This window comes from Sorex fumeus, unplaced genomic scaffold (assembly GCF_029834395.1).
Source record: "Sorex fumeus unplaced genomic scaffold, SorFum_2.1 ptg000129l, whole genome shotgun sequence".
Taxonomy (NCBI): Eukaryota; Metazoa; Chordata; class Mammalia; order Eulipotyphla; family Soricidae; genus Sorex; species Sorex fumeus.
This window is the reverse complement of record NW_026606186.1, coordinates 16,554,922-16,699,100: the sequence shown is the minus strand read 5'-3', so window position 1 is coordinate 16,699,100 and position 144,179 is coordinate 16,554,922.

Sequence of the window (144,179 nt, the reverse complement as noted above, 5' to 3'; positions counted from 1 at the left end):
AACAGAAGTGGATAGAGGAGCACAAAGATAGTTCATTGAGTAGGGTTCTTACCTTGCACACTGTCAACCCAGACTCCATCACCAGGACAACATATGGTCCCTGAGCATCACCAGGAGTGATTCCTGAGTACCAAGCCTGGAGTAAGCCCTGAGCAATGCCAAATGTGGCCCCCAAACCTAAACCAAAATAAACAAATAAAAGAAATTGATGGAGTTGAATGAGGCTGTTGAACAGTCTACATGGAACTCAAGAGCATTCTTCTCCACAATGCTAACGATGATCTACTGTGCTAAAATGGAGAAACCTTGGCCTAACTGTCCAGAAGCATTTACACACACAAGTGCATACACATGCATACACATGCACACATATTCAAAAACATGCAGGCCCTCAGTCTCTGCCCACAGGGAGGGAGCTGTGTTTACAGTGTTGGGGAATAAGCTCCGAGATGAGCTCATGCTAAGGGAGACCCCACCAGACTGTGGTGAGACACATGGAGTGTGGGGGATAACACCATTTCCGTGTAGACCCCTCACCTCGCCGCCGTCGCCGCCACCTCATATCCTGCTCTGGACCCTCCTGGGAGCCCAGGGAAACCTCACAGCAGATGGGCTTTCACTTACTCATATTCTCTGTGGCCAGATCAGATTACATCCACAGCAGCTCTGGCTCTAGGCCCACAGTTGCCTGGTGCTCTCTGGGTTGGCCTTTCACCTTTCAGGGCCCAAATGCATCTTTGCTTTCATTCAGAGCTTTCTTCATTTTGATAGATTGAACTGAAAGACAGGCCAGGAGTGGGGGTGCCTTTGCAGTTGGGACCAAAGGAAAAGTAGTGAAAAATAGAACAATATCTCAAGGATATTGTCGTCTTGTTTGGAGGACTGGGATTGGCTATTTCTGTCTCTGTCTGTTCCTTATGTTTCTTCTGATGGGTGGTAAGTATTCGGGAATTTTTTACAAATAAACAATAGAAACCTCGAAGGTGCCATATGTTATGTGAAGCTATGAATTGGCATGACTTATTTAACAGTTAAAATATTCTGTGTGCTGAGTTAGGTTTGGCAGTATTAGCTCATGTAATTCTACAACAGAGGCATGTAGATTAGAATCTTCCCATAAGAGATGATTTCACAGAGGATGAGCAAAGCTGCTTGATCTACACCTGGGCAGGAACTACTAAATGGCAGAGTCAGAATTCTGACCATGTCTTACCATGTCATAACTATTAATTAGATGCCTCTCCCTAGTGATGAGAGAGATAACCTTGACATAAAACATGGTAATTCCAAAGCATCCCACAACTAAGGAGGGATGGAAATGCCTAGGACTATTCTTAACATTGGTGTTTCCCATCTCTCATCTGCCCACACCAGCTGCACCACTTTTTTCATCGAACTCAAGCTCTAAGTGGCATCTGTTCTCATTGTTGCACATCCTTTTGGAATCCTCGAAATTATGGTTTTCTTAAGACTGTGTTACAGCTGCCAAGGTGACATATGTGCAGATTCAGGCTACACATTTTAGAACGCAAAATGTTGCCACAACAGAAAACCTGCACACATACACTTTCAATGGCTTTATAGAACGGAAGTTTGTGTGTTGGGCATTTAAAACTCTGCTAAAGGGCTTTCTCTTCTTCCAGTATATCCTTCCATCTTGTGACTATTGTATTGGCTTCTATGAAGACCATTGATCTCTAGTAAGCTGGAGAGAATGGAGAGAGTAAGAGAGTCTCACTCATGATTGTTGGGACCATGGGTCAGATCCAGCAATGACAATTCATTGACTAGAAAATCAACCACTCAGCCAACAACATCTGTAGGGAAATCTAGGAAATGTGCTTATCTAGTTGTCTTAGGAAGATAAGGATATTGGTTCCATGAATAGCTAGGCAGCCACTGCTACCTTGGGGATCTTTAAAGCTGTTTTGAGTTTGCCAGAGATTTGGGGGAATTTTGTAGGTAAATGATTTTATGGTGCTCCTGCAGATCTCACTTTTTAGTAGACTAATTCTTTATACACATAGCTTCACCCTCTGATGGAAATGTGGGCTACATTGGTGCGATAAGGTGGTGAGTAATACTCCTCTGCCAGTAGGTTACATCAGCCAATATAGAAGGAAAACTTTGGGAAGACAGGTCAGTGGATCTTTTAATCTCTTCTATGTGAATTAATTTATTATTCCATTTTGCTTATAGCATTCCAGATGAAATGTTAGCCAGTGTTACTAATCTTGGCTTACTCAAAAAGACAAGGAATGGGGCTATTATAATCCAGTAGCACTCAGTGTATATTCTATACTGAATGTGCTAGATGAGAGTCATCTAATGTTGGTTAGAGAAACTATTTGATAAATTAGTTCTAGATTAAGTTTTGAAACATCCTGGAGGCAAAGAAGTTGAAGAAGGGCAGTCTGGTAGAAGACACAGCAGGTGAAAAGGCAGGGAGGCATAGAAGAATGTGAAGAAGAATTGTACAGTTCAAAGAATCCCTGAGGAACAAATATTGCTGGACTAGACTATGATGAGTGGTAACCTAAGAAAGGTGCATTTATTCAGCTTTTCTGACTTTCCAAAAATGACAATATCCATGCATGTAATGGAAATTATATATATGTATATATATATATATATATATATATATAATAGGACTACCTGAGATTGATTTTTATGAGAATTTGATGGGAATTGAGATCTCCCTGCATCCTATGCTCATGTTACTAGATTAGGAACTTTATTGAATTATATGCCCTTGCTACTGTAATCCATAAACAGTCTTTGTGAACATTCTAATCTATCTAAGCATTGATTTGTGTCAGAATGAGCACTGATTCTCTATCCACTAAGGTAACATTGCCTGTTTTCTCAATGACTCTACAATAAAATGATGTTCTTCCAAGATCCCTGGGGAATGGAGGATGTTTCATTCTTAAGAGAATATTGAACAGATCCCTTTTTATTTTACAGAGATTCAAGTCTCTATCCATTAACATTCATGACACAGACAAATCATGAAGATGCCCTGTAATCAAAATCTCAGTTTCTCATATTTGGATAAGAAGCAGAGCCACATGGAAAAAATTTGATGATGTTAACAAATGACACAATTGAACTAGCTGAGCCAGGAAGTGTTTCTTTCTACACTCAACTGATATGCTTAAGTTTCAGAGACTTCTGGGAAAAGAGCCTTTTTGTCTTATCCAAATACTATTTTGCCTTCAGCCCAAATGCCACCTGTGCTGTAAATCATTTCTTAATATTTATCTGAGAACACTTTTCTATTGTTACTTGTATCTATGTTCCTTGATTATCTACTTTCCTAAATCAAAATAATTACTCCCATATGTGCCTCTCTCATGAGATCATAAATAAAAAAGAGTGATATTTGTTTATTATAAGACTTTGTGTGCCTTTATGTTTTGTTTCACGGAATCTTCTCACACGAACTGTGAGAAGATGCTTCTAGATTCCATTTGAAATGAGTGAAGGGAAATTCCTACAATGTTAAGTTCTTGGAAGGTTTAAAGTTTCGTGTCTTTATCTAGCTCTGCATGTTCCACTACCATGACAGAACAGTTCCCTGAAAGTGGTGGCAACACAATAAGTTTAGTTGAAGTCCTTGGAATTCTTTTGCTTCCAGAAGTAATTCAAATCCATCCAAGTCTTATTTTATATTTTTGAAATTACCAGGAAGCCTCAACAATGTAATCAAGGAGTCAGAGCATTAACTTTCTTGGGCTTTTGCCATCCGTCAGCATTTTCCATAAGACACACATTGTCTGTGCTTCATCATAATAGAATGTTCAGTGGCGTCATGATATATTTTAAGATCAGATTTTCAAACTTCTCTTTCCATGCAGCTGTGCATCTGAATGTGAGAAAAGTTTGGGCATTTGGACCACCCTATGTTCTGCCTCTCTTTATCTTCTTTCATGACCTTTAGCAAATCCAATGACTTTTTTCCTTAAAGAAACAGTTTATGAAACTAAACCTTCCCTTAGTTTAATCCCTGACTTTGGAAAATCTTCGAACATTTTGAATAAGGTGTGTGTGTGTGTGTGTGTGTGTGTGTGTGTGTGTGTATGTGTGTGTGTATGTGTGTGTGTATGTGTGTGTATGTGGGTGTGTGTAGGAGAAAATAGGGGTAATGTGGTTTGGAGAAAACTTAGTTGGAGAACTTCCTTCCTACTCCTCTTCCCCCATAGAAAAGATTATAAAGGTTCTTCTTTCACACAGCTTGGAGTAGTTTTCTTTGTACTTTTGGAAAATCAAGACTGAGAAATCATTATGTTCTCATCCATGGTCAGAAAACCCTATTTATAAATTACACAGATAGTGTTCAAAAGCTCTTTATCCAATTAACTGGATGAAGTCACAGGAGATGGTGGTCACAGGAGATAATGAAGTTAACTTTACATCTCTGGGAGATGGAGGCTGCAGGGTGGCCCTCAAGAATTAATGATGAGGTTCAAACTCATTTAATTTTTGCATGCACCCTGTTTCCAAACAATAGGCATCTCTTATAAGAACATATTGTGTCCATTATTATGCATAGATGATAATTAGGACACTAATTTTTATTTAGCACAGAATCACAAAACACTTGCTACATATTTAGCATTGTTCTAGATAGTGAAAATATCTAGATAGGGAAAATGTGTTAATAATTTTGATAAAATTTGATTAAAGCTTTTTTCCTTTCTTTTTTTTTTTTTTTTGCTATTGGGTCACACCCAGCAATGATCAGGGGTTACTCCTGGCTCTGTACTCAGGAATTACTCCTGGCGGTGCTCAGGGGACCGTATGGGATGCTGGGAATCAAACCCAGGTCGGTCGCATGCAAGGCAAACGCCCTACCCACTGTGCTATCACTCCAGCCCCTTGATTAAACTTTTGATGGAAAATTTGAAATCTTTTTATAAAAACTTATAAGAAGTGTATATCCTAGAAGCAGAGCCAGCCAAATAAAATGGTCATTGTAATCCAATGGGATAAGTAATATGAAAGACCATAGAGGATCAAGTTTGGTGAGGGTAGAAGAAAGAGGAGATTTCAGCTGAACAGAATCTTGAAGATGGATTGTAGTTATGGTGAAAAGAAAAATAAGGCAGGAAGTTGAACAGAGGTTAGGAATCTGTCACAACCAGAGTATAAAGTCGAGAAAACAGCATACCACTTTCTATGAATGTTGGGGAAGTGCATGTGGTGGGATAGAGGGAATGCTAGGTTGTAGAAGGGTGAGAGAGATAAACTGGCAGGTTTTCAAGCAGACCTTGAGGGCTTAGTGAAGGACTTCAGACTTCCTTCTCTAAGCAATGATAGATCACCCCAGGTGATCTAACAAATCAAGAACAGGTTAGATATCTTATAAATATTCTTCAGGTTGCAGTGTGAGGCAGTGTTAAGAATAAAACAAACTAGAATTAGAGAGTCAATGTCATCAAGCAAAAGATGATGGTAGCCTAGAGTAGAATAGGAACTTTGGAATGAATGGAACTGAGAACATTTTAGTGATATTGAAAACTAGCATATCAGGGGTTGGTGATCCATAAGGTATGATTGAAGTAGAAAAAAAGTCACATCCTAAACATTTTTCCAGTGGGTGGTTGGTGGCATTTACTGAAAAGAGATTTTCTGAATAATAAAGGTGACCATCACACATTTGGACTTGGTATTTCAGCTTAGGAACAAAGGCAAGGACCATAAAGAAGAGTTCTCTGGGTAACCTCAGTGCACATGGGGTCCAATCCTCCATAGATTTGCCCTAGGTGCATGCATATGGAACCTCTACACTTTGAATGGAGGCAAGGGTGGGCCCAGTGAATTTCTAGAGGGTCTCTTTTCCTCTGTTTCCGCTCTCATAGTTCATAACACTAAAACAGTAATCACAATGTGTATAGTGGTTAAGTGATTGCAAGCCATACTGCCTGGGTCTGTAAATAGTCTGATTCTTAGTGTGATCTTGGATGAGTTAATGAATGCAACTGTAACTCAGGGTCTACACTAGTAAAGTGGGACATTTGACAAATTTGTGGTAGAGTTTAAAAAAGGAATGTCAAGAGTAACAGGGAATAAGCTGTGTTATAAATATTTCAAAAATAACTGAGTAATTTCTACCTATTCTTGATTCATTTCTTTCTCATTATGAAGCATTTTTGGGGTCCATGGTATTTTGTAGAGTTAGAGCCCTGCTCGTCCCAAGAGATACATTGGGAAGGTCAACTAAGACTGATTTTGGAGACATTGTTTACTTCCGGTACTAGGCTGAGAATCTTTCATATTGTTAAGTTATGGCCACCTAAATTCAGTGAGTCTTATCTGAATCATCATCCTAAAAGCTGATCTATTCTCCCTTCTTATTTTGCTCAAGGAATCAAGTCAAAACTCCAAATGCCTCAGCAAGGCCTATAAGGTCTTTGTAATCAAGGTCTGTGTTCTTAAACTTTACCTGCTGCCAGCACATTCTAAGGACTGATTCTATATTTCGCCCTTTGCTTTAATCCAATACAAATTTCATTATTCAAATATGATCACATGTGTGTCCACATCAAAGTGTGTATTAGAACCTTCTTCTTGGATTGCCTTAGTTTCTCACTTCTTAATCTGGACCTTGCTTAAATTTCATTACCTCTTGAAGAATTCATCACCCCATCTCTCTTGGTGCCTAGTCTATTGAGGATTTTTCTACTACCATGTTTATTACAGTATTTTTTTTTATGAGTTTGTGATATTTTTTTATCCTGAATTGTTAATTCTTCATGAATAGAACCTGTATATTCTTGATTTTTGAAGTCATTGATACTAATCCAGAAATTGGCACAGGATGGGTGTTCAGATAAGACTCACTGAATTCATTAATGGTAAATAGAACCAACCTAGGAAAGTGAATCAGTGGTACATAAACAGATAATCTTTTTTGCCAACTTTAATCTTTTTACCTTTCCTTAATCTCAGTTTAGCAATTGACCCAGAAAGAAGAACAAATAGAAGGGAATATTCTGAGAAAAGGTACAGATATTTACTGACTTGCTTTTATTTTCCAAATAAAGAGCAATTATAAAGCAAGAATATTAGATACTGTAATTTAAAAAAATTGCTTCTCAATGAAGACACAGGGTTTAAAAGTTTCAATTTTTTAATTCAAGTTAGGGGAACCCATAAGTGACAGTATAAATCGAATAGTAAGAATACTGGATTGAGGATCTGGAGCAATAGCACAGCAGGTGGGGTGTTTGCCTTGCACATGGCCCACCTCGCTTCAATTCCCAGCATCCCATATGGTCTCCTGAGCACCGCCAAGAGTAACTCCTGAGCATCACTGGGTGTGACCCAAAAAGAAAACAAAAAGAAAAAAAAAGAATACTGGATTGATATTGGCAAGGAGGTTCATATCTAGTTTAATCTCAGTTCAACTTGATAAGTAATGTTTATATTTAGAAAATGTATCACAATACTACAGCAAATCATCAACAAACCTAGACCCTCAAACAAACATAGATGATCTACTTTGTTACAAGTATGAAGGGATATTTATGTGAAAAGTATAGTAGATGTCCATTTGATTTTGTACATTCATAAATAATCTTCAAGAAAACCCATGCATGTTTTCTATTGACAAATATTTTGTTGCATATTTAAATAGTTGCAGAGTATTAAGTAAAATTATATAAAATATCATTTATAAATAAGATTATAATTTTACTTTAAATATACAGTATTTGATATAACCATCTGCTTATATGAATATGATTATTTTAACTGTTGCAAATTACATAGATTTTTTTTCTCCTCAAACATTATTCCATTTCATTTTCTTTTTTGAAGGGGAGTGTGAGAGGACCTCACCTGGCATGCTCAGTTCTTAGCACTGGCTCTGTGATCAGGGATCACTCCTTTTGAAGCTTGGAGGACCATTTGGAGTATTGGAGATTGAACCTGGGTCAACTGTGTGCAAAGCAAGCAACTTATCCAGTCTATTATTTTTCTGGATTCTCAGTTTTATTTTATCAAAAGGAATTTATCCAAGATGTGGTTAATTTTTAGATTTGAAAGTCTTAGACCAGGGATATAGTTCTGTGGTAGAGTACTTGTCTTGCCTATCTGAGGCCTTGGGTTTGATGCCTGGTACCACACAGGAAAAGAAGTCTTTCATTGACCGTGTTTATTTTATTTCTCTGAAATAAAAATGTATATGATGTACACATTTATAATATACTGATATTAAAATTTCTTCAATACTCTTTAAATATAAGGTTTTAGCACCAAATGGGTTGGAGTGATAGCACATCGGGTAGGGTGTTTGCCTTGCACACGGCCGACCCGGATTCGATTCCTCCATCCCTCTCAGAGAGCCCGGCAAGCTACCGAGAGTATCCCTCCCACACGACAGAGCCTGGAAAGCTCCCCATGGCATATTCAATATGCCAAAAACAGTAACAACAAGTCTCACAATGGAGACATTACTGGCGCCTGCTCGAACAAATTGATGAACGATAGGAGGACAGTGCTACAGTGCTACAGCACCAAATAATTTTTCTGGATATAATTATCATAACAATTGTTAGAATAACTCAATTGATCAACTTACTATAGTGTTATTGAGCTTTTAACAAATGTTTGTAACATTAAGCTTTATTGAAAATTCTTCTATAAATATTATACTTTCCTAGTTAGTTTTTATCTATTGTAGCATATTAATTATGTCTAACATAATATACAATTTATTTATTTTAAATTTTTTTAAATAACTAAATATGATTTGTAAATTATATTTCTTCCTTTAATGTTTTTCTTTTGGTAAGCAGTGAGAAATCAGAACACAGAAATAGATGAGAAAAGAACTTTTGTTCCAACTGTGTCATAATCTCTGAACATGTTGTATGCCAAAAATCATATAGGAAGATTCATCAAAAAATATTTTGAATGATTTCTCAACTGTCATTTTAATTAGGTTCCCGTCAGCTTTGTTGTAACCAAAGCACTGGAAATCATCTGACTTGTAAAAAGATATGTTACTAGATTATTAGTCATTCACTTTCTCAACAATTATGATAGAAGTTTGAATTATACCTTTGTTTGGTTCCCCAGAGATTTTTATGCCTCAAGGCCAACTCAGATGAGTGAGAGGTATGGCTTCTGCAAGTGAGAAAAGTAATCTACCATGAATGAGACTCCTCACCCTAAGATTCTTGAGAAAGAATGCAAATGAAAGTTAGGAACCTGAAAATCCCCTAAAAACCATCTACCAACTGGAATCATAGGAAAATTCTTTTCTTTTAAGGCATTGTCATTTGAAAGCAGCCATGGGATGTTCTTTTATAATTGAATTGTTTCCCAGAAAGTGAGCATGTTTATACAGGCAATCACAGTGAGATAGTCCTTGTAAAGTAGACAGAAGTCAAGTTCATATTGACTTAATTGGTCTAGATTCTATTATCACACATAGGGACAAAACTGTTGTGCCACAGCAGTCTAAGTTCACTTGATAAATGAATGGAGATCCAAATGAATCTTTGAGTTATAAAAAAAATGTAAAGTATAGAATAAATGTCAGTGATCCTCCATTTGGACAAAAGCATTAAGTGTTATCATTTATATTATTTTGTATTGTCAGTTACTGCTTAAATCACATTTTCCCCAAGAAGAATCTTGGTAATCATATGGGGTCTGGAGGAGAGAATTATGGGCTGGAAACATAGATGCTCTGTATTTGATATCCCAGAGCTGGCCCAAGAACATGTTGTCCACATCACTGAAATCCTAAGTGATAAAAGGCAGATCCATCAAAATCCCACAGTTAATTAGATAGGGTTGGAAGAATGAGTTACTTTTTTTCTCTAACATTTGGTGTTCATTGTGAACTTGGTAATATTTGGTGCTGGAAACATTTTGGATGTTGTAGAGCTGGAAGGGAGTGAATCCTAGCTGTGAAAATATGAACTGTTCTTTCTTTCAATGAGCTTTTAGTTTCCTTCACATTTGTTCTTTGTGCTGAAAGAAGGAAATGGGTCATCCATTATAAAGAGTCTGGAAAACTGAAAATACTAGGAGTGTGTGCTTACTTGACTATCCAAATGGAGCTGAGGAACAATTAAAAAAAAGTAGAAGTAACTTAATTTCCATCTGACTTTTAATTCATTCTGGGCTAGGAAAGCAGATCTACAGAAGAGAGAGACTAGAAGCTTGCAAGGCTACTTATACATCTATAGTGTTCATTCATTTCTGGCAGATTGCATTCCTATAGATCTCTATGTTCATGAGTCCTTTTGCCATCAAATCATAGGGCTGTGGGGAGTGGGACTAACCAAGTGAAAGCATAGGTACCACAGAACATACTAATGAAAAGGGTGACATATAACATAAAATAAATGAATTTAACCATACATACAAATTACACATCTACTTCCTTATCTTTTGAACTTCTTTCTGCAAACATCTGTAATATCTTATTCTTTTTTACTACAATTTAACATTAAGTTCATTCAGAAATTTGACATAATGCTGCAATTAATATACTTAAGCATTCATCTCAGTGTGCTACTTGAAATTAATATGAAAGATGAATCCCTAGAACCAGACTGGCTATAATAAGACTTTTTATTTCCATAAATAATGCCAAACGACTCTCTAAAGGGGTTGCACCTTCATATACCTTCAACTACAGTATATGAAAATGTTGGTTCTCCCACATTCAGCTAACACTGGATATTTATGAATTTGAGTTAAAAGGAGGATTTGAATGGTTATAGTTTTGGATTAGAATAGAGCCATCACTGGCAGCTATTTTAACCTGTCTTCCCCAAACAATGCAACTGGATGATGAGCTATGTCACTGACTCTGCTAGGAAGGCTGAATGCTGCCCCTTCAGAAGGAACAGGGGTTGTTTCTTCAGACTGTGTCCTACTTGGCATTTGTAGTAGACAGATCCCAGCCAATGTGGGGAGCCAGCCTCTTTGGCTTTAAGAAAGAATGGATTGGAAACAAATTGATCTTTTTACAGCTGGTTCTTCTCTTCTTTCCCCTCAACTTGGACCCAGCTCAGACCAAGGTTGCCCATGTTCTGGTACAACAAAGCTGGCATTATTGGAGCTGCTCGCTTTTGGTGGTGGTGGGGGGAGTTGCATATTCTAAGAATTGCCTCTGTAGCATCAACTATGACAAGTCAGAGAGCATAACTATGAGTCTCCAAGGATCTCTAAACAAACTGTTCCCAAACTGTTCATCATGGGGAGATCATGGACTCTTCTATTGGTGTCCTCACTTAAAGGTTGTCAGATGATTGATTCAACTCAATATACTATTGTTTTTCATGCTTCCTGGAAGCTTGTGCTCATGTGGTGGGAAAATTTGGAAAAATACACACACACACACACACACACACATATATGAACAAAGAGGGGAAAAAACTATTGTTTGTTTCCAGTCTATTTGTGTGATTCTGCTTCTTTTTTTTCTTCATACAGAGAGAGAAGTGAGAGAGAGGTAGAGAGAGAGCTGCTTCTTTGTTGCATGCATCCAAGAGAGTAAAAACTCCCCAAGGGTAAGATATTCTTAAGTCCACAAGTAAGATAACAGTCCCTAGAGTATTTCTTGGGACATAGTAAATGCTAATATCTGTTTGTTGAATGGGTGAATGAATTAATAAATGAGTGATTATAACAAGTCAACCTTGTTGTTGGATAAATTTATTTGTATATATTATAATTGAGTATTTAAGCTTTATGAGATGTAGGCATTATTTGTATTTATAGATAAGGAAATTAGATATCAGAGATGAAACACTTCTAGAATTTCACAACTGATAGCTGGATGAAATGAGACCAGCCTTCAGACCTGACTCAGCTCTGACCTATCCTTTGAACCACAAGGGTTTTGATTTTTCATATTCAAAATTCCAGATAATAAAGGCTTTTATAAATAGTGAGGGGGTAGAGCCATCAAAGACATTTCCAGGTGAACATGATAGGTTTAGAGGTAAAGATATTCCTCGTCACCCTTTCCCTCTCCAGGAAAGAAAATCCCAAAATCTGAGTGTCTATAAAATCCTTGTTTATTTGGAGAGAAGCAGTAGGGATAATTTACCTTTGCACAGATTTGAGCTTCTCTGAACAGAATAACAAAGAAGAATTTCTAAAAACACCCTCACAGTGAAAGTGAATATATTTAACCAAATGATGGGTATTCATGCTTTAAGTCAGTGATTCACAGCTGGTAGCTTATGTGCTCCCTAAGAGGTCTCTGGAGAGTTCAAGGAAATAACGACTAAAAAGTGCAAACTTGAGGGGCCACAGTAGGTGACTTGGAGGCCAACCAAAAGTACAGGAGGGCCACCGGAAGAGAACAAAGTCACAGCTAGAAAAAAAGTTTGGGAATATTGCTTTAAATAAATGGTTTCATCTTACTCTTACATCATCTTTCGTTTTCTTTCTTTCTTTCTTTTCCTTGTTAATTTCTAGATAAGGTTTTGGAGATTTGGGTAAACAATGCCCAGTGGTAAGACATCATTTGAATTCACATCTTTTCACATAGGTTAATCTCTTCTTTCTCCTCACACTATATAGGGAGGTGGGCAAGAACTCAGTCTGGATTGACTAAGCTCTGTTATGGGTACAAAATGTGTTGCAAAAACAAAAAATCAATAAATAAGACTGATTGGCAGACCCCTGATGGTTTGGTCCTTAGTCAGGGAACTCCAGAGTTACTTGGGGTTTGGCACCATTCCTGGTATGACTTTATCCTTCAACTGTTCTCTTTGTTGGGGAACTCCCAAGGGATCCCTGTCTCCTTGAAACTCCATGCTGGAATGAGAAGTCTCTGCAAGAGTTCTGGAAGCATCTACCAGCTCTGTGGCTTTTCCCAAGTTGGAGCTCAGATGACGCTCTCAACTTCCCGCTCTCAACTCAAAGATCCACAAACTCCTGGTTCCTGAAAGCTCTGAGCTGCCAGTTATGATGAAATATTAGCACAGAAGAAATTAATTTTTTCTATTTGGGGTTTCTAAACAAGACAGCATAGTTACTGGATGATTTATGAACTTGTGAATATTTTCAAACTATTTCTTTTAATGTTGTTCACTCTCTGGTTATTTCTCCTATCATTTTGACTCAGCTTGATGTTTCTCTGGAATCTGTCTTTTCATTTTTTTTCCTCATCAATAAAATGCCAAACACATGTCTCTAGTCTGACTCTGGGAAACTGGAAATATTACTAAAATGCTTTAGATTAAAAGCCCTGTAGATTTTGTTTTGGGCATAGTTAGCACCAAAGTGGTACTTGCTATATTTGGGGATAAGCTTGTTCTTCTGAAATAATAAAAACCCTAGAAAAAGGAAAAAATGTGAGTGGAGTAAATCCAAATTTGATGTTTATTTGTTGCTAATTCATGCAATTCTTGGGCGAATACCTATGAAGTGTTTTTTTTGCCTTAGGTGTTGTGCCAAAAGTATAGAACATAACAGTAAATAAGGTAACAGTACTTCCTTAAGGAACTCTTAGTCTAGATGCTAGTTAAGGGAGCAACCAAAACTGCTGAGCAAGGCATTGCTGACTGCCTACCTCTATGTCTTGTGACAGTTCTCTTTTCCTTTTGTTCCTGTTCTTCCACAGGCTGGAGTGATAGCACAGTGGTAGGGCTTTTGCCTTGCATGCGTCCAGCCCGGCCAGGCCGGGTTCGATTCCTCCACCCCAGCTCGGCAAGCTACACGGCAAAATCTGGCAAGCTACCCATGATGTATTCAATATGCCAAACACAGTAGCAACAAGTCTCACAATGGAGACGTTACTGGGCCCACTCGAGCAAACCAATGAACAACGGGAAGACAGTGCTACAGTGCTTTGTTCCTGTTCTTCCATATGACCCCCCAACACTTCTGCCTCTTTATATTTTTTACTTTAGAACACTTACTTTTCTCAACCTGCAATATTTTGCCATCTCTCCATCCAACTAATGCATTCTTTAAGTCCAGACCAAATATCTTAGGAAGATTTCTTTGACATCATCTCACAAGATGGGTTTGTATTTCTTCCATGTAGTCTTAGAGGCACCTCTTATATGATTCAATATATTACACTGCATTATAATCAGCTGCTTCCTTGCCTGCATTTTCCACCGAACTGCAAGCTCTTGTGAACAAAAATAACGTTATCTGGTTGACAAATATATACCTAACACTTGACTTATAATGAAGTGGATATACAATAGTAATGTTTGAAACCAGCAAATAGTTTGGGAAATAGGAAAGAAAACTCATATATAAGCAAGTTTGGATTTTCCTTTGAGAGGTGGATAGTTGGGTCACATCCAACTCTGCTCAGGGTTTACTCCTGACTTTGCACTCAGGGATCATTCCTGGTGAGACTCAGGGGGCCAGGAATAATCAGTGCCAGGGATAAACCCAGGTCTATCATATGAAAGGGAAATATCCTACCTGCTATATCGTTGCTGTATCGCTGGTCGCTGTCACGGGATTGCTTAAATGAATTGATATTTAACATAATGCTTGTACTTAAAAAAGAACTCCAAATGCCAAATTCTAAGACAAACTTTTTTTTTAATCTAGTGAGGAATTATAGAAGGAAACAGGAGGCCTACCTGATATAGTATCACTGGTAGCAGAACAGGGGGAGAACTTTAGAAACATTTCCAACAGAAGATGCTTTTTGAAGAATGAATAGGAGTTATCAAGATGAACAAGTGATAAAGTGTCTCCAAGGAGGAGGGCACAGGATGTGTAAAAGAGAAAAACTAGAGAGAACATGCTATGTTTGGGATTATAGCTTTGTACTGTGGTAAGAAGAGAGTGGGTTAAAGAAGAATCAATGGCAAGAGGAGATTAATAAATGGGATACAAATGGACCTGTAGTTCCCTGGAGAGAGGGAGAGTAAGAAGACTGAATTATGGCTCAAACTCTGACATAAACTCTTCAGGGTGTCTCATGCAGGTCACTTAACTCTTTTGGCATTGTTTTCTTTCTTTTGTTATGTGGGTCATGCACTAGATGATCCCTCTAATCTTTGACATTTAGGAAATCTTGGCAAGACAGGAGTTCCTTGCAGACAAGAGCCTCATGTCTAATATCTGGCAAATATTACTCCTATTACTACCATACTTCAAATTTATGATGTCTCCTGACACTGCAGTAATACTATCTTTAGTGTTAGTAAGCTGCTACTATCATCATTGATAGTAGTCTTGTATTGTGTTGATTCTATAGTAGCAACACTATACTATTCTAGTTTAGTATAATACCAACACTATACTATCAACACTAGATTATAGTGTTGCAACTAATATACCACTACTACAACCAAATGACAACTGCTATTATTATTGTCACATTAGCAGCATACACCAAGTACTATTTTTTGCTAGTTGTATACAATCATACTAGTTCTGCTAAATATAAGAGCTAAGACTTCTGAGATTATACTCAATATCAGGTATACTTCACCTATATTTACTCTTAATCTTTCAAACACACTTAAGAGATAGATTGTGCTATCAAAACCAACTTGTGATTTAGAAAATCAGGACTCAGAGAGCTTGGGTAAACTGTTCAAGAAGCTGGAGTGAAAGCTCAGGTAATACAGTCTCATGCCCTCTACATTTCCCAGTGATCAATAAAAGAGTGTTGAATAACTGATGGTATATTTTTTGAATGAAATTTGAATTGTTTTAGTGTAATATCTTCTAATTCTAATATCGTTTAATTCCATACATGTTGCAACAAACTGTTATTTTGTTATCTTTTACAACCAGGTAGTACTCCATTGTGTATATACACCACTGCTTCTTTAACCATTCATAATATAAATTTGGGTATTTGGGTTGTATCTATGTTCTGGCAATTGTACTAAGTTCTGCTATAATATGGATGTGCAAATATCCTTTGGAATTTTTTTGTGGGGTAGATGTCAAGAAGTGATATTAATAGGTCTTATAAATAATACTATTCTTACTTTTTTTGAGACATCTTCTAATGCTTTCCATAGAGGTTATACCAGCTGAAATTCCCTTTATATCACCTCCTTTTGCCAATACTGGTTGTCTCCAGCCCCTCTTGCCTGTGTTTCGAACAACACCTGGCAATGCTCTGGGATAACTCTGGGATCTGTGCTCAGAGATGACTTTTGTGGTGTTCAGGGAACCATAGCAGTGCCAAGTATGGAAATAAGGTCAGGTTCCTGAAAACAAGCACCTTAATCCCTAAACCTTTGGCCCACAGTTTCCAGTCTTTTGATATCTTCTATTCTTAATGGGATGAGATGTCATCTCTGTTATTTTTAATTTTAATTTCTCTAATAATAAGTTACAATAATTACTTTTTCATATGCCTACTAGTCATCCATATGTGTTATTTGGAGGAAGTGTCTTTTCTTCTCTTCCCACATTTGAATGGGGTCATTGGATTTTTCGGTGGTGTTGTTGAGCTTTGTGAGTGGTTTATAAACCTTGGATATGAGCCCTTTATCTGATGGAGTGTGTGTTAATGTTTTCTTCCATTCAATAGAGTGTCTTCTTATTTTAGTGAGGTTTTTTTTGTCATGAGAAACCTTTTTAATTTTATTTAGTCCCATTTGTTTATTTTTATTTTGTTGTCTTTGTTCATGCATCATTTCATTGAAGAAAATTCTGAGGTCAGTATCTTGGTGAGTTTTGTCTATAATTTCTTCCATATATTTTATGAACTCCTGTCTAAGCTCAAGATCATGAATCCACTTTTAATTAATTGAGAATGATTTGAGATTTGTTTTCAGGTACATGTGGCTATTCAGTTTTTCCAGCACCATTTGTTGAAGAAACTTTCCTTCCTCTTCTTCTCCTTTGTCATAGATTAACTATGCATAAACTTGAGGGTTTTTTTTCAGGACTCTCAATTCTGCTCTATTGGTCTGTGAGTCTACCTTTATTATAGCATCACAATTTTGATTACTATAGCTTTATAGTAGAAATCCAAGTCTGCAAATGCAGTTCATCCATCCTTTTTTCTTTCTTATACTTTGGTTATTCAGGGGTTCTATGGTTACATATAAATTTTAGTTGAGTTTGTTTAAGGTTTGGCTGATATCACTCATCTGTGATATATACTAAGTCAAAAAGAGAGAATAGATAACACCAGAAAGCGGTATTTGAATGCATAATCAATTACCAAATAGTGCAGTGGTGTCAACAGACTCAGTAGATGTGGAGACAGTGCTGGAAGGTTGTGAGTAATTTGGTATTGGGAGGAGGGTGAAGTAATTATACACATCTATGTCATATCTAAACTATAAAAGTGAACTTATCTGGGAATTCTTGGGTGGATGGGGCGGTTTGGGTTACATTGGTGGAGAGAGGTGGATACTCTGGTGTGGTTGTGGTGATGTATGTATGAAACTATCCTTTACATTTTATAAATCATGATACTTTGGCAAAATGGAGGAGATTAAAAAATCCCTTCCCAAGTTTAAACAAAGAAATTGGGATAATTTGTGGCTGTTTCTTTTATTTTAATAAAAAGTCATAAGAAAATTATTTTCTAGTCAAGATAGAAATAGGAAAAGTTTTCTTTGTCAGATTGAATGAGTCTTTAGTTCAATGACTCACTAAATCTATTTAATTTCTACTATGTATTATTATGAATTAAACATTAGCTATTTGGGATGAAAGGTAAAGTGATTTATTACAAGCATTAATAATCAACATACAAGGATCTGAGGGCATATGAGGGCAAGTATTTGTCTGTGCACACATTTTGAAGTTCCTTGGATATTCCTGGTCCTATGGAAGAGAGTAGCAGGAGATGTTTCCCTAAGACCCTTGGCTTGCACAACCACATGACTTGGAATAGGGAGATGTGGCCATTTTGTATGGTAAGGAGTTGAATCCATACCACATGACAATAAGCTCGGTTAGTTCAGGACTCTCCAACAGTTTGGAAGCCTATTAAGAAAAACATGATCCTTAGCATCAAGGAGTCATTGAGAAATGAAGGATTTCTACTGAAGGACAAATACTTCCATACAATATCTGTATTTCTATTCTAGAATTATGTCTGAGAACATCTTTACTTTGTGATTGCTAGATCTACTAATTTGGAATTTCCCTTCAGTGACCCTCTAATTGAATTCTAAGTCTGTTCTTCATCTGCCTGGATTCTCTGGGCCCTGTCCTGCCCCTGACTGCTGGAAAAATTTTCTCCCACAGCTGCTGGAAGTGCACTGTTGATGTAGCCAAAGGCAGTTGCTCAGCATCTTAATAGGTGAAGAAAAATGGAAGTGATGGCTGGTAAGCGATTGATCTCATTCGGTAGGAATTCCTTCTGGAAAGGGTGCTACAGAGTGTTGTGACAGGCAGTAAAGTTATCTGTAAGAATGTTTACCATGGAATTCTAGCAAAAGAAATGGCTCAAGCAACTTTCTGAGTCACACAAATATAGCCTGCTCAGAGACCCGACAGGGAGTCCAGGAAAACTTGAGGCTGATGAGGGAGGTTGTTGAATTCTGTGTTGGGGTCAGCTGAAACTAGCAGCAGTAGGAATATGCAAACTGCTAGGGTGGTGTTTATAAAAGAATCTTCTGGTTCTTTAGTCAGCTAAACACAAAAGACTGTTGGATATACGAAGATGTGAAGAACAAGTTTTCATTTACTAACCATGGAAATTATGACTTCCTTTCCACAGAGACTTTTAGCCTGATGAACTAAGCTTCCTAAATTCAGAAAGTGCATAAATCAATGGGCAAACTTCACATCTTGTAGGATTGTCTTATTAAGAGGCAATAAGTTCTACATTCTACAATCTACTTAGTTTTTTTTTTTTTTTTTTTAGTTCTTTAAGTCACTCTCCTAGGTAAGTGAAATCTTGAATTATCAGTGACAAGAAGACCTTTAGACTTGCGGAGATCTAATCTTCTCACTAAACTGATGGGAATAGATCTGGAAAGAGCAAAGGCTTTTCTCAGACTCACCATGGAGACCTGTACAGAATAGAATATGTTTGAATCTCAGTTAAAAATGTTCCCTCTGACCAGGCACATTGATTTCAATGGGCACTTAATGTATTTTGCTAATTTGCTAATTTTTTCTAAAAAATGCAAATACTGGTGGTCCTTTCTCTCATTCCCAATCCCCACACTGACCTTTGACTCACTGCTCTTTTTCTGACTGGAGGATATTGGCATTCAGCATGTAACACTTTCTCCCTTGGAATCCAAAGAACAACAATAGCGAATGAGACAATGGAGATGTAAAGATAAATCAGGCATGGGAACCAACTAGTAGTGGGGAAGAATGCCTGAGAGCAGCTGGTTTTAACATGGTACAGAATTATGTGCAATATAAATCTGGGGGGAGGGGTACAAAGAAGTAGAATTGTGAGGCACCTGCTCTAGCCTGGAGAAACTGTTATGGAGAATTATATTGATTATTTTACTCATTCAAAAAATTTCTTGGGTGACATTTTATTACATCTGCTTTTCTTCCAGATATTGGGGGATATAAGTATAACAAAGTTAAAATGTTCTGCTGTCCAGTGGAAAGAGAAGGGTACATGTAAATAGACAATATGCCTAAATAGATAATAGGCAATGCATTGAAAGCAGCAATAATGAAGAAAATTACAGGATCAAAGTTCATTCAATAATATAAGGTTGAAGATTGTTCTTATTTTTTAAATGGTCAGGGAGGATCAGTTGAAAGGGTTATATTTTGATCAGAGAGCTAATGGAAGAGAACCTTGAAAATATTTTTGATACTTTTTTCCCCAAGACCAGGGAAAATGGGATTAATGTCTTGACTCAGAACTCATTTTATGAATTGGAAACAAAAAGTAAAGGCAATATGGGCAGCATGTTCCTATTCAGATATTTTTGTAGAAAGAGAAATAATAGGTCATTTGATCACTTGACATCCCGTTACTCATTGATTTGCTTCAGCAGGCGCCAGTAACATCTCCATTCATCCCTGTTGCGTGCTAGTGTAGCCCAGTGGCATCTGCTCATTCTCGGAACACGAAGAGTCTCAAACCAATCATTCAGGGTCTTGACAAAGAAGTCTGACCATATCGTAGGTGGGCAGCCACATGATCTTTTGATGTTCCGTGGAATCCAGTCGGTAATGGTTCTAGTACAGCGGTCGTCTCTAAATCTTATTATGTGTCCAGCCCATCTGATTTTTGATGACTTGGCAAACAGGTCAGCGTCCCTGATTCTTGACCATCAACGGAGGTCGAAACTGCGGATTCTTTGTCTCATTTGAGTTAAACGTTATACTCCAAGCATAGATCTTTTGACTCCTCTTTGGGAGACCCGAATAATGCTCTTATCCTGTTTTCGTAGGGCCCAGGTCTCTGAGGCATATGTTAATGCAGGAAGAACAGTGGAATTGAAGAGATGTACCCAGAGCCAGAGGTTCTTTGTCCTCTTAGCTATTTGTTCGACGCTCTTGAAAGCATTCCAAGCCGCTCTCTTTCTCCTGCACAACTCAGGTGCCAGGTCATTCGTCATGTTGACTTCTCGACCTAGGTACACATAACTGTTGCATTCGGAGATGGTCATTCCATTGAGAGCGAATGGAATGTCAGGAACGAGACTGTTTCTCATATACATTGTCTTCGTGAGATTCAGCTGTGGTCTGACCTTTCCACACTCAAAAGTCGAAGTCGGCCAGCATTTGTGACGCTTGGCTAATGTTTGGTGTTATTAGAAAGATCTCATCAGCAAAATGGAGGTGGTGTAATGGCCGACTGTCTATCTTCACTCCCATTCCTTCCCATTCCAGTCATTGCATGATGTTCTTGAGGGTAGCACTGAAGAGTTTCAGTGAAATGGTATCATCCTGCCGAACCCCTCTCTTGACGTCAATGATCACCTCCCTGTAGAATGGTGAGATCCTGGTAGTGAATCCATAATACAGCTCATGGAGGATCCTGATGTATTGAGTTTGAATGCCCTGTTTGGCTAGGGCTTCGATGACTGCTTCAATCTCAACAGAATCAAAGGGCTTCTTTAAATCAATGAGCATTAGACAGAGCAGCATCTTGAACTCCCGAGAAACATCAATGAGCTTGGTTATTGTGTGGATATTGTCGATTGTGCTGAATCCTTTGCGGAACCCGGCTTGCTCACATGGAGTGAAGATAATGACTGAAGAGATAGTATAGGGATTACAGCATTTGCCATGAATGTGGTCAACCTTTGTTTGATCTCCTGAGCACCACCAGGAATGACCATGCCCATTGAAACAGAGAATTATACATTGTATAGAGCAATGTTTCTCAACTCGGGATCACAAATTCCCACTTCTTTACCCTCCTAAGGGATTACAAGTGAAATTACATAAAGATGTAGGGGAGAGCACAATATGAGACTAAGGGTTAAACTGTTGGGCAGGGGTCAGAAGAAGAAAACAAGCTGGAGGGGAAAGTGGCTGGGAAAAGGTTGAGAAACACCGGTATAGAGTACAAGTCTCAAAGTGGCAGTCCAAAATATAGTGAAATTACATAAAAAATGTAGGGGAGGGCACTGTTGTGACTAAGGATTTGAGACTAAGGATTTGTAGAATAACAATTGATTTGTCCTTTCTCCTTTGCCACAAGGAGCTTAGGTTTATCAGGTTACACCCATCACAGTGCTCCCGAGTCACTCCCATTCCTTTGTTCATCTGTAACCACTTCTCTATGCTCTTTTCCCCAACCAGTTAATCCATTTTTCCCCTAATCAGAATCTGTTAATTTGTAAGATCAGAACATTCTAGGACAATGAACTTGTATTGTAAGTTAATATCGCCTTTCTCCTCTCTTCATGTCTTTTGAATAGTTTACTTTAATGCAATGTACTTTTTGTATAGATACAGGAAGACAGTTAATATTATGCTTTGTAATTTAGGGTTAAATTGGCTTTGACTATTATTCACTCTTGGGCATCTTTTTTCTGGACTTAAGCCTCAGTTGTTACTGTGTCTGGCATATCGAATACTCTCGGTAGCTCAGTTGCCCTTAGTTCCTAGCACTCCAAAAACAGCGTCCCGACGAGGGATTGAATGGACCCAGGGCAAGCTGTGAGCTACCTTGGCATCGAAATGGGCCAGGCCAAAGGGCCACAATTCTTAACTATAGGTTAAGAGTTTGATCATAGGCAAATGCTGTCATTATCCAAAAATAATGATGATCCTGATAGGGATAGGAAAGACTATCTGGCCTGAGCACTGCAGTCTGAGATTGAGATGGCCCTAGGAGAGCAATTCTATAAGCTTAAAATATTTCTTACTGTGTCCATACAAAATGATTCATATTATATATGCTTATATGTTGGACAAGGAGAGGAGAAATACACACAGGGGATTCCCTTCTAGGGTGGGTCGATCTGCTAAATGAGAATCTGTCCTAGAAGTGGCTTTCCAGAGGAAAAGAACTTTACCCCTTTTGATTGTAAACAATTGCCTATGTGTAATTGTTTCCCCAACCTGTTGGGGCTGGACTGAGCTGTCAGGGTGAGCCCATGTAGACTGCACTGCACAAAGGTCAGGAACATAGTGACCTATGAATATGGGCGAGATTTTCCTGTGTCCTTGATGTAGGCAGGTAGATAGGGAAAGGCCCTTTGCAATGAAACAAAGTTTCATGGAAGAATTCTAGGAATGATCCACCTTGTGGATACAGAAAGCAAAGGCCTGATAAGACCATCCAAGACCATTGGCAGACCCTGAGGATATAGGCCTCCTCCCACATGAAACTCCTCTTTTTGGACCTCCCCTTTTAATCTGATTAACTTTAGTGATTCAGCCCAAAGAAGAACATAACCACTCCGAACCTCCCTGGTAATCACCTTAGCAACGGACTTTTACCTGGGAAGAAGCTTCACATGGAGGCAGGCTGGAGAAACCCTACAAAGGCCACCTTGAACAAAGGAAGGGCGTGCATATGCTGCCTGAGCCCATGTGCTGCTTGCGCCCATGTGGCCAAGCACATGTGGTGCCTGAGCACATGTGTCGCCCGCATCTCCCCTCTTGAGATGTGTACTTTCATGCTTTCATGTCTAATGCTAGGATGTGTGTAGGGGCTCTCTCGGCCCTTGAAGAAGCCCATGTTCTCTCTTGAGTATGTTACTCTCTTTCACTCTCTCTCCCTCCATACCTAAAAATCCTCCAAATAAAATCTATTTACTTCACTGCTTGTCTAATTCCTTTCTGTGAGGCGAGACAAGAACCCAGTAACCCTGGGTCCCAGGTGGCAGAGGCGGTTGGGGAGAAAGTGGCCGTCTTTCTCCTCCCGACTTCACATAAATCACCCGTCGGGCCCACCGACATCATCCTGACTAGTTTGGATGAGGCTGAACATTTTTCCCCTTCAAACTGCCTTCAGTAAATAATTTCAATATATTGTAAGGGGCAGTTTTCCTTTTCTCACAGAAACCTGGCTGATCTTTGATATGCAGATCTCAGGTGCTAGCCAGGCCTGATCTTTGGGATATAGATTCCAGGCTCTAGCTAGACTAGTTTTTGGGATGCAAACCCAAGAAAAGTTTCAGTTATGGTTTTGTATTTTCTTTCAAGAGGCCAAAATTACTGGCCTGCAGATGTAAAGAAACACTGTATGTTTTGCTGCCTCAATGTTCTTTCTGTAACTCCTTTTGAAGATGTCATTGAATTGTGCCCTTTAGAGGTACCATGATCAATATAAGATTTCAGGGCTCTCTACCAGGGTGATAGGTCTGAGAGAACCTGGGCCCTCCATGACATAAATTTCTTTTTGGGATATAATGATACTGTAAGAGTGGGCTGGGAGAGGCAGAGGAGAGACAGGAGTGAATGGAGAGAGGATTGGAATAAACTGCAACTAAGACCAACCAGCCTGGCACTCATTTCCTTCCTTTGCCTGCCCATCGCCACTGGCCTGCCTGGAGTGGGGGGGAAAGGCCTGTGACTACCGAACGTGGGCAGCGGGAGACTACCGAACATGCGCTGCTGTTTTTTAGTGTTTACACAGGGTTGAACTGTTGGGCAGGGGTCAGAAGAAGAAAACAAGCTGGAGGGGAAAGTGGCTGGGAAAAGCTTGAGAAACATTGGTATAGAGTACAAGCCTGAAGGTGGCAGTCCAAAAGAAAGAGATTTTCTAATCTCCTTTTTTCCTGGTAGGCATCATTTACACATCTATGACACAGACAAAGACAAAGCTCAGAGCAAATAAATCATTCTGATTGCCCATCTTGAAATAGTGGTACGGATTATGATGAATGTGTTCCTGCCCATAAAGTCAGATTTTATCAAAACATCTCCTTGGATAGGGAAGTAGGGAAGTGCTCAGAAACCCTGGCTCCTCACCCACCATAACACACAACTTACTTTCATCATCTCTGCTTTACTCTGGATCTTTTTTATGTTTCTAGCATGACCTGAGGAAGAGAGTGCAATTTCAAGTAAAGCTGTCTCCATAAATATTTAGACTGAATGTAAAATGTGCCAAAGATGCAAAGAATATGTCCGGAGGGAGAAAATACCTTTCTCTTCATTGTCTCTTCAGGATTGTAATTTAATTCACGCATATGTGTCTCTGAATAATATATAACTATCAATTTCCCTAAAAGAGTTTCACGGAAACCTTAGCCTCTTTACAGTTCTTCTGTGTCCCACATGGTGTTTTCTTCTCCTGATAAAATATATATTCCTTTGTTTCTCATTTATTTCTTCCTTTCTTTACATTCTCCTATTTCTGATCACAATCTGCATGTTAGGTCAATTAAATATATCTATGTTAATCTCAGTCACTTGTTAATTTATTCTAATCAGTCTGCCTCCTGAACCTCCCTAGGAGTCTGCTCTCACTAAGCCAATTCAGTCTTCCTATTGCTAAATCAAGTGGCCTTATTTATGGTTCTTATTTATTAGAACTCTGTGGCACTGAAATGAATAGTATTCAGACCCTTGCTGAAACTCATGTCTCTTTTGACATTTCTTGTACTATCCAGGAAAACTCTGACCAATTCCTTCTCTGTCTCTTAAACTTTGGAGCTTCCCAGGGGTTGTCTTTGACTTTCTCTAGCTCCATTGTCACTAAGGTATCGGTATCACAGCCTCATCTGTATCTGGGCTTCCAACTCTTTTTGCTGTGCTTTGACATGGCTCCTATCTGTGGAGCTGAATTGCTGAATTTAGCTAATACACACTCTCACAACTGTTTACTCTTTACTTGTTTTCAAACCCTCTGAGTAGATATTTCCTGAGAAAGTAGAAAATTCATACTCTCCTAGTGATTGCGTGATGGAAATAATTCCTCTTGAATGTTTGATCATGATTGATTTTAATTTGAGTTAACATTTTCAAGCTTGTGAGAAATTCTAAAGCTGAAGGGATGTTTAGACTCCTTCCAACTGCCTATTTAGCATAATGAGAGTTCTTCTCTAGATTTGGGAGTGAGAGAAATTCTTCTCTAATCAAATCAATTTAAAATTAAAGAAGGCCAAGGTGACAGCCAGCATTTTATTGGTGTCACACCTTTCTAAGCACCTGAGTCTTTCTCTCTGCTTTACTGGATAAAAGTTGTTTGATATTTGGAGCTCTTCATCAACAAGCCCTCAGTGAATCTGTAGCATTCAAAAATAGCAGATACATGGTACTGGAACAAAGGCAAAGCTGTAGACCAATGGAACAGAGTTGAATATACTGACATCTCCCCCCAAGCATATGAGCATTTAATCTTCAATAAGGGGACAAGAAAAGTGAAGTGGAGCAGGGAAAGCCTCTTTAACAAATTGTGCTGGCAAAACTGGACGGATACATGCAAAAAAGTGGGCTCAGATCTTTTTGTAAATGTAACTCCATTTACAAAAGTAAGATCAAAGTGGATTAAAGACCTCAACATCAGACCGGAATCCATAAGGTATATTGAGGAAAAAGTTGGCAAAACCCTCCACGACATCAAAGCTAATGGTATCATCAAAGATGTCACGCCACTGGCCAAGAAGTGAAAACAGAGATAGACAAATGGGACTATCTTAAACTAAGAAGCTTCTGCACCTCAAAAGAAACAGTGACCAAAATACAAAGACAGTCTACAGAATGGGAAAGGATATTCAACCAATACCCATCCGATAAGGGGTTGGTATCAAGGGTATACAAAGTACTGGTTGAACTCCACAAAAAGAAAACATCTAACCCCATCAAAAATGGGGAGATGAAATTAATAGAAACTTTCACAAAGAAGAAATCCGAATGGCTAAAAGCACATGAGAAAATGCTCTACATCATTAATCATCAGGGAGATGCAGATCAAAACCACAATGAGATATCATTTCACACCACAGAGACTGGCCCATATCCAAAAGAACAAAAGCAACTGGTGCTGGTGCGGATGTGGCGAGAAAAGGACACTCCTTCACTGTTGGTGGGAATGCCGACTGGTTCAGCCCTTTTGGAAAACAGTATGGACGATTCTCAAAAAACTAGAAATTGAGCTCCCATTTGATCCAGCAATACCACTCCTGGGAATATATCCCAGAGAGGCAAAAAGGTATAGTCGAAGTGACATCTACAATTGTTTGTTCATTGCAGCACTCTTTACAATAGCCAGAATCTGGAAAAAACCTGAGTGCCTGAGAACAGATGATTAGTTAAAGAAACTTTGGTACATTTACACAGTGGAGTACTATGTAGCTGTTAGAAAAGATGAAGTCACAAAATTTACGTACAAGTGGTACTACATGGAAAGTATCATATTAAGCGAAATGACTCAGAAAGAAAGGGATAGACATAAAAAGATTGCATTCATCTGGGGAACATAAAGTAACAAAATAGGAGACTAACGCACAAGAATGACTGAAATTACCAGGAATTTTACTCCATGGCTTGGAGGTCAACCACACATGCTAAGGGAAAAGGAGGTCAGATAGAGAAGGGAACACCAAATAAAGGTGTTGAGAGGATCTGCCCAGGATGGGAGAAGCATGCTTAAAATAGACTATAGACCAATCATGATTGTCACCCATTGCCTCTTTTGCAAACCACAACACCCAATAAGAAAGAGAGAACAAAAGGGAATGCCCTGCCACAGAGACAGGGTGGGATAGGGGTTGGGGGGTGGGAGGGATACTAGGATCCGTGGTGGTGGGAAATGGGCACTGGTGGAGGGATGGGTATTTGATCATTGTATAATTGAAACCCAAGCACAACAATTTGTAAGTCTGCAACTATACCTCATGATGTCTCACTAATAAAAAAAATACTCCAGGATGAACAGAGAAAGTTAAGAGATTATAGATATTTCAGTTATCTGTGGGTGTTATCATCTGTAATTTTTAGAGAAAAGCAAAGACAGTCAAAGAGGGTGTGGCGTGCCTGTGCTTACCACCTAAAAAACAGTCAAGATATGCCATAATCTTATTCTTTCAGCAAATAATGTATCAGATAATAATGAGCTTATTTATACTTTTTAAATGTAAATTACAAGTTGTTTAAATTAGGAGCACAATTATTAAGCATAGGGAAATATCTAATTCAACATTATTGTAAATTAAAACACAAGAATTCTAAGAACTCTCCTGCCTCATGTAATTGTTATGTTGTCCCACTGTGATCTACTAAATAACAAATCATTAAATTATAGTTTCAGTTGGAATTCTCATATACCTACTCTTAGAAATTATATTCTTATTCAAATAAATTACCAAGTATTATAAATAATATAACAAAGCAGAATTGTAATAACATTGTTCAAATTATTTTTCAGTAGACCAATGCCTATTGTATGAAGAAATAATGCTTAATAATTTGGTGTTGGAAGGTATCTATTCTTTGCTCCACATGGAGAGAGCCCAACTAGAGTTTGGAGATCCCAAATGTCTTTCCTCTTCTCCTCTGATCCCAGTGAAGGAGAAGCGACTTGATCAGATTGATGAGTTTGGGAAAATATTTACTTTATCTCAGTTGTTTACAATGTGAACATCAATAGTGACATTAGTATTGCTAAGGAATATGTTAGAAGTTTATATATTAAGGTCCAACCCCCAACCTTCTGAATGAGAGAATCTGTGATAGGCCCAGGGTGTATTAAAACCCTCATCATGTGTTCATGATGACAGCCCAAATTGTAGAACCACTGGTTAGTTTTTCCTTTCAGCCTTGGGTCTGGATGCCTGAAGAGGGTTTGTATTCTGGTCTATTATCCTCCATATAGCTGAAAAATAATAAGGGTTTACTGTCAAGATTGGGATAGGAATGGACATGGAACTATGCAGAACTGTCCAGGACAGTGTCCTTATATGTCATTTCATGTACTTTCTAAGGAGGCTCAGGATTTCAAATACTTAAGTCACGTTTTCCAATTCAACTTTTGTCTAATGAAAGCATTTTGTTAAAATATGATGTTAATATGCAACTATGCAATTGATTCTGGATTTTGGGAAAGGAATAAGGTCTTATTCCTTGAGCCCACTAAAACCATGCCCACGGGCAATTATTGATTTATTTTTCATTGTGACCACAGAGCTTTTTTATTTAAGACTAGAAGGAGACTTGACTTGAGTGATTCAACTCACCTTACATGTGGGGTAACAGATGCCCAGAAAGGGGAGGGATTTCCTCAAGGTCACTTAGCAATTTAGCTACAGGCAGCATGTTTTAGGCTCAGATCTACCTATCCCAACAGTATAATCACATTCAACACATTGTAGCCATTTTCAAGTTGAAACAGAGTTGGTGCAATTTCTGAGTCTTTAAATTTCTGAGTTCCATCACATTCAAGGTTTTTCCTAAATTACATTGCAGCTTGAACATCATGAATACCTCTGTATCTACTCTATTTTCATGGCCCTCTGATGAGTCTGATCTCTCTCAGTGTGACATCTTTGCATTCTTGCCCCAGATTCTTGGATCCAACTTCCTGAACAAGATTTGAAAATGATTTGCAGCTGTTCACCATCTCTGGGAGAGGACCAAATTTTTCATCTTCATCTAAGTTCAGCCTCAAGAAAACATTTCCTGTAAGGAACTGCTCTAATCGATGGCAGTGAGCTAACTCTCTTATGTGAGGGCTGTGTACTAGGAGTCCCACTGGTTTTTCAACAAGAAGCACAGAACTGGAACTCAAAATATACATATTCAAGCACTGTGGTATATGTTCAGATGAAGGAACAGATGAGGGAATAATTTATGGAATCTAGAGAGGAAGCACATGGCTCAATTTAGTAGATTGAAGGAGAACAAAAAGGAAACCCAATATAGTCAGGATAGGATAGTTAAGGTTATGCTTAAGTAACAAATATTCCCTTAAATTTATGTGCAACCCCAGGGTTTATTTTTGTTCATACGATGTGGCTGTTATGGCTTTGTTCCACTTTAGCCTCAGCCTGAAACTCCAGCCAAGAGAACAGGTGCTATCTGGGATGTTGACAAAGGTAACAGATAACTTATAACCACACATTAACTTTTAGGAGACTCTTTCTGGAAGGGTCACATGTCACTTCAATATATTCTTCCTTGCTCCAAATCATGACTGAATTCAATGATTGCACAAGGAGCTAGGGCAAGGTCTAACTGTAGTCTCTGTTTCTTCAGTCTACCTCCCTTGAATTCTTTCATGCAGCCAGTCATCAATGTTGTTTAGTGTGGGAGAATTGTTGGCCAAGCTGAATGACCAGAAATCAACTGAAGGATCCAAAAGACTGACTTCACTTCCTTCCGTCTGGGGGGTGCACCGCAGGGAGGGCAAAGGGAAAGGGATTGAAGAAAAGGGTCTACATCCATAGACTGGAAAATCAAGGCAGGATATGATTTTTCATGACGCAGAAAAAATGAGTTTCACCATCTGTGACTTTCCTAATACTGTTTGGAAGGGAGATTTCCCAAGACACAGAGGCTGGGGGCTTAGACTCCTGAGCAATTCCTATTGGCAATGAGTCCTGGCTCATCATATCCAATTGTAAGCGTGGACATACGAGGGACTTGGTGTCTGCCATGGTGAATGGAATAATGAACTTGGACAGGGACAATGACCACTCATTTGTTGCCAGTGGCACTAAAAATACACAAAGCTGGACTTCACATGCAAAGAATCAGACAAAGGTTCAGTTTGACCTGACTGGAACTTATGGCGAGTAATTATTTCAGAATTTTTTGCCTTAATGTGCTTCAAACTCCCAAAATTTCCTCTTGTCCTCTAATACTTTTTTACTTATACATCTTATTTAGGTAATCTTTTAATTTTATTATAGAACAATAATTTTTAAGATCAACTGCTGCTAGGAGTTATTCAGGAGCTCACAAATTTAGAACCTTATCTTTAGGGTTTAGTATGCTCAAACTCCACCACAGAAGTAGAACCTGGCTAAGGTCACATAGAATTTCATTTCATTTCATTCCTTATTATGAGATTTTCTTGAATCTTCAGGGACTCAACTTCTTTGAGCCTCAACTTTTTTCTGCCTAAAAACTGGAGATGCTGATTACAGTACTCTTGCTTTCCTCAAGGCACAATTTGGGATTTGTAGAAAAATATTGTGATTTACGATATGTTAAATTGAGAAATTTTTATGTTACAGTTACAGTTACAGTTTAAAAATGTAATGTTGGGAGCATATGCTGCCTGAGCCCAAGTGCTGCTTGCGCCCACATGGCCCAGCATACATGTGGTGCCCGAGCACATTTTTCGCCCGCATCTCCTCTCTTGAGATGTGCACTTTCATGCTTTCGTGTCTAATGCTGGTATGTGTGTAGAGGCTCTCTTCGCCCTTGGAGAAGCCTGTGTTCTCTCTTGAGTATGTTACTCTCTCTAACTCTCTCCCCCTCCACACCTTAAAAATCCTCCAAATAAAATCTTTTTTTTTTTATAAAAAAATAACGTGTGTTCATGTGGTATACAACCATGGAAGGTGAACCATTCATCCTAGTCCCAACATCTCTACTTGAGGTTTCAGAATATGCTCAACAATTCCAGATGTCCAGTTGCACCATCAACCTGTGGAAACTGAAATTGCCTTCTTTTAGATTGCCTATATTTCACACCAGAATTGTAGTGGTAGCCTCTTACTTTGTCTTTCTGACAATGTCAATGACTCCAATCCATTCTACAGCAGAAAAATCTAAGGTATATCAATCCTATAAAAAATCTTTCCATGAACTTCTGAATGTCCAAGAGATCCATGGTTTCAGAATTTCCCCTCAAGATTCTTTAAAACCTGGTCTTCTCCTTCATCAATTGCTCTATCTCTTACCACCCTGCTAATGCTGTCCTATACCTGACTATACATTGATCTTTATTCTCTATTGCAGTCCTGAGACATGAAAATCTTAGAAAAATTCCAAATACCTTGAACCCTGGTATACTTTAGTCTAGAACATATTTGTTACTATAATTTGACTTAGGTTCAACTACAGTTTGTCTTCCAGATTTCAACTTGGATGCATTTTTATTTTCTCTGGAAAATCTTGTAGTTATCTTTTCCTTCTTCTTTTATTGACTCTTTCAACAGTGGCAACTAATAGTTGTTTCAAACTGCTACTGTTTGCTTTCTTTAAAAACAGGGAGGAGTCTATTTACCTCCTCTTTCACTTATTTCCCAAATTTGGGGTTGCTGTATTCTGACAATTATGACATCTTTGATCTATTATGATGGCTACCATAAACAAAGTGTGCGACAAATATGGATAAAGGCATAAAACAACAAACAATACAAAGGTTCACTTCAAATATGCCTCTCTTACTATCTAAAGCCAGGATCAGGGAGATCAGGACTTCCTCTAACGTTTAATTTGTCATATTCTATTAGCTTTTTGCTTTCACCCTCTGGCAGAGGGAAGAGGCGGCTTCATTTGTCTGGTACATATCATCTAATTGGTAAAATCATTCAGGCCCTTCATCTGTCTCACTATTTGGCTCTTTGGTCTCCTTGTTAAATTGCTTTCAAGGATAATGGAAAAAGTATGGATGCAGTGTCTGAGTGGGTCTGTACTCCCACTTAAAAATGTGACCTTTGGGCAAGTCATTTATCCTTCTTTAGCACCATTGTCCTCATCTGTAAAAAGAAAATGATGATATAAAATTTTGTGAAGAATAATTAGGAAGATGTGTAATAAATACTGACACAGTCCTTGGTAAAGAATGGTTTCCTTAAGAATGTGTTTGCCTACATCTTTCATCTTACAGTCATCCCGTCAGAATATGATTATAAAGAAACAGGAGGAGGGTTGCAAATAACAGTAAATACATATATGCTGAGAAAGTAGGGAGCTGAAACAGCTGGCTAAAGAAAAGTTTTCATAGTACTCTTAGATCGATGGGAAAATCATTAAGGCTCACTGCTTTCGTGGATAAAATTGAGATTATTTCTCTATTGTTTTATATTCAGATCATTTGATACTCCTAAATATCTGTTATCTCATACATACAACTGAAGTGGAGATATTTTGATTTTTATGAGATTGTCATGGTTACTGAATGGGAGAATGAATGCAAAAGTCCTTTACCAAAGTGCTGTCACAGAGAAGTTTTGGTAAGTTTTCATGGCGATGATATTGTATGTTTGAGTGCCTAGGTGGATTTTTCACTAAAGTTCATAATTCTTTACGAGTCTTTATTTTTGGCTGCTTGTCCAGCCTAGCATAAGTCCTAGAGACAGTGACAGAGATTAAATGCCTTAATGGGCATGTCCTATAAATTATGTACTTTGACAGAATATGGTAAGACAAGAACCAGACCACACATTATTTTTTCTCAAGTCAACTGCAGAGCCCAGATACATTTTGAGAGTCTGTAACCTTTCTAGGGGAGGTATTTCTGTTCTGGGTGCTGAAATATGCTGGGAATTTGTTCTCTCTTCCTTGAGGATCTAAATGGAAAATCTAAGTCACTGTTTCAGGGAAAAAAAGTGTCAGGCATTGTTGAAATTTTCCATGTATCCCAATTGCACATCATTTCCAGTTATAAAAAAATAAGTGGAGTGAGGGGGGTCTCGAATTCTATTGCCTAATGTGATGAGAAAACCCATTTACCAGAACATACTTCTCATGGTGACAGAATGGTTATCTGTACGACAATTATAAGTCCTGTAATTTGGCATAATTTTGATGGGGAGAGATAGAAACCATATGTATGGTCCCTCAAAGTCATAGTTAGAGTACAGAGTCTGATGTGGAAAAACGTAGGGTTAGCTTCATCAGACCAGAGCATGCAATTAAGCACATTGCTTAACCTTTCTCAGTCTCAGTTTTCCTTTCTATAAAATAGCATTATGATTCAGCAAGTTTATAGACTCAGTAGGAGGCATGAATGAATTCAAGGGTATAGAATGCTTTATTTTAGTGAACTGTCTGTGATATACTAAGGGATAAGCTTACCTATACAACCGTTATTGTTATAAACCAATAATTATTGAGAATATTATACAACTGTTTCCTATGAATTCCAGTAACTCACCTCAAGTCTTATGAAGAGAAGGCGAGAGTTGAAATTTAAACCAAGACAGGTTTAATGTCAGAGTCTACAGATAATCTTTCTAATATAAGATACCAACAAGATAGCATACTGCCTCCCCATCAAATACTCAAGATTTACAAAATAGATCCAATTATTTTCAGATCAACAGATATTTTTAGAACTTCTATCATGTGCTTAATTCTGTGAGACAGAAAGACAAGCAGGTAATCTGATTTTTCTCTGAAATTTATTGCTTCTTTGAATGTATGAGAGAGAAAGATAAATAGGAATGTTGAGTACCATGTAAGTGCTCTGAATCCTAGGTGCTCCCAGAATCACAGCCTTGAACTATGTACACTGCTTAAACAAAAATATCTTAGGTGTAGCTAAAACAATAAATGCTTATTTTTCCACTGCTCTGGAGGTTTGGAAATCTGAAGTGAAAACAGAGTAGACTCTGTTTTTGGTGAGGATCTATTTTCAGGTTCATAGAGTCTGTTTATTCCCTGTGTTGGCAGGCAAGAGAATTCTGTGAGGCATTTTTTTTTTTTAGAAAGGTACTAATTCAATGCATGAGGCATTCACCCTTCTGATCTTATCACCCCTCAAAAACTCTTTCCAGTACTAGCAAATTGGGGAATAAAGTTAAACCTATGGTGTTTAGGGGGTACATAAGGAGAAGACTTTGAAAAGATATATTCAGTACATGAGAGAGAGTGGGTTCCTAGCTCACCAAGGAGGGTGTTGGAGACTGGGAAAGTTAATCTCTAGGAGCTATAGGGTGAAAAAAGATAACTATCAGTCCTTGGTAGTACAGAACCACTATAAACCCTAGAAGCCAGCTCTAGTGCCCTTTTCTTAGCTGGCTTTCATTCTTCATCCAATTATTCATGACCAGTGCTTTGTCATTGCACTACCGTGACTCTCGTTCATTATCTGTGAAATCCTTGAGACCAGGTGCTAGATATTTCTTTCCACGCTAGATGCTACTTAGCAGATGCTAGAATCTTATTTTCATGCACTAGTCTTGCACGCAGCCAACATGGCAGACCCAAGTTCGATTCCTCCGCCCCTCTCGGAGAGCCCGGCAAGCTACCGAGAGTATCTCGCCCGTACGGCAAAGCCTGGCAAGCTACCCGTGACGTTTTCTATGTGCCAAACACAGTAACAACAAAGTCTCACAATGGAGACGTTACTGGTACCGCGCAAGCAAATCGATGAACAACGGGAGGACAGTGACAGTGACAGTGACAGTGAGGAAAAGAATTAACACCTGTTTGCTAGTTGGATTACCCTGTTCCAGGTTGGTGATCTTTGGAAAGTTGCTTTTTATTCAGCCTCTGGCTTTGGTGAGACATTTTCCAGACAGTCTCTCAGTAGAAAAGTATTGGTGCATCTCTGAGGAAAGTTCCCAAACTTTGCTTTATTGTCCCTTTTTGCCTCTGCAACCACGCTTCTTTGGTTGTAACTTGAACATTGGTCCATTTTGTCATGCTTCCTCTGTGATCTACTTCCCTGAACTGCTGAACACCTCCTTGCCTCAGGAAACAACAATTTGGGTCTTCTAAAAGACCATGCTCAACTTGCTGTATTGCTTCAATACAAAAGGTTGAGAATCACAATCTATATCTTTGATACAGAGTTTTTTGTGCTTGAGAACAAGCAAGTTAAAAAGTTATCAAAGTTAACAGCTGTCTTACAGTTTTCAGTGTGCTTTCCTTTCTCTTGCCCGCAGGACATTTCTCTTCTCCTTATTGAAAACTCTGTTGCCTTTTTGGGCTTGACATAACTTTTCTGTCTTTGCACATTCTCTATCTTCAGTTCTTCTTATCATCTATATTGATTGTTCAAGTGTCTTTCTACATTGGTGAGTGAATTATCAACCAAAAGAGATTGGAATTTGGAGACCCTGAAGAAAAGTTTCATGGGTTTGGCAGTTTTGGGGGAAGACTTTAAAAAGACGATAGGGAAGAGCTGGGTAGTTTTATTATTTATTTATTTATTTATATTTTTAAAGTTTTTATTTGTGAAACACCATGAGGTACAGTTGTAGACTTACAATTTTTTTAAATTTTTATTAGTGAGACACCATGAGGTAGAGTTGTAGACTTACAAATTTTTGTGCTTGGGTTTCAGTTATACAATGATCAAGTACCCATCCCTCCACCAAGCTGGCTAGTTTTAGCTGTGTCCCAGTTGTGGGGGTTCTCTAAGCCTGATAGCATTGAACAGTTATATGAATAAGACCTAGGGAAAGAGGCTGGATATAATGAAGACAACAATGAAAAATCTACTCACTTGAAAATTTATCCAGGAGTTGGTCCTGAAATAAAATGTGATCTCATAAAGGCTTTTCTCTCTGGAATACAGCACTATATTCTTGTGAGCATGTATATGTGCGTGCGAGCATGTATGTGTGTGTCTGTGTGTACACTTGTACTTGTGTTTCTGCTTTTCTAGAGTGTAAAGTACTATCATGCAGTGCTTCAGCAGCCTTAGTATTAAGTACAACTGAGGTATCATTCATGAATGATATGTATACAGTTTAAGCAGTGACTTGCCCAGTTAGATAAGTCTTGATTCTCATTATTCTCTTTCATTCTTGGAATCTGAAGTCTTCAAGCACATTAAAAATAAATGTTTTAACCAGCTGTGGCTTCTGTATACTGAGCACAATATGTTGTTGTCCCCACAACAATTTAGATAGATAGATAGATAGATAGATAGATAGATAGATATTTGTTAGCCCATGGACATGACTCTATGGTGAGTAGGTATAGGACCTTGAGTTCAATCCCTGGCATTATATTTCAGCAACAATACTGGTGGAATTGATATTTGTGATTCCTTGACACGGAAATATTAGATGTGCAGTTCATTGCAATCTACACACTTTTTATTGAGAATCACAACGAAAACGTGACCCCCTGGAAAACACCATAACTAATAGTGAGCCACAACTCTTGAGTATATCTAAACCCTGGTCATTGTAATAGTAAGTAGAGCAGCAATGAGAGAGAGAGAGAACTCCCGTTGTTCATCGATTTGCTCGAGCGGGCCCAGTAACGTCTCCATCATGAAACTTGTTACTGTGTTTGGCACACAGTTGTTATTGTGTTTGGCATATTGAATACGTCACGGGGAGCTTGCCAAGCTCTGCCGTGTGGGTGAGATACTCTCGGTAGCTTGCCAGGCTCTCCGAGAGGGGCAGAGGAATCGAACTCAGTTCGACCATGTTGGCCGCTTGTAAGGCAAACACCCTACCGCTGTGCTATCGCTCCAGCCTGGTCCAAAAGTAGTGAGTGGTCGCAAGGTCAACCTAAAGTCAACCTGCAGAGCAGCAATAAAAGGGAGAAAAAGAGAAAAGTGAATAAAGTATATAAATATTTGCTTCCATTTTCCTCTTTTTTATTCAAGATCGGTCTTACTGCCTAGAAGTTTACCACGCAAGTTTACAATAGTATCCCATAGAATCATACAATATTCTTAACCATGTAATACGATGGCAAAATCCTACCTCAAGGTATTATAATTTAAAGTATGCAACTAAGACCAAGGGAGAAGAAAATACAAATATGCAAATCTGAAGTGTCTATAGGAATATGGAGCTTCATATTCAGATATATGAATACACCCATAGCTTCATACACCCATAGAAGGAAAAGAGGGGATATGCTTGGTCATATGTTCTAAGAAAAATGATAATCCTAGTACCAAAGAAATCTTTTGCAGGTAGTCAGATCCAGAGACATTTTTTCAAAGTGTTTATAATATATTCACTAAATGCTTATTTTCTAATTATTATGAACCAGGCACTGCTAGTCTAAATTGGTGAGGGAGACATCAAACAGTAATCTGTTTTAGATATCACTATAAGGATGATAACAGAAAGATAAGAGAACAGGAATAAATATGGATTCGATTAGTTTCACAATCACAATCACAAATTATCCTGTTATTCGTCGATTGCCTCGAGCAGGCCCCAGTAACGTCTCCTTCATCCTGGCCCTGAGGTTATATTCAAGGCTCTTTAGGAGAATGAGACCCATCATTGTTACTGGTATTTGGCATATTGGGTACGCCACGGGGAGTTTGCCAGACTCTGCCATGTGGGCAGGCTACATTCGGTAGCCTGCCAGTTTGTCAAAGTGGGAATGAGATGTCGATTAGTTTATTTTAAGAATTGTTTGAGTTTTTAAAAATAAATGTATTGTTTGAGCTGAAAAGGAAAGGATGACGAGTTTTTGACACTATGGAACATGTGGCAAATAGAACATTCTGTTCTGCAAGAACAGCAGATGTTTAGCAGAGCAGCAGGGCCAAGCAAAGGCACTGAGGTAGGTAAAAGCCTTGGACATTCCAGAAATATCAGGAAACAACAGTGTGGTACCTTGGATCTCCAAGAGAGAGAGAAGAGTCCGAGAGAGTCTATTGATTTTGGTCATGCGTGCCTCTCATACTGGGGATACCATTCTAACTACTGAACAAGGTTGGACATTTTGCACTGAAGAAAATGCTCTGGTTAGTGAAGACAGAAGCAGGAGTGGGCGGGAGGCATCAGTGAAAGTCTGGAGACTATGAGGATCTTATGAAGACCTTCTGGCCAGAAACTAGGGTGGTCTGGAAATACAAATAGACACTATTAGTTTCAAAGTACATACTAGTGAGGAACTCGCTAGGCTCTAGGTAACTACCTTATAGTACTGAGAGGTGATTGTCACAGAGTGGAGAAGTCCTTCTCATTCCTAACTCCCAGAAATCAGGACCTAGCAGAGAAGGATGAAGCAGAAATTCAACCTTCATTTACATGGTTAATAATGACCTTCCTGCTTCATTCACTGGGCAGCAGGAGATACTTAGAATCTCCACACTCCTAACTGAAATGGGTCCCACACAGCCAACTGTGACCCACATCTGGGAGTTTTCAGGCAGTAATTGAAAGAAAGCTCACCACTCCCTCCCCTCAAATGTTCTTTTCATTGCACAGGATGGGGGTGGGACTTCAGCCCCCAGTTACAGTGGCGAAAAGCAGGCTTGACAGTTCCTGGCATTGCAAAACACTATTATTGCCCACAGGTATTTTCCTCCCTGAGTAAGGGGGTCTCCCTGGAAGGACACTTCATGATGACTCACTTTTGAAGGGTGCAGCTCATCATGGATTTGAAGGAAGGAATAGGTCTGGCCTCAGGCCCAAAGCTGGTAACATAGTGGCTCTTTGCCTGCCTTTCAGTCTACATTAGCCCAGTGGGCACATCTGTGCCCAGAATTCATCAGCTGTGTCCAATGACAATGAGGTTTTGTTGCCTGTATCCGAAATGATGACTTCATGGCTCTTTCAAGGCAGAATAACAGTTAGGAAGGAGGAGGTGGAGGATTAGCGGAGTGAAAGGCACACATTGCAAAACTGGAGCTTTGCGTTGGACTGGCTCTGGAATGCTTCCTATCTGGGAAACTGCAAAGTCCGTAACATTAACTCCGTGGGCAATAAAGACCCTGCTTTTGTTCCTTGCAGCTAATTGAAAATGGAATTTTGATTCTTCAACACACTGGGGTGACGTATGTAGACTTATTTTCCTTTCCTGTGCTGAAAGCATAATGCAGAGCGTGGCTTTGAACATTTTTTTGGACAATTATCCATAGTCAGAAGCAAATTTTCTGTTGTTAGTCTGAACACACATATGGATCAAAAAGAATTTCATGTAAAATACCATGATAATGTAGCACAGAGTTTCTAGGAATAACTTGTGAAATTACTTCATTTGTAAAAATCTGCCTATGACTCCATCCCTTGGTTTCAGGACCCTGTCGCAACATAACATATATGACTTTTGGCAGGTTTTCTGGGCTTAGCATATTGGTGTCTTAAGCTTCAATAATAAACACTGCCCCTATTTTCCCCCAAACCCCCATTTTATGGCTTAAAGTAATGGGTCATTTTATCCTCCTCTACACATGAAGCTCAAATCATTGGAATGACTCGGATATCCAGATACCTGGAGCCTTGAAGTTCATCTGCTTTCCCAGTTACTCTCATGTGCTGTAGCTTTTAACTATGACCCTTTCTTGCTGCATGAACCTTCACAGAAGCAGAGTTGAATTCATGGGTTTGAGATCTGTTTAGTCACATGGGATCTGGTGCTTACAAGACCGGGTGCTAGTCTTATTACTCACCTTGCTATCATTATCTTAAGGTTCTGAATAGTTTTGAAGACACTCCCATTGTCCTTCCTTAATATGTCTCACAGACAATGCAGCTAGTCTACCTGTTAATTCCTTGAATACCTATATCCTCTTTTATTTAATGGGACTGAGTTGATAGAATAAAACTACAGGGCTCTGAAGAAGACTAGGAGAAAGAAGATAAGGAAATAACCCATTTATGTCAAATAGAACTTGTGTTTCTAATTGGCAGGCTTCATCTTCTGCCATACCTCTATAGAAAACTTCTACTTAATTAAGTATATTTCCTAACCCTAAAATGCTGTGATTCCTTATGTTTCTCTCCTCCTTCCCTTCAGTCTCTCTGAATTTGTTGATCGTTAGTGACTCTAGTAGCCCCTTGACCCCACTTCCACGACTGTCCCAGTTGCTCTCTGTACTCCTCGATCATTAATCATGCAGCATGCCTGTCTGTATAAATGTTCTGTTCTTTGGCTTGTGTTCCATACTCTCTTCTGACCCCTCCATCTAAGCACAGTACCCTTACTTCTTGATCGAACCTTTTTCAGTCTTCAAATTAGTTGTCCCAGCTCTAATTGCCTCCCATCACTCCCTCTACAATGTACAGTTCTTTTCTCATTTCCCTGAATTGTCTTTTCTATCATATCGTATCCATACTTCAAACATTCCCATTTTTCCTGTATGTGGGGTTTGTAAACTTACTCTTTTTTTAGTATCTGCCTCAAAAGTTTTGTTTCTTGTATAATTCTCTATTCTTTTTGCCATGAACTCTGCTTCACTGCTCAAAGACTGATTCTGAAAAAAAATGTTTTCTCCTTTTTGATGTTCTTTGCACATTGTACTTCTAATGAAATGGCTAAACTGCCCCTAGATCTTAACTGGAAGAAATCAGTTCACCTTTTACTGCTCAACTTTTATTTTACACCAATTATATCCAAGACAAAAAGATGCAATGATGTCCTCCTCTTTTCTCTGAATTCTGGTAGTATTTCTCGGAATTTGACATAGATTCTGATGTGTCAGGCAATTTATGTGGTGTCTTGATTGCCATTTCAACTGAGTCTTTGTTCCAGACACTATGACACAATGATTTGCTTGTGGTGTCAGTCACACTTTATGAGAGCCCCTTGGAATGGGGACTCCTGCAGAGAATGCCTTGGGCATTTCTGGTCCCCAGAGCTGTCTGAATCATCCCTCTTCCTCTGGACCTTCTTGGCACGGGTACATTGCTCTAACATTACCACTTCCCATTTGAGTTATTTTTTTTTACATGATTAGTTCCTCCACTATGCATGTTTTATTCATTATTGAAATTCCAGTTTTTCTTGCAAGGCCATTAAACATTCAGAGATCAGATGGATAGATGGAAGGATAAAAAACAAGATAGAAAAGGAAAGTTTGGGGTTTTTACAGGTGTGTGTGTGTGTGTGTGTGTGTGTGTGTGTGTAGTGGGGAGACGCATGTATGTATTTAAGTATATTAAATTAGTTTGAGATAAAAATAGATCCCAAAATTTTACTCAGTGCCAAACAAAAAGCATTTATTTCTGTTTCAAACTCATTTTCATTGTGGGACAGTGCATTTATCCTTTTCTCTATTTTAGGATGAAAGTTGGTAGAAAATTTAATTCTGGGGCATGTCATAATTGATAAAAGAGGAAAGATGATTAGGCATGTAATAACTTATCTGAAGAAAATGGTTCATGTCATTTCAAGTTGCATGAAAAGCAAGTCTCGTGGTTATAGAAAATATAATAGTCTCAGATGGAAGGGTTCAATAGAGAGAGGTTTGGGTATTTAGATAGCAACAAACTTTGCCACAGTAGAGGAGTTTGGAGAGCTCACTGCACTGGGTTTATTGCTCTTGGTTTCTCTAAGAGCCTGTGTTCTTTCAGACAATAGAGTATGAGGCACCCCAATGCTTTATGAGTTTAAATCACAGACCTAAAAGTATAGAATCTTGCATCTTCTTTGTATCAGTTTTCTACTGTTAAGTCAATAAGCACAAACTTAATGGTTTATAATAAAACATGTATTTATGACATTACAGTGTCATAATTCATAAAATAAGTCATTTGGGCCTCAAATTAAGGTACCAACAAGGTTATATTGCCCTTCAAGGTTCTAAAAGAAAGTTCACTTTGCTTGTGTTTTTCTAGAATCTGGAAATATCCTATGTGATTTGTGGTCTTTCTTCATTAAAGCTTCATCAAAGCAATGGTAGCATTTTCACATACTTTGCTCTTGACTCTGACAATCCAGCATCCTTTAAATAAGGACTCATGATAAATCTTCCTCTTAAACTCATTAATATGATCACAAAAACTCATACAAAGACCTTTGCCACATATATAGCTTATTATACTCTCCAACTACTAGTTTTTGTAGGATTTGTTCCAATCTTACCAAGAGAAGATTAATTCACTATTGATTAGTTAAGCACCTTGCGTGTATTTTCCTTGTTAGAAACATTTCTTCTTTTGTTTCACGGAAAATATGTTGTGACTACAAGTAGCTATTCATTACCTCTATTTTATAAATTAGCAATTTGAGAGTTAAATAAGTTAATTTATTTATTTAGTGTCTAAGAAAGTAAAAAAAAACTATAGAAAAAAATTGATCTGGCTTAAAATATCACTGTTTGGGGTGAGAAATAGTACAAGAGTCAAGATGTTCGTCTTGCATGTGACGAACCCTGGTTCAATTACTGGCACCCCAAATGGTTCCCCAAGCATCACCAGGACAAATCTCTGAGCAGAGATTCAGGAATGATCCTCAAGCACAGCTAGGTCTGACATAAAAACAAATATATATTTATAAGGTATGACATATACCTTACTATTTAGGATATATGGTATAACTTTAAGTACTCCATCTTTAGAGATGTTGTTTTCTCCTGATTAAAATGGTTGGATGAGAAGTGCACAAAAGTTTTTATGCTCCCTGGTGGATTTGGAGGAATGCAGGTAGACCTCTCAGTACTCCTTGATACCCATTTTTCTATTTTATTGGTTTTTGTCTCTGGAATCAAGGTAGAGTTCTGATTCCTTCTGCCTTTTTTTCTGGGACACAGCTCAGGATGCCCTGACTTTGTGAAGAGACATACCCATATGCCTGGATGAGCCATAGACTCTGCCCAGAGCTAAGCTGTGATGGGGAAGGAAGGATTTTGCTGTCCCAGGCTGTAAAATGGTTTCCTGGACAGTGTTTCTACAGAGAGTAGTATTTCTCTGCTTTGATTTTTCTCACCACAACATATAGCACCTTGGGCATCTGGTAAAATTGGCAAAAGAGAAACCTCTGAATTGGAGGCCAGAGAACCTGGAGTTAAATGGAGAAGGTGGAAACCAGATAACTCAGAGACTCACAAAAGCACGGTGATGACAAGTCCTTTGACTTTGGGCAAACTGCTCTAGCTTCTGAGTCTTCAGTCCTGTCTGGAATAAAAAGTTCTGGGTCTTCTTTCTTAAAATGTAGATTAGCACTGTTTTGCCAAAGTATCTTATCCTCCCCTTTTAGAACAATCATTTTATTTCTCCAGATAAAACTGTAGCACCAAATATGTGTAACAATTTAAGCTATTTAAGCAAATAATTACTTGGTGAAGAGGGATATCACCAACTCAACTTCCAGAAACATATTAATTTCAGCTGGAGATCTAAAAACCACCTTATTATTTAAGAATCCATGAGCTCTGCTTTTTATCATATCCCATCATTTCAAAGAGACTCTGGGGCCAGGAGGATTGATCTATGGCTGGACGCTTGCCTCAAGTTCTGGAGGAGAAGGCAGTTGGGATAGAGAATGGACTACTATGACAATGATAGTCGGCAACGATCACTCTGGATAAGAATTAGGTGCTGAAAGTAGGTAATGGGACAGACAAGATAACAACTCTACATGTATCACAGATGATAATGCCCAAAAGGAGGGGTATAGAGAGATAAATAAGGAAAGTGCCTGTCATAGAGGCAGACTGGGGATGGGGTGTGGCAGGAGGGATACTAGGGGGATTGGTCATGGGAAATGTACACTGGTGAAGGGATCAGTGATAGAACATTATATGACTGAAACCTAATCATGAACAGCTTTGTAATTGTGTGTCTCACTGTGATCAGTTAAATAACAAAACAAAATGCCAAAGACCGCCTGGGTGCCATGTGCACTGAGCATTATTAGTGGGAACAGTGAGGCTTCATAATTGTTTTTGGAAAGTCTATGATCATGATCATGATCACAAACATCCTGTTGTTCGTTGATAGCCTTGAGCATGCCCCAGTAACGTCTCCTTCGTCCTAGCACTGAGATTTTAAAAAGTGCCATATTCAAGGCTCTTTCAGGGTTAGGAGAATGAGACCCATCATTGTTACTGGTATTTGGCATATTGGGTACGCCACAGGGAGTTTGCTAGATTCTGCCATGTGGGCAGGTTACATTCAGTAGCCTGCTAGGTTGTCCAATGTAAGAATGAGATAATAAGATGTCACGTGGCCACAAATGCAGCCGCGTGCTTCCGGGAGCTGGGTTTTATAGTCTCTGGCTCTTGGCCATTGATGAGATTACACGGTGCCAGGGGGCCAATTGGTGGGTGTGACCCTTGCCTACTGGAAGATGGAGGATCTGAGTGGAGGATGCTCAGCCCCGATCTGAGCAGGCTTGGAGATCTGAACCCTGGGACCCACATGCCTTTGTTCCTCTGCCAGTAACTTCATGCGTATGGAGAGTCTTTGATAAATACAAAAAAAAATTTGCTGTTTGTGACAGATGCCCGTATAGTTGGTGCTCACATTCTTATTTAAAAGAAACCAGAAAAATAATACTAGCAACAAAATCATTGAAGCGTCTCTTCCCACCACTCAGATAGATTCATATACCACATAGCTGGAGAAAATTCTTCCTTCTGTTAACTGGCAGAACTGTAGAGTTGTCTAAGAGCTTGGAAGCTGCCTTAGAATTACATTTTTAGTCCTTCACCTCCTGGCTAGATTATGCAGAGCAAGCTATTAACTGTCTTGCTTCATTCTCTTGATGTACAAACTAGGGATAATGATGATCATAACCACTGCCTGGGATTGTTGTGAGAACTTCACAGTAGTTAAATGTCCTGGCAAAAGTCTAGTCCTCGGCAAAAGTCTAGTCCTTTGCAAGTGTTCATTTCATGCCTTTCTATCTATTGCTCTGGAAGCTCCAGTAAATGAAGGAACTTGGCTCTAGAATCAGAACCACTTGGCTTTTCTAGGAAGTTCTGCTACTCATCAGCTGTGTGACCTCAGACATCTCAATTAAACCTTTTAATACTTATCTTTAAAATGGAGATACAGCAACCACATCCTCACAGTGGGGGTGGCAGAGGGAGGATTAATAAGATAATATATATGAAGTTCCCAGCAGAGTTCCTGGCATATGGAAAACATTTGATTTTTTTGCTTATCATTTTCTTCTTGCCTTGTGGAGTTCTTAGCACAAATAGGTTGCTTTGAACTTATTTCCTTTTTCCAAAGTGTGAGGAATCATAATATAATATTTTGAATAAAGTTAAACTTTTATATTGCACTCACAACTTTGTAAATATGGGCACTAAACTATGTCCTGATGCAGAACAAGTGACATAGATTTTTCCAACACTCTCCACCCCGGCTCATAGCCTCAATGTCTGCAAAATATTAATACAAAGTGGGGAATTTTAATTAATCACTTAAACTAACTTAAACATTTCATTTTAAAAACTAAAAGGATGAATCCAATAAGCTCTTATAAACCTCAAAGGATCTATTAAGAATATAGACATATGGTGTGAGTAATATTCAAGAATTTGGAAATTAGGCTTTCTAAGAAATAAACTGTAGAACAACAGTTTCTGTATAGAATACCAGGAAAGGGAACATGTGGGGTGAGACACATGATGGGTTTATGGTCTTTAGTGAAGAGTAGAGTCATAGATTTGGTCTTTTAACCTGGATCTCAAAGACTGATATTGAGAGCAGAATCAGACGGCATTGATATATTTCTACTCTCAGTTCTTCCAGATACAACTAAAATTCAGAAGGCTTAGGGAAGTAAGGATATATTGGTAAAAGATCTTCCAAATGTATATGAAATCCTCCTTGGTTAAGGTTCTTCTACCTAGAGAAAGGGATCATTGAGCAGTATGTATTTATTGTGCAATAATAATATGCTGAATGGCTTTACTGTGTTTTAATTTACATTTCATAACAAATGATAAGGAAGATATTACTGTGACTCGCACTTTGCTGATGAAGAAACAAGCTCATAAAATTTGCATGACTTGCTCAGAGTCATACAACTCGAAGAAGAAATCCCAGAATTTGAATTTCTGGATCATTTAATACTGGACTACATTTGTGAGAATGTAAAGGGAACAGACACCAATGACTATGAGTGGTTTTACTAATTATGTGATGGAAAACTGAGCAATGAATCAAGTGCTCTATTGCATATCCAAAATTTGGCAGCATCCAAGACTGCCTTCCTTTTTTGAATTGACTATGCTGTTCACTGACATGAGTCCAAAAGCTGCTGCTCTGTTTGTGGATCCCTTCTAACTGCTAGTTCTTTTCAAAAGCACAGTTTTGGTTGTTATTAACTGGGAGGTTATTTGTCTTCTTGGTTCTTAGTAGATAATATATTTACTCTTTAACCACATTCTTATAAAACTCTTATACAGTCAAGACCCAGGACTTATGTTTAAGTTGGTAATAGCATTTGTTGAGCATTTATTTCCCTTGTTTTGATGGAGGGAGGAAAAAAACTATTTCCAGCTAACCTTATACTATTTCATCAGAGAGATGTCAGAACCAGAGATTCGAAATATGTATATTTTTTTTCTTTCATTGTTCTATAAATGTGACACTCTTCCCACATTCTCACTGTCTATCTATCCGTCTATTCACTGTGGTGCAAAGTATCTGCTTTGCCCAAAACTCTAAAAACCTCATTGTTTTTACTTATAGAAATTTTCCTCCTACAATTTTCTCCACTTAAGAATATTTTTATGTTGTGGGGCTGGACCTATAGTGTTGAATAACATTGGGTTGTCCTTGCTTCTCCCATAATGAGCTTAGGTTTATTGAGCTACTCCTACAACTTTGCCCAGAGCCACACTCAATTCCATCAAGCACTAAAAATCCTATATTGATTTTCACTTTCCTCTATGTCACTTGCATGGTTTATTTAGCAACATCCTTTTTGTATAGATACTATGCTGATGTTGATGCTATGTTTTTGTAACATGGGAGTTAACTGAATCCAAAATAATATTTATTACTGGGAATCCATATTTACTTGACTTAAGGCTCAGTTGCCCTTAGTTCCTAGCACTCCAAAAGCAGGGTCTCAACGAAGGGACTGAATCTGTAATCTACCCAGCTGTAATCTACCCTGGCATTGAAAGGGGACAAGCTAAATGGCATAAGTTGTTTAGAGCATGGTCATGGACAAATTCTGTCAGGACCTAAAAAGTAGTAACTGAATAAGAACCTTGCTGGGTTTAGGAAAGACTAACCTGGCCTGAGGACTGTAGTCTAGGATAAATAGAGAGATTTCCCCAGGGAGAGCCAACCTTTAAATTTAATAGATCTCTTACTGTACCCATACAAAATGACTAGAAATATTAGAAAAAGTAAATTTACTATGATTGCTTAAATGGATTACCAGCTGAGGAAAGGAGAAAGCAATACACTCTGGATGGAATCCTGTCCTTGAGTGGATCTCCTAGTAATCTGGAGTGCTGAACCCTCAGATGAGATTTTGTTCTTGAGTTAATCCCCTAGAATTTCCCCTGAAGGAGTGACTTACCTCTGTTGTTATGACAATGATCAACCACACCTATGTGTACCCCCACCCTTCATGTCTTCTATATAACTGTGTTGTAAGGGGAAGGAAGAAGGAGGGAAGGATCACTGGGAATATGAGGACAATAAGGGCTAAGAAGAAAATGAGGATTAGGAGAGGACTTTGAAATCTACAAGGAGAATAGGATGATGGAACTGTGATCACCAAAATTACATCTACAACCAAAATTACAACTACAACTGGAGTTGTGGGAGAAATCAGACTAGACTATAATCAGATGAGAGAGAAATAAACTGACTACCAAACAGGCTGGGGCACCATTTCTCTGTTCCCCTGGTCCTTTTTCCATCCTTTGCCATGGGCAGGCCAGGGAAATGGCTCTCGGTCACCGAACACTCGTGTCCTGCACCTTGCTTTTCCTTTGAAACTCACACTAGTTCAGCAGGTAAGGCAAATGCTTTGCACCCATCTGACCCAGGTTTGAATCAGGGCACCCTATATGGTTCCCAGAATCCACCAGGAATGATTCTTGAATGCAGAGGTAAAAGTAAACTGTGACCACCACTGCCAGGTGTGGCCTCACCACCACCACCAATTATAGTATAAAGTAGTATAATCATGAAAAATTATTGAATAATATAATAAAAAGCAAATGAGTGATAGAAATATTTAAAATTACATACATATTATAATGAATGGCATTTATTCCTATAAATTTAGTTTGGTATAATTGTATATATACATATACACATATATAAATATATACATATATATGTAGAGAGAGAGAGAGACATACATATTTATTTTAATGGACTCTGGGCCTGCTGTCCAGACAGTGTTTTATGGTAACCGTGAGTTTTCTTCTTCCAGGATATTGTGGAATATTTTGATTTACTTACTTCAGGGAGCATATGGCTTGGTTTAGATTGATTCTTGGCTGCAAAGATGGGTCTGTACACACTGTTCTCTTTGTGGCAGGTGCCTGTAACTCAGACAGTGAACACAGCAACATTTAATTTCCAGTCTCCTTTTATTATGAGGGGATCTCTGTCTTCCTCTTAATTTTCAGCAAGGGGCCTACTGGAGTCCTCAGTTTCACTTCATGTGGAAAGAACTTTATTCTCCACTCTTCCCCATGAGCAGAAATCCTAAATTTTTTTTCATGAGTTGGGATGAGAGCCCAGAGGCCTGTTTCTCTAAGCCATTTCTCATATCAGCTTCATTTTATTTCTAAACCACAAAGATGTTTATGGTGCATTTGAGGTCACCTATGTGTTTCCAGTGTTCTTTGAGACTATCATTGTGTGAGTTTGAAACCATGCCATCCTGCCTAGATTTCTCCCATCATTTCCTACCTGGCATGACTACTTGTTGTCACTTAATCTTAACATGCCATTACCCTGTTTATAATCTTTCATTGTACACCCATTGAACATAGGAGTGAAGGTGCATTAGCAAACATGTTAAGGCCTTTATTTATCTGACATCTGACTCCTCTTTAGTTAGAGTTTCTGTCCCTGAATACATCTGACTTTCTCTTACTAACAGGCTTTAAACTGAACACAATCTCTATCTGATATACTTTTCCTCTGGATTTTATTTGTGCTTGAGTCAGCTGATCTTTCTCATTTCTCCTAATATCACATCCTTCTCTATTCTTCATCTTACATACATTCAATCTCCCATCCATCATCAATCATATAATTCTAATCTTAATTTTGTAGGGAAGGTTGGGGCTTTGGACCACACCTGGCAGTGCTTAGTACTTACTCCTTGTTCTATGTTCAGGTGTCAATCCTACTGGTGCTCAAAGGAGCATATACCATGTGGGAGATTGAACTGGTTCAGCTGCATACAAGACAAGCACCTTATTCTCTGTACTATTTCTCTGGCTCCTAATCTCATTTTCTTGTATTTTGTAATCATTTTTGCCTCCTAGACCAATGCTCCTATTGCAGAGGGCTCATGCCTACCCTATTCAGTTCTTAGCGACTATGCCTAGCTCATCAAAAGCACCTAGGGAATGTTTAATAATAATGTCCAAACAGAAGAAGCTATTCTGCCATGTGTCTCTTTTCTCTTTGTTGTCTGAGGCGGAGGATGTGACATGAAGGAAACTATCCTTCTGTCTGCCTCACTAACAAGCTGTCACCTGGGTTTTTCCTTTAATTCCCAACAAGGAATTCATGAGATTCTTGAAAGAGCAGCAATTCTGGTGTGTAAAGGGGAGGATCAGAGGAACTGAGCCAGAATGCTGTTTTATGTAGACAAAGACATTCCTTTACTACAATTTTATGTTTTAGGGAACAACCTTAACTACTATTTCATGACTTTGGGAACAAACTAGGACTTCCTCATCATCTGTGACTTGTGGCTCTGTAGTGATTGCCAATTGTCCCTCCTCTTGAACTTTCTGATCCTTAAATATGTACAAATGAAACTGAAGTTGCTCAGGAGCCCATGAAGAAGCAAAGCCACTTCTCTGCTTTGAAGCAGAGATGGTTCAGTGCATTCGGACGCAGTCTTCAGTTCTTGGTTGAGGCCAGTTGGTGCTGGGGAAACCTGAGTTCTATACATATTGGTCACCCAAGCAGCAGTTGAGCCTGACTTTCAAGATCATCTCTCCTAGGGAGTCTTTGTCCTGCCAAACTCCTCTTGCCCTTTGGCCTCCACCATTTTAAAAATGCAATTTAGTTAAAGCATTTGCCTTTCATGTGGAAGCCAAGATAGTGACTTCATAAGGGTCATGCAGTGGGGAAGCAAGACAGTTCCTTGAAAGATACAAAAAAAAATTTTAGTAACAACAAATAGAAAATTGAAAGATTTAAGATGAGGAAGGAGCCTTCTTAATTGGGTGACCTGAAATCTGTGGTGGTAAAGGACTCTTGCCAACCTTTTTCCAGGACTCATATTTTTTTGGACTTGTATTTTCTCTCTTTACTTTTCTTTTCAATTTTTTCTATTTCATTTAGAGAGGAGATATGTGTAAACCTTCATGTTTTCTTTTCCCTGGTGAGGCAATGCATGGAACTGGGCAAGCATCTTGATCCCTGTACTATCTGACCCTGATCAATTATTTAAATAGTGAGATGTTACACACTTGCTTCATGAACAAAGTTCCATCATCTTACTAATTCACACAATCATCATTTCATATATTTATTTCATGAGAAAACTTCCATCCTTTTGTCAAATATTAATTGTGCATTACAGACTTACCCACTACAGTCACCATGTTTTAGAGTTTGTAAAATAAATCTCAAACTTTACTTTTTTTTTGGTGGTGCTGGTTGGGGGGCTTCTTTGGATCATACCTGGCAATACACAGGGGTTACTCCAGGCTCAGGCACTCAGGAATTACTCCTGGTGTTACTCGGGGAACCATATGGGATGCTGGAAATTGATATGGGTCTACCTTGTACAAAGCAAATGCCCTACCTGCTGTGCTATGGTTCCAGCCCCTCAAACCTTACTTGTAATGGTATACTTTCACCCATCTCTTACTATTTCTTTATCCCCCAACTTCTGGAAAATAATTTCTTAATTTGATTTCTGTGAATTGGGCTTTTACACTCTTTGTTCCCACATATAAGTGATACCTTGTAGAGTTTGACTTTGTCTGGCTTGTTTCACTTAGTGTAATGCCATAAAGAACTATTCTTGTGGTAAAACTCTATTACAAATTTCTGCATTTTTGCTTTAAGTAGTTTAGTTCTTTAATTTGCATAAATTTATTTGAAAAGCAAAAGTTTCTGTATTCTAAATGGATAGTAAGCATCAGTGGTCAAAAATTGAAGATAGCACAAAATTTAATTTTCTGTTCAATCTAACTTCTATTTGAATAATATTGCCTCAGAAATTTGTAAGCCTGTAGGCTTGTTTCTTAGTTTAAAAGAGAATTAACAAGTATTAAAGGGAAGTCAAAAGGAAATTTGCATCAAAGTGAGAACTTCCTTAAGGTAAAGCAAAGATCAAAGACTGGGGATATGGTTCAATAACAGGGCCCCTGACTTACATACATGAGTACCCAGATTTTATCGCTTGCACTGCAAAAACAAAAAGAAAACTGAGAAGAAAATCACTTTCTCAGAATAAGATTGTATGTTAACCTGTCCTCTTCTCCCATGCTTCCAAAACATTTTGCAGGATCACAAAAGAATTTCTTTGTTTGGAAAAATTTGATAAGGTCTATGCACTTTGATATATTTCTGAAACACCCTAAGACAACACAATTTCTATTTGTGCAAAGCTAATTTAGAAAAAAATCCTATAATTATCTGAGCATTTAAGTATTATAGCTACTATGGGTTATTGAAATATGTACCATTAGTTTCTTATAAATATCTGCTTCTGTTAACCTAAAGAACATGCTTATCCAAAGATCTTTATCCCTAAATTGACTGTTGGAAAATAGATGACTAGTAATAGATGACTCATCAGCAATTGGCAGTGCTGGTGTTTTAACCTAGACCTTCTAGATCCCTCTGTGTCTTCTCCTGCCCTGTGCTTCCTACATAGAATAAATTACCTGGCCTCTACATGAGGGCTTTGTAATCCTACCTGGGTCTCTGCAAGAGATCCATATCAAGGCCCAAAGAATGCAGGAAGGCTGCCTCTGGGATAATTTGCAGACCTGACTATCACTTAATCACTTAACTTCCCGTTAGGTTGATTTGCTCGAGTGGGCGCCAGTAACCTCTCCATTTGTCCCTGTCGCATGCTAGTGTAGCCCAATGGCATCTGTTCGCTCTGGGAACATGAAGAGCCTCAAACCGATCGTTCATGATCTTGACGAAGAAGTCTGACCATCTGGTAGGTGGGCGGCCATGCGGTCTTTTGACATCCCGTGGAATCCAGACCTGACTATAAGAGAAGGATCTTTGGGAAATCTGAGAACTTGAGAAGACTGAAGTAACAGACTGGTCAGGGGGTAACTTGACAGTGCCACTGAAACTAGAGTAGCAGTGTTCTCTGAAGCCTGGGGACTGTCAGAGATCACGTTCACATCTGCCCAAAGAGGGCCTGCAAACTGCACATGCGCACACTCTTGAACACACACACACAAACACATACACACACACACACACACACATGCGTGCGCTCGCACATGCATTGGCACTCACACATATACTCATATTGTAATTCTCACTTGGCATCAAATGGACTTCAGACACTGTTCAAGACCCCATGGAGATGGGGACTTGTAGTCTTTCGCTTCAATATCCTGAGCCCTCCCTCTGGAGCCCCTCCCTCCCCTTTTTCTTGGCTATATGCTGTTCCTGAATTACTATTAAAATAACTTATGAATTTCTGTATTGCACATCTGTCTAGGACTGGAGGAAAGAGTACATTTTGGTGTACAAGAATTCATGGAGTCTCATAATTATCTACTGAGGGAGTAGACTTTTATAATTTTTTAAAATTTTTTCCATTTATTTATTTATTTATTTATTTTTATTAGTGAAACACCATGAGGTACAGTTGTAGACTTACAAATTTTTGTGCTTGGGTTTCAGTTATACAATGATCAAGTATCCATTCCTCCACCAGTGCCCATTTTCCACCACCACGGGTCCCAGTATCCCTCCCACCCCCCATTCCCCCCATCCCACCCTGCCTCTGTGGCAGGGCATTCCCTTTTGTTCTCTCTCTCCTTTTGGGTGCTGTGGTTTGCAAAAGAGGCATTGAGTGGCAATTATGTTTGGTCTATAGTCTACTTTCAGCATGCTGGGAGAAGACTTTTTTAAAATGAGTTTTGGGGATAGAGATTCTATGCAGCTAGAAAATGAACATGCTAAAGAATTTTGATGAAATAGTTTTATGGCAATTTCTGGATTTAAAAATACTCCTTTCTTAGTTATCTTTTTTGTCCCATGTAAATGCTGACCACCAGTAGTAATTAATTGTTTTTTCCTATGACATTTTATAAGAGCTAGTACACAAGACTCCAGCATTGAAAGGTTCTAATTGCTTTTTTTAAAAAATTTTTTATTAGTGAAACTCCATGTGGTATGGTTGTTGACCTTACAAATTTTTGTGCTTGGGTTTCAGTTATGCAATGATTGAGTACCCATCCCTCCACCGGTGCCCATTCCCCACCCCCATTGCTCCCAGCATCCCTCCCACCCCCTCACCCCCCCATGCCACCCCACCCCTGTGGCAGGGCATTCCCTTTTGTTCTTACTCTCCTTTTGGGTGCTGTAGTTCTAATTGCTTTTTACCGGAAGAAAAAGTGCATAAAAAAAGACATTAGCAAAGGAATTATTGGAAGATATGGGACTAGTTAAATGTGTAAATGAAGTTGTATTTTGCAAAGAAAGAACTTTAAAAAAAATTTTTTCCTGTATCCCTTTATTAGTTTTAGTTTTAACTCATTAAATGGAGCTATCCTACTACTTTCCCCCCCAATTTTGAAAACCAAATGTACTACCGAAAGGGAGAATTCTGGTGATAAAAGACTTGCTCCAGGTTTCAACCTGAGCCATTTTACAATGACTTATAAAACTCAAAACGCTGACTTCTTCATGAAGGATTGATTCAAGGGAATCGTAGAGTTCCTTTCTGAGGCCTATCTGACATTTTGGTGCCAACTGTCTTCCTTGTACCAACAGAGAAAGGCAGGTATTTCCTGGAAGTGATGCAATGTCCTTATCATTTTCTGGGTCAATAACATGGATTCTTTTAGCCGGGTGTTAGAGCATGAGTCAGTGGAATAAAGTGACTTCGTTCAAGACAATGGGAAACCACCAGACAGAGCCTGGGCTCAGATACCAACTGCCAGGGAATGGGGGACAGGAAGAACCCCAGTCAGAGTTACAGCTCAGGGATATCATTTCTTGTGCTGTTTCTGCTCTTGAAACTTTCTTGTCTGACAACTGAATCAGTTGAGGGCTCAGAAAAAGGGGATAGAGTATTTCTAGTTCTTAGACTGTTTTCCACTAAGTTGGAATAGAAAAACTAGTGCAGACAATAATATTTTTATAGATACACATTTATTTCAATCTAAACCAAAAGTGTTAACTCATTATATAAATCCTAAACTATGGGTTTTGATCAACTACCTCAGCAACTACCTAAGCTCTATCTCAGGAAATAAGGGTTTTGTCAATAGTCACCAATAAATGAGAAAAATGACTGGGAGTTACATTTTCATACAATATTATATCTGTCACATTAATAATCATTTGAACTAAGTAATTAAGTAACCAGAGACATTTATGAAGAGACAACAATGATAATAAGTATAATACAGTTCTAAACTGTTAATATTTCTCAAGCACATCCTGTGTTATGATCAGTCACACTTCTGAGACTTTTACTTTTCAAGGATGCTATTTCTGTGGCTTGTTAAACAAAAATAACTTTTACTTAAATTTTTGGGAAATTTTATAAGAAAGTTACGCTCATCTTCAAAAATTAAACACGTTTTTGAGTATTTATAATGTTTTAGACATTGTTTTAAGATCTTGGAAACCAAAACATTAAAAAGTTGAATAAGATATCTATGCTCGAGCGGGCCCAGTAACGTCTCCATTGGAGACTTTGTTGTTACTGTGTCTGGCATATCGAATACTCTCGGTAGCTTGCCGGGCTCTCCGAGAGGGGCGGAGGAATCGAACTCGGGTCGGCCATGTTGGCCGCTTGTAAGGCGAACGCCCTACCCGCTGTGCTATCGATATCTATGTCTTTTGTCCTGACATTGACATAGACAGAGTCTCCTGCCCCTGCGCCTGGCTGTCCTCACTGGGGCCACTTGGAGGTGGGTTGAGTTTCCCTCCCCGCCCCAAGCAGAGCCCCGGCAGCCGAAGACCTCCAGAACCAAGCATAGCCATGACGAGACCACTCTCCACACATCGGGACAAGTCTCATGTGTGAAGGAACCGGCAGAGGAACCCAGGCATGTGGATCCCGAGGCTGAGATCTCCAAGCCTGCTCGGATTGGAACTGGGCCTTCTGCACCCAGATCCCCCCATCTTCCAGTAGGTAGGCATTACACCCACCAGCTGCTGCCAGCCCCAGGTGGTTCCCATCAATGACCAAGACTCAGAGACTATAAAACCATATGCGGCCGCGCAACATCTTATTATCTCCTTTTTACTTTGAAGAACCCGGCAGGCTACTGAAAGTATACTGCCTGCATGGCAGAGTCTGGCAAACTTCTCGTGTTGTACTCAATATGCCAAATGCCAGTGACAATGATAGGTCTCATTCTCCTAGCCCTGAAAGTGCATTGAATATGGCTCTTTTAAAATCTCAGGGCTAGGAAGAAGGAGACGTTACTGGTGCCTGCTCGAGGCAATCGACGAACAACAGGATGATCATGATCGTGATCGTCTTTTGTCCTGAGCATAATGGGGGAGAAAATGATGGTCATAGAAAGAGTTCTGTTTGGCAAAATGTACAGTGATGAGAAAAAGGTGAATAAGGGGAGAGAAGTCAACAGATAGAGAGGACTCTCTTTCTGTAGAATGAATTCATAACATAAAAAATAGGTATGAAGAATATTTCATAGCAAAGCATGAAAAGGGAGAAATGTTGGAAACCTTCTAATAATGAAGTGAAGAGAGGGTCATCTAACTAGAGATGGTGGAAAGAGTGCTAAGGGGCAATTGATAATGTCAGCAGTTATCAGAACAGCAGCATTCATAGTCCCTTTCTGAAGCCACCAACAGCTCCTGGTACCCAATAGAGAATGCTACAGGTTTGAGGGGGAGTGAGTAGAGGAAACAGAGACAGAGTCTTTAAGTCTTTGATATAGATCACACAATGTGGGGCCAGAGAGATAGTACTGTGGGTAAAGCACTTGCCTTGCACATGACCAATCTGGGTTGAATCCCTGGTATTCCATATGGTTCTCCAAGCACTAATAGGAGTGATTTCTGAGCATAGAGTCAGGAGTAGCCCCTGAGTACTACTGTCTGTGGTCCAAAAATGCAAAAATAAAAATACCACACAAGTTATAAGTACTAAATCATGGCAGAGCTAGAGGTTATGTTTCTATTTGTCTATCAATGATCTATCCATCTATCTATCTCTATCTAACATACCTCTAACCACTTCAGGTTCTCTGAAATCCTAAAAAAGTTCTAGGATTGCCCATCACTGTAAGTCCAATAGCTTAAACTCTCAAGGATGCATATCTGGAGAAAATTTTGTGAATCTATAGCTATACAAAGAAAGAAAAAGAATATTTTAAACGACACTACTTCCACTACCCAGCCGTCGCCACACTCCAGAACGCTTTCCGGACCCGTGCGGCCGCAAGCGGCCGCGCGACACATCATAAGACACTAAATACCCATCTTCCGGAATTGTCGTACCATATTTGATAGGGTTCAAATATGGTAACACCTACAAGGGTGATTAGAGGTCGCCCCAAAAGCCTCTATCCCTCTCGGAAAGACTGGCAAGCTACCGAGAGTATTCCGCCTGCACGGAAGAGCCTGGCAAGCTATCTGCTGTGTATTCGATATGCCAAAACCAGTAACTACAACTGGTCTCATTCACCTGACCCTGAAGGCTTCACCGACATGGCAGCACTGAGAAGGATGAGAAAGGAGAGGCCGACAAAATCTCAAGGCCGACGTAGGCTGCCACAATGAAGGAAGACAAAAATGATTGTCTGTACTTTCAATGCACGTACGCTAGCATCAGATGCATCCATCGAGGACCTGATGGTACAAGCATGAATGATCAAGTACAACATCATTGGTCTGACCGAGACAAGAAGGAACGAATCTCACCATGCCGTTTTCGACACTGGAGAAGAATTGTTCCTCGGAACATGCGATAAAAGAGGTGTTGGAGGCGTCGGTGTCCTTGTCAACACAAACTTGGCCAAGAGCATTGATTCATTTGAATGCCTAACAACCCGAATCGGATGTTTACATTTGAATAGATGTGGCTCACTGCCTGCAGTTTCTATCTTCGTTGTCTACGCACCAACATCTCATTATGATGAAGGAGAAATCGAGAAGTTCTACATGGAGCTAGAGAAGTTCTATAAAGAAGACCACACCTTCTACAAGATCATTGTGGGTGATTTTAATGCCAAGATAGGACCGAGAAGATCAGCTGAAGAACTTCACATCGGGACCCATGGCCTAGAATGGAACGAACAGGACGAGAGACTGTCTGAGTTCATCATGTCGACCAAGACCATTCATGGTAACTCACAGTTCCAGAAGGCAGAATCTAAACGATGGACATGGGAGTCTCCCGGTGGACGATTCCACAATGAAATAGACCACATCATATTCAATCGACGGTTTTGCCTGACTGATGTTGCTGTTGTCCCAAAATTTCGAACGGGATCGGACCACCGTCTCCTTCGTGCAAAATTCTACTTCACAGAGCGGGGAGAAAGGGCTGCAAAGTTCAAAAAGAGAACTCCCAGAATGACCACCAACTGGGAACTCTTTGGTACTATTGCGGCAACATGGGAAGATGCCATTGTTGACAACATTGACGAGGAATATGATCGACTGGCTCAGCACCTCCATGAATGTGCGAGGAACGCCAAGAGAGAGATAGCCACAAAAAATCGCCTATCTTCGAAAACTCTTGAGCTAATTCACCAGCGTGGTTTGGCGCATGCCTCAGGCAACCGCAAGCTAACGTCCGAGCTCACAAAGCAGTGCAGAGATGCGATCAAGGAAGACCTCAAAGAGAGAAGAGCAGAAGTACTGGTAGATGCGGCAGAAGCCAGGAAAAGTATTCGTAACGCCCGCCTGTCCTTCGCCAACTATAAGACCAAGATGACTGCCCTCCGACGTCCTGATGGATCCATCACATCCTCCAGAACGGCAATGGAGAAGATTATCCATACTTCTACTCAAATCTCTTTGATAGCCATGTCCACTTGCCGACATACCAAATTCCACAGGATGGATATGTCGTTCCCAATGTTCTCCCTTCTGAAATCCGACACGTCATTTCGTCGGTAAAGAAACAAACAGCACCCGCCCGGCCCAGACAAGGTCAGACCTGAACACCTGAAGAACCTGGCGTCAGTACTCATCAATACACTGGCTCGGCTCTTCACTCGCTACCTGTCTGAATGCAAGGTTTCGTCCCAATGGAAAACCAGCAGGACCGTACTACTGTTCAAGAAGGGAGACATCCATGACATTGGCAACTATCGCCCGATCTGCCTATTGTCTGTCATCTACAAGTTGTTCACTCGAGTCATCCTGAATAGGATTGGCAGAACACTAGATGAAGGACAACCATGCGAGCAAGCAGGGTTCCGCAAAGGATTCAGCACCATCGACCATATCCACACAATAACCAAGCTCATTGAGGTTTCTCGGGAGTTCAAGATGCTGCTCTGTTTAACATTCATTGACTTAAAGAAGGCCTTTGATTCTGTTGAGATGGAAGCGGTCATTGAAGCCCTAGCCAATCAGGGCATTCAAGCCTAATACATCAGGATCGTCCACGAGCTGTATTGCGGATTCACTACCAGGATCTCACCATTCTACAAAGAAGTGATCTTTGATGTCAAGAGAGGGGTGCGGCAGGGTGATACCATTTCACCGAAACTCTTCAGTGCCACCCTCGAGAACATCATGAGACGACTGGAATGGGAAGGAATGGGAGTGAAGATAGATGGTCGGCAACTACACCACCTCCGCTTTGCTGACGACATTGTTTTAATAACACCAAACATCAGCCAAGTGGCACAAATGCTGGCCGACTTTGACCGTGAGTGTGGAAAGGTAGGACTATAGCTGAATCTTACGAAGACAATGTTTATGAGAAACAGCCTTGTTCCTGATGCCCCATTCGCTCTCAATGGAAAGACCATCTCTGAATGCAACAGCTATGTGTACCTAGGTCGAGAGGTCAACTTGACAAATGACCTGGCACCCGAGCTGCGCAGGAGGAAGAGAGCGGCTTGGAACACCTTCAAGAGCGTCAAATAAATAGCTAAGAGGAGGAAGAACCTCCAGCTCCGGGCACATCTCTTTGATTCCACTGTTCTTCCTGCATTAACATATGCCTCAGAGACCTGGGCCCTACGCAAACAAGATGAGAACGCTATTCAGGTCTCCCAAAGAAGAATAGAAAGAGCTATGCTTGGAATATCACATTTCACTCAAATGAGAGAAAGAATCCGGAGTTCTGACATCCATCTATGATCAAGAATCAGGGATGCTGTCTCATTTGCCAAGGTGTCGAAAATCAGATGGGCTGGTCACGTAATGAGATTTAAAGATGACCGCTGGACTAGAGCTGTTACTGACTGGATTCCACGGGATGTCAAAAGACCGCGTGGCCACCCACCTACCAGATGGTCAGACTTCTTCGTGAAGATCATGAACGATTGGTTTGAGGCCCTTCATGTTCCCGGAGCGAACAGATGCCATTGGGCTACACTAGCACACGACAGGGACAAATGGAGACGTTACTGGCGCCCGCTCGAGCAAATCGATGACTAACGGGAAGTTAAGTGATTAAGTGATTTTAAATGATACTGAAATGAATAAGGTAAGACCTCTATTTCCAAAATGGTCAGAGTCCAATGAAAAACTAACAAATAGGAAATTATAAAGATTACAATAGTACCATAAACTGGAGTAACTTTACACTGGATTCAGGATAATATGTTTTCATATGAGAAATGATCCAAAATAGGATAAGGATACTTGAGGATACAGTCTCATGAACATCAATGATTCTATTCATCCTCAAGGTGGAACACATGGGAGCCGTGTAGGCAGAGATGAGAAAGGTTTACCCAAGAAGAGAAAACTCTCTGAGTCTGTGCATAGTAAATCCAGGAGGGCAATAGCAAAACTAAGTCAGGGAACTTAGTTCCCCAAGTGGAATCCAGACTGCATATTTGGTCAGGGAGTGGAAATGGGTGTATAGTGATCAACACAGTAAGAATAGTGATCAACACAGTGAGACTCAGAAGAATTCAACAGAAGGGTTTAAGAGCCTTGGCAGCCACTACAGTGAACTTAGTGTTGATACTAGTAGTTATAAGGAGCCATATCTATACTTTGAACTATCAGAGAAACATTTTAGGAGTCACAGGGGGGTTCTTTCAGAATAATTGGTGTTGTATTCAATTTATTATTATTATTATTATTATTATTTTGCAATTTGTTTCATTTGAGTGAAACCTAGGGTAAATTAACACGAGGGGGCTGTGTGTATATTTCTGTGTGTCTCTGTGTGTGTGTGTGAGAGAGAGAGGTCTGTTGAATAATGATGTGAACCACCCTTTTATGAATCATTGTTATCTCAAACAAATAATTTTAACATAAAATTCCATGGGAAATTATATTTCCATTGCTTTCTACACGGATATTTCTTTTATATTTTGCTGCTGTCGTCTGACATTGTCTGCTCTTCATGAAGGAAATTATATTTTGAATTCTCAGCTGTGACTGGCACAGCACCTGGGGCAAAGAAAGTACTCAGTAAATATGTAAGGAGTTAATTTTGCAAATATGCTAAAGTAGTTGTAGAAGAGAAGTTTGAAGTTTTAGTGAATCAGTTGGTTTAAATATAAGTACCAGCAAAGCCATTAAAAATGGTTAATAATGACAATATAGTTAGTACAGCTTAAATTCTTTTTGATGGACATACTCTAAGGAGCGTACTCTAAACACCAGGCTCTTGTGTACCATCATACTTAATCTTTACCATTGCTCACTGTTCAGTATGACTATCCCCACTTACTAATGGGAATAGTGAGGTACACTGGGTTCACTCAACATCTACAATCACCCACATGAAGAGTATAAAAGAAGAATGCAAACCCAGGGTTATTTAGGGACAGAAGTTTTCGTTTTTCTCTTATTGCTATTGACAGAAACATGCTTCCAGGCATTTCTTACAATAGAAAGAAATTCTCTATTTCCTAAAAGGGAGTAAACGGACTTGGGGTTTTCCTGTGACTATGAGGACTGCTTTGTGACCACTGCAACTTTGACAACAGAGCTGACTTCCGTATGACTGTGTTCACCTATCCCTGGGGAGGAATCAGTGATGTCAAAATTGAGCCACCATCTCTCAAGGGAGCTGTGAAATTATCTCTATTCTCATTGATAGAAGAAGATAATTATCACTTTACAATCTTGAGATATTATTTGGAAAGTAATAAGAGTTCCTGACATCTGGATAATATTTCACACTAGACAAAACACATGCACGGGGCATTGTATTTGATCCCAAGTGGCCTCCTTTGGTTATGAAGTAGCTGCTACTCCAAAAACATGACTGACTCAGGGATTCACAAGAGTCAATATAAGATGTTGAAGATGAATCTGGGCTACATAATTTTAAGATAAGTTCTCCTTCCCTTCTGCATGTTGTTAACTACATGAACAAAAACTTCAGTCTGTGAGGGCAAATAGACTAGAACAGATTATTCCCTTCCATGATAAGCATGTGCTACAAGCAGGGGCAATTTCTGAGGTGGTTGTTCTTGTCTATGGGGGACAATATCCCAAGGTCTGAACTTCCCTCTGGAAACAAAGCATTCTTTAGGGTCTCCCTCAAGCAGTCATATGTTGCTTCCTGTCCAACTGCCCAATTTCTATAAGCAATTTATATACCCAGAGATTCCAGAACGCTGACTCACCCCAATTGTTTTGTTTACTTTATTCTCCCTGATATGTGAGTCTAGGACACAGATCTAAGTCCCATACTTATGCAGTTCTGCGTATTCAAGCGCTGCTCAGCCAGGAGCATGCTGAGTCCTCACTATGGAAACTTTGCCTGTTTGCTAAATGTAAGCAGATGTCCCCAGCTGCCGGATAGTGTGGCCATATGAAACCAATCACTCACTCTGCACAAACATGCATCACCAGGCCAGAGTCAGAAGGTGCAACCAACTCATCCTGCTTCCCATAAGACAGTGGCTGAGTAGAGTGTGTGGGAGTAGTGGAGAGTCTGGTTAGATTAGTCCTTCTATGGGCAGATTCTGTATGGTTCAAAAGGAGAAAAAAGGAGAGATGGGCCAAAGGAAGTACTGCTCAGTTATGATAGACTTGTATACTGATCTTGTGACATCTGAGACCTTCAACTCCATCTACACTCATGAGGATATGAAAAGTTAGGGGTAGAAGTCAATTCCTCATGATTTCTTAACAATCTAGTGGCTCAGTCGGGATTTTTTCAAAGGTTAAAAGACTGAATTCAGTAATCAGTTGATAATATAGGGCTGTCTGTGCCACTGACTTCCGTGTGGGGTTATTATTCAGTGTAGACTCCATGTCCCTTTTGTTCTTGACCCTGGATATTTGTGGGTATTTTAAGTGGTTTAAGCATTCCTGGAGGAAAATTTACAGGAATTAATATTAGAGAAGTTATATAAGCTATATTTCCAAATATTATAATGTAGGTGGACTGGAGTGATAACACAGCAGGTAGGGCATTTGGCTTGCACACGGCCAACCCAGGTTCAATTCCTCCATCCCTCTCAGAGAGCCTGGCAAGCTTCTGAGAGTATACCGCCTGCACTGCAGAGTCTGGCAAACTCCCCATGGCGTATTCGATATGCCAAAAACAGTAACAACAAATTTCATAATGGAGACGTTACTGGTTCCCACTTGAGCAAATCGATGAACAATGGGAGGACAGTACTACAGTGCTATGATGTAGGTATATATCTCTTCTGTTTTAAAGGAGGAGTAAAGAATACTTAGAAATGGAAATAACGTTTGAGGTTACTGAAATTGTTGGTGGCACAGCTGGGCTTACAACAAGATGAACTTTAGAAACTTAATTTAAAAGAATCCAAAAATGATATTAAAGCATTTGTTTGATTAGCAGTGGAAAATGACTAGGTGATCAACATTTATTCACTTAAAAGGGAATTTTGAAAAGCAATAGTATATGCCTGGAGACATATAAGTTTTCAATGACATAAACTCAACACTACTCCTTTCATGTTTACAGTCTAGTGTTGGAATCGAAACCTTAAACTCATACTTTATGCTCAAGCAACTGTTTAAGAAACAACTGATCAGGTCCAGTTGGAATAGAATAAAAGTACAAAAGATATTCAAAGTAGTAAGAGAAGATTAATCTAAGGAAGGAACATTTTTCTGATAAACAAATTGAAACTCAAAGTAGAAAATAAATGTAAAATGACTGAAACAGAAAAAGTTAATAGCACTTAAAGTAGTACAGGTCATAAAATGGTTGGGTTTCTTAACATATATGTGGAAAGTTGAAAATATGATGCCAAGTATGCAGGCTAGAAGGATTTTGAATGTTTTTCTAAGAGGGTTGGAATTTTTCTCTGATATCAACTGTGAACTCTGGATAGGTTTTAAGTAAAAGAAGGACATGTTTGAGATCTCACTCAGAATTTGATCTGATTACTAGTGATGGAAAACTGCAATTTAATACTGTTTTAAAAAGGTTTTTTTCTCTTTTTATGTTAAAGTTAAGAGTTATGTGGTCCATAACTGCTATAGTGGTTCATATAGAAACTCAACTTCCTTCCTACCACAGTTATATGTGGTCTTCAAATTTATATTTCTATTAGCAAGATATGAAATGATAAATAATTAAATTAAGATAATTAATCTTTTGGGCTGGAGCGATAGCACAGCGGTAGGGCATTTGCCTTACATGCAGCTGACATGGCCAACCCGAGTTCGATTCTTCTGCCCTTCTTGGAGAGCCTGGCAAGCTACCGAGAGTATCTCGCCCTCACGGCAGAGCCTGGCAAGCTACCCGTGATGTATTTGATATGCCGAACACAGTAACAACAAAGTCTCCAATGGAGATGTTACTGGGCCCGCTTGAGCAAATTGATGAACAACGGGAGGAAAGTGACAGTGAATTAATCTTTTCAGACTGAAATAATAAAATATCAGATAATAAGTGACTTATAAACAAAATTCTTTTTATTTTGGGGGGGTGGGTCACACCCATCTGTGCTCAGGGATTAATCCTGCTTCTGCACTCAGGAACCAGTCCTGATGGTGCTCACGGTACAATATGGGTCTCAAATCTGGTCAGTTGCACACAAGAGAAATTCTCTACCCAATATACTATCGCCCCAGCCCCCTATTTTTCCCTGTGTCCTAGAAGCTAGAGCCCAAGACTAGAGTGCCAACACAGTCAGGTTCTGGAGAGATTGCTCTTTTCTAGGTACAAATTTTATTTTCACATGGTCAAAAGACCAGAGTAGTTAGGAAGTTTCTATTAGATGAGTGCTAATCTATTTCATGAAGGTCTAAGTTTCGAAAAGGCCTACCTCATAATAGCATCACACTGAGCATTAATATTTCAATAAAGTTTGGGTGAATGAAAACATTCAGGACATAGAAGAAATACTTCAGCAATATCTTTTGTTTCATATGTTATGACCTTTTACAAGTACTGGGATCAAACTTGGGGTTTCCAACATGTATGGCACATACTCAGTAACTGATCCAGTAATTCTTTTCAGCATTAACGTAAAGAAGCTTGCACAAAATACTTCTTACTTCATTCTTTTCATTGTAATTTGGTCACTTTTTCCATATCTGACTATTAAGAAGTCTGAAAAATATAGACATTATTTTGAATGGCCATGGTCTTACACACACATGCACAAATAAGAATTTTTTGCTCATTAAAAACAAATAATTGATATTTGGGAAAGTAGAAACCTACGCTGCTGTAGGTTTAAAATGGAAAGATCACTTCAAAATACTTGTAGTAGATGGATAAGGACTTAAGGATCAGATTGAAAATCTTAGACTCAGACTGTTGACAGTCAGAGCAGGGAGATGTTCCCTTTCCAATAGTAATTTTTTCACTTAAGGAAATTGCTTTCTTACCTTTATTTCCTCATTACTGAGTAAGAGGTATTTTCTTCTGTCAATAAGTTATAGGATGGGCAGTCCTGTTTAGATACAAAGAACAACTCACAATATGAACTTGACTGACTGAATTCTTCAGAGATTTAAAATGACTCTCATATTGTACTTTTGACCTCAATATATTATAAATCTATGTTGATTTTTAGGATAGAGAAGAAGTCTCTATACATCTTATTCAAGTTCAAAGAGTTAACAAGTTTCGTTGTTGGATATTTATAGTTGATTGAATAACTTGTTGTACTATCTCTATCCAGTCCCGAGAGCATGTTGATTGGTTAACATATCTCTCTCCAGTCCTAAGAAACAAAAACTTTTTTAAGAAATCTCAGTACAAAACTAACTACATGTTTATCTCAGGCTGATTTCAGAGTGAGCATTCATAATCACCAGGTTATTGCAACTTCTCTATTTTTGTCTCTTCCTATGCTGCCTTCAAATAAGTGAATGAAGTTGGCAAAATTGCCATAATGAATGTGCCTACTACATATAATAGGTGGTAGCTGAAGTTGTAAGTCTGTACTCACTTGTCTCTCTAGCTCCATGTTAAGAATCTACTCCTATTCCAACAAGTACAAGTATGTTTCCATAGAAGATGGCCCATCATATAGCCAATGTCTGCTCACCCTGTCCTCATCATCCCCAAGCCATCTATCTGTACTCACTTTGTAACACTTTCTTTTGTCTGCTAAAGTCTTATGTTCATATCCATAATTCTCTCCCAGAATTCTGCCCTCTCCAGCATGCTTAGATTTTTCTGTTCTTATATTGTGGTTTGATTATTGGTTATATCTTCTAGAGTTATGAAACAAGGATTGTAGTACTGTAGCACTGTCCTCCCATTGTTCATCGATTTGCTCAAGTGGGCACCAGTAACATTTCCATTGTGAGACTTGTTGTTAATGTTTTTGGCATATTGAATACACCATGGGGAGATTGCCAGGTGCTGCTGTGTGGGCGGGATACTCTCGGTAGCTTGCCAGACTCTTGGAGAGGGACAGAGGAATTGAATCTGGGTAGGTCACGTGCAAGACAAACGTCCTACTTGCTGTGCTATTGCTCCAGCCCAAAACAAGGATTAACTCCATTAACTATTAGAGGCAGAGTATCTAAATCAAAAGTTGTTAAAATCAGACTGATCCTAAATTACTTTTTTATTCCATAACTAATAATTTTGGATTTTAGGTAGATCTTGTAACTATTCCAAATATTGTTTCCTACTCTACAAAACAGAGGATAATAACACATTGCAATGATTAAATAAATAAATATGAACATATGGTAAATTATTTTGGGCATTGTAAGTACAAAATAAATATTAGTTATTGATTCCGGGTTATGGACACCTGTGGACGACATGGCTCGAAGCGCCCCTACCCCTGCCAAGGCCTGGATCTTGTGACAGTGCCCCTACTTGGAGAAATACGGCCCTCGAATATGGTGGCTACTCCTGCCAGAGCACTCTCCTTTGCCCTGAGCTTGGGGCGTCAGGGTGATTGGAGTGGAGAGTGACAGGACACAAGTGTCCCCTCGGAGAAGGGCTTTCTCCACTCGGTGGCAGTGGCCCAAAGCACATGCCAGAGAAATGGATTTTTTCTGTCCTGGCTGAGTAGGGGACCTCAGCAGTCTTGTCGTAGTTAGACCTTGCTGGCACAGCTCCTGCAGGAGTTGATCTGTGCTCCCCCAGGAGGTGAGAGAGCGAAACCCCATCAGCCTGAGGACAACACTTGGGCACCTAGAGCCCCAATCCTGACCTTTTTCTGAATGCTGATAGGCAAAAGGTCACCCTGATCCTGTTCCTCATTTCGACTTTGCGATGCAGCTAGAGGGAGCTACAGTTTTTGTTAGAGCAAATGGATAAATGGATGCAATGCTTAGGTGCTTTTTTTTTTTTTTAATACATGCAGCGTTTTAGTTTTGAACTTGATCCGGGTTTTGAACTTGAACTGAAACTCAACTGAAGTGTGCATCTATTTATGCTCTTCCAGTCAAAAGTGTTCTCTCCTTTCATCTTTTTTTTTAAATTAAAAAATATTTTGGGGGCAGTGAGGAATTGATCTAAGCTTTCAGAGATAATAGCTCTGCTGTAGCCCATGGACTTTCTTCATCAAACACAAATCTCCAAAAGAAAAACCCAGGTACTCGAGGCCAGTGATGTAAAACTCCAGGCCACAAAAAAGCAGGTATGTGTCATCCTGCCCCATCTCCCTGCCCATCCGGTGTCCTGGCTCTCACACCCAAGAACTGCCTCAGGGGACATTTAAGCGCATTAACGGTCAGGATCCAGAAACTTGCGATGGATCGAATCTCTGAAGACAGCAGCTCACCAAAGAGATGTCTCCGGACCCCAGTCATTTAAAGTTTTAGATATCCAGGAGTGCACGGCCACGAAAAGCAGTCACACAACATCCTATACTATTCATAACAAGCAATACAAATTATTTAGCATCTGCCTGTGGGGCAGCCTTTAGTGGTGGTGAGAAAATTAGAAATAATGTTGAAGGAAAGGCGTGATGGGGTAGGATTGGTGTTGAAATATTAATGTAATCAATTACTGTTAACAACTTTATGAAAATAAAATAAAAAATAAATCAATAAAACACTGAGAACAGCTTGACTGTTCTACAAGTTTCCTCCATTCATTCATTCATTCATTCTCTATAACACTTTTTTTCTATCTCAGGTATATTTTAAATACTAAATACTCTAAATACCAAATATTCTTAATCACTTCTATCACTTGTCATTCCCCTACTAATCGATTTGTTCGAGCGAGCGCCAGTAACGCTTCCATTCATCCCTGTCCTGTGCTAGTGTAGCCCAATGGCACCTACTAGTTCCAGGAACACGAAGAGCCTCAAACCGTTTGTTCAGGGTTTCGATGAAGAAGTCTGACCATCTCATAGGTGGGTGGCCACGTGTCATTTTGATGTCCCGTGTCAAAATGGGGACAGCTCTAGTCCAGTGGTCTCTCTAAATCGTATTACGTGTCCAGCCCATTTGATTTTCGAAGCCTTGGCAAACGAGACAGCATCCCTGATTCTTGATCGAGGATGGAGGTTGGAACTCCGGATTCCTTCTCTCACTTGAGTGAAACGTGATACTATAAGCATAGCTCTTTCGATTCCTCTTTGGGATACTCAAATAGCATTCCCATCCTGTTTTCATAGGGACCAGGTCTCTGAGGCGTATGTTAGTGCAGGAAGAACAGTGGAGTTGAAAAGGTGTACTTGGAGCCAGAGGTTCTTCATCCTCTTTAAAACTTCTTTGACACTCTCAAAAGCACTCCACACTGCTCTCTTCTTCCTGTGCAGTTCTGGTACCAAGTCATTCTTCATATTGAGTTCTTGACCCAGGTACACATAGCTGCTGCATTCGGAGATGTTTGTTCCATTGAGAGCAAACAAAATGTCAGGGACTAGTTCATTTTTCATGAACATTGTCTTGGTGAGTTTCAGCTGCAGCCTGACCTTTCCACACTCACGGTCGAAGTCTTAATACTTTTCTTGAAATAGATGGGTAAAAAAATCCCATCTTAAGCAATTCGTTTAATAAAACAGCAATTGATATGCCTCAAAATTTGGACATATACATAATTCATATATACACATCACAAAGGAATTTTATTTTCCACATACCACCTGAAATTGTCTCACATAATATCTATATTAAATAAACCATCACGATCACGATCACAACCATCCTGTTGTTCTTCGATTGCCTTGAGCAGGTCCCAATAACGTCTTCTTCATCCTAGCCCTAACATTTTTCTTTAAAGTGCCATATTAAAGGCTCTTTCAGGGTTAGGAGAATGATACCCATCATGTTACTGGTATTTGGCATACTGGGTACACCATGGGGAGTTTGCCAGACTCTGCCATGTGGGCAGTTACATTCGGTAGCCTGCCATTTTGTCCAAAGTAAGAATGAGATAATAAGATGTTGCGCTTCCAGGAGCTGGGTTTTATAGTCTCTGGGTCTTAGCCATTGATGGGATTACATGGCACCAGGGGGCCAATTGGTGGGTGTGACCCCTGCCTACTGGAATATGGAGGATCTGGGTGGAGGATGCACAGCCCTGATCTGAGCAGGCTTGGAGATCTCAGCCCCAGGACCTGCATGCCTTTGTTCCTCTGCCGGTACCTTCATGCATGTGGAGAGTGGTCTCAGCATGGTGGTGGCTGGTTCTGGAGGTCTTCGGCTACTGAAGACCTGGTCGGGGCGGGGAGGGAAACTCAACCCGCCCCCTCCAAGGGGCGCCCCGATGAGGACAGCCAGGTGCGGGTGCAGGAGACTCTGCGCTGTTCTCTTCCAGGAGCTGAGTTTTATAGTCTCATATAAACCATATGTGAATGAATATTGGTCTAAAGGGAAGAAAATAAATGGGCGGATTGAAACCTAGACTTGAATGAACCACAACTTCTCTCTGGAATTTTCCTGATACACAAAGTGGAAAAAAATGTCTATCTCATGATTAACTACAGAAAATGCTGGGTAGTAAGCCTCACTATTGCTATCCAAGTCATATTAGTGTATATATGGTTGATCTGGTGATAAATTTCTCTATATCTTTAAAAGTATTCTTTATAAGAACTTCTAGTTGATTCTGACAAACACTAGGAAATGCATTGTCTTTGCAGTCCAAAAGGCAAAGAAATTTAATTTAAACATTAATCATGATAATTAATGATAGATGATTATAAACCTCTCTTTAGGCACTTAATATCAAGAAAATGTACAGTTAGAGGAATTACTAACCCCTGTTCACTCTGCTGTGTAGTGCATGAACTCCTGGGGAAGAAAATTAGGTTTTCTCTAAAGTAGAGTATTGAGATGAGGTGCCACTCTGATTTCTGAGCTTTATTGGAATTGTTCCTCCACTGGTAGTTTGGGAACAATTTGATTGCAAAAATATTAGCTTATCATCCACTTAGGAATACCACAAAGTGTCCATAAGACAGAACCAAAGTGATTTTTAAAGACTGACTGGTGAGATAGTAAAAGGTTAAGGGTCTTGTAAGCAAATAACCCCAGTAAAATCCCTGGCACCACATATACTCCCCACCCCCAGCCCTGAGCACTGCTAAGAAGTACCACTAGGCACTAGGTCAGGAATAAGCTCTGAACAGCCTGGTGTGTCCTCAACCCAAACAAACTAAAAATAACTCCCCAATTTCTTTTTCACTCTACCCCTTCTCAATAAAAGAATTAGACTCAAAACAGCATTTGCTGAAGATAGCACTATTTCCTTAAATTTTCAATTAATATATCTGGTTTACCTTTTGAGAAAGGCCCCAAACTTTATAAAACTGAAGTTTTTTAAATCAAACTGCAACCTCCCTATAGCAAATCTCAGCAAAACTCCCTATACACTTTGTACACCTAGTCCCTTGCCCCTCATTCCTCTTTATTTCTCTTTTCTTTTCCATCTTCGTTCCACGAACTTGAGCCAAACTCATAAGGATAAATCAGCTTCTTTTCAATTCACTTCATATTAATAAAAATTATAGGTCATTTTTCTGTCTTTGACCTTTTATTTAATACAGCTACTATTTATTTAGCTCTAACAACATACCAAATACTTTTAATACTTTATTCCATTTTGTGTAATATTAAATGGATTCCATTAAATACTACAACAGTTTTGCAAGATAGGTGGTATTTTTTTCCAGTCTTTCCAATGAGAAATAATGTCAAAGCTCATGTCCATTGAGTTTTTCCTATTAAATGGTAGATTGAATCATTTAAGACCAGTTTGTCAATTCTAATGCCCTTGTTTCTCTTGATCTACCCTTCTATATAATAGATGACTGTAGCACTATAGCACTGTCTTCCTGTTGTTCATTGATTTGCTTGAGTGGGCACCAGTAACGTCTCCATTTGAGACTTGTTGTTACTGTTTTTTCTGCATTTCAAATATGCCACAGGTAGCTTGTGAGGCTCTGCCATGATAATAGATGACAAAGAATTAATTTGTGAATTATGATGTGGCATTTGAGATCATCCTCACTTGCTTGGGGCAATTTTGAACTTAATTATAGATTTCTTGGTGGTGACGATTATTAGTACTATTTATTAGCACCAATATCACTAATGTTGACATTAATAATCTACTATTACTAATGTCTGAGTTTCATATCAATCACTTACCATACCTTGACTTATTCTAGCAATATTTTAAAAATATTTTATTTTTATAAGGACTGGAGTGATAGCACAGCGGTTAGGGCATTGGCCTTGCATGCAGGCCGACCTAGGTTCCTCTCAGAGAGCCTGGTAAGCTACCAAGAGTATCCCGCCAGCATGGCAGAGCCTGCCAAGCTACCCATGGTGTATTTGATATGCCAAAAACAATAACAACAAGTCTCTCAATGGAGATGTTACTGGTTCCCGCTCGAGCAAATTGATAAACAATGGGACGACAGTGCTACAGTGCTATTTTTATAAGGGTCTCACAGTGCTGGGAGCATAGAGGCCACTCCTACTGGGAAATATTAAACCCAGTAGCATGGGTCTGATGGATTTGTGACCAATATAGTGGCAAAGTAATCTAAGAAAAATATTTTATCCTCATTATTGATTTGGGGGATTGTCCAAGTTAAACAGCAGTCAATAATATGAGAATAATAATTAAAAGCAAACCTTTACACATAGAAGTACCTCTGAAATAATTTTTAGGGTTAATTCATTCAATCCCCACATGAATCCTGTAAGGTAGATGGTATCATCAGTCTTGCAGAGTTGAGGACACTAAGGCATCAAGAAATGAAATGTTCACACAGATGCCAGCGGGAGGGTGGGTGATGGGAGTGGGAATCAATGTGACCCTGATTCTGTGTCCTGACACAGAAGAGCTTTTAATCATACCACCATGTTTCCTGACTGTATGCTTTCAGAACCTTCTGCTTTGGACAGGATTTTAGCTTGATGGATTTAAAACTATACTCCTTGTCCAATTATTTAAGTCTCTGATTACCTCTTTATGTTGGAAGGATAGAACTGGATGCATGCCATGTTTGTAATGAACATAGTTGCTGAGAATGTACTGATGCATGTAAATTCAGTGACTGTGTGTTGATGACATAGATAGGTGACCTGCAAGAAATACATAGCACTGTCAGAATATTGGAGCTCTGCTTGGATGACAGAGTCATCCCAGATTAGAGGAGTTCTCGTCCAACAGACATTTTTATAAGCTGTGTTTATATGGTCAGAACTTATCTAGAGGCCGAACAAAGGACATGGGAATCTTCTGGAATGTTGCAAGAGTGAGAAAAGTAAGTATTGGGTGTGATTGCGGATCTGGGAAAATTCAACTGAAAGAGGGAACTTTGACTAGAATAATGGGGAAGTTGATGTCAGCCAGTTTTTTTTTTCCAGCAAGAAAGGACCAGCAGTGGTTTAAATATTAGAGGGATTCTTCCTTTAGCTGCAGACAAGAAATAGGGAAGACATCATGCAAAGTAATCCTGAGTGGCAGGTGAGGTTCTCTGTAGGTAATACCCAATGATTGACCCTCAGACTTCTTCCTCTTATATCTGCAACTATAGGAACATAAGTATGTCAAGCCTCAGGTGGCTATTATGCATTGGAAATGAAAAGAATTTTTGTTCTCCTTTTATGGTTTGCGCGTGCATGCCTGTGTGTATGTGTGTGTGTGTGTGTGCTCAAAAACACCCACATAGGCAAGTTCACGTCCAGCAGTGCTATAAAAATAACTTACAGCTTTGTATTCAGGGGTTGCTCCTGGCAGCGCTCAGGGAACCATTAAAGGATGATTAAACCAGGACCTCCTGTGTGCAAAACATACTTTGTATGTGCTCAGTCCATTGAGATATCTTTCTGGTGCCTGGAAATTTCTCTTGAAGCTATATGTTTTATTAATAAAATACCTGCACATTATAAATGAAAGTTTGCTTAATATAAAATACTTGTTTAAGTTATGGTTCTATTAAATTTATTCATCAAATTTTCAACTAAAAGTGATGCCTGATGTTGATCACTGGGTTTCAGTATTCCAATGTTTTCTTATATCTCTATTTAAGAAGCAACTTCCTGCCCCAGATTTATTTCCTCCAGCAAAGCAGAGGATGAAGAAGGAAGCAAAAAGAGAACAAATAGTTACACTCCTATGTTCTATCAGCCACTGTATTAAGGCATACTCTATCTCATTTAATAATCATAGCATGCATACACATTTGATATCATTAATATTTGTTTGGGCTGGAGTGATAGCACAACGGGAAGGGCGTTTGCCTTGCATGCGGCCAACCCGGCCGACCAGGGTTCAATTCCTCACCCCTCTCAGAGAGCCTGGCAAGTTACCGAGAGTATCTTGCCCGCACGGCAAAGCCTGGCAAGCTACCCGTGACTTATTCAATATGCCAAACACAGTAACAACAAGTCTCACGATGGAGACGTTACTGGTGCCTGCTCTAGCAAATTGATGAACAACGGGAGGACAGTGCTACAGTGCTACAATACTTGTTTAACAGATAGAAACTAGCACATAAATTTTAGTTAAATAATACCAGCTCATGTGACTAAATCAAGAGCCAAAATTCAAAACTCAGTCTGTCTGACTTGAGACAGACTTTCACTAAATCCTCTCATACCACTTCACAGGGGAAACAGAGACGGCCCTGCTTATTTAACTATAAGCAGGCAGACAGAATAGGAAGCTTTCCCTGTTCTGGGGTGAGCGGAACCCAAGCTTTCATGACAGTAATCATGAACTTAAATTTCCTAATATAGAACATCAATATTTTAATTTTAATTATCATGTACTGGTCCTTTCTGTGCATAGAGTATGGGCCATCTTATGTTCTTAGTTGGGGGGCAGCCTCTGTCTCTTCTTTCCTTTTTCTTTTGTTTTTGGGCCACACCCAGCTGTGCTCAGGATTTACTCCTAGCTCTGTGTTTAAGGATCTTTCCTGGCCCTGCCTTCTGGACTATCTGTGGTACCAAGAATCTGAATCTAGTTGACTGACTGTGTGCAATGCAAGCACCTACATTCCTGTACAGTCTCTCTGACCCTATCTTATTCTTTCTAACAGCTTTGAAATCAAACTACTAGTGAAGGAAGCATTACTTTTAATGAGAAGACAGATCATGTATCATTGTTCCACATATCATGAGTTACAATCATTGCAAATCTTTGTGGCAGGTTGAAAAATAGTTTCGACTCTCTTCTCACCACCTTCACCCCCCCACACACACACCTTGTCCACTGCAGTGAGGTGCTGCTGCTACTTATTCATTAAAAGAATACTCGCCATGTCTTTCATGTGGATTGTCCTTGTATCTTGCTTCCCCTGACAGTACGTGATGAAAGTTAGAATGTCTTGTAAAGTTCTGAATCTAGACTCTAAGAAATTTTGTATCTGTAGATCTCCTGATGCTCTTGCTTACTCTGTTGTCATGCCAGGGAAACATAATTGGCCAAAACACTCAGAAAACAAAACTCGCACTAAGCACAGCTAACCACATTCTCATGAGGGAGCCCAGCAAAAACCAGAAGATCTGTGCAGCTCCATCCTGCCTTAAATTGCTGACCCACAGAATTGTCGGCTGAATAAATGGAGGTTGTTTTAAGCCACAAAGTTGTGTGGCGGTTTGTTTTGTAGCAGCAAATGTTTGACATCGATGGACTAAAATGGAATCAAGTGCCAGCACTGTGGCATACTTGGGGGCGGTAGGGAAGGGGAAATTATTTCCCTTCTATCCTTGGTTCTTGCTAAGACAAGATAGATTACATGGGAGATAAACCAAGAATTGTTTATTATTATTCAAATCTGCTAACTATGGAGGTCTAGGAAAGCTGAGAAACTTGAGCATCAGCCTACCAAGCCAGCCTTTTAGATGACACCTTTAATGAAAGACAGTGGGATTTGGGATAGGTTGGTTACTGAGGTTACAGGGAAAGGAGACCATAATCAAGGATATGGTTGGGATGCACTGTCCTTGGATAAGAACAAGATTTTCTCTTTCTCCTTTCTATATTGAGACTTCTGTATGCACAGGTGTTTTCCTCTCTAAACATCCATCTCTCTTACTAAAGGGTAATTTCTCTATGTCTACTGTCTCTTAAAAATTAACGGCTCAAAGTAGTCCTTAAAGTGGCATATTTTGGGGTTGAAAATTTTATTGCCCTTTAGGGACCTAGAGTGATGAAGTCATGGTGCTCCCTTGAAGAGAGCCAGAAGTCCAAGTGGGAAGTCAGGCAAGTGGACAAAGAATTGCAGCATGGATTAATCAAAAGAACTTGTGAAATCCCTTTAGTGGAAAGAATTCCACTTCCTCTGTGAAGAGATCACTATTTTAAGGAGCATAGCATAGTTGCTTCCAACATTTCTTGTGATAGTGTCATCCAAACCTCAGACTGTATCAGTGGTCACTCAGCAAGTAAGGATTACCCAATACTATTTATATCTATTATATGATCCCTGCTAAGTAACTTCAAATGGGAGCCAGGAGCTCAGGCCAGATTTTTTGGAAGGACTGTTTTAAAGGGATATTATCCAGTTCAAATATTGAATAACTGGGCATATGGAATAAACAAGGAAAAAAGAAAATCAGTCCCTGGACTTCAAATAATTAAAACATCAACAAAACAGTATAAACCAGAAATCATGAACTTTAGGCTATAACGTTTCAGAGTGGAACTTATGGAAGCTAGCTGGCAGACAGCTAAGTACAGACAATTCAAACCTGGATTTTAATGTCAACTGAGGGAATTTTCAGCTGCTTGATCTCTAGCTGGTCCTGGAATCTCCAAAATTTCACCCTATTTATCTTTTGACAGAGATTAAGATATCTATCTAGAAGGTTATCACAAAAAATTAATGTCAAACTCATTTTCCCAATTCCTTCATTCCTAATGCTGCTTTTGACCATAATTACTCTTCTTTATTGTTCTGTGAATCCAACAGAGTGTCAATATATCAACCTTCATGGAATGGGTCCTGATTTTTAACAAAATGAATGAGCCTACAACCTCTCAATGTCTGTCTGTTAAAATATCTTTGAAAGTAACTTTCAATGGTTATGTGAATAATAAAAATATATTTGCGACTATGAAGGAAAAAACCAAAAGGCTGAGACAAGTTTGTCTGAATAAAATTCTGATTGCAGGAAAATGCACAAGTCAGCAGCCAGTGACTCACCTTGGCCCACAGATGGAAAGGTGATTTTCTGACATCCTTCCTGGGCACCAAAATATACTAGTTCCCAACTGGCTGGAACATGCAACATGTCCAAAGGCATTGCTGGATTAATGGACTAAAACATTTTTCCTCAAACAGAGCACATTTTTATGCCAACCAGAAAGGAAGTGGGGAAATTCTTTCCTCTTCCTTTACTTTTTTACTAACTTCAATCGAATTACTCTCAAAAGATTGCCTAACAAAAAGCACATGCAAGAGAGTTAAGTGATGGGAGAGCAGAGTGAAGGTTGAATATGTGGAATATAAGTGTATATATTTCTGTATGATAAGACAAACCCTCTGAATTTAGAGTGCGCTCAAGGAATGTACAGATATAATGTGGATATGCAAAACTACTCATTGTACAAAAAAAAAGTTTCTGTTTTGAAGACCTCACAGTTACTCTTCTGCTGTTTGGACCCCTTCCTTTGTTGGCTGTCACTTCTTTCTATTCATTCTGGCCCCAGCTCAAATGTTTCTTTCTTAGGACTTCCCATGGTTATCTCATTCCAAATGGACATCTTATATCATTCTCTTTCCTGAATAATTTTCATTTTAGAGCAGCTCTCTGACATGGTATCTTTTGGTTCCATGTTGATTTGTTAAATTGCCCATGTCCCAAACAATGGAATGCCACCTTCAGGAAGACAATGGTTATATTTACTCCCTCCCCCACCACCTCTGTATTCCCAGGATGAAAAATAATATCATGCAAGGAGCATTGAAAAGAAAACCATTTAGGATATGAATGAATGACTCAGGAGTTATACAAGATTATTTTTTCACACCAAAAATCACAGGCACAGAATAGGCCTTCTATAACTGTTAGAATTAATGAAAATACTCGTTAATCCTGGTCATGTGTGACCAGGATTGAGGAATCAAGGCTCTCCATTAAGCCATTTTCTCTCTCACTTAGCACCCCTGTAAATTCTGTCAGGAAGTCCAGACACTCTCTCTTTCCAGGATGATGTAATGTAGACTAAGAAGACCTACAGAACATGCAGCTCACAGACGAGACAGATGATCTCATCTCCTTCCTGGGCATTCCTAGGCTTTACTACTAAAACAAACAAATAACTAATAAAATCTACAATGCTCTTTTCACAGGTGATTGTTTCAGCCCTGTATTTGTTGGTTAAATCCTTTATGCTCCTTGGCGCCTTGTGGAGAGGAAAATAAAGTTGGGTATCATTTGGCCTACACTTTCAACCAAATGAAATAGATTTAGTCTGGGAAACTAGGGCAAAAGTGGGAGAAATATATCTTAACATAGGCCACAGGGGACAATCTGTGAGCAACTAACTGGGGATTATGGGGGAGTTTAAAAAACAAAGTAAGCCAAGTACTTCATTGACACCAGAAGGCTGAGGTTGTTTTTGGGATTGTTTCAAAGGTTTAGGGCCTGGAGAAAAAAATGTACCCAGTGTCTCTTACATGGATCGCTTTCATTTTAAAATTCCTTTGGCCTTGATGTTTCTGTAAATATTTACATAACAATGATTCTTATTTTAGATATTTATTGTTCTATAATTTGCATTTCTTTTAAACATGTAGTATCTCTCTCTCTTTTTTTTTTGCTTTTTTTTGTTTGAGGGGGGCAGTCATCCCTGGGATACTCAGGGGTTACTCCTGGCTCTGCACTCAGGAATTACTCCTGGAAGTGCTCAGGGGACCATATGGGATACTGGGAATGAACCTACATCGGTCATTTGCAAGGCAAACTCCCTACCTACTCTACTATTCCTCTGGTTCAAACATGCAGCATCTCTTAAAAAGCCCTGAAATTAGGGCTATAATTCTGTCCTTGTTTTGGTAAATGAGGAAACTGAGGTTCAGGGCCAGAAGGTGAATTAATTGTCCATGATCACATAATAGGAGTACAACCATGATAGACCACAGTTCCAGTCAGTTATTTTAAGTACAAATATGTTTAATGAAAAATTTAAGACTTGGACTCACAAATGAATCTCAGAAGTTAGTAGCTTACCACAGAGATGACCTTGTGCAGATGACTTCACTGGGGTGCCTCTGATGGAGCAGGCATTTTTTCTGCCTACTCCAAATGAACTTCAGTGGCCACAAACCTCAGGAAGAAAAATCCAGGTATGTGGGACCAGTGATTGAATACTTCAGGCCACAGGAGGCAGGGATGGACTGTCGCTCCCCATCTCCCTGTCCCTCCAGTGTCCTGGCTGTTACGGATATCCAGGAGCGTGCCTCTGTGAAAGCAACTGCCCAACATCCCATATTATTCATAAAAAGCAATACAAACTAAATCATTTAGAATCTGCCTGTGGGTCAGGTTTTAGTGGTGGTGATAAAATACAAAATAATGGTGGAGGGAAGGTGTAATGATGTTAAGATTGGTGTTGAACTATTGAATGTAATCAATTACTGTGAACAACTTTAACACTGTAACACTGTCCTCCCATTATTCATCGATTTGCTCGAGTGGGCACCAGTAACATCTCCATTGTGAGACTTATTATTACTGTTTTTGGCATATCGAATACGCCATGGGAAGCTTGCCAGGCTCTGCAATGCAGGCGGTATACTTTGGTAGCTTGGCAGACTCTCCGAGAGGAATGAAGGAATGGAACATGGGTCAGCCGCATGCAAGGCAAATGCCCTACACTCTGTGCAATTTTATGAAAATAAAATTTAAAAAGTAAAATTTAAGACTTAAAATATACCCTCTTACTTTTAATCACAGTATGTATTCGTCAAAATTCTCTGCAGCTTTTTCTTTGCTAGTCAGCTCCTAGGCACCCTATTTCAAACCCAATTCTGGACAGACCAGTCTGTGCATAAACCAAACTGAAGTTCTCCTAGTAGGCAATAAACAACTATCTTATAAAAATGAAGCTGAAAATTCTCCTTTCCAAAATATGTCCATATCTTTTTTATCTATCCAGTGAATACCAAACTCAATCTCTTTGTATCTAAAAATCTAGTATAACCAGTTGTCTGGTTCTAAAATATAGAAGTCTTCATTATTCTTTCTGGTTTGGGTATATTGAATACACAATGGTTAGCTTGCCAGGCTCTCATAGCTTACAATGGGTCTAATTCCCCTGACCCTGAAGGAGTCACTGATACGCCAGCGTTGAGAAGGATGAGAAAGGAGAAGCTGATAAAATCTCAAAGCCAAACTATGCTGCCAAAACGAAGAAAGACAATAAAGATTGTCTGTTCTTTCAATGCACGTATACTGGCATCAGATGCATCCATTGAGGACCTGATGGTACAAACACGAAAGATCAAGTACGACATCATTGGTCTGTCTGAGACAAGAAGGCATCAACCACATCACACCATTTTTGACACTGGAAAAATACTGTTCCTCGGAACATGTGACAAAAGAGGCGTTGGAGGTGTCAGTGTCCTTGTCAATACGAACTTGGCTGTGAGCATTGATTCATTCAATTGCCTAACAACCCGAATCAGATGATTACACTTGAATAGTTGTGGCTCACTGCCGGCAGTTTCTATCTTCATTGTCTGCACCAACATACAATTATGATGAAGGAGAAATTGAGAAGTTCTACATAGAGCTGGAGAAGTTCTATTAAGAAGACCACACTTTCTACAAGGTTATTGTTGGTGATTTTAATGCCAAGATAGAACTGAGAAGATCAGCGGAAGAAATCCACATCAGGACCCATGGCCTAGAATCAAACGAACAGGGTGAGAGACTGAGATCATGATGTCAACCAAGACCATCCATGGTAATTCACAGTTCCAGAAGGTCAAATCTAAACGTTGGACATGGGAGTCTCCTGATGGATGGTTCCACAATGAAATTGGCCACATCATATTCAATCCACGGTTTTGCCTGACTGATGTCGCTGTTGTTCCAAAATTCTAAAAAGGATCAGACCACCGTCTCCTTAGTACAAAATTCTACTTCACAGAATGGGGAGAAAGGGCTGCAAAGTTTAAAAAGAGAACTCCCAGAATTACCACCAACTGGGAGCTCTTTGGCACTATTGCTGCAACATGGGAAGATGCTGTCATAGACAACATTGACAAGGAATATGATCGACTGGTTCAGCACCTCCATGATTGTGTGAGAAATGCCAAGAGAGAGATAGCCACAAAAAACGCCTGTCTTCAAAAATTCTTGAGCTTATTCACCAATGTGGTTTGGCGCATGCCTCAGGCAACCACAAGTGAATGTCTGAGCTTGCAAAGCAGTGCAGAGATGCGATAAAGGAAGACCTTAAAGAGAGAAGAGCAGGAGTGCTGGTAAATGTGGCTGAAACCAGGAAAAGCATTCATAACGCCTGCCTGTCCTTCACCAACTACAAGACCAAGATGACTGCCCCCCGATGTCCTGATGGATCTCTCACATCTTCCAGAAGGGCAATGGAGAAGATTATCTATAACTTCTACTCAAATCTCTTCGATAGCCACATCCACCTGCCTACACACCAAATTTCGCAGGATGGATATGTCATTCCCAATGTTCTTCCTTCCAAAATTCGACATGCCATTCCTTCGGTAAAGAAACGAACAGCACCTGGCCCAGACATGGTCAGACCTGAACACCTGAAGAACCTGTCATCAGTACTCATCAATACACTGGTTCGGCTCTTCATGTGCTACCTGTCTGAATGCAAGGTTCCATCCCAATGGAAAACCAGCAGGACTTTTCTACTGTAAAAGAAGGAAGACATCCACGACATTGGCAGCTATCACCCGATCTGCTTATTGTCTGTCATCTACAAGCTGTTCACTGAATCATCCTGAATAGGATTGGCAGAACACTAGATGAAGGGCAACCATGCAAGCAAGCTGCGTTCTCCAAAGGATTCAGCACGATCAAGCATATTCACATTATAACCAAGCTCATTAAGGTTTTTTGGGAGTTCAAGATGCCACTCTGTCTAATGTTCATTGATTTAAAGAAGGCCTTTGAGTCTGTTGAGACTGAAGCGGTCATCAAAGCCCTAGCCAATCAGGGCATTCATATTCAATACATCAGGATCCTCCATGAGCTGAGTTATGGATTCACTACCAGGATCTCACCATTCTACAAAGAAATGATCATCGATGTCGAGAGGAGTTCGGCAGGGTGATACCATTTCACCGAAACTCTTCAGTGCCATACTTGAGAATGTCATGCGATGACTGGAATAGAAAAGAATGGGAGTAAAGATGATGGTTGGCCACTACACCACCTCCACTTTGCTGATGACATTGTTCTAATAACACCAAACTTTAGGCAAGCGGCATAAATGCTGGCCAAATTCGACCACGAGTGTGGAAAGGTCGGACTTCAGCTGAATCTCACGAAGACAATATTTATGAGAAACAGTCTAGTTCCTGATGTTCCATCCGCTCTCAATGGAACATCTCCAAATGCAACAGTTATGTGTACCTAGGTCGAGAAGTCACATGACGAATGACCTGGCACCTGAGTTGTGCATGAGGAAGAGAGGGGCTTGGAATGCCTTCAAGAGCGTCGAAGAAATAGCTAAGAGGATGAAGAATGTCTGGCTCTGGGCACATCTGTTTGATTCCACTGTTCTTCCTGCATTAACATATGCCTCAGAGACCTGGGTCCTATGAAAACAGGATGAGAATGCTATTTGGGTCTCCCAAAGAGGAATTGAAAGAGCTATGCTTGGAGTATCACATGTCACTCAAAAGAGAGAAAGAATCCGGAGTTTTGACCTTCGCCAACTGTCAAGAATCAGGGATGCTGTCTCATTTGCCAAGGTGTCAAAAATCAGATGGGCTGAAAACGTAATGAGATTTGGTGACAACCACTGGAATAGAGCCATTATCGACTGGATTCCACTGGACTACAGAAGACCATGTGGTTGCCCACCTACAAGATGGTCAGACTTCTTTGTCAAGGCCCTGAACAATTGGTTCAAGGCTCTTCGTGTTCCTAGAATGAACAGACTCCACTGGGCTACACTAGCACGCGACAGGGACAAATGGAGACATTACTGGCGCCGACTTGAGCAAATCGATGATTCACGGGAAGTCAAGTGATCAAGTGATTGTTTTTTCTATGTCTGTAGCTACATTATTCAATCCAGGCCAAATTCCTTACATTTTAATTTCCAAAATATATTCTGACTCTCCTCATTCCCCCATCTTCATTACAAGTATCATAGATTGAGTTACCTTTCTTTCTCAATAGATTCTCATAATAGCCTTACGGCTGTGAAACCCTTTTCCACTCTTGCCTCAACCATTTGTTTTCCCCAGTATAAGTATAAATGATTGTCTTCACATATACCTATTTCTTGTGATAAACTTCCATCTTAGAGACTTATAAATGTATCCATTTGTAAAATCCAAAATCTTTAACATGACATAGTTTACCCTTAGTTTCTACTCCAAATTTATTTGTACCATTTTTTTAAACGCTGGTTTATTCTCTTCTAGGAATTGGTGTAGAGCAAGAAAAATTTGACAATAAAATCCACAGAGAATAATGTAGATCTTGCTTATTAAGAGAGATGGAATTCTGATGAGATTGTTTGAACTGTGGGGTCCAGCTGTACTCTAGCTATTGCATCAAGTTAGCATGTTCTCTTTCCTATTTTGTTATTTAATTACTGTGTTTTGGATCACTCTCAGCAGATCTTAGTACTTAATCCTGGCTCAGAACTCAGGAATAATTTCTAGTTAGCTCAGGGGGGCATATGAGATGCAAGGGTCTTACTTGATGTATTGTCTCTCTGAAACCTCCCTTTCTCTCCCTCTCTCTTTCAATTTTTACTTTTTTGAAACACTGTTGTTTGCAAACTAGTTCCAATACAGTTATTTCAGACATTCAATGCTCCAACACCAATCTTACCACTAGTGTGACCATCCGTCTACTATTATCTCTAGTCTTCCCTTCACCACCCTCACCCCAAGACTTCCTTTTCATCAGACACAAAATAATTTATTTTATATTGCTTGTTACAACAAAATGATTAATGGAATTATCAAAAATATTTCAGTAAAAGAAAATTTATGAAAAGTGTTATGTCTTACAATAGAGTCATTAAGGTCATATCTAGCATTTACTAAGCTGTTTTTTGCTAATTGAGACTTCTCTCTTTACCTTTACCTAGGTCAAATTTATTCGAATTTACTACTATTTGCACCAATTGGTGGAGTGTTTGGGTTTTCTTTTTTTTTTTTCTTCCTTTTTTTTTCCCAGTCTAGGTTTTCTATGTGTATTGTTATCTGCTAAGCACATAATCATTGTTTTATTTTCTCACCCGAATGTAGTCTTTTTTGGTACCTGATTGCTCTAGTTAGGACTTCTAAAACTTTGTTGAAAAAATAGTGCTAAGAATCGACATCGGCATAACTTTGACTTATTTCTGATTTCAGCTTAGGTTATGAAAGTTTTGAGGGTTTTTTGGTTTTTTACTTACGATTATGGTGTTAGCTGTGGATTTGAGATATGCTTCTGTATTCCCAGTATTGTAAGTTTTTTGGATTTTTTTCTTTCTTTCTTTCTTTCTTTTTTTTTTTTTTTTGGTTTTTTTGAGCCACACCCAGCAGGGGTCAGGACTTACTCCTGACTTCGTTCTCAGGGATTACTTCTGGCTGGACCTCAGGGAACCATACAGGGAACCATGCCAGGGATAGGACCCGGGGTAGCTGTGTATAATGTAAGCACTTTACCTGCTGTACTATCTCTCTGGCCCCTGTATTCCCAGTTTATTTTTCCCATAAAGTAATTTTGTCTGGGCTGGAGCAATAGCACAGCGGGTAGGGCATTTGCCTTGCACATGGCCAACTCGGGTTCGATTCCTCCATCCCTCTCAGAGAACCAGGCAAGCTACCGAGAGTATGCCACCGCACAGCAGAGCCTGGCAAGCTCCCTGTGGCATATTTGATATGCCAAAAACAGTAACAAGTTTCACAATGGAGACGTTACTGGTGCCTGCTAGAGCAAATCGATGAACAACGGGAGGACATTGCTACAGTGCTTGCACCGAATATTTCTGGATTATAGAAACTCACTAGAGTTGGATAAAAGTTGACATATGACTAGTAAAACTCTTGAAAAAGAATCACAACAAAAATAAATCATTTATACAGTGCAGGCAATACAAGAACTTTTAATTAGTCTAGAAGAGGACAAAATATCATGGGAACCTCCCATTTAAGAAATAAAATCTGACCTAAATTTTGGAGCATGCACAATAGTTGATAGTTTGTGTCTGTCAACCAGAAGATGATGGAATGATATTCCAATAATCTGGGAAGGCAATAATCAAGTCATGGAGACACAAAAATAGATTCAGGAGAGTTCAAGGAACTTCAAGAAATTCAGCAAAACTTTAAAGCAACATAGGGACAGAGTTAAGGAAGGAGAAGCTGAAGACAGAGGCAGAGACCAAAGAGAAAATAATTAATAGGTGATCTTAATAAAATGTACATTATTCTGGAAGTTTTCAACAGACATTGAGAAATCAATGTCTTTATTTTCAACTGAAAATTCTAATCTTTTCCCAAATACTATGGTAAGGGTCTCTCAGTGACATGGGTTGCTGGAGAGATTTTCTAAAGGATTGGAACACATGTATTGCGTATGTGAGCCCCAGGCTTGATCTGGATATTCCACAGGTTCCCACACTGTTGGGAATGCCCCAAGCATTGTTTTGGATGTGTGATTTCCCCCCACCCTCCAATATAAATAGACTCTGAAAGTACTTTGAACCCAGTGTAAATGAGCTAATTACACAAAGGAAAATACCAGAATTTATTTGATAGCTTCTGGAGCATAAGAGAGAAAGATGCGAAACAAAGAGATCTAGATGTAGACTTAGTAACTATCTAAATTTTCATAGCTTTCAGCTAAGAATTATCAATTAGCTTTGAGAGTTAGGAGAACTTTCCCTAACATAAAATACTGTTTATGACCGTAACTTATTTCACAGCTGCCTTGAGCAGGCTTTGCTCCTTGTCCTTCAGTGCGTTGCTCTTATATCCCAGTGATAGGAACCAAAGATGGCTCTCTTGATGCTTACTTGAGTCCATACAACTTCATCAGTCAGGGCCTTTATTCTCATAACATTTTCTCAACCTCTCTTACTTCCTATGTGTGTTATCTCTGACCCAGTGAGACCTCATGCTTATAGAGATGAGCAGAACCAAGAAAATGCCATAGCTATAGGTTTTTATGTGGGTAGTGCTGGCTCCAGTAGGGTAATGACTGGGTTCCAGGGAGTTTTGAGGTCTGGGAAGCAGAGTTGTAATTGACAATGCACCAGAACAAGGTTTTTGGGTTTCTTTTCCCTCCAGGAGGGAAATTCTGTGAGACCAGGAACTCATGTCACATTCTTGGCATCAGCTCTCCTGGATCATTTACTATGGCCACTAAGTCTTGGATAGACTTTGTGTTGATTTCTCAGCTAGTTCGTGAATTGGGATGGTCAGAGTGAGTTCTGAGTTGTCCCATATGGGTGTACTAAAATAAAACCACCTAGGATTGTCTTAAGAAATGAATAACGTATTGATACTTATTTGAGTCCAAACAACTTCGGCAGTCAGAAACTTTATTCTCACATATTCTCAACCTCTCTCACTTCCTGTGCATGTCACTTTAGAGGGTGACTAAATTTATATTTAGAACATTGAAGTGACTCTGCACTGTAATATCTCTTAATCAAGGATGCAAAGTGTGTTGAACGATTTGTGTTGCTTTAATTCTTCAACTTATTCATTCAATTAATCAGCACTTACTAAGAACCTGTTCTTGTCAGATAGTATGGGAAAATATAATAAGATAAGTAAAACATTCCCCTGCCCTCAGAAGAATGCTCTCCTTAATGGTGATGAGTAGTGGTATTAATCCTAAATACAAACCAAAGGATTTCAATCCATGTCCAGCTCTGCCACAGGATTGCATAAGCTTACAGATACAAGACAGTGTCCTGGCACAAAAGTTCTACATTGACAAACAAGAACCATCAAGATTTGAGTAATCTTGTGGATTTATGAAAAATTCCTCAACTGCTTTTGCTTTCTTTTTAATAGCAAACATATCATTTTGGGGAAACATATTAACCTACCAAAACTGAAAGTTTTAATATGTACATATGTTATCTGACCAAAAGGTAAATCAGAAAGCAAAATATTTTAAGTATTTTTGCAATTTTCTGCCTGCTCAATGTATTTTAGCATGCAAGAACATATATGTCTATTGAAGTGAATTTGGAAATAAATAAAGAGTTCTATTGTAAGACAATTTAGTATACCTGTGACTTGTGGGCTGACAAAGAACTCAAATGAATAGGGTAACTTTAAAGATAATGATCTCTTGGTGTTATTTGATGATTTGTGTTAAATGGCTTTTGAAATAGGTTCACAAAAGTTGAAAGCTGGAAGAAGCAATAATAGATATATTTATATTTTGTGACTTTAAATGTACTGTGGCCCTGTAGCACTGTCCTCGCATTGTTCATCGATTTGCTCGAGTGGGTACTAGTAACGTCTCCATTGTGAGACTTGTTGTTACTGTGTTTGGCATATCCAATATGCCATGGGGAGCTTGCCAAGCTCTGCTATGCGGGTGGGATACTCTTGGTAGCTTGCTGGGCTCACCAAGAGGGACAGAGGAATTGAACCGGGTTGGCCATGTGCAAGGCAAATGACCTACCCAATGTGTTATTGCTCCAGCCCAACTTTAAATGTACATGGTAATTAATTGATAACATTAATAATGATTTTATTATTTCATCCAATCCTTAAGGTTTTAATGACCTTTTAAAATGACCAATGCCTTGTCTCTCTGAGTCTTCTTGAAGAGATGAGAGAGCCTTTTCCTGTTCATGCTCTTGAGCACATATAGTAAGGCTGCTTGGTTTCACAGAAATAAGTGAAATTCCAAGTTTCAGGTTCCTCATGTAGGAAATAAGAGTAAAATATCCTACTTATTCCCAGCATTTGGAATCACATTAATCTGCATGTCTATGAAAAACTGCATATCCATACAAGTAACTTTATTTTATGTTTACCTTTATTTTATTCCCAGTTAGCTGAATTGAATATCTCATTAAACAGATCTACCTCCAGAACTTAACTGGACAAATTGGGAAATGTGAAAAGAGAAAAATCACTCCTTTCTCCAATCAGTTCTATAAATCAAAGATGTATAAGACAGTTGAGAAGACAAATAGTGATTGATTTTCTAATAATGTCAACTAATGTTACTTATAACTCAGGATCTCTTCCTTCTCTCCCCCTCATATATTTAGTAAATGTTTGAGGAACGTTAGATATTTGAAGCAGATAAATTCTAAATAATCTCTTTTTTTAGTCTAATTTGCTAATTTGTTGTTCCCCATAGGATGAATTATTCCTTATGGTCCATAAAATATTTTGCAATATTTCCTGATAAATGACCTCTGACACTTCTCCATTTATTTATTTTATCCCAGAAGTCTAGAAATAAAACTCAAGCTAGGTGGGTCCCAACAAGCTGTATCAAGTCTTCACTTAACTTGATAAGACACATTCATCCATCTATAGAAAAGAGGGGATGGAAACACTTTTCATGCTCTCTTATTAATATGAAATATTCAGACAGAAACTTTGGACTGTCTGGATATATATATATATATCCCATAACTTCCACTTTTCTCTGGAGAAAGAAACTCATGTGTAATTGCATTGCATAAAGTTTTTCACTTGTTCAACCTTGTTGCTGTAGTCTAGCTCAATCTGTGTGTATTTAAGAAGGGGAAATGGCTGGGAGTGAAACTGAGCTCTGGTCTCTACCCAAAACCCTCCCCTAGAGCACCCCTCCTGATTTTTTTGCAAAGCCTGAAAGCCTTTATAAAACTTCTTTGATTAGCTTCCACACCACTCTCCCAACACAGAGGGAGATGCTAGTTTGTGGCCGATGATGAGAGAAAGAGAGGAGCCGAGACTCTCACGGGACAGCTCAAACACTTGAGTCTTCCAAACCTAAGAGACTTTATATAAATTGGAGATGCCCTGGAAGGGGCCCAACAGCCTTTTGAGCTCTTTACCCATCACTAATTCTGGCTCCAGTTGGACTCTGGCTCGGGTGATAAAAGGGACTGAAAGCAGAGGCCTTCACCGAGCCTTTTGGATGGGATCTATTCAGGCTGCAGTTGACTCACACTGCATTATGGGATTTCCATGGCAACAGGCACATGTTTGAGTGTGGTACATGTGGAAGGTCTGTACCTTACAGTCTCTCCTTGTCGTGATATCTGATCATGTGCCATTTCCTTCCTAAGAGTTTGAATGCGTTGCACCCTATGTCAGTCCCTGCTCGTCCCCTGTAAAAACACTCGAGGCCAGATTCCAAGATCCTGAAGCCACGGGGCTCACTGGAAACAGAGAATGGACTCGACTCCAGAGACTCTGGCACAGTTGTGGCAGACCAGAAATTGAGGTTCAGATCCTTTTCCTGCTCTCACTTGGCTCCCAGCCTTGGCTGGGTTTAACTGGCCATGGGATGAAAAAAATCATCTGGAGAGTGTCCATATTGACTCTATTCCAAGGAGAGTGGCTTGGGAGGCAGTGGGTACCAAAGACAACTGCACGCAGGAGCCTAGGATAATTGTCCTCTGGCCTGTCTGTCTCTCAGTTCTTTGACAGACTTGAGAGTTGTTTGTTTGCAAATAGTGTGTGAGATCACTAAATTATACTTAACGTGGATCTAGTTTAATATCATTATGTCAGAGGAACCATTTTTTGCTTCCTCTCCTGTTCCCACCCACCCGAATTCATAACATAAAAGACTGTATTTGAGAGGCTCCGGGGGGGGGGGGGATGGTTCTTTCTTATTTATTTATTTATTTATTTATTTATTATTTTTATTTCCACTTTTCCCATCTGTAAAAGGTGCCACTTGTCTGATGGTAACAGTGGTCTGTCTTTGATCTGCCCATACCACTCTGAATGATGAAGCAAATATGTTAAAGGTTTAGACATGTGACCCCTCTTGAGTTGTTCTCTGCCATGATGATTTTGATGATTGCTGTCTTTCCTACACTAAACTATAATTTTTATTTCTTTATCCAGCCTCAGAAGTTAATTCTAAGTAAAATAGATTCAGGGTATAGGTAAAGGTAAAGGCCCTCCCGTTGATCGTCGATTTGCTCGAGCGGGCCCAGTAACGTCTCCATTGGAGACTTTGTTGTTACTGTGTCTGGCATATCGAATACGTCACAGGGAGCTTGCCAGGCTCTGCCGTGCGGGCAAGATACTTTTGGTAGCTTGCCGGGCTCTCCGAGAGTTAAGTTATACAGAATTGAATTAATATTAGAACTAGAACTTAAATATCAGCAATTTTAAAACAGATCAGGCTCTTTAAAATTGTATTATTGTTGTAGCTGAAGAATAATTATGGAACTTTTTTGATATTAGACTTTAAGAATTGGGGAACCAAGAAATTATATTGTGAATATGTTGTATCTTTGAAGAATTGGTACCTGGTTCTACTGCCACCTAGTATATCATAGCAAAACTCAGCAGTAGATAGCCAAATCGACATCTCTAGATAGGCTATGTTCTCTAGTTTTCTAAATATCCTCAATGAATACTTCACACATTTAAAATTTTCTGGTGCACCTGAAAGTACATCTGCATGAGTGAGCTCTACTAAAGGAAGATTTGCTGTTTGACACAAAGAGGATTCTTGTTTATGTGACCTGACGCCAGTGTGTTTCAGTGGGACGTTGGGAAGTCAGCATGTTCTACATGACTGTCTGGTTTAGAGCTTACACTGCAGTACCATACCAAGGGCCGAGGTCTAATTATAAAGCCAGTACTCTATGCATTACAGAGATGCAGAGAGAAGACAGCAATACTTGAGAATAAAAAAGATACTGGTAATTCAAAAAGACCCTGAAGAATAAATGGAATACATTTGGCAAAGAAGAAAGACTTTCTTAGCTCGGGGATGCTCTTCTGGAAGAAAGGCAGCTACAAAGCATATGAAACTCTAAAAAGAAGAGATCCTTTGGTATGTTTAAATGTAGGGTAGGTGACAGGTACCTAGCAGAAAGGAAGTGAGGACCAGGTAGCAAAGCATCCTTTGTGGCCATTGAAATCTATGGAGGGATAATATTTGTCCATTTCTAATTATATCAATAAATATCAATCACATTTTATTTGAAATGTTTAACACATAAGAGATAAGCTTCTTGACATCCATCTATTCCGTTTTCCCTCTACCCAGAACAGGAGTGCTTCTTGACCTGGTGACCTGATATTATGGATATTCTGGGATAGATAAGTTTTGTTGGGGTGGCTATTATATGCATGGTGGTTGTTGTGTGCATGTTAGGATGCTTAGCAACAACTATGCAATCCACTATATTCCATAGCATCACCTCTCTACCCAACACATTTTTATAATGATCTGTGTTCTCTAGACACTACCAACATTCCCTGCAAGCAAAAACAACCCCTGCAGAGAACCACTGAGCTAGCAGAGACTTATTTCATCTGTTTTCTATAGAAGCTCTTAAACCTATTATTTTTATTTTAATATATTTAATGTTGTAATTTTATGGATTCAAATTGGGTTACAATACCGTGCAAGCCTTTGTAGTTCAGTTTTAGCACCTTTATCTATACAAATCTCACTACACTCATAACAAATGAATCTGTTTTTATACACATTCCTATGGATATATTTACCAACAGAAGGTTATTTAAAAATATTGTTACATATGTACTGCTATATCAATGTATTTTTATTCTTTTATTATGAGTGTTTATATGTTTGAAATGTAACATGCATACAGGAACATAAAAAACTCATTTTTTTCTTTCTGTCATACTCTTGTAGCAGGGTTATATTGTGGTTTATTTATCTGAGCCTTTGTTATTGGAACTTCAGTTGGTTTATTTTATCTCCTTTTTGCATCTTAAACAATTTTGCAACAACTGCCCAACACATATCTGCATATGTACACAGAATCCTGTACCAGTAACACAAGGCAGACTTGATCTTATTCATCTACAAAATGACTAAACTATTAACGAGATTCTTTGTGCCTCTTAGAAAAAATGCTCCTTCCCTATTGAAAACAATCCTAAAGGAAAAAGAAAGGAGGGGTGAAAAGAAGAGAAAGGCAGAGGAGAGAGCTGGAGCAAATGAAACAATGAGGGGCTTACCAACATTCCGTGATTGGTACTGTATTCTCCCTGAGCATTAGTTCAGAAAAAGGTTGGTATTTTGAGGAGTTGTTGGGAATTTTTTCTTTTTCTTTCTTTTTGGTAAGAGATGAATAGCACAACAGGGAACTTCAGCTGTCAAAGGAGACATCCTGGCACAACAGGAGGGAGAGAGAAGGATATGAAGTTTCCAGATTTGTTCTCCAAAGATTTTCAAGGCATTGCCCCCACCCACTAGTTTGACCCACAGCCAACACCAACTTGCCTCCAAAATACTTGAATTCAAAGAGATGTGTCTGTTTAATTCCTGCTTAAGCCAATTATAAGATTAAATGCTTTATTTTTGAAAATGAAATCATATTCATTCAATGGATTTCTACTTCTTGGGTTGTCAGGTGGGTACAACGCTGAACTACCCCATGGAAAATTGGTCCATAACCTGATCCTTGTTCACTTCCCTACACTAGTTGTAATTTCCCTGTAATATAGCTATAGGATGGAGGGCCGGCATCTGTAGGATTAGTTGGTTCTGTGAAGATGAAGTGGCAGGTTCCAATTTTACATGAGTTCTACATGCCTGACCAGCAATCCCCATCATATCCTCAAGACCTGACTTTCCCTGGGAAACACTTTACTCTCTTCTTCTGAATTACTTCCTTGATGCCTCCTTCTAATGCCTTAAACATTTATATGACTTTATCTAATTATGACATTCTCATGAGTACTTAACTTTCCTTTGAGTCAAGATCACATACATAATCTAGTGGGCATAATCTTGTTATGCCCACTAGATTATGTATCTAATTCTACCTAATGAAGCTACATGACCATGTTTCTGCAAAGCGCTATATTTCACTGACCTGTGGGTACTAGAGTAGAGCTCAAGAGGCAGAGAGAAGGAAACTGAGTCATGATGGGAGGAGCCACAGAGTCATGACGCAGAGAATCCTGACCGACAGGAAGGGGATTTTTGCAGCTACTTTCAAAGATAATTTCTGTGGCAGAAATTTTTATGTTTGAAAGTTAAAAATAAATCTACTCTGTGATTTAAGAATGCCCTTGTACATATCTACCCGAGTGAAAATTTGTACAGGTGCTTAAGTAAATCTATTTTAAGATAGTTATTGTGAATTCATTTCAATTACTGAACAAATAGATGATCCAATAACTTAAGAAATGCTTCCCATGCACCAATGTGTTTAGATTGGTTAGATTTTCCAAATACACTGGCATACAAAAGAACATTAAAAATGGCTGCATTTAACATAAAGCTCGAGTGGGCCCAGTAACGTCTCCATTGTGACAATTGTTACTGCGTTTGGCATATCGAATACATCCCGGGGAGCTTGCCAGGCACCTGCATGGCAACATAAAGCACATGTCAAAAAATTCTATTAATAAATATAGATATGTGATTGCAGTTGTCTTGACTATTTTTATACATACATACATATATATATATATAGGTATATGTAAGTGTATAGAAAAAAGTCATGAGCATCTTCAGAAAATAAAAGACATGGGTTATTCCTAGGCCAGTGGTTCTCAACTGGAGTCTTTTATTTCCCATGAGGCAACTGGCAGGTTTGGAGAGATTTTGATGGTCTTCATTATGAAGGAGGGACTACGAGTGGAGGTCAAGGATACTGCTAAGCTTCCTACAGTACACAGAAAAGATACTCCAGAAAAAAAATATATGTCCTGTTCAAAATGTCACAGTAGATTGAGACTCCCTAAAGCCAGGTCTAGGAAAGCAAGGAAGATACCAGAAGAGTGAAGGATTTCAAAAAGAAGTTTACCTGTAAGCATGCAGTCCTTTTCAAATCATTCATAACCTGGTTTCTACCTTGTTTCTCTTAGCTCTCTACAATACATCATACATTTTCAGCATACCAAAATAGTTATAACCCTTTAAAGTTTTATGAGTTTCTCACTGGCTTTCGTTCACATGACGTCTGAGTTCCAGACATCTGGAGTGTCTATTCTATATTTCTTCTCAGCCAACCTACACAGAAAAGACCTCTTGATTACCCCAGCTCCAACTCCACTCTTCCCCAGGTCTTCTCCTTATTAGGACTTGGCAACTCTGCTCCCAGTTGCTCGTTTTTCTCATTCCCCAATGCACACTTCATCAATAGAATCTGGCAGCTTTACCTGCAAGCCATGTCCTGAACTGACCATTTCTTACTCTCTGCCATCACTTTTCTATTGCCCTAAGTGAGGCACATTTAGTTCTTCATTAAGCTGAAGAAAGGGTTCAGGGAGGAGGTGGGTCATTACCACATGGCCAGAAATGTAGTGTGTAAGGCATGAAAACAGAGCTGAGTGAAGTATAGTCTGAGAGTGTGTCAGTCCAGATCAAAGTATGGAAACATGCCGTTTTGGGGTAATAAAAAGTGTCAAATTATAAGACTAAAAAGTTTTACTCATGAAGCCAGCCAGCTAATTTTCAGGGACCCTTTTAAATCTGGTTTTGCATGTGGTAATCAGACTGTAAGCAGGATTTAGTCAAAGGGCACAGCAGCCCTTTGTTAGAGTAGTCACATGGCCCATGGTTTGCCATGGCAACATGGGGGAACTGTCTCCATTCAAAGTTCTTCAGGAGAAAAGCCAGAATGAATCTGTTCAGGGAGCAGACCAGGAGCCAGGTTGGAGCCTGAGTTCACAGTTTCAGTTAATAATGGCAATGAAGCAGAGGGTGAGTTAAGTTAGTGTAATGAGTCCTGGAGTTTGAGAGGAGAGAGACCACTATAAACTTTAGTTCTAATTCATCCCAAGTGTTTGAGTTTACTAAATTATCTGAAGCTTTTGTCTAGTATTCTTAATTTATAAAATAGGTATAATAATTTCTGTCTAACTTCTATTCAACATTATACTGGAAGTCCTTGTTTCAGTAGACAAGAAAAGAAATAAAATATGTACAGAGAAGAAGAGACAGGTGGAAGAGTTCAATTTTCAATATATATTACAAGCAGTGGGCAGTAGGTCTGAGAGATAGTATAGCTGGTAAGGCACTTGTCTTCCATATGGAAGATCTGGGTTTAATTTCAGCACTGCATATGTTCCCCTGAGCACCACAAGAGTGACTGATCCCTGAGCACAGAACCAGGAGTGAGTTCTGAGCACCACCATATGTGGACCCCCAACAACCCAAAATAAAAGTATACTAAAAAGAAATAGTAATAAAAACTACATGATACTGGGATAAAAGTATAGAAATCAATGGTACAGAACAAAGTTCAGAAATGAATACCCATATGGGGTCTAACTGGTTTTGACAAGGGTGTCAAGCACATAATAAATAGTATTGGGAAAGCTAGATATTAACATGCAGAAGAGTAAAATTGGATCTTTTTACACACTATATACAAAACAAATTCAAATAGAGCTTAACTTAAAATCTCTCTCTCTCTTGTGTGTGTGTGTGTGTGTGTGTGTGTGTGTGTGTGTGTGTGTGTCGGGGGGTGCATATCCAGGGTAACTCCTGGCTGTACTCAGGGATCACTTGTGGCAGTGCTTAAGGGAACCATCTGGGATTTGAAATGGAGTTGGTCATGTGCAAGGCAAGCACTTCACTCTTAGGCTATCTCTCTGCACTCTTCTCTTTAGTTTTGGTGTCGCATTCAGTGGTGCTCAGGAGACCAGATGTGGTGATCGCATTTGAACTGGGATCAACTGCATGTACAGCAAGTGCCTCCACCCCTGTACTATCTCTACAGCCATTAAGTCAGAAACCATAAAACTACTGAAAGCAAACAGGGGGAAAAAACCTGACATTGGTCTAAACAATGACTGGTTATGAATAAAAGCAAGATAATAAAAACAAAAAAAGGCAAGTGATTTAAGTCAAACTTCAAAGCGTATGCAAAGGAAACCATAAAACAGAATGAAGAAACAACCTACAAAATAAGAGAAATTTTTGCAAACAATACATCAGATAAGAGGTTAATCTACAAACCAATGATGAATTAATAGCAAAAAAACCAAATGACTAATTAAAAATGGACATAGAGAGTAAGAGAGGCAGTTAGTGAAGCTCCTGTCTTACATTTATGAGGACATAAATTCAATCCACAGTGCTGCCCCAATATGAAGTAATCCTGGTGGCACTACCAGGTGGAGTCTCAGGCAACACACACAGTGTGTGACTTTGCTGTATACAAATAAGTGTGTATAAACTCCATAGTAATTGTGACTCCCAGGGAGCACCATAAGTAAGTAAGTAAGTAAAGGCCCTCCCGTTGATCATCGATTTGCTCGAGCGGGCCCAGTAACGTCTCCATTGGAGACTTTGTTGTTACTGTGTTTGGCATATCGAATACGTCATGGGGAGCTTGCCAGGCTCTGCCATGTGGGCGAGATACTCTCGGTAGCTTGCCGGGCTCTCCAAGAGGGGTGGAGGAATCGAACTCAGGTCGGCCATGTTGGCTGCATGCAAGGCAAATGCCCTACCACTGTGCTATTGCTCCATATTCACTATTAAATGTGTTACCTCTATCACTATAACAGCAACAAAGGGAAGGAAAGAGAAAACTTTTTTAATGGAAAAAACACAAAGAAATTAGAATGTGCAAAAGACCTTGATAAACATTTATCATAAATTGTAGCACTGTAGCACTGTCCTCCCATTGTTCATTGATTTTTCTTGAGCAGGCACCAGTAACGTCTCCACTGTGGACTTGTTGTTACTGTTTTTGACATATTGAATAGCCATGGGTAGCTTGCTGGGCTCACCAAGAGAGATGGAGGAATCAAACCTGGGTTGGCTGCGTGCAAGGCAAACACCCTACCTGCTGTGCTATCACTTCAGTCCATCATAAAATGTCCTAATAGAAAATTCTTTTCACATCATAGCAGTAAACAGAGAATGTAGATACCTCTATGCATCTTCTTCTTTTTTTTTCTTTTTGGATTACACCCAGCGATGCACAGGGGTTACTCCTGGCTCTGCACTCAGGAATTACTCCTCGTGGTGCTTGAGGGAGCATATGGGATGCTGGGAATCGAACTGGGATTAGCCACTCGCAAGGCAAACGCCCTACCCGCTGTGCTATCACTCCAGCCCCTCTATGCTCCTTCTATTGGAATAACCTCTCAACTCTTTCCTTTTGCCAAATCTTTTTACTCTTCGTTTTTTAATCAAACTCATAATCTTTTAAATTTTCCTCTAGTGTCTGCCTATTCTAATCCTTCCTTCCTTCCTTCCTTCCTTCCTTCCTTCCTTCCTTCCTTCCTTCCTCTCTCTCTTTCTCTTTCTTTCTTCTTTCTTTCTTTCCTTCATTTTTGTGGCCACACTTGATAGTGCTCAAGGGTTGTTCCTGGTTCTGCACTCAGACCTCACTCTTGGTGCATTTGGGAGACCATATGTGGTAAAGAGGATTCAACCTAGGTCAGCTGTATGCAAGGCAAGCACCTTACCAGCTCTATTATTGTTCTGGCCCCACCTCTCCTTTCCTAAGAGGGAGATTCTAATATTTAATAAAGCCCTCTCACCTGGAGTTTTTTTGTTCCATATCATGTTTTTGTGTCTATTAATTTGGCCTTAATTTTCTTCATTATGCTTCTGTCATGCTGCTTTCCCCCACTTCCTTCTGTCTAGTAGAGGTAGATTTCTTTAGTGACTTTGCCTTTTGTTAAAAGCCTTATATTCAGCGCTGAGATATGTGCTTAGAGCATTTTATCTCCCTTCAGGATAGTTGCTAATTGTGTAAACACACAAAAAATAAAAGGGCCGGCGGTCTGGCCGTTTCCCCACTCCAGGGAGGTCGATGGCGATGGTCAGGTGAAGGAAGGAAACGAGGCGAGGCTGGTTGGTCTTAGTAGCCGTTTATTACATGGAAGAGATGTATGTCATGGAGGCCTCAGGAATTCCCGAGCACGTGCGCCTTTGTTCTCTCCGCTTCTGTCCTCAGCCCCATCTTCCCAGGTTCTCTGATGCACGTGTCCCCCAGAGAGCCCTGAAATCTCCCTTATATAGATCATAGTACCTCTAAAGGGCGCAATATAATGATGTCATCAAAAGGAGTTACAGAAAGAACACTGAGGTGGCAAACATACATTGTTTCCTTACATCCGCAGGCCAGTAATCCTGGCCTCACCTTTTCACAAGCTACAAGCACTTAGATTAGCACAACAAAGACCAATCTGCTAGAGCTTGGAATCTACATCTCCAAAAAAGCAGTCTCATCCAAGCTAGTCAGGACACACAGAAAACTGCTTCTAGGACGTGTTTCTCCTCTCCTTGTCCAAACAACATATAAGCATACATAATATTAATCATTTCGTATGGACACAGTAAGAAATACTTTGAGCTTATAGAATTGCTCTCCTAGGGCCATCTCGATCTCAGACTGCAGTGCTCAGGCCAGATATCTTTCCTATTCCTAGCAGCAGGGCCCTAGTGTCGTCGTTACTTTTGGATCATGACATCATTTGCCTATGATCAAACTCTTAACTTATAGTTAAGAATCGTGGCACCTTGGCCTGGCCCATCGCGATGCCAGGGTAGCACATAACTTACCGGCTTGCCCTGGTTCCATCCAGTCCCACGTCGGGACCCTGCCCTTGGAATGCTAAGAAGTGAGGGCAACTGAGGCTTAAGTTGAGAAGGCAGATGCCCAGGAGTGAATAATATTCAAAGCCAATCAATTCCTAAGTTATAAAGCATAATATTAATTAATTGTCTTCCTGTATCTATACAAAAGGACATTGCATTAAAGTAAACTGCTCAAAGACATAAGGAGAGGAGAAAGGCAATATTGACTTACAGTACAGCTTCAGTGTCTAAGAAGGATGAGACCTTACAAATTGGTTGGGGAAGAGAGCATAGAAGAGGTTACAGACAGACAAAGTAATGGGAGTGACTCGGGAGCACTGTGATGGGTATAATCTGATAAACCTAAGCTCTGTGTACTCCAACAGCTAATGAATGAATGGGAGTGATGGTAAAGACTGAATGAGATCAAATAAGGCATTCATTTAGTGGAATATGATGCACATAGTAGGCTCTCAACAGAATGGAGGAACTGTTCACTGGTATGCCCAAAGTCCACTGTGACTTTTCTTCCATGACACTTATCACTTATCAAATTTGTTTTTAAAATTGCATCAATATATTTATTTTGAAATATAATTCATATACCAAATATCTTCCGTTTAAAGTGTATACTTAAGCTGTTTTTAATATACTTCTAAAGTTTCATAACCATCACTAGTATCTAATTCCAGTACATCTACGTTATAGTGAAAGAAATTTGGAACTCCTCAACAGTCACTTTCATACTCCCTTCTTTCAGTCTGGAAACTCATTAATTTATTTTATATCTCTAAGGATTTTACGTATTGCGGATATTTAATTTAAAAGGAATCATACAATATGTGTCCTGTGTCTGGCTTTCCTGATTTACTATATTTTCATGTTGTAAAATAGTCCAGTAATTCAATATCCTTTTGAAGTTGACAAATATTCCAGCAATTGAACAGACATGCCCATGCAAAAATTCATGTGTAATGTTCATAGGATAGCTAATGTTAGGAGCCAAAACATAAAATAACCCAAAGTCCTACAGATGAACACTTGAATTTTTTAATAGAGCTGGAATCATTGTAGTGGCAGAAATTATTCAATATTTTTATATCATGTGAAATTTGGTGAATATTTTATCAACCAATACATGAATAAATGATGATGAATACTGTAAAAACATGCAATAATTGACTATTACACTAAGACAAGGTGACAATGTGGAGGATGATGACCATTACATTTTTTTATTAAACTTGGTTAGATTTCTGACTCTCTCTGGTCTTCAACTCCTGTGTTAATTAATCAGAGCTAATTATGATGGTTAAAAGACATGAGTCATGTAATCATTTCTCTGGAATATAATGGAAGCTCCTCTTTGCCATGTCTGTTCTTTATATTAAAGACATGCAATCATTAGACATTAAGTTATATACTAGTAAACAAAAGCAAAGTACTCACTGCTCAAGATTTTTCTAACATCAGGTAACCTTCTAGCTTTTATGAGCTAACACTGGACTTGTTCTCGAAGATAAGCTCAGATAAAAAGTGCTTATGAATCTCTGAGGAAAGATTAAAGCCATGTGTCTTGCATTTTGGGACTTTAATGTCTTGCCAATTTCAAGAAAAATCACTATGTTATAAGCACCCTCACTCAGAAGCCATGACACTTGGTAGATAGGTCCATCAGAATTTTATTTGTTTACAAAATATACAATTTTTGATAATAAAAGATAACAAAAATAGGGGCTGGAGAGATAATGGGTTAGTGCACATGCCTTGCATGTGGACAGCTCAAGTTGGATCCCTGGCACAAGATATGGTCCCTGAGTTCTGCCAGGAGTGTTCTATGAGCACATAGACCGAAATAAGGTAAAGGTAAAGGTAAAGGCCCTCCCGTTGATCGTCGATTTGCTCGAGTGGGCCCAGTAACGTCTCCATTGGAGACTTTGTTGTTACTGTGTCTGGCATATCGAATACTCTAGGTAGCTTGCCGGGCTCTCCGAGAGGGGCAGAGGAATCGAACTCGGGTCGGCCATGTTGGCCGTTTGTAAGGCGAATGCCCTACACTGTGCTATAGCACAAGGGCTATAAATAAGACAGAAATAAGACCAGGTGTTATCTAAGGGGGGAAAAATCAAAATAGACCTCTAGGCTCAGGAGGAACATGTGAATGCAACGTTCTATAGATTTCACCTCCAAAAAGTACAAACAATAGACAATTTGGAAAGACCCTTTGAGAAACAATTGTGGCTTGTGGACATGACCAGCTTCTCTGTTAAAATTTTTGAAAAAGAGGATGACCCTGTGTGGGCAGACTGTCCCCTTCCCCTACCCCCTGCCATGCACAATGGCAATGCCTTTCAGAGTCCAGCCTGCCAGTCTCAGAATCACAAGCTTGCTCAGGAGGGATGCCTTTCATGGGAAATCAAATATATAGCACACTGCCTTTTAGACCGAGGGACAGAAGCAGATTATTTGTGGTGGGGACAGAGACAGTCATGTTAGGCAAAAATTCTGGACAGAAAACAAAACTAAGATAAAGAAAACATGAGCTAGTCTTTGTGGCTGAGCCCTTAGAGAAACTAACCTCACAGCCATATGGTTGATGGGAATAAGGAGACTAATTTCATCTGTAAAATGATAGCCTTGGTTGAGATAATAATCACTCTTGTTTCTCCCAGCTCTGACCCCATGGTTTTCTTGAGAAAACCTACTGGGAAGATTGTGGAGTCCCAAAGTACCCAAAGCTTAGGAGCGCTTGAGAGTTCCACGTGCTCCCAGGGGGTCTAGCTTCAGATTTTCTCACCCTTTTTTTCTACACTAGCTTTCTCCTTCTTATACATGCAAAGGTCTTCCTTAATTCCTCCATATTTTCCTGGGCACATTTTACCTACATAACAGAGATGATGAACCAGAGAGAGTAAAGTTTTCAGTCACACTCTGGTTTTCAAAGCCAATATTGTCACTGGTGCATTTCTTTCTAAAGCAGAATTCTGACTTCTTTATTACTTTCTGGAGCTTCCATTGCATAGGTTTAAAGTTCAATCCTCGCTCTCACGGTGATCCAATAAATAAAGGTGGAGTTCATGCACAATTCAATCAGCTAATCAGTGGCTGAATAAATAGAAGTACTCCTACATAAGAAAATTTAAAAAAAAATAAAATTTAATCCTCGACACGACACCTAAGACACAGAAGGAGTTAATTCCAACTAGTCTCTCAGACACTCCAGGATTATTTCTGCTTCCTGCCTATCTCTTTTAAACTTAAAGTGCCCTCCCTTCTTCCCTCCCTCCTTTCCTCCCTCTTTCCCTCCCTCCCTCCCTGCTACTCCTCCCTTCCTGGTATTCCTTCCTTCATGTTATTCCTCATCCCTGGCCATTCTTCATGTTCTTCCCTCTCTTTCTCTCCTCCTCTCTCTACCCCATCCACTTATGTTTTTTACACAGATCATGTGTTCTATCATCTGGCACATTTGCATGTATTTCTTGTAATGCTCTTAGAAGAACGAGTCACCTTCAGTGACTTCAAAGTCTTCTATGGTTTCTGATCACCTTTAGATAAAATTTAACAACTTATCTTTTCCAACATGTTTGTATGAGTCCTCTTTCTTCTGGTCATTTATTCTTGCCCTCTCTATAGTAGCCATAGTTTCCTTTGTTTGTTCTCAGAACATGTCAGAACTGCATTGCATTTTAGACCTTAGTTTCAACATTTTCTCTGCTTACACATCTGTCATTTACATAATTGACACATTGGCTTTGTCTCTCAGGTGTCCACCAAAATGTTTGTCTCTCAGGTGTCCACCGAAATGAAACTTTATTGGGGGGTGGGGGATTCTTCTCTGATCCTAAGTCTAAAAATTAAATCCTTTGTATTGCACAGGATCTAAAAGAGATCTTTCTTTTACAAGAGAGATCAAGAATCACTTACTGATATCTTGTTAATTATTAAATGGTTTTCCAATAGGAAGTTTAACTTTACAATACTGAAGACCTTGTATGTTTTGTGCCATAGGTTTGTGGAAGAGTCTCTAGAATATATTATGTTCTAATTGTTGAGCAAATGAGCAAACTAATCATTACCCTTGTCCTCCCTTTACTTGTCTAACATATAAGACTGCCTTAGCTCCTCACTTACTTATCAGTCAATCCAGAAAGCCTTCTCTGACCTTGAGAGATGCACTTATTAACCCTTGTGTGTATCCTATTAGCACATTACAGTGTTAGAATCAAAGTACTCTCTCTCTTTATCACTCTTTTGTTTTCTGGATCATACTTAATGATTTTCAGTGTTTACTCTTGGTTCTGCAAGGTAAACACCCTTCTCACTCTACTATCTCTCTGGCTTCAAAATATGTATCATTTGAAGCTCAAGGTCTTTCCATTCTCCTTTGGTCTTCTCTTTTCAGTTGTTAGAAGATATCTTAACAAAATGTCAACCTATACATTGCCATATTAATAGCATTCATAAACATTTTAATTATTAAGCAATTATTAAGGTATAATTAACTATGTCTCAGAATAGACTATTATTTAAATATCAGTATTATGTACTACAAAAGGAAGTGACTTTGGGGATGGAGAGACTGTACACCAGGTAAGGATCTTACCTTACTTGCAGCTGACTGGGGTTTGACCCCCAGGGTCCCTTGAGTACTGACAGGAGTGATTCCTGAATGCAGAACCAGAGTAACCCCTGAGTATCGCCAGGTGTATCATCCCTACAGAAAAGTAGTCACTCTGCTATTTTCTTGCTTAATTTTCTAGAGGAGGAGAATGATGACCATTAACCAAAGGTTTGCTTAGTGTTGGCATTATATAACTTTCCTCCTTTTGTTCTCATGAAATCCCTTCATAGGAACAAATGAGAACTCCGTTTTAAGGTTGTGGGAATTAAGAATCAGAGAGAGTAATTACTTGTCAAAGTACAAAATAGAAACAATCCTCTGTTCTAACTATATTTCCTCTTCTTTCTAATACCTGTATTTAACACAGTGGGGATCTTGCATCAAGAATCCTTGATGGTTTTATTAGTCATTCTCCAATTAACAGTTCCATTTTGGCTCTTCAGAAAGGAAATCACAGTCCAAGTCTAGCCTTGTAAGTGGGGGAGAACCCAAGCATCTCATTCCAGGTACCCTGGAAATATAGTTGATTGAATCCAGGGTAAGTACCTGGCTAAGCTGATCTGTCTTTTTCCAGGATATTTCCACAACTGGATTCTAGCGGTGTTTTTCTGCAAATAGTTAGCCAAGGGAAAAGAATGAACAGATATTCATGGCTGGTTAACGATTATTTGTTTGTGTTTCAGAAAGAAAAGTCATCGGATAGAATCCTGAGTGGTCTGGTGCCAGGTTCTTTCCTCTCTGGCATTCAGGTGGCTGGCAGGCATTTATGACTGGTCTCTAAATACAGTTACCTCCAGTGTCAATGGTTAGTCAGTTCCTTTTGTATGTTGACACCTTGCCCAGTCTTGTTGAGTCACGGATGGTTTACCTTCTTAAAGTCTTCATTCCTCACTACAGGGGATTTCAGGAAAAAAATAGCAGCCAGGAAATATTTGGGCTCTACCTTGCAAACAGGTGAATGTGAATGCTTTGATGATGTAATAGCTTATCTCAGTCTATGTTCCCTGAAAATATCAGGGTGGAAACCCTATGTCAGTGAGTGCTCTTCCGTATACACCAGGAAGGATCTTATTATCTGCTTCACTCTCAGACCCTTGGCAATTTACACTTTTCTTTCAGTCTTGATGAGGACAGATGTCAGAGAATCTTAGGGGAATATCAGAACACCCCACTGAAAGGTGCATTTTTAGTATATAGCCACTGCTTGACCTCAAGATGAGTGTGTTATCTCCTTGAACATTTTTCTGAGCTTCTGATTGAACGACTCAGGAAAATACTGTTATTTGAGTGGTTCAGGAAAAATACTATGACCTTATTTCAAGAGCCTCTTTTATCTTTTAATTTTGTGACTTTAAAGCTGGGCTGAACTGGAAGAGAATGTTGCAGCAGAGGTTTTTAAGCACTGGTCCACAGGTAGGTGCTGGTTCATAGATGTAATGTGTTTGAAAATCATTGGGCTACTGTATAGGATACAGAAGAAACTAATAGCCTGAGCCATCAACATATCACACATTTGTGAAAGTGCATGTTTTTTTATAGTGTGCATTGTTTTGCCTGTTTAAAATAACAATAATAATAAATTTTGCTCGAGCTGGCCCAGTAATGTCTCCATTGGAGACTTTGTTGTTACTGTGTCTGGCATATCGAATACTCTCGGTAGCTTGCCGGTAGCTTGCCGAGCTCTCCGAGAGGGGAAAGGGCTGGAGCGATAGCATAGTGGTGGGGCATTCGCCTTACATGCGGCCAACATGGCCGACCCGAGTTCGATTCCTCCGCCCCTCTCGGAGAGCCCGGCAAGCTACCGAGAGTATTCGATATGCCAAACACAGTAACAACAAAGTCTCCAATGGAGATGTTACTGGGCCCGCTCGAGCAAAATAACAATAAACATACCATATAAAAGCTGTTTGTAAACCTATGTTTTTACAAACTAATAATTTCATTTTAAACTTGAACTCGAGTGCCTACTCTATATCAGACATTTGGGATGTGGAAATGACTAAAACAGAATTGTTGGCCAGGAGGAGGACTTTATGGGTACTTATGATTTATTTTTAAAAGATGTTGACAAAGTAATTGCTGTGCAGTTGAGACTGGCCTGCCTTCATGTCTGATAAATTGAAAGGACACTGACAGCTGCTTTTCTACGACAAGGAGTCTATTGTTCACTCCTTGTGTATTCTCTTCAGTACCACATCCTCTCTTTAGTGCTTCCACGGAACTTGCTCTTCCTGAGCTCCAACCCAACCTTGAATTTGTGCCAATAATTTGAAGCTTAATCATGCAGTATCTTCTTCCCCTATTTCCACCTCTTCCCCACCCATTTCCTCCTTAGCTCACTCCAATGAGGCTCTGTCTCCTCCTTCCCACTAGAATTTTTCTTGTCAAGTTTACAATGCTGCTGTAGACCCTTTATTCTCCAAATATTAAATCCCCACAAAGTCTGCACATTTTGCAACAATGGCAAGATGTAAATTATGGCTGACATCCATCTGATACTGTTTCAAGCATCTGGTAGACTATAAAGCAGGTTTTTTAGCATCAGGTATGTCATCTTTCATTCTCTGGTCTCTGTGGATGTTGGCATTTTCCCTCCACTCTCCCGGGTTGGGATTTTATGTCACCTTACTGTATCACCTCACTACCACCCACTTGTATATGTTTCTCTTTCTGCCAGGATGACCGTCTTCTTTTCATCTAATAAAAAAAACGTATTTCTTTTGACACTGAACTCCTTTTTGCACCCATTCCCCATTTTTCTGGTTTAATTGTTTTCTATTTTTCCTTACCTAAGCACACTAATTGCCTTTTGGAATTTATGTCTCCCTAAAAATGACACAAGATGTCCTACTAGAGTCTTTATCCCATATCTTGGTTATAGTCACAGAATAGAGGATATACATACATACATACATATATATATATATATATATATTTCAAGGTATGGCTTCCAAAATATGTTGGAGCATATGGCAGTACTCTGGCTTACTCCTAGGTCTATATTCAGGGGTCATTCAGGGGACCATATGCAGTATCAGGGATCAATCCAGGGATAGCTGTGTGCAAGGTAAACACCTTAATCTATGTACAATGTCTCCAATATTACAGAATGAATATTGATCTAAACTAAATCAACTGCTTTATTTTTTGTCTCTAGGAACAAAATCTCAGCGATTTGGATAGATTGCTTGATTCTGGACCCAGATATCAGGCTTCCATACATTCCCCTCTCATTCACTAGTCTTCTTCTATGACCTTAGAACTTACTGACCACAAATCTCTTTCTCCACCCAACATAGACTTTTAAAGATTGCATCATTCCTTGGACTAGAGCAATAGTATACTGGGTAGGGTGCTTTCCTTGCATGCGGCTAATCCAGGTTGGATCCCTGGCACTTCAAATTTTCTCCCAAGCCTTGTCAGGAGTGATCCCTGTATGCAGAGCCAGGAGTAAACCCTTACTACCATTGGATATGATCCCAAAGAAAACAAAGCAAAAGATCAAATTATTCTAAACTGGTTTCTGTTCCTTGCAAAAAAATAATATATATCCCCTAAGTATCAGAAAAGTGTAACCTTTCTTGAAAAGTCTATATGTCACCTCTTCTGTCCCCATTTGGCTTCAGTTGCTTGAATAAATTCCTCTCAAGATCTTGTGACTAAGTTATATCCTTAGGCATTCCCTTAGGGTAGTTATAGTAGCTCATTCAATATTGTGTCCCTAGTTCCTAGCATATCTTAATTTGGCAGTGTAGGGTCCCAGATATTGTTTTTCAAGACAGAATGAAGATCTAGAACTCTTGTACCTTTGAAGTGCACTGCATTCCACTGCACTGTCCTCCCATTGTTCATCGATTTGCTCCAGCGGGCCCAGTAACATCTCCATCGTGAGACTTGTTACTGTGTTTGGCATATTCAATATGTCATGGGTAGCTTGCCAGGCTTTGCAGTGTGGGCAAGATTCTCTCAGTAGCTTGCCGGGCTCTTCTAGAGGGGCTGAGGAATCGAACGTGGGTTGGCTATGTGGGCCACGTGCAAGGCAAATGCCCTACCGGCTCTGCTATCACTCCAGACCACCTTAGAAGTGATGATTGACATAGAGGACAACTTGACACAGTATAACCTTTTTAAAACAAGTTAATCCTTTTTTTTAATAATTGTCCTTGTAGGAAATTTTGACACATTTAAAAGGGCAGATACCCTTCCATAAGGTTTCAATAAGGAAAATGGAAAGCACATAAGACATATCAAAAAAAGTCTTTAATATAGGAAATTGATTACACATGTATTAGAAAGCTGAACCTATAAATAGAGGTTATTAAATCATCTAGACAACAGTAACTAGGTAGAAGTTACAGTCCTTGAATAGGGGAACAAAAAGGAAAGGTGATACTAGGAGGACATATATTATCTGTGTGTATGTGTGTGTGTGCGTGTGCGTATGTGTGTGTATTCAGATCTCCTGCATATCCACTGCATCAGGTGCTTATCTGGAAAGGTGTCCTCAAGCAAGAACTTTACCTTGGGGTCAGGTACAGAATTCTGAGAATGTAAACTGATCCTGGGTTTGGATATGGAGGACTGGGGCCTGGTATCTGTAATTAGATTTCGCAAAGTGACCCGCTAAACCACTGAAAGAATCTAGAACCACAGTGTCTTGATTCTAGTAGGCATCTGGCAAAGAGAAAGTGTATTTTTCATCCTGCTACCTTCCAGTTCCTTGTTATTTATGGCTGTTGAGGCAGTCTTTAGGTAAGTGAGCTGCAAGGACTCAGAAATGTAGTTCGAAGATACCCATTCCCACATCACAGAATGTAGATTGGGGCCTTTGAGACGGAGAGACTCTGGGCCAATAACTGTTATTCTCTTTCTGCAAAGAGACTAAGGAGAGTTGGTTTCTGTGGTTATATGGTGAAATACAGTCTTTTAATTTGTAACTCATTTCCAGTGTGATTCCCACTAAACGCCTGAGTAACTTCAGTGTTGGACCTTGGTGGAAAATTCCCAGTACCAATAGGAAAAATGGCTCCAAAGTCAAAGCATTCCTGGGATCCCTGACACATGGACCCCATGATTTGTTTTAGTTTTTCCTTATTTTGCCTTTGCAGCTTCTGGATCCAAGAACATCTTGTAGACCAGATGCCCCTACAGCCTGGATACTTGGGAATATAGCCATTTACTACAAAGTCTGCTGCTCTCCAGACCACCCTGCCAAAGCTCTCTGCTATGACTGATCACACCCTGTCCCCCTGGTCTTGCTGTGTTACACATGTAGCCATGTGCAGCACTTCTTGGGGAAGAGGACACCATGCCTTCTCATGTGCCATCTTCACATGCAATTCCTTTGCTCAATTTTCTACTGCATTTGCTCATCATATTTGAATGTCTTTCTAACTAGTTTTTCTCTAGGATTTTACCTTTATAAATATGACACTGTGAGCATAAGTGTAGTCAAATTTGGGCCTTCAAACATTTAAGAACATAAAAAAAAATTTCCACATCCATGGACAACTATTTGACATTGTGATTAGAAGGAGAAACTCATTTTGAATTTGAGCTATCATATTCAAATCCTAGCTATAAAATGAAGATTGCACTGTCCTCCTGTTGTTCATCAACTTGTTTGAGTGGGCACCAGTAATGTCTCCATTGTGAGACTTATTGTTACTGTTTTGGCATATCGAATATGCCACAGGGAGCTTGCCAGGCTCTGCCATGCAAGTGAGATACTCTCAGTATTTTGCCAGGCTCTCTGAGAGGCACAAAGGAATTGAACCTGGGTCGGCCGCATGAAAGGCAAACACCCTACCCACCGTGTTATTGCTCCTGGTAAACTTTAGCTATGTAATTCCTCCAACCATAATTTTCCTCTACTTTAATGAGTACTTCCTCTGCTTCTGTAGGTTTCTAGAAATTTTAAACGACAGAAGCTAATTGCTATATCGAGCTCACAGTAGGATTGTTAATCTTGGTTCTCTTTTTCCCAAGTGAGGCAGGTGACATTTTCATACATATTGGTAAGGAATGCTAAGGCTTTATTTACCTTGTGTGTATGAAATAAGTCCTATCATACATTTTATATTAAAAAAGGATTTATTTGGGGGGTCTTGTTTGTTTAGTGAAGTAAAATAGTTTTTATTAGAAAAAATTTACTTAGATGCGAGGGAAGAAAGAGAGGAATATGTGTTCAAGAGTGGGAAAAGCCAAGAAAGAGTTTAAAAGAAAAACCTGAGCAATTCTATTAGCTAAAGTTATTTCCATGTCACTATATGAAAATGGGAGTGATGTTGACTGTTTAGGGACACTCTTTTCCCCCAAATTAATGATAAATAATATCTAGTTTTCAGGGACAGATTCATTTGTTCAAGGAAATCCAGGTGTTGATTTTACCAGGTTTATCACCAGCACTTTCTTCAGATCAACTATAAGGAAATAAAATAATCTCCAAATTTTCTCCTTAAAATTGACAAATGATGTTTCCTGAGTCAGGGTTCTACTCTGTGGGTCACCTTAAGTCTCCCCACCCTCTAGGGATGGTATTTGGTTTTATATGTGTTCACATGTAATGTTCTTGCTGCTCACTTTGGCATCATAGAGTTAGTATCGACTTTAGTGGGAACTCTGCTGAGAATAAGAACTAAAAAATTTAGCCTTGAAAAATAAAAATAATTCAGAAAGAATTTTGAAATTTGTGAAAGCCTTTTCACTTATCCCATAATATTTTCCAAAGATTTTGAAATTCACCCTTATTTTGTCCTTTTTTCCCCAAAAAATAATAATGCACAATTTTTGTCATTATGAGACATTTGTTTAGATGTCAGATGCCAATTCTTTTTTTTAGTGACAGGACCGAAATGGGGACAGAACAAGAAACTTCAGCCCACATTTACTACATGTAAGCCATGAAATAATCAAGTTTTACCATCCTTTCCACATGTGCTTTTGGAACAAAAGGATTTTGGTGTGACAGGCCCAATTTTGCTATGAACTGTGAACTAGCATATTTTTAACTTGGCTTCTGAAGTTGATGAGGGGAGATTTCTGTCCTTTCCTAATAAAATGCAGATGGTTCTACCTTTCACGCTTCTAAATCTCCAAGCTGTGTTTTGGTATGAATCTCATCTTCCTCAAGAATAAGAATATATTTGTATTTCAATAAGTAGCATTGTGCATTATCCCCATTCCTCATTCCACACTATTTTAAGAACCTGACGTATAGTAAGCATGCATTAAATATGTTAAAACAGTATATGAAAAGACATTAGTACAAGTCTTAGAATAAAAAGATGTGTTTTTAAATCCTGGCAATACAGATCACTGTTTATAATGAGAGAAAGTAATGGGTGTCAGGTTAGAATAAAGACGTTTCAATCACTTAGATTAGGATTCGGATCCTGGTTAGATCTTTCTAATTATGTATGGTTAGACTTTCCTAGAACTAGGAGTAAGCTCTGAGCACCTCTGGGTGTGACGCCCAAAACAATCAATGAAAAAGAGTGTACTTGTTGAACTGGAAACTATGGGTTTCATATCTATTTCTGTCTCTAATAATCTATAGGACATTGACAATTTACTAAAATTCTTTGGTTTCCTCACTTGTACACCAGGGGAAATATTTACACCTGTTGTTTTGAGTTTGTTGTGAAGGTTTAAAGTTAGTATATAAAGGAAAGTTTTATAGCAGAGAACACTTTGTATATGTTAATTATTATTTCTTCATTTCTATTATACTACCTCCTTTGGGGACTTTCTTTTACTTCAATATTGTATTTTCCCCCCTCAGAGAAAGTTCTAGAGAATTCAGGATCTTGGAATGGAGGGGATAATGGTAGTAAGGTTGCCACTGACCTTAGCTGCTTTGAATTTCAGCCTAAGTTTTAATACACCAACAAACTTTTTAGTTTTAACATCAGTGAAACTATCCATTCTCACCTACAACCCTCTATGTGTGCATGCATGCACGCGTGTGCGCACACACACACACACACACACACACACACACACACACACTGTTTCTGCTTCTCAAGTAAGATTTTTAAAACTGTGAAAACTATGGGGCCAGAGTCATTGTACAACTGACAAGACATTTGCCTTATATGTAGCTAGTCCTGGTTTGATCCTGGGTACCTCGTACAGTACCCAAAGTCCTGCCAGGAGTGCTGCCTAAGTGCAGAGCCAAGAGTAAACCCTGAGCACTTCTGGCCCACAAACAAAATGTGAAAACGTTTTGGTAGTTTCCCAATGCTCAGGAAAAAAAAGTTTATTACTTAGAACTCTATAGTACAAGTAAAGAAATCAACTTAAATCAGTTTACAACACTAAAAAGAGAGAGCTGTATTTGGTTCTTGCAACTAGATTCTAGGGTAACTTGCATTCTCAAAGGAAGCGAGTTAAGAATAAAGATTTTGGAAACTCCAAAAGATAGACAGTTTTACTTGACCTTGTCATCTGTGATGACTTCATTCTTTTTCTTTTCACATACATATTTTTCACATAATAAAGCAGGAGAATTGTTCCATAGGGTTTAATATTCCAAACCAGTATAAAATAGAAAAATCTCCTGATAATCTCCTGTGTCTCTATGCCAAGGAAATATTCTAATTAAGCCTAATTTAATCTCCCGTTTAACTTTGAGCCAATAATTGGGTCCAAGGGAGTAAACTGTTGTTAGACTTGGCACAAACCTTTTTATTCAACATGGGACAGGAAGATATTTTTATGTCAGACTTTTCCAGAGACATAGAACCAATAGATTTTAAATATTGATTTGTTTCATTGTGTAATATGCATATATAACTGTATACTGAGTAACTACAAATAACTATAGATACAGATATAGATATTATTTTGCTTTAATCATAGTCTTGATAAAAATACTACTAACTAGAAATGCTTAGAGGGTCATTCACTTAGATCATGGTGAGATTCCCATATATAATTGGATCAGTCATTGGAATAGCTCTTAAGATGCTTACAAGATGCCTTTCAAGTATATCGCCAAGAAACTTTCAATCTAAAAGTTTTTAAAAGTTTTTTTTTTTATTTAACAGGACCTGCAAATTAGATAGCATGCTTGGTTGCAGGGAGAGACTGTGTGCTCTGGACTAGGATTCTGTTTTTATTGGGGATGAGAGTAGAAGGCTTCAGGTTTCAAGGCTTATTCTTAATTGGTAATTTTAGATCTTAGAAAGAGACCCCCCTCCCCAAAAAGTCTTCATTACGTAGGTGCCTCAGCAATCAAAGTTTAACTCAAGCACTTGAATTATGAAAGAGAAAAGTCAATTGTGGAAGTTATACTATATAAAGATATAGTAGAGTCCTATTACATTAGTATTGTACACACTATAAAGGAAGTGGCTTATACTTTTTCGAAAGCTGCCAAATCCCAAGATCTTCAGGGTTCAGTTGGCAAGCTAGATGCCTGGGAGAGCTGATGGTGTAATCCAGTAGTCCTGGTTCAAAGGCCAGCAGGCTTAAGACCAAGGGAAAGAAATCTCTCAATTCAAATGTGAATAAGAAAAAAAGCTGTTCAAAAAGTCTGAGCTCCAATTCAGAAAAGATATTTGCACTCTTATTCTCATTGTAGCACTATTCACTTTAGCAGCCTGAGCACAGTGTAGCAATTCCCGCTGCAGCAGAGGCAGGTTGGCCTTAAGGAATGGAATTACAAAAGGACGAAGAGGAAAGCTAGTAGCCTCTTGAAGCTTGCAATGGAATTCTTCAATAGTTACTGTTGAGTTCACCAGTGTGAGAACAAGGGTCCGCACCTTCTCCCCAATTTCAGGTGAAACGTCATTGCCAAATTGTTGCAGAGTAGTGAGGAAATGTTTCAACTTGCTGAGCTGCCTAGCTCCACAAGTGGCTGGCAACTGCTGATTTGTTAGTGCAGATGATGTGGAAGAGGCAGGACCATTGCTGAATCTCTGCGGTGGTGATGGGGCACCATTCAGGGTAGGAGGAGAATGGGTGATGCCATTACTTAATGCTGTAGGAGTAAATGACACTGGCCTCGGTCCTCCAGGATTTATTGGTGGAAGTGGTGGCATGGTAGGAGGTGAAGATCTCGATTGTATCTTCAATTCCACAGGCGATCCAGGCATTGCTGGCACCCTTTTCTCAGGACCAAGCTGGAAGGCGGCCGCTCTGGGGACGCCCACCATCCCCTGGCCACACCGGCCCTCGCCTTCCGGCTTCTCTCGCGGCCCGGGTCCCACTCAGCCGCTGCCCACCACCTGGCCCCCTGGCGCCGTGTAATCCCATCAACGGCCAAGACTCAGAGACTATAAAATCCAGCTCCCGGACGAGACCAGTGCAGTCTCCTGCCCCTGCGCCTGGCTGTTCCTCGCCCGGGGTCCCTTGGAGGGGAGCGGGTTGAGCTTTCCTCCCCGCCCCGACCAGGGCTCCGGCAGCCGAAGACCTCCAGGACAAGCCACCACCATGCTGAGACCACTCTCCGCACACATGAAGGTACTGGCAGAGGGACAAAATCCACGCGGATTCCGGGGCTGAGATCTCCAAGCCTACTCGGATTGGAGTCGAGCATCCTCCACCCAGATCCTCCAAATTCCAGTAGGCGGGGGTCACACCCACCACCTGGCCCCCTGGCGCCGTGTAATCCCATCAACGGCCAAGACTCAGAGACTATAAAATCCAGCTCCCGGAACCGCGCAGCCGCATTCACGGCCGCGCGACATCTTATCAGGACATCTTTTTATGACATCATATTATCTCATTCCTACTTTGGACAAACTTGCAGGCTATCGAATGTAGCCTGCCCACAGGGCAGAGTGTGGCAAACTCCCCGTGGCGTACCAAATATGCCATATACCCGTAACAATGATGGGTCTCATTCTCCTAAAGATCCTTGAATATAATCTCAGGGCTAGGATGAAAGAGACGTTACTGGGGCCTGCTCGAGGCAATCGATGAATAACAGGATGATGAATGAATGAATGAATGAACCACAATTTATCATTATCAATAGCAGTTAATTTAACTTCTGTAGAGATGGCAATAATAATCATCTACATAGCTGAAAGTCTAGATGAAAGATCTTGAGTATTTATCACTTTCTGACAGAGACAGTTCCCAGTGTAAAACAAAATTTACAAATGTAGAAATGTAATGGTCATTGTTAAATGGGTACTAGACCAGAGTTTCTTAAAGTTTTTTCACTTGCCACCTCTTTTTGCCCAAGGAATGTTTAAATAGCACTAGGTGCATAGTTATATAAAATATACCGAGAGTATCTCGTTCTCACGGCAGAGCCTGGCAAGCTCTCCGTGACGTATTCCATATGCCAAACACAGTAACAACAAAGTCTCCAATGGAGACGTTACTGGGCCCGCTTGAGCAAATCGATGATCAACGAGAGGGCCTTTACCTTTACCTTTTATACAAATAAAATAGTTACTGATTATAAATCATAATAAAATTTATTTTAAAATAAAATTTTAAGATCTTTTGCAAACCTCACTTTCAGTTGTGATTCTTTATGGTATCAACTGACAGTTTAAATGGCTTAGGTATTGGAAAGAATCCTCCATAGCAAACAAAAAGGCTTGCACAAACTGGAGGGTTTTATAGATAGAAAGAAGTGGAAAGAGAGTTATTGAAAAATGAAAAATGATTTTAGGCAAAGCCACCTTTCCTTAGGGAAAGGCAAAGGGGTCTGTCTTTGGTAGATTGACTACTTAATGATACTGATTTCTGGGAACGCTCAACATTGATTGATCTATGATTTTTGGAGAAGTGCTAAGCCTGTGTGAAGCCTGGCATTGAAGGACTTCATTTTTTGCCTTTCAAATTTATTTTTTGTTAAATGCCTTCCCGTTGATCGTCGATTTGCTCGAGCGGGCCCAGTAACGTCTCCATTGGAGACTTTGTTGTTACTGTGTCTGGCATATCGAATACTCTCGGTAGCTTGCCGGGCTCTCCGAGAGGGGCGGAGGAATCGAACTCGGGTCGGCCATGTTGGCTGCGTGCAAGGCAGACGCACTACACACAGCGGGTAGGGCGTTCGCCTTGCACGCAGCCAACATGGCTGACCCGAGTTCGATTCCTCCGCCCCTCTCGGAGAGCCCGGCAAGCTACCGAGAGTATTCGATATGCCAGACACAGTAACAACAAAGTCTCCGATGGAGACGTTACTGGGCCCGCTCGAGCAAATCGACGATCAACGGGAGGGCCTTTACCTTTACCTTTACCTTTTGTTAAATAGAGAGTAAGAATGAATGTACCTGCCACAGAGACAGGGGTGGAATGTGTTGGGGGTGGCGGGAGGGACAATGGGAACAATGGTGGTGGAAAATGTGCACTGGTGGAGGAATGGGTGCTCGATGATTGTATGACTGAAATGTAATCATGAAAGTTTGTAACTATATCTCAGTTAAAATAATATTAAAATAAAAATAGTACTTCCCCCCAAAATTATTTGTGTGTGTGGAGAGGGGGTCTCCTAAATTCAGAAGTCTCTTAGTCACGGGGTCAGCAGTTCATTGCTAGGATCTGAACTATGGTGTTTCTTAGACTCTGAAGTTCTGAAAACCACATCGGCCCCCCAAGTGGTGCTCAATTTTTTTTAATAGCAGAATATTGGTTTCATAAAAATTTTCTTGGCAGGAAAAAATAATCCTACTTGTACAAGGTTCTAGACCTTGGAAATAGTGACATTTGGAATGGAAAATTCTTTTTTGTGGGAGACTGCCTTGTGCATTGTAGGATGTTTACAGAATTCCTTTCTGCTACCCACTAGATGCCAATTGCACCTACCCTTTTGTGACAATAAAATGCTGTCACAAATCATGGTGCCTCTCCCTCACCTCCAATTCTGCCTCCACTTTCCAGGTTGAGAACTATGTACCACTATATCCCAGTTATTAAGTTACCATTTGTACCTTTTTATTCCTCACCCTTAGTGCCTGTGGGTGAGGGTGTGCTGGCTGGACTGGCTTTAGGAATGTATGCCTTCTTGTGACCCCTTCTACACATTCTCACTTGAAGCTCCCTATTACTGTTCAATGAACAGTCGTACTGTTGAAAATACTATAGGATGTGTGGTCAATATATTCGAATATCTATTTCTCCCTCAGTCACTAATTATGAGGTGGCTAAGGCATCCTTTCCCACTTCTGACCTTCATTTTCCATATTGACAAAATGAGAAGATATTTGATGATTTTCTTGGTTTATCTAATATTTTATAATGAAAATTGATAGTTGATCTTTAAAATGGAAAATTGACATATAGATTTCAATTTCTTAAGTAAGACTAAGACCTAACATGTTCAATAAGCAGTTCTTTTTTCCTCTGGAAAGTTAAGAGTTCAGTGGGTTACTTGAGATCCTGACAAAATTGAAGATGATCTCTGTTAAAATCTTTGCTGCTGTATCTATTCTCTAAAGATTCCACCTTAGGTAAATGAACACAGTATAGAGTAAACATCAATTAGTGATATTGAATATTACCATTTGTAAGAAATGATAAGGTGGATTGGAAAAAGACCTTGGAATCTAGAGTGATGGATCAACCAAAGTAGAGCAAAATAGAATGAACAATAGCATGAATAGACTTATAATTGGATGCACAGCCTTTCATCTTGTGTTTGAAGCTCAGATAAATGGTAGCGTGAAAGCAGATTGATGAACTTTGGTATATCTATAAATATCTTTATTTTTTCAATCAAAATTACATGGCAGCCAATATTTAATTAATTCATGGGAGAAGTTAAGCTACAAAAGAGGACAAGAAGCAGTAGCCACACAAAGTTAGTGGCAGTGTCTGCATAGCCAGTTAGGGCTCATCACACAGAGCCCAGTAGTGTTTCTACCATAACAACCCCAGGGCAAAGGGCTTTAGGAAAAAAGTATAGAAGCACCCACCCCAGTCCCTCTTCCCCTGCCTATTATTAGAATTCTATAAAGGGAGTCATATTAATGCTCGATTTTCTGTTTTTTTCCCTCTCTTCTGTCTCTCCACACTTGGGTGGGTTTTTCCACAAAGAATCTAGTCTTTTAAAAATATATTATGGCCTGTTCTTGCCACTTTTTCCTAGCCAGAGGCACATTGGAGCTCATACTGGGGCCCTGGACAGGGCTCATGGAGCAAACCTCTCATAGTCCCATCTCTCTTCCTGCCCAGCTGAAGAAAGAGCAAAGGGAAAGGAATAAAGGCATCAGTTGTGCTTTTATAATGACCTTTCTGGCAGATTGAGATGAGAGTACATCTGGGTTTGAACACTTAACTCTATCCCAATTACCAGTTACTATATTACTTTCTTGTGAATGCCGTGACAAGTCACTATAAAACCCAAGGACTAAGATAGAAATAGTGAAAAAATGTAATAAAAACACATTTTTCATGGTTCTGGGTTATAGAAATATTGAATAAAGGTGTCAGACATACTCTAGAAAAGGTTCCATTCCTCCTCTTTTCCTACTACTGGTTCTCTAGTTTCTTAGTGTGTGACCATATCATTCCAGTATCTGCTTCTGTGGTTACTATTTCTATCTTCTAAGTGTATTTTGTATAGCGCACTAGTCTCTGGATTTTGAACCCATCTGAAAAAGCTAGTATAATTTCCTTATCTATACAGCCTTTAATTTTATATATCTGCAAAGATTCTTTTTCTGAAGAAATTCACTTTGATAGAGTCCAGATGTGAGGATGTAGACATATGTTTGTGGACAGCATCATTTAACCTGCTACATTTATCATTTGTGATGATTTATTCATATCCAGGTCTCATGGATTTCTCAAAGCTTCTTGAGTTATGGGTTTCCATGATTAGGTCATCATTCTATAGATAGGAAAATGTATAAAGAAACACAGAGTTAAAAAGTGGCAGAAGCAATATGCATCTTTGAGTAGTTTTTGAGTGTTTTTTTTTATTCCCAAGAACTCTGGGTTTTCGGAGATATTAGTTATTACAGTTGGTTTGCTTTTTAATAAATTTGTTTTAGGATGAGGGCATGCAGATGAGTAGCAGCAGCAGCAGCATCTGTAGTGGATATATGTAATAATAAACTAGACTGCATCAGGCTTTGTTTTAGGGTATCTTATTTGGCCCATCATTATCTTTGCAATAGCACCACTTCTGTTCTTTAATCTGGTCTTGCCTCTATTTATTTTCAAATAAATTTTGTTGTTATTAAAGTGAAAACTTTAAGCAGTAAACCTGCTAACCCAAGAGATTGCAGGGGGCTAAAGGGCATACCACTGAGATGTTATTCTATCTGCTTTAACACCCCTCAAATTCAGACATTGGGTTGACCTGGTATAAAACTATGGTTAGTCTAGTTCCTGAGCAGACCTGCTAATAACCCATTTAAACGTGTAGTCTAAGTCATTATCCCAACTACAAGCAGAAAAATAGCTGAGTGGGAAAGGAGAGGAGCAGTATGGGGTAGCACCAGAATCTCCTCTCAGGGTCTATTTCTATCCAGAGTGGGTGGTCAAGTCCCATTTGAAACGCCCATGCCTAAGGAGAGATGATGCCAGAAAGAGGATAGCACATTATCCAGGGCCTAGTCCTCAGGAAAAAACCCAAACTGACACTGGCAAGGAAATATGCCCAAGAGCATATAGTTAAATGGGGACATAAAAGGCAAGAGACCCCAGAATAAAACCTGAAGACTTGGTGGGGATACCAGAAAGGAGCACAGGGATTCCTGAAATGGGAAAGACTCACAGTCAGTCAGGGCAAAACTAAAGCATTTTTCCAAACCCCTGACTACCTGCTGCTCCTATTCCCTTCGATACAAAACCCTCTCCAGGCCACTAAGTAAAAGTCCAGCAACCACTGGGAACAGTTCAACCCTGCCTCAGATATCCTGGAGGGGCTCGGTATAAAAGAGCATTGTTGCTGGAGTGTAGATTTATGAATGCTTTAGAATCACTGTAATGAGTTTCAGCTTCCATGGAAAATTCTGTTTTTTTCAAGGATGAATAATCTATTATATTCTGTCTTTTCTTATAACACCTTACCTTGTAGACACTTAAACAATGACATCTATCTCCACATCACTTACTTCACTCCTCTAGGATTTTAGTGAATGAATGAGGAAATGTAGACCTTGTATGAGAAGGTATGAAGACAGGGATTACATTTCCCCCCCCACACACACACACACTATATTTCTCTCTAACTCTCTATCATTATTATGTGATTATACAAGTAGATCAAATGAGCAAGATACTGAAGACATTTTTTGATGGGCCTGTATCCAACCATGTAGTATCCAGAGTCAAATCTGAAGTTCCTGGATGCAGAAAAAAACATTCCAAGCCTTTAAGGCATCTCTCCAGCCACAGAAGACATTTTTAGAAGAGGACTTGATTTGGTTCTTTTTTGCTTACATGTGTTTTGGGCCACACCCAACAATGCTTTAGGGGTTACTCCTGGCTCTGAGCTCAGGAATTATTTCTGGTGGTTCAAGGATTACTAATTTTATTTCTCCTTGCTTTTCCTTCTCCTCAACCTTAACTTTCTACTCCTTGTTGCTCTTTATGAAAAATACACCTATGCTTCTGCTTATTTGTCAGACACTTATCTTAGGATACAATGATTACAAAGCCACTGTTCCGCAGTCAAATAACTAATCTCATGGCTAATGTAATCAAGGGAACAAAGAATTTAACTCATACACTATCATATCCTACACACTATCATATCCTACATGGATGATATGTATGATATTGATCACTCAACCTCCAGTTACTCATCGATTTGCTCAAGCAGGAGCCAGTAATGTCTCCATTCATCCCTGTCACGTGCTAGAGTAGCCCAAAGGTGTCTGCTTGTTCTAGGAATACGAAAAGCCTCAAACTGATTGTTCAGGGTCTTGTTGAAGAAGTCTGACTATCTCATAGGTGGGCAGCCACACGGTCTTGAAGACGTTACAAGCTGCTCTCTTCCTCCTGCATAACTCAGGTGCCAGGTCATGTTGACTTCTCGACCTAGGTACACATAATTGTTGCATTCTGAGATGGTCGTTCTGTTGAGAGCAAATGGAAAGTCAGGAATGAGACTGTTTCTCATAAACATAGTCTTCATGAGATTCAGCTGGAGCCCGACCTTTCCACACTCAAGGTCGAAGTCGGCCAGCATTTGTGCCACTTGGCTAATGTTTGGTGTTATTAGAACGATGTCATCAGCAAAGCGGAGGTGGTGTAGTGGCCGACTGTCTATCTTCACTCCCATTCCTTCCCATTCCAGTCATCGCATGACTTCTCAAGTGTGGCACTGAAAAGTTTCGATAAAATGGTATCATCCTGCTGAACCCCTCTCTTGACATGGATGATCACTTTCTTATAGAATGGTGAGATCCTGGTAGTGAATCCGTAACTCAGCTCATGGAGGATCCTGATGTATTGAGTTTGAATGCCCTGTTTGGCTAGGGCTTCGATGACTGCTTCAGTCTCAACAGAATCAAAGGCCTTCTTTAAATCAATGAACGTTAGACAGAGCAGCATCTTGAACTCCTGAGAAACCTTAATGAGCTTGGTTATATTGTGGATATTGTCAATCATGCTGAATCCTTTTTGGAACCTGGCTTGCTTGCATGGTTGTCCTTCATCTAGTGTTCTGCAAATACTATTCTGGATGACTGGAGTGAACAGCTTGTGGATGACAGACAACAGGCAGATAGGGTGGTAGTTGCCAATGTCATGGACATCTCCCTTCTTGTACAGTAGTACAATCCTGCTGGTTTTCCATTGGGACCGAACCTTACATTCAGAAAGGTAGCGTGTGAAGAGCCAAACCAGTGTATTGATGAGTACTGACAGCAGGTTCTTCAGGTATTTGGGTCTGACCTTGTCTGGGCCGGGTGTTGTTTGCTTCTTTACCGACAAAATGGCATGTCAGATTTTGGAGGGGAGAACGTTGGTATGTGGGAAGGTGGATGTGGCTATCAAAGAGATCAAAGTAGATCACGATCACGACCATCCTGTTATTCGTCGATTGCCTCGAGCAGGCTCCAGTAATGTTTCCTTTGTCCTAGCCCTGAGATTTTTTAAAAAGTGTCATATTCAAGGCTCTTTCAGAGTTAGGAGAATGAGACCCTTCATTGTTACTGGTATTTGGCATATTGGGTACTCCACGGGGAGTTTGCCAGACTCTGCCGTGTGGGCAGGTTACACTCGGTAGCATGCCAGTTTGTCCAAAGAAGGAATGAGATGATAAGATGTCGCGTGGCCACAAATGTGGCCTCACACTTCCACTTCCGGGAGCTGGGTTTTATAGTCTCTGAGCCTTGGCCGTTGATGGGATTACATGGTGCCAGGGGGCCAGTTGTTGGGTGTGACCCCCGCCTACTGGAATTTGGAGCATCTGGGTGGAGGATGCTCAGCCCTGATCCGAGTAGGCTTGGAGATCTCAGCCCCGGGAACTGCGTGCTTTGTTCCCCTGCCAGTACCTTCATCTGTGCGGAGAGTGGTCTCAGTATGGTGGAGAACAGCGCAGAGTCTCCTGCCCCCACACCTGGCTGTCCTCGCCAGGCCCCTTGGAGGGGAGCGGGTTGAGTTTTCCTCCCCGCCCCGACCAGGGCTCTGGCAGCCGAAGACCTCCAGAACCAACCATTCAAGTAGAAGTCATGGATAATCTTCTCCATTGCCCTTCTGGAAGATGTGATAGATCCATCAGGACAATGGAGGGCAGTCATCTTGATCTTGTAGTTGGCAAAGGACAGGCAGTTGTTGTGAATGCTTTTCACAGCTTCTGCCACATCTGCCAGCACTGCTGCTCTTATCTCTTTGAGGTCTTCCTTTATCGCTTCTCTGCACTGCTTTGCCAGCTAAGATGTTCGCTTGCAGTTGCCTGAGGCTTGTGTGAAGCCATGTTGGCGAATGAGCTAGAGAGTTTTCGAAGACAGGCGTCCTTTTGTGGCTATCTCTATCTCAGTGTCCCTCGCACAATCATGGAGGTGGTGAACCAGTCGATAGTATTCCTCGTCCATGTTGTCTACGACTGCATCTTCCCATGTTGACACAATAGTGCCAAAGAGCTCCCAGTTGATGGTTATTCTGGGATTTCTCTTCTTAAACTTTGCAGCCCTTTCTCCCCTCTCCATGAAGTATAATTTTGCACAAAGAAGATGGTGGTTTGATCCCGTTTGGAATTTTGGGACAACAATGACATCTGGTCAGGCAAAACCGTCAATGGCATATGATGTGGTCAATTTCATTGTGGAACCATCCACCGGGAGACTCCCATGTCCAACGTTTAGATTTGGCCTTCTGGAATTGTGAGTTACCCGGATGGTCTTGGTCAACATGATGAACTCAGTCTCTCACCCTGTTGGTTCCATTCTAGGCCGTGGGTCCTGATGTGGAATTCTTCGGCTGATCTTCTCGGTCCTATCTTGGCATTAAAATCACTGATAATGGTCTTGTAGAAGGTGTGGTCTTCTTTATAGAGTTCTCCAGCTCCATGTAGAACTTCTCAATTTCTCCTTCATCATAATTGGATGTTTGTGAGTAGACAACAAAGATAGAAACTGCTGGAAATGAGCCACATCAATTCAAGTGTAATCATCCGATTCGGGTTGTTAGGCATTTGAATGAATCAATGCTTATGGCCAAGTTCTTGTTGACAAAGACACCAACACCACCACCGCCTCTTTTGTTGCATGTTCTGAGGAAGAGTTCTTCTCCAGTGTTGAAAATGGTGTGACGTGAATGATGCCTTCTTGTCTCAGTCAGACCAGCGATGTTGTACTTGATCTTTTACGCTTGTACTATCGGGTCCTCGATGGATGCATTTGATGCCAGTGTACGTGCTTTAAAAGTACAGTCTTTTTTGTCCTTCGTTTTGGCAGCCTAGTTCAGCCTTGAGATTTTATCTGCCTCTCCTTCCTCATCCTTCTTAATGCTGCCATATTGGTGGCTCTTTCAGGGCCAGGGGAATGAGACCATCTGTATTTAATGGTTTTGGCATATCGAATACACCACAATAGCTTGCCAGGCTCTGCTATGTGTCAGGATATTCTCAGTAGCTTGCCAGGCTCTCCGACAGGGAGAGAGGCTCTTAGGGTGGCATCTAATAGCCCTTGCAGATGTTCCCATGGTTTAGACCATATTTTATCCCTATCAAATATGATGTGGTAATCTTGGAAGATGGGTATTAAGTGTCTTATGATGTGAAAGTGTCCTGGAGTGTGGAGGTAGCTGGGTTGTGGAAATAGTGGAGGTAGTGGAGGGCTGCAGATGAGGTATTTATCTAGTACTGGTAGGGTGGGTCTTCTGTGTGTAATCCCTGGGTTGCTGGAGGTTGGTGGAAGCAGACAGTGCAGGGTAGGGTGGGGCTTCTGGGTTTAATCCCTAGGTCGCTGGAGATTGGTGGGAGCAGGCAGATGATCTTTGTTCCGTGTCCCATTGACCCTGGAGTTCAAGGTCATAGAGTTTGGCTTACTTGGTTCTGTGGGGTTTCACTTGTGCGTGAGTCTTGACACAAGCATCTGGAAAGTGTCTTGGAGCATAGTGGCAGCTGGGTAGTGGATGTATAATATTACAATATATATTGTACAATGTATAATATTATAGTACATTTTTGCATATCAAATTAGATTATTGGGTGTACTTACTGCATACCATATAAAGGGAAATACCCTGAATGTTGAATGGGGCTGGAGCGATAGCACAGCGGGTAGGGCGTTCGCCTTACAAGCGGCCAACATGGCCGACCCGAGTTCGATTCCTCCGCCCCTCTCGGAGAGCCCGGCAAGCTACCGAGAGTATTCGATATGCCAGACACAGTAACAACAAAGTCTCCAATGGAGACATTACTGGGCCCGCTCGAGCAAATCGACGATCAACGGGAGGGCCTTTACCTTTTACCTTACCCTGAATGTTATCATAGTTTTCCTCTGGGCTTCAGAAGAGACTACAAAATGTTAGGAAACAATTATGTGTTCATCAGAGAGAAAGAAAATGTCTCCGAAAAACAGGCTTGAATGGTGTTGGGAAAATTTGAGCTAAATATAATGCCCAACCGAAATGCATCTGGACTGTGCATTGAACTACGGTGCTATGCCGCCCTGGAAGGGAAAGGATATCTGTCCCTCTGCCTGTATCCCTTGCAGCGGCAGCATGGTGGCCTGCATATTTTGCAGCCTAATGAACAGCCAGGTATGGGACTGCACTGATGAGGCACTTGGGGACTCATGGGATGGTGGATGGAATCGGCCCTGCTCCCTGCCATGACAATGCTTCGGGTTGCCACCCTCAAATGTCTCCTCAGCTTCTGAAAGACCATGATCCCAGAGGCACACAAACCAATCTCAGAACCTAGAGGTTTTGGCAGTAATCCCTCTATGTTTATCACTAAAATATCAGAAATCCAAATTCGCATGGCCGCTATTGTGGCCACACGACATCATACACTCTTCATAATCTGCAATCACTTATCACTTATCACTTAATTTCCCGTTAGTCGTCGATTTGCTCGAGCGGGCGCCAGTAACGTCTCCATTTGTCCCTGTCGCTTGCCAGTGTAGCCCAATGGCATCTGTTCGCTCTGGGAACAGGAAGAGCCTCAAACCGATCATTCATGATCTTGACGAAGAAGTCTGGCCATCTGGTAGGTGGGGGCCACGCGCCCCGGAAACGATAATCTGCAATAGAAAACAAATTATCTAATGATGTATTTTTGGCAGGTCTGAATGTTGGAGAAAATTCCAAATAATAATGTTGGGTCTTTTGTCATAATATTGAATGTGATCAATGGAGAGAGAGAGAGAGAGAGAGAGAGAGAGAGAGAGAGAGAGAGAGAGAGAGAGAGAATAAAGTGGAAATCTGCCACACAGGCGGGGAGTGGATGGGAGCGGTGGTATACTAGGTTCTTGGTTGTGGAAAATGTGCACTGATGAGGGGACAGGTGTTTGATCATTGTATGACTGACCGAGACTTGATCTGAAAAGCTTTGTGACTGTTCACGGTGATTCAATAAACTAAAAAAAAAAAAAGAAGAAGAAGAAGGAAAAGAAAGTCTAAGTAAACAGGAAAAAAAGAAATATTCTCTGAAGTACAGTGTTTGGGGGCTTGAAAACAAGACTGGGATGTAGGATTGCGCAACAAAATTCCCCGTGGTTACTTGTTCACGGAAGAGTTATTTTGGAGAAGCACCTGGGTGTTTTACTAGACATTGTAAAGCATGTGCCTCCCAGCTTCAACATGGCAACCAGCTCAGCCAACATTTTCATCTGTTCACAGTTCAGAAACCCTCTCAATGAGGCTGCTGCAGGACACCACCAAAAAGAGACACGCACATCTCTTTTCTCACTGAGTGTTCAACCTGTTTCTCATTAGCTTCCCTTAGATGCTTTGGACACCACAAAACCATGTATATTTCCACTGCTAGTTTTGTCTGCAAAGCATTCTGAAAAACTTCTTGATATTCTTTTGTTTTCTTATACCCTGAATTTGCAAGGTAGAAACAATATAAGCTAGAGGCAATTAGTAAGTGAATTAAGTTCTAGAATGTTGTATTTTAGTATCATAATAGCTGTTGACTATTGATTGGGCTTTCAGATACAAAGTTCAAGCCATTTTATCTTGATATCACTGTTTCCCTAATAATGTTTAGTGAAAACTAGAGAGCGATTAAATTTGAATTAGAGTAACTTGAGCAATGTTAAAGACCTGAATGAAGCTAGTGATATGCATTTTCTTCATAGATGAGAAAGCAAATCAGAATTTAACTGTTAAGGGAGCTGTAGACTCCTTTGTTTTTAGATGATGACCACAAGAGTTATTTTGACCTCCAGTGTGAACATTCATGCTATTAACTGGGTATTTCTTTTGGCAATTTATAAAAAGATCTGTGCATGACCCTACTCTTCTCAGCCATTCTCTGCTCCATCCCATCTTTCTCCACTTCATACTGAGTCATCTGTCTAAAAACCTTCTATTTGTTTGCAAACCATTTTGTGGTCTTGCTCTTGCCTGGGTTGATAGCCCCATCTCTCATACTCAAATCATGTACTTCATACACTTGAGCTTCTGTGGGGTTTCTGAAACATTCATGAGCTTTCTTGACCCTCTCTGTCAGCACATGCTGTACTCCTTTCCCATTTAGTTAACCGGTATTTTAAAGCTGAGTTTAGACCTTTTTACTTCCTGGACGCTTCTCTGAAGGACCTTGGTTTGAGGAGTAAATTGCTTCTCCTATTCAAAGCTCCTGTTTTATTTTTCACTACACCACAGGCAAATGTTCATGTATGTGTATTATTCTTCAGTCCAGCAATGAGTCCCTTGGAAGTTAGATCTCTGCCTTTCTTCCCTGTTGTATTTTCAGCTCAAACTCTAGGCTCACTTAATCATATATAAGTTGCTTGAGTATGAAAGAGAAAAGACAGTGAGTATAGGAGAAGGAGAAGAAAGTGAAGAGGGAGAAGGAGAGGCTGAAGGAAGAGAGGGGAAGAAGGAAGAAAGAAAAAAGAGGAGGAGGCAGCAAGATATGTGGGAGAAGGGGACATAAGGACTATTAGAAAGATGAGAGACAGTCACCAACAAATGGCAGTGAGAGACAGTACTGGTACGGAGGTCAAGATTCAGCCTGAATTATTTAATGGAGAATCTCATCAGGAAGCATTTGTAACAGCTGTCCACTATCTGGATTTCAGAGACTAAGGATACATAGCCACTCAGTTACTCCATAAACAGTACTGGGGAGCTAAGGAGTCCTTCACAGATCACCCCTGGAAGCCAGTGGATTGCTTTTGTTTGTTGTGTCTCTGTTGTCATAGCTCCCAGATGACACCCCATCTGCACAGGCGCAGCTTCAAACAGACCCAGAGCTGCCAGGCGGGTTTTCTCAAATGGAGAGCTGCAGCAAACCAGAGCTAACACAGACTAGGAGCGGGCCCCAGACATGGGGGAAAGAATGTGGATTTGTCTTGATCTGCCTCATCAGAGAGAAATGATAAAGAAGGAGTCATAAGAGACTGGCAGACACTCAACTATTTGGCACCAAAGGCCTCTTCCAAATAGAATCATTTCCAGGATGGGTCTGTGCCCCTGCAAACGTGCTCACATTCACATATGCTTGCCTTTCTTTCCTTGATTCTCTTTTTGACTTTTCCATCTTTCTTCAGGCGGTAGTATCAAATGATGACAAACCTTTAACCTTGAATTATAAAACTTATAAAAGAAAAGTGTGCATATATGTGTTTGGGGGAGGGGGTTCGTGGGAATGAAAACTGAACCAGTGATCAAAGAACAGTAGTGGAGGGTCACAGGCACTTTGCTGGTGATGGTGTGCAGGAATTTTGTACATCAGTAGTACAAATTTAAACACTATTTCCTCCATACTATGTTAACTACCCGAATAAAGATGTAATACTTTATCCTATCAAGACAATTTCATTTCAGTTTTTTGAACAGGAAAAATGGAAAATAACTTTTGGTATTTTGAAGTAAAACTCATTAGGGGGAAATTTTCTAAAGAAAAAAACCCCTAGCTTTTTAGTGTAAGAAATTAGTAGAAAGAGTAGATCTCTGGTATCAGGTAAAGAGAGAAAAAATACAAAGGGGGGCAAACCAAGTATCCTATAAGAGAAAAAGTAAGGGTGTCCAGAAAGGTGATCCAATTTTGCTCTGGGAGATTTGGGTGAAGAGTTTACTGAGTTCTTCTATTTTCTGGGGGTGATAAGCTGATCCCCCAAACTGTGATTTTATTTCTTTCCCTAATGCATTTTCATTCTCCAAGTATCTGCTTGACTATTCTCTAGGGGAAAGAAAGACATGTAACTATATTCGGTCAGTTTTTCTTTCTACTCCTTAAACGAATTCACTGCTGATTACAGAGTATAACCACAGAGCCTTCCCTGATTTTCTTCCAATAATCAGGTTTTCCTTTTTCTGGTGCTCTTGGCAAGTTGTTCATCCTTTTATTTATTTATTCTGAGTCAGTGAGTGAGTATTGCCCTTTACTTTGCAGGGAGCATATATTTGCTCTGATCTTTTGATGGTGGGATCCCAAGTATCTTGAGATGACTCTCAGGGATTCAGGCAGCAGATTTTTTGCTATACATGGTCATATCTGACCTTGCTTTCACTGTTCGACTCGTGGCTCTCCCCAAGCAATCATTCGTACCTTCTGCCATTTATTACTGCTTTCAGTTTCTTTCTCAAGTCACACATGGAATTTGAGATGAGAAGACAGTTTACCTTAACTCTCTCTCTCTCTCTCTCTCTCTCTCTCTCTCTCTCTCTCTCTCTCTCTCCGTAATGTGGTAGATCAGAATGGTTGTAACTTTAACACAGTTTCAGTCTTACCAGACCCTCATCCTGTTCTCCATTTTGAGTATCTTTAATGTATGTTCTCTGACATTCTGGTTTACTTCCTGGGTAGAACCATATAATTGTTTTATCCTGCAATTGATCTTTGCTAATTTAAAACAATGACCCACATGAAATTTTACTAAGTAAATGCTCTCCACTATTGAGAACCAGCCCCTAAACTACTCTTTCTGTACCACTCATTTACTCAATAGATTCATACTGTCTTTTCAAGGCCCTTATGCTTCTCCTGCTGATGGGGGTGAAAAAAGGAATGATTTCAGGAGTTGGGAGACATGCTGGACATGTGACTGACCTAAATTCAATCCCTGGAATCACATGACTCTCTAAGCATTGTTTGCTATGGTCCTAAAGTCCCCTAAACAGCACTGAATAATGGCCCAGGTAATGCCTGGCACCTGAGACACTTCGGGCTCATGCAATATATTGCTGAATATGTCGGCTAAGAAACACTGGTATGGTCCATGCATCTCCTGAGCATCACTTGGGAAGCCACCCTTCCCCCAAAGAGAAAGATTCAAATTTCCTTCAGGGACTTAATTTTTCTATAACAGTCTTTTTGATGTCTGGAGGACAGTATCATCTTTATTTTTTTCTAAGTCTGCCTTTTAGGATCTGAGACAAGCAAATATTTTCTACAAAAATCATACCCATTTAACAGGTAAGAAAAATGACATGCAGAAATCTTATTTGGTGAGACCTTATATAGTAAATGTCAGATGAAGTCTAAAAATACCAAAATTTGAAGATATCAGAAATCCTATATTACTTTCTTCCATATTGGTGGTAAGTTTGTTGCAAACCCTTTTTCAGATTTTTACACACACATATATCACATGTTCCTATCATACAGGTTACGCATGTGCCCCTGCTGTTCACTTATACTTGTGCAGAGCAAGTACACTATAAATATTTGGCAGAGTGAGGGTGGTATATACAAGTTATATTATTGTCATCCACTTAGGTGTCAGATGTTCCCACAATTGCTACAGGTGACTGCTGAAGAAATACTTTTTCAATTTTTCCAGAAGATATCTCAGGTTCTTTCTTACATAACCGGTTCTTGAAGGCACAACTTTGGTAATAGACAAAAAACCTTAGAAAAGAGAAAAACTGACACAGGAATGTTACCCAGTGTTTTAGTTTTCCATTGCTTCGTAAAACACTACAATCATTTATCAGCTAAACAAATAACATGAAGAAATCATCCACAATTTTTGTTTGTTTAGCCACACCTGGCTGTGCTCAGGGCTTACTCCTAGCTCAGCACTCAAGGGTCATTCCTGGCAGGCTTAGTGGACCTAAGGTGTGCTGGATATCAAACCCAGGTGGGCCACATGCAAGGCAAGAGGCCTTACCTGCTGTGTTATCATTCCTCATTCAAAGTTATCGCCTGAACTGGTTTCCTGCTTCAGTTCCACAAAGTTACTGAGTGTTGACTTGACCTATGTTTACATCAGGAGATTTTGCTGGGGAAGAATTTATTGCAAGTCTATTTAGTTTGTTGATAGAATTCATTTCCTTGTGGTTCTATGGTTGAGGAAGCCCATTGGGCTTTTTTGTTTGTTTTTTTTTTTTTTTTTGGTTGTGTGTCTGAAGGCCACTCCCCAGCAGTACTCAAGAGTTTACTCTTAGCTCTGCACTCAGGAATCACTCCTGGCAATGCTCAGGGGACCACAAGTGATGCCAGGGATTCAATCTGGGTCAAATTCATGCAGGTTAAGTGCTTTACCACCTGTACTATCTCTACAACCCCAGGGTCCCATTTTTAGAGGCTGTTGACAAATTGAAATTTCTTCTCCCTGAATTTATTTGCATCTCCGCTTTAAAAAATGCAATATAAACGATCCCTTAAGTGTAAACACTGAAATACACTTTGAAAACACTTGCAGTATCAATTTTTAAGTAGATGTTTGATGAAATTCAAATGCCAGTAATTTATTGCATGGAAATGATAATCAAATGAGAACTGAAGGGAACTAATTTTTTTGTCTTTGTTTTATGGGTCCACAAGTTGAGTTGATAACAGAAGAGTTGTTTGAATTCAGTTATAAATTCTTCCCTTAGTTTCCTGCAATAGCCTCCTCTCCACCATCACTATAATGCTTCTCTTTCCACCATTTATGGAACTTTCACTGTTTAGAAGTTAATCACTAGGGGCTGGATCCATAATACAGTGGGTAAGGTGTTTGTCTTGCACGCAGAAAACCTGGGTTCCATTCCCATCATCCCATATAGTCCCCCGAGCACAGAGTAATTCCTGAGAGCAAAGTCAGGAGGAACCCCTGTGCATTTCCGGGTGTGACCCAAAAACCATAAAAAAAGAAGTTGATCATTAGTCTCCTAATATGACCAAAAAGAATCACTTGAGAAGTTCTGGAAACTGAATGGGGGGGGGGGGGTCTCCAAATCACAAGTCCTAAACAACCAATTCAGCTTCACACATGTTAGCTTGGACTTGAACATTTCACAGTTCCAGTAATTGAAACTTAGATAATTTTGAAGATGAAACACTGCCTTTTAAGTAGTTATAGATAATTTTAGTTGTGCCAGAACAGAGATGTGGAGTTGCTCTATGAGGAGGAGATGGTGTCTTTTGTTCTTGCTTGATGCTGGCCCTGTGGGTAGTCTCTTTTAAGTTATGGAGGTCAGGAATTGACAAACTTGCTCTAAGAAAGGGCCAGGTCATGCTTATCTAGCTATGAGGACCACAAGGTCTCTGTCACAACTTGATGTGGCCAGTAGAAATGAAAGTATACCAGACAGTTTATAAACAAGTGAACATGGCTGTATTCCAATAAAATTTTATTTATGAACCATGAAGTTGTATTTTGCTATTATTTTATGAGTCATGAAATACTATTTCTTGCTTAACTTTGTTTCAGCCATTGAAAACCATTCTTGACTGGCTAACCATAAGAAAACAAGCAGCAGACTAAATTTGGTCTCTAAGACACAGTGTGCTAACCTCCTGCTACAGACATCAAGCAAGTACTTATTATTACTGGGGAAAATAAATGTACTCTTCTGCCACCTTTGAACTCAGTTGGAACTGTACTTGTCCTGGCATATATCTCTGAAGATTCTTAATGGGGATACCTCTCCATGTAGTTGAACTTTCAAAGGAAGTACACGTTGCGTTAGGAGACAGTGGCATAAGAAGACTAGACTCCAGAGTCCATTGCAGTCCCATAGGGGACAGCTGGTCTCAGACTCGCTGTAATTTAAATGATCTCATGAGCAGGTGAAGGGGCCATATGAGGAACATGAAAAAGAGGAGCAGCTGCAACTCTGCTGACGTCATCTCTGGGGAGAAAGGGTGACCTGTAGAGGAGCAGATGGCAGTCTAAAGGAAAGAAGACTGGTTTATACAAGAAATGACAACTAAGACAGATTTGCAGAGCATTTTGAAGTGTACTGGAAATCTCTAGAGGTCCTGGTGGAATAGATTTCATTCTTCACTGTTCTTTTAGGATACTTAAAAAAATAATTTCCTGTATTTGAGTAGCTTGAGGGATAATGCACCTATCATTTGGAAATACAAAGAAATGTAGAGATTTTGAGAGGGTCTGGCTTGCAACGCCTTGTTATTATAAACACTTCTGGTTGCCAAGCAATATATATTTCTCCATTCTTCATCTTCTTTTAGCTTTCTATTTTGGGCTTATTTAAAAATTTTCATAAGAGCAGCAAAACAATAGAAAGAGCCTTCATGTTTCCATCACACATGTTCCTACATTGTTAGATCTTTCCAGATTTGTCTTAATATACTTCCTCTTTTATAGATACACATACATAATATATACAGTTACATCAGAAACATTTGAAAATATAATATGATTGCAAAGTTTCATAGAAAACCACCAAGCTCAATAAAAACCACCTAAACAATAGCACAGAAGACTCAACTAGAACTAACCAGCACAGTAGATTTTCAGACAAAGACTTAAGTAGTATCATTGTGAGATATAATAATTATTAAAAATTAACTCGTATCAATCTAAGATTTGATAATTCCATTTGTCTTTGTCTCATAATGAACAATATGAAGTAAATTTGATTGTACCTGAGGAGGTAGGCTGGAGTGGTTGGTAGGTTAGACCCAACTTCAAGATTCATAAAATAAAATTTTATTGGAATACAGCCATGTTCACTTGTTTATAAATTGTCTGGTATATTTTCATTTCTACTGGCCACATCAAGTTGTGACAGAGACCTTGTGGTCCTCATAGCTAGATAATTATGACCTGGCCCTTTCTTAGAGCAAGTTTGTCAATTCCTGACCTCCATAACTTAAAGAGACTACCCACAGGGCCAGCATCAAGCAAGAACAAAAGACACCATCTCCTCCTCATAGAGCAACTCCACATCTCTGTACTGGCACAACTATAATTATCTATAACTACTTAAAAGGCAGTGTTTCATCTTCAAAATTATCTAAGTTTCAATTACTGGAACTGTAAAATGTTCAAGTCCAAGTAGGGGCCATTGAGAAAGGGAAAGGCACATTGGTTGTGAGATTGGTCTTATAATAAGAACATTTAATGCCTGAAACATGTATTATGAACAATTTGGTTAATCACAGTGTTATAGTAAAAATCTGCAAAAAAGAAGCATATGCAAATAAGTTTCATCTCTGTGTAATTCTAAAAATCAAGAATATTTTCCTAAGTGTCACGGTACAACATCAAGATGAAAAAGTTAACATTAATCCAACATTTCTTTCTAACACATGTATCCAACTGAAATTTCCCCCTAAGAGTTCTTTTTATGTCCTGGATTCAATTCAGGATTACATGTTTATTTATTTGTGTATTTTCATTTTCCTTCATTGTGAAGCAATTCCATTATGCCCATATTTTTCATAAGATTAATATTTTGAATAGGGCATACCAGTTACTTTTTAGAGAATTTTTTTTATTAAAAATTTTTTTTAATAGTGAGACATCCTGAGGTACAGTTGCAGACTTCCACATTTTTGTGCTTGGGTTTCAATTATACAATGATCAAATACCATCCCTCCACCAGTGTCCATTTCCCACCACCACGGATCCCAGTATCCCTCCCACCCCCCATCCCCCCCATCCCACCCTGCCTCTGTTGCAGGGCATTCCCCTCTGTTCTCTCTTTTTAGAGAATTCTTAGTCTGAGATTGTGTGATGTTTTCACAGGACTTTAAACTTTTAGCTGTAAAATCAATCCATGTTCTAATAGCATCATCTGTTAGGCAAAAAAATGCTAATTTTCCTATTAATCGTAGTATTAACTTTTAACAATTGGTTAGTTACCTCTAAGGTTCATCAATTATGATGTTATATAGTAGAATTTCTATTAATGTATTATTATGAAAAATATTTGAAAACGCATCCTCTAAATTTCTTGCTTTAAGTTGGAACTTTTCCTTCTGCTTCATTAATTTTAATATGGAAGGAGTTCAACTTCCTCAAATAAAGGTCTACCACTCATAGATATACTTTTGGTGTATACATATTTTGATGTGCAGAGTGCTTAGATATTGTCTCTTAACACTGGATCCACTAATCTTTGATATGACTTTACCATTTTTTTCCAGCAATTTCTTGCTTCATGATACATTTATTCCAGACCTATTTTGAACTTTCCCTTTCTCAGCTCTGTATAAGCTATTACTCTCCCGAAATTTGGTTTATTTAACAAATTAAGTAAGAACTAGTCATGTTCCTTACGAAATGCATGTCATTTCTTCTAGATCATTTTAATGGGTAGAACTAGAAAACATACAAATTTCTTCCTCTGTCTTCTCTCTCTCATCTATGTCCTGATCTCTCTCTTGTCCTTATCTCTACTGCTCAAACCCCACTCTTAATCTATTTCATGATTTCATTATCCCACTAAGCACATTTTGTTTTGTTTTGTTTTGTTTTGGGGGAGGGAGGCTTCTAACTGATACTCAGGAAGCCCAGTGATCATTCAGTGATTCTCAGCCTTAGTTCAATGCAAGGGCACCAGGATGCAGTGCTGCTCAGGCCCTGCAGTGCAGGGAATTTCCCACGTCACACCAATGGAGCTCAGGGACATTCAGGACCACACCTGGCACAGGAAATTCCATGTTGAGGGAGGGCAGTGATAGAATTGTTAATATTAGGATTAAAAAAGGATGAGCCTTTTTTCGCCTAATGGAGAAATATTTGTAGGTCACGTATTCAAGGTATAAGATAGCTCTGCTGACTAAGGGAAGATAAACATGTGCAGAGCTTGTAGAACACAACAGAATCAAAGCTGAATGCTCCCGGGGTAAAAGGATGAATGAAGGATGAATCCAGTCTTCAGAAATGCCTCTTCCTATGGTTTGTGGGGTATATCCTTTTTCTCTTTTTGGCATGCTGAGTTTATGAGTCTGAATTTTCTTTGTTTTACTTAACTGGAAAGGCAGAGACTAGGAAACTATCCATCTTGAGATCCAAAGCTGTTCACACTTCTAATACAAGATGGAGGGCATGCCGTTATAAGAAACTTTCTTCAATGAGATTGTGAAACAAAATCTCCTGGGGGCAAAGTCCAGCCCTGAGCTAATAGAACAGCACTTCTGTTCCGTGGCTTCTCCCCCACTATTCTGGAACTGGCATCTATTCAATGGCAGAGATATGGTAAATTTTGATTAGTTGTTGACAGACGTACCTTATGGGAAATGGCAATAAAAATCTCCCTTCCACACCTATCACTGTAGAAATTTAGAGCACTAATCAAATCATTATGTAATTTACCTCCTTACAAACAAACTTTAGCTTGTTTAATTAAAATGAATTAATATCTAACAAGGGAAGAATAATTAATGAGGAAAGAAAACAAAGCTATTAATTTGAAAAGAAAGAAAATGATCAATAATTTATATTGAGGATTTTAATGTGGAGAAAAAATTAAAAATAAAGTTGAACATATATGACAATTTAGAAAATTGGATCCTGGGACTGGAGCAATATCACGGTGGTTAGGACGTTTGCCTTGCAAGAGGCTGACCTGGGTTCGATTCCCAGCATCCCATATGGTCTCCCCAAGCACTGCCAGGAGTAGATCCTGAGTGTATGAGCCAGGAGTAACCCCTATGCATCACTAGGTGTGACTCAAAAAGCAAAAAAAAAAAAAAAAGAAAGAAAGAAAGAAAGAAAGACAATTGGATTCAATATACTAAGTATCTTCAATTCCTCCACCCCTCTTGGAGAGCCCGGCAAGCTACCGTGAGTATCTCGCCCACACAGCAAAGCCTGGCAAGCTCCCTGTGACGTATTCAATATGCCAAAAACAGTAACAACAAGTCTCACAATTTGTTGTGAGACGTTACTGGTACCCGCTCAAGCAAATCGATGAACAACGGGAGGACAGTGCTACAGTGCTATACTAAATATCATTTACATAGTAAATTATTAAAGCAATTTATTAGATTTATTATATAAATGGTATTTATATAATGATATACTGAGTCCATATACTAAAAAGCAGTATTTTAAAGTTTTATTTATATCTTTGGTTTTTGATCCATACCCAGAAGTACTCAGGGCTTACTCCTGACTCTGTGAGAAAAAAATCACTCCGGTGAGTGTGTGGAAAACCATATGTGGCGTTGGAGATCAAACCAGAGTTGACCACATACTAGGCAAATCCTTAATCCACTGTACTATCTCTCTGAGCCCTAAAAAGTCTTTTTAATATGTATCTTTAATAAATTGACATTTTAATCACACACATAATATGAAACAAAGAATCGTTGTCAAAGAGATCAAGATAGACCTACCCTCCATCAGAAAAACTTAATATCACTGACAGTGAACTAAATTGGACATGTAGTGGCCCTTCCTGTCTTTACTTAGCATACACAATGTCTGTTGTCTCTAAGAACTCTCAGAAATTGGACAATGGTCTTCATAGCAATTCTTCTGGGACATATTCAGAGCCTTAATTTACATACTAGAAAAACTGAGCCAGGTAAAAACTCCAAAGATCACATAGTTGAAAATGGGCACAATGAAACATAATTCTCAGTTGGACTCCAAAATTCATACCTATTATATTTTTTGTCATAAAATGCCACTCAGTTAAGTCCACTGTGTCAAAATTCTCTCTTGAGCCTGAAGATACTCTTTTGCCTGGAAAGTTTCCCCAAATCTTATTTCCCTTTCTGACTGTTATTATATATATATATACATATGTATATATATGACAATATTAAGCAATTTTGCCTTTCAAATAACTTTTCTTCTTATTTGTAACAGTGATATGCCTCTATCCAAAGTCAATATCTGGTTTGATTTATTATGATTGTTTGCAAATAGAAAAATATTTAAAGATTTAAATGTTTTAAAGATTAAAGGTGCCAAATATATGCCATTTTGTCTCGTTGTTCAAACTAAAACTAAAATCTGCAAGAAGGAATACTGAAGCTCACTATGTTCCCCCAACTTGATTGGATTAAGTGTCCTCATTTAAGAGAGTAGAGTTCTCATAAAACATTCCTTAACTATGAATCTCCACATGTCAGGGACTTAATAATCAATGCCATCATTTCACAGCCTTCCTGCCTGGTTGCTAATGAAATTTTCCCCAGAAATAGGATATTTCCATCGTCCTTGTTTCTGAGAAATGTATATGCATATAAACACAGAGAAGAAAATAGGAGAGTGTTTGTAAAACTTTTTGACTTTTGATTGAGATAATTAATGCTAAGTATCTTAGAGGAAATATTCTAAAGGGGATTTTTAAAATAGAAAAGGAATGTAAAGTACAGACTTTGCTAACAGGTGAAGACACTTTTTTGGAGGCAGGCACACTCAGAGACGGCCAGGGCTTACTCCTGAATCTGTTTAGACTTCTGACAGTGGGCAGGAGACTATATGGGGTGGCAAGGATTGAACCCAGGTTTAACACATGAAAGGCAAACACTACTAGCCTCACTATGGCTCTCTCCTAAGGACACTAACTTTTTGTTGAGGTGAGACCAGCAAACAATGCTTAAGGACCACTGCATGTGATTTCTACCAGATGTAGTGGTTATGTCTTATGGTCTGCTATGGAGTGCCGCTCCGTCCTGGTAGTGCTTGGCGGCATCAGAATATTCAAGAGTCATACAATGCCAAGGATCACACTTAGGGTTTATAGCAAGCAGGTAGGCACTGCATCTTTTGGAATTGATTTTCAGATCCTAGGTAACAAGAAGTCTCACAATGGAGATGTTACTGGGCCTGCTCGAGCAAACAACGGGAGGACAGTGCTACAGTGCAGTGCAGGGTACTAACTTTTAAGAAGTAGACCCCTTTATTTCTTCTGCTGATTAGTATTTCTCACTGAGTAGCTAAGAATAAATAAAGTGGATGGGCTGAGGAGATAGTAAGGGGCTAGGACACTTGAAAGGAATTTTGCCAGTCCAGGTTCTGTTCCCTCACTACGTGATCTCAGGAACATCTTTGAGTGAAGACCTGGAGGCCCCAGAGTACTGTCGAAATGGCTCAGCAAACATTACCAGAGTAGTTCCGAGGCCCACTGAGCACTGATTCAGAGGCTACCTCCACAAACAGAATAAAGCACACTATAATTAATAGGTATTCACTGGTGATATTTTTATATGAATGGCAAGTATTATGTAGTATAATGGAAATAACATGGGTTTGCTTTGCCTATAATTCTATTCAGCACCTGTTTCTCTTTTACAAAGTAAAAACAGTTTCATAGCTGCTTTTGTTTACATGGTATACAGGTACTAACATCTAATTTGAATACTGTATTTGCTATTCAAGATTTCTTAACCTACTTTTCTTCTGCCTAAAATATCTTTCCTTTGTTCTGCTTTCTGCATGCTCAAATAATGTTACTTAAATTTAAAGCTTAGCTCAATGTTCCTCTTCCCTTATTTTTGGTTATTCCTCTCACTCAGGGAAAGGTATTGCTCTTTCATTGTTTCAAGTTAACTCACACTATTAAAAACATCACACTAAATTTAAAAATATATATTTTTCTCAGGTGAGTTCCTGGTGAGATTGTGCCAAGAAACATGCCTTCTATATTTTCATCTTTATAATGCCTTGTTTAGTGTTAAATACCATCTAGGTTTTAGAAAATATTTTCATAGTCTTTGTCTATTTAAATGGAGTCATTTTAATAACAAATTTGCTTTTGTCCAAATTATCCAGATAATTTTCTCAATTACCTATTGCAATCTAATTGCAGAATCTAAGCTTCAATTAGTTCAATTCACCTAAATTTGTGTAGTGTGTGCCTATAGTTTCAATCTCTTTCAAATTTACATATCTTTGTACTGGTACTCATAATTTGTTAATGTCTATTTTACAAAATAATTCATCAAAATCTTTACATTTATTCAAAAAATTAATAATATTATGTGAATATTTTCTCATGACAGAGCCTGGCAAGCTGCCCGTGGCATATTCGATATGCCAAAAACAGTAACAACAAGTCTTACAATGGAGACATTACTGGTGCCCACCCAAGTAAATCTATGAACAACGGGAGGATAGTGCTATAGTGTCAATATTTGATAGGATAACTACTTTTTTCAGTGCATATTGCAATAATCGATTTGCTCAAGCGGTCCCAGTAACGTCTCCATTGGAGACTTTGTTGTTACTGTGTCTGCCATAACGAATACTCTCGGTAGCTTGCCAGGCTCTCCGAGAGGGGCGGAGGAATCGAACTCGGGTCGGAATAATCCACGACTGCTCAAATGTTTGCAAGTTTGTCCCTATAGTACTTGAGAATGTTTTTCATGTTTCTAATGGTACACAGACCCTTCTTGGGAGACACAGAGCTCTTGAAGTTCAATATTTATAAGTGAGGATTTTAAATATACAGAGAAGCCCATGTCTAATCTAGAGTTCCACAGCAGTAGAAGCCTCGAGACAAATACAAGCCTTCTTAACTAGTCTTCAATAGAAGTTCCATGAATTAAGCCAAATTTGTACATTTTCTTGGCACTCTAGCACTTTGAGGAGACTTTGTCATTGTTCCAGGCCTTTGTGGCTAGGGTGAGAGCAAGACTCACATAGCTCCTTGCCTGTACCCTAGCAACCAAGCACAACACAGATGGCCAGTTTGGCAATCTGCCCACCAGACACTGGTGACATACCTGGAGGTGAGACACAATGACAGCTTCTCCCATGCAAGGTTAGCATGGATTTGCACAAAAAGACTCCAGGCTATATCTCTGTGGACATGCAACAAAGTTGTAGCTTCAGGCCAATTTGCTAGTTTCCATACTAGAGGCAATAACTTTCTGTTGGTGTAATAACAACTTGTCTCTTTGCAGCTGGATCATGTTAGAACATAGGATTTTTTCTTTCTTTTGTTTTTGGTTCTTTTCCAATCATGTCTTGTTATACAAGGGTAGCATTTTCTCATGAAGTTCCTTGCCATTTGCACATTCGTATTGTGCCATAAAGTTTTGAGCATTTCTTGGCATCAGTCAAAGGGAATTGTCTCTGTTTATAGGAGAAAAGCCTCTATTTTATAGGTGGAGAGTCCAAGACTTGATCTAAGTCAAGATGTACATAATATATGCCCAAAGACAATTGTTGAATTCAATAAGTGACTATTTCATAAAATTATTCTATCAGACCCTGAACATAAAAAATAATATAGATTGCTATTCAACAGGGGTACCTACAAGCAAAAAAAAATAGGCGCTTACCTTAATAACTATAATACAACATGGTGAGTTATCTAAGAAAGGAATGTGCTCATGACCATTGAAGCTAGGAGGAAGGGGCAGTTTATTATGCCCAAGGCGACTGAAAATTAAAATTAAACCAGGAAATTATATCTAGGGAAATGCTGACAGAATGGTGAGAGCTTGCTTTACAACTGTTGTATCTGCCCTTAAATGATCACATTGGTACTTACTCATTTTGTAACTTGAGGCAAATCATGAGGTGTTCCAGATGTGTTTTCTTATCTATATAATAAGATAGAAAGTGTTCCTGTCATATATATGCATATAAAGTGAGAACAAGATGAAATAATCATTAAGAAGTACTTAGTATCTTTTCTGGCATCAAATACATATCCAATAAATATTAGCTGTATTTGTCAATCTTATCATTCTTATTAAGAGACGATAATTTAAGTTGCCTTGCAGGCATACTTGTGATGTGGTATCATCATTGGATCAGAAACACTAACTATAAATCTAACTTTGAGTTGCACTTTTTGTCCTTGAGCAGAATATTTATTGTTTTGAATTAATTGACCAAGATGTAAAAGTAAACCATTATCATAAACAGTGGTCTTTATCTCCAGTTTCTGGCATACAACTTCCCAAACACTCGCTGGAGTGATACAAATGTTTCTTGTATGACAATGAGACTGCTAGTGTTGGTGACCCAGAGATAGTCTGAAGATGGGGCTCCTCTTCAGAAAGATCAAAACATAACTCATAGTTTGGTACTTTCAGCCTCTTCCCAAACTCTGGAGTCAGGGAATTGGGATGGAGATTGGAGTAATCATCAATGACCAATGTTTAATCAATCTACCTGCTTAATAGAATATACACTCAAAAGTCTGAACAATGAGAATTCAAGATATTCTGCTTGGTGTGGCTTGAAGAAAGCACCAATAAACTGGGAGGGTGGCGCACCTGGAATGGAAAGACATAAAAGGTGCTTATTTTGTTTCCCTTTCCCTGTTTGCTATATGCAATTCTATTTAGCTGCTACTGAGTTGTATCATTTTTAATAAACTAGCATGGCAAACTCAGAACTTTCCTGAAGATCCGTGAATCATCCTCCAAAGTGGTAGAACCCAAGGGGGAGGGAATTATGGGAATATCCTGTATTAAGAATTTGTTAGTCAGAAGTTCAGGTAGTAAACTGGAATTGCAATTGACTGGAGGAGCTTCTCCCGTAATGGATTCCTTTATTGGCCTTTGTTTGATGGCTTTGAGGCCACAGTCAGCTCTGCTCAGAGTTTACTACTGGCTCTGTGCTCTGGGATCACTCCCAGTGGGGCCAAAGGACCACATGTAGTATCAGAAATTGAACTCAAGTCAGCTACATGCATGATAAATTATTGTTACAATATTATTGCTCCAGTCCAACCAACTGAGTCTTTTAAAAATGGAGGCTTATACTGACTCCAGCAGGTTAATGTCAGAATTGTATACAACTGAAGGATACCTAGCTATTCTGGGGCAGTTGGGGAAATAGTGCTGGCAAATAAAATATGCATTTGATATCAGAATCAATATGCTTACTTAAAAATAGTGCAAGCCACTTCTGTTCATTTCCTGGGTTTTACTTCAACAGTTAAAAAAAACTATAACAGGACAGAATTTCCAGAATGTAGTTATTTTAAAACATCTCATTAAATACTGAGAAGTACTTACTTCTTATACTACTTATTAAGTTATAGCCATAACCATTTTCCTGATAAATATAAAAATAGGGGCCAAAGAGATAGTAGAGTGGGAATGGTGTTTGCCTTGCATGCAACCAAACTGAGCTCAACTTCTGGCATCCCATATGGTCTCCAGAGTTCTGTCTAGAATTATGTTTGAGAAAAGAGTCAGAAGTAAGCACCACCATATATATCCCAAAAACCAAATAAAAATAAAAAAGAAATATGACAGTACAATTAGGTTACACTGTACTTTCCAACATTAAATTTGAATAGTATTCACTACAAAAATACATGTGTTATATGCATAATTTGAATTGTGATGGATCAGAGAAAATGGAAAGTATTGGAGTAAATTCCAGGTATTAAGAAAACCCAGGTAGGTGAGGAAACCTATCTCTTTTGGAACACAGATAGGGAGAAGCATCCATGTAGTGTTCTTCACTCCCTAGGTGCTGTCGACAAGGAAAAGAAATTCTCTTTTCCAAATAAAGGAGTCCATGCTACTGCAATAAAATCTGGGGTTGTTATCTCTGCATTCTTAGAAGTACTAAATGCTAAGTTCACCAAAGGGACTCTGAGATCTCTCATATGACATGAAAATTGAGCTTCATCAGTAGATTCATAAGCATGACATTCATGGAGTTACTTTGTTCACAAAATTATTTGACAAATAACTGTAAGTAGAAAATGACTTAATTCCTATCCTTAATAATCTTTTAATTATTGTGTTTGAAGGGTGGATGCTGTTGAAATAGAACTTTCTAGTTGTTTGCACATGTGAGATTCTCATTGTATTTTGTTCATGGTAACACATAATGATAAGTTAGTAAAAATGAAGATAGCAACAAAAATACTAAATAACATCCTTTTCAACAGACACTAAATATCATTGCTGACTTTATTCTACTTTAAGTGATAGAGTAAAATCACTAATCACTAAAGCCTCCTTGGAAACTCTTAGAAATAAAAGAAATAAATAAATGTAGAATTTCTCAACTTTAGTGAGATGTTCATAATGGTTCCTTTTACTTGTAAAATATAACATGAAGAAACAAAAGAACTTCTGCAGTTACTACTTTAAAAATATCCCTCTATTCTTATAAGGCTGGAGCGATAGCACAGCGGGTAGGGCGTTCGCCTTACAAGCGGCCAATATGGCCGACCCAAGTTCGATTCCTCCGCCCCTCTCGGAGAGCCCAGCAAGCTACCGAGAGTATTCAATATGCCAGATACAGTAACAACAAAGTCTCCAATGGAGACGTTACTGGGCCCGCTCGAGCAATCGACGATCAACGGGAGGGCCTTTACCTTACCTTTTACCTTATTCTTATAAAGCCATCGCCTGACTTGTAGTGTTTTCTTATCTTTTTTAAAATAATGGATAATTGGGGAAAATATTTCAAAAAGTACACAAATATGTGAAAGTTGTTAATAAATTGTGTGTTTTAAAAGAAAAATATCAGTTATTATTCTAAAAATATTCCACTCAAACTCATATTAATTGACTATACCAATAAGACCTGCCAACCAAGTTATCTTTGAAGTCCAAACTCTCTTTCCTTTGGTTAAATATAGGCATATGAGAACTTTGCTGCCAGGTTGCTGTTCATTATAGAGTGCTGAAATTCTCAGACTGTTTAGTAAACTTTTGAAGAGATAGAGGTTCCCACACCTCACTATCTTATGTTGCTTCCTAATTGAGAAGCATCACTGGTTAGAATTAACTAGAGTAAGGACATACCTTGTACAAATTATATGAAAACCACCGCATTAAAAGTAGTTATTGACAATCTTTCTCATATTCTTTGTCTCATCTATTCCGGAATGCCATAAATTAATAACCCATAAATCATGCTCTCTATAGGCCATGCTTGCCAACCACAGAATCTGTAACTCAAGTGATATTTTTTGAAATATATGTACTTTTAAAATTAGTTATACATATAATGAATAAAACTGCTGAAATGGGCATAAAGATCAGAGTCTTTCTCCTGTAGATTTTTTTCTCTCCATTTTGGCAGACTCTGGGTATGTGAAAAAGTTAATTTGCAAATGCATAATGCAGATGGTGCCAACATTTTTTTGTTTAGGGTGTGTACTGCTAATTGAACCAAGGGCCTTATACCTATGAAAAAAGTGCTATACTACTGAGCTACTTCCACTTTGAAGTGTCCATAGAAAACCTGCCAAAGTCAGTCTTTCTAAGTATGTGTCCCATCCCTAAACCTCACTCTGTGGCTTTGAATTCTATGACTTATATATTAATATGTCATTTTCATCATATTAGAAGTAAATAATGTGTCCAGTACCAACCAGGTCACTGTGAGAACTGTATAAGATATATAACAGACATAGAGCTATGCCTATACATAGTGATCTCCTGAAAAATATAAAATGCCAGCCAGCATTCTCATTTTCTAATTGAAGTCCCAAATCATGCCAGATTACTTATGTGATTTCCTTAAATAGTAATAGCACTGTACTGTTAGCACTGTTCTCCCATTGTTCATCGATTTTCTCGAGTGGGCACCAGAAACATCTCCATTGTGAGACTTGTTGTTACTGTTTTTGGCATATCGAATACACCATGGGTAGCTTGCCAGGCTTTGCCATGCGAGTGGGATACTCTCAGTAGCTTGCTGGGCTCTCCAAGAGGGGCGGAGGAATTGAACCCAAGTCAGTTGCATGCAAGGCAAACGCCCTACCCACTGTGCTATCACTCAGTGAAAACAATTACAATAACCATAAGAAGAATTCTATCAGCAACATCTTGAAGCCCTCAATAATCACAAGAATTGCTTTGT